Genomic DNA, 113321 nt, shown 5'->3' with positions numbered 1-113321 from the left:
CCTAGTCTGATTGTGCTGCCCTAAAATTTATGCTGCCCTGCATGCGCAGTACAATCCTGTGCTGTGAGATTTCCTATTCTTTTATGCTGCAGCCACGCCTCCTACACTCCCCAAATGTTGAGGGTATGAAGGGGACCCCCCAAACTCCGTGCCACATTGCAGCCCCCAAACCCTGCTGGTTCCCAAGATAAACAAATCTGGGGCGCATTAGAGGCGTGGCTGGGGAGATATTTGGGGTAATTTGTTTCAAGTTTCCACTGAGCATGCGTGTTACTCAGAAATACAGGCAGCTCTAGGGTAGCACGATCGGACGCTGCACTGGCAACTGATCCAGCTGGCTGCCGAATCTTTACAGGGGAAACACTATGGGAGCAAAGAAAGTGGGAGGAGCTCACCCTTTGGAATTATGGCGCTCAGAGGCCTGGGATACCTATGCCAAGAAACAGCACTGAGTTTATGGTTACTTTTGCTGTGTTCACCCTGACATGACACATGCACTGCCCACTGTTTACTATACCCAGAGACAGTGTCACGTAGGGGCCCAAAAAACATGTTTTGTACAGAGGTAATCTAAGTCATGTACAAGCAATAAGGAAGAGTGGTATCTAACATATAGCAACAGATTAGGTAACCAGTGTTTACAGGTAGTCCATTGAAGGCATTACAGTACAACTTTCAAAGACAAGCAAAGGCACAATACATATTAGGTTTGAAGAGCTGGAAGCGGGCAAACAAGCATAGCATAAAATCTTTATTATTGTTTCTATAGTAACGACCAGTGGAAGGGATAATATGCCAGGCTGCCATGATGTTATATTCATGTCAAGGTCTGTCTTTTCCACAATTTAGATAGTGGGTAGGCAACCCTGACGGATAGGATAGGATGTGCTACACCTTGTAAGCGTTTAAAGATCAGTGTGCATGTGCATTGAAGAAAGGAACAACGGGAGCGCGGACCTTTATTAGTTGACTTTATTCCATCAAGTTAAATACAGTCCACTAATTGTGACAACGTGAGAACTTGGGACATCCAGGCAAGTGGGTGGCTAAGGTAAAGGTGTCATGCGGCTAACGGCTGTTTTGTGCTACCGACTGAACAAGCGCATGGCAGGGGCAAACGTAGGATTTTTAAGGGGGGAATTCCTGAAAGGTCCAGAAGCACGTATGTCCCGAGTGCTTCCGAATACAGGTGGCTCCATACTGCCCATGCACAAAAGTGCGCTGGCGTATTACGGAGCTGCTTATCTTTGGAAGTACTCAAGGACACGAGTGTTTCTGAGGGCTTCTGGTAGCAGCAAATTTGAACAGGGTACAGCGCTGGAACAACTCCCCGAGAGAGGAACGGGAGATAGACTTAGTTTGGACAATTCAGTGGAATATGCCACATAGTGTCACATAGCGCAAGCGATACCCATATGATGCAGGGATATATGCATCTGCGGAAGATGACGGCGCTATATAAATACTAAATAATATTCATTTGCCTCACCAGGATTGCACTTTTATTTAGCTTTCCTGTATGACAAGAAGACACAGCCAGCACTAGGGAACGAGGGAAACAAAGGTGAATGAGGGAGGGCTGGTGCACACCAAGAGGGCTTCTGAGCGTTTTTCAAATCGACAGTGATTTGAAAAGCGCTTGGCTAATGTTACCCTATGAGGGTGTTCCCACAGCAGCATTGTGATTTTTGTCAAAATCACAAGTATACTGCATGTAGCATTTTTTTGAGCGATTCATTCAGAAATCGCTCTGAAAATCGCTTCACAAAATCGCACTCACTAATTGCTAGCCATTGCTATTGGGATTTTGGCGTGCACTAGCCCAGAGAGAGGAGGAGTGGAGAAATTAAGAATAGCCTGAGATGAAGCAGAGAGCTTATCTGTATTGCAGTCCCACATCACTTGCCTGTAATAGGACTCCTGTCCCTGCTGGTCTCTCACACAAGTCAGAAAGCAGCCCTCCTGGAGTCTAGGGACTGTCAAAAACGTTTCAGCTTGTTTAACACCTTATCCACACTAGCAGTCATTATAACAATGAGGAGAGACCAGACAGATTTTTGCCCACGGACCCTCCAGGCAAGCTCTGCATCATGCTGTGTATATTTACCAGCTTGCCTGCCCTTTAATTGCACTTTTATCAGCTAGCCTAGTATTTTACATTGCCTTACAACAACAAACCTGAATACACCAGACACCTGACCAGCCCTAAATCACTGAATGAAAGGGGGCCTGGGGGGAGATTTCCAGCCAGCACTAGGGGAAGGGGGTAAACAATGGTGAATGCAGAGAGAGGAGGAGTGTAGAGAATGAGATGGAGCAGAGAGCTTATCTGTATTGCAGTCCCACATCACACAGGCTACTTGCCTGTAATGTGTCTCCTGTCCCTGCCAGCCAAATGCAAAAAAGCTTTATTGGCAGGACCAAATACATTTAGCATTGCCAAAGCAAAAACAAAACATTAACAACATGGTGGGGAGGATTGTGGGAATAGGGGAAGGATATAGGTATACCGTCCATAGGGGTGTGGAGGATTTAAGGGATGGTCAGCTTCTCACACAAGCTGCAGGCAGCCCTCCTGGAGTTTAGGGACTGTCAAAAACTTTTCAACCTATGAAATACTTTATGTAGCTGTCTACATGCAGTCTTTACAATAGGGAAAGAGCTGAGTTTTTCCCACAGACCCTGCAGGAGGCAAGCCTCTGTATAGTTACCAGCTTGCCCGCTTCAACGATTTCAGGGAATTTTTTTTAAAGGTACAGGAGTCTCAGGGGGGGATTCCATACATCCGGAACCCCCGTCTGAATACGCCAGTGCATTGTAGCGGGAAATAACTGATGGCCGCACAAAGCCACTTAGGATAGGGGACCTGTCAGATTCCTTCCTGGATTCCAGGTCCGCCTGGGCGTTCTTCTTTGTCATCTTATTCAGCTCGCCTCCCTGGAAAACAGCACAAAAGTGACATCAGCAAAGATAGCTTAATAACATAAGCACACACTCATAGAGGCAGTCTGAGCCATCCTTGGATTCACCAATCACATGTGGACAGCTACTGATGCACACACTAGACTACACCAGTACTGCTTTCTCTAACAGACAAACCTACTGCCACTATGACATGCTGACAACAATAAGCCATTCGCCTGGCCTAGTGTGCTTCTGTCGGCTTTTCAGAAACAAATAAACATTACAGATGTTGAAATGTGGACACAAGTGTTAGTGTGTCCAGGCCCAAAGGCCTAGTGCACACCAGAGCGGTTCTGCTGCGGTTTGCGATCTGCTTGCGGGTGCGGATCCGCTTGGGTAATGTATTTCAATGGGCTGGTGCACACCAGAGCGGGAGGCGTTTTGCAGAAACTCATACTCCCGGGCTGCTGCAGATTTTCGATTGCGGATGCGTTTCTGCCTCGATGTTAAGTATAGGAAAAACGCAAACCACTCTGAAAAACGGCACTTCAGAGCGGTTTTCCAGGCGTTTTTGTTACAGTAGCTGTTCAGTAACAGCTTTACTGTAACAATACATGAAATCTACTACACCAAAAACGCTTCACAAAACCGCAAAATGCTAGCTGATACGCTGCAGAAAATAAGAAAAAGCGTTCATATGAAATGGAGAATCCAACTTTGTTGATCTGTCTAGCAAGAACTAGTCTTACTGCAAACTATCTGAACAGGCATTGGGGTTAAATACACATCACTATTATCTACAGAGCTGCAGTCCTAAGTCCTTTACACAGGAGCCATGTCATTTCCAGTTGGCGAGCAATCTGATCAAAATAAAAAAAATGATCTAATGATCAAAACTTATTTTTTCTGCCCACCAATTGAGAGCTACCAATAGTTTCAGATCCAGTGTGCATGCGCATTGAAGAAAGGAGAAACGAGAACACCAACCTTTATTGGTTGACTTTATTAAATCCAGTTAAATCCAGTCCACAATATGTGACAATATGAGGACTTGGGACGACCAGCAAGTGGGTGGCTAAGGCATCATGCAGCTAACAGCTGGTTCCCGCTACCGACTGAACAAACACACGGCAACACAAAACAGCTGTTAGCCACACAATGCCTTTGCCTTAGTCACCCACTTGCCTGGTCGCCCTAAGTCTTCATGTTGTCACAATCAATGGACTGTATTTAACTGGATGGAATAAACTCAAACAACACTGGTCAAAGATCCCGTTTCTCCGTTCTTCAAGAGAAATTACTACATTTAGCTGAATGTCAACTGGAGCTGCTGCCTGCTAATGATGTATGCAGAGCTTAAAGCGGACCCAAACCAAACATTTTTTTAATTCAAAATATTTAGTTGCACCACTCTGATGCATACAAAGGTAAATAAACACTCCTTCAAGCCTATGAGCATTTCAGTGCATACTTTTCACCCTTCTCTTTTCATAACTAGGGTTACACAGGTGGCAGCCATTAGCAATTCCTCCTTTGCTGGACACCATCTACTTCACCAGTTTGCCGGATTCTGTCCCGGCAATATGAAAGGAAGGGAGGGGTTCCTTCAATAAATGTAAAATATTTTAAATTTGTCATCATGCAGCTGAAAAAAAGGCTGCTATTTATTATAATTTAGAAAATAGATTTTATTTCTGAAATCTTGTATTTTTAATTTGGGTCCACTTTAAAGGGAAGGTTAAGGGAGGGTGGGTAAAAAATAAAAATCAATTTCCACTTACCTGGGGCTTCCTCCAGCCCGTGGCAGGCAGGAGGTGCCCTCGCCGCCGCTCCGCAGGCTCCCGGTGGTCTCCGGTGGCCGACCCGACCTGGCCAGGCCGGCTGCCAGGTCGGGCTCTTCTGCGCTCCAAGGCCCGGAACTTCTGCGTCCCACGCCGGCGCGCTGACGTCATCGGACGTCCTCCAGGCTCTACTGCGCAGGCGCAGTAGTTCTGCGCCTGCGCAGTAGAGCCCGGAGGACGTCCGATGACGTCAGCGCGCCGGCGTGGGACGCAGAAGTTCCGGGCCTTGGAGCGCAGAAGAGCCCGACCTGGCAGCCGGCCTGGCCAGGTCGGGTCGGCCACCGGAGACCACCGGGAGCCTGCGGAGCGGCGGCGAGGGCACCTCCTGCCTGCCACGGGCTGGAGGAAGCCCCAGGTAAGTGGAAATTGATTTTTATTTTTTACCCACCCTCCCTGAACCTTTCCTTTAAGGGCTGGTTCAGACGGACGCTTGCGGAGCGTTTACCGCAAGTGCTCGGAACATCGCGGTAAACGCTCCCATTCAAGTGAATGGGAGCGTTTACACCGAGCTTTTGCGCGCTTTTACCCGAACGCAGCGTTGGGTCCCGATTTTCGTGAGCGTTCGGGCTGCCCCTGGAAGTGACATGTTGCTTCCAGGGAGCGGCCAACCACGATGGATAATGTTCCCCTAGGGGAAGAAAGAAACACGACCGCTTTACGATGCGACCGAAGGCTACTGAAAGCCTGACCGCGCAGCCGCCGCAACGCCCCCAGACGCGACGCCACGCAGACGTCCGTCTGAACCAGCCCTAATTCCTGGAAAGAGGTCCAGGTTTGACCTGTGTGGTGTGTGCACAGTAAACCATACTTCATCCTCATTAGAGCTAGGGACTATAAAATGTGTTATGGTTGTCATGTCACTGTGTCACTCAGGGGCGTTCGCTAGCCCTATTTTGGGGGGGGCACGTGCCCCCAATCTGTCCTGGGGTGCCACGAATCTCTTGGTTCCCGCAGGGCCGCGCCTGGGCGGGTGCTCACCCCCTCTGTCAGCGGCTCCCTCCAGCCGCCGCCACCACATCACTCAAACCTCGACCAGGCGGCGAGCCGGCGACCAATCGTGCAGGCGCTAGGACCCAGCACCCGCACTGATATGCGGAAGTGACATCACTTCCGCATATAGAGCAGGTGCGTCCGGTGCCTGCTCGTACTGGTCGGGTCGCCGCTGATCCTGAGGTCTGAGTGACACACACTGTCTGCAAGGTAAGGGGGGAGCGGCGGCGGCGGCGGCGGCTAGAGGGGGGGCCTCCCTGTCACTCACTCACTACCTAAAGGGGCTCCCTGTCACTCACTCACTCCCTAAAGGGGCTCCCTGGCACTCACTCACTACCTAAAGGGGCTCCCTGGCACTCACTCACTCCCTAATGGGGCTCCCTGTCACTCACTCACTACCTAAAGGGCCTCCCTGTCACTCACTCACTACCTAAAGGGCCTCCCTGTCACTCACTCACTCCCTAATGGGGCTCCCTGTCACTCACTCACTTCCTAAAGGGGCTCCCTGTGACTCACTCACTAACTAAAGGGACTTCCTGTCACTCACTCACTACTTAAAGAGACTCCCTGTCACCACTCACTCACTCACTCCCTAATGGGGCTCCCTGTCACTCACTCACTGCCTGAAGGGGCTCCCTGGCACTCACTCACTGCCTGAAGGGGCTCCCTGGCACTCACTCACTGCCTGAAGGGGCTCCCTGGCACTCACTGCCTAAAGGGGGCTCCCTGGCACTCCCTACCTAAAGGGGCTCCCTGGCACTCACTCACTACCTAAAGGGGCTCCCTGTCACTCACTATCGGGGTCCCTGGCACTCACTACCTAACTGGAGGCGCCTGTCACTCACTAGCTAACCTGGGGGTCCCTGTCACTCACTACCTAACTTGGAGGGCTACCATATTAAGGGGGCATTCTGCCTATTTATGTGAAATGCTGTCTATTTATGTGCCTCATGACTGCTGAATTTGTCTTGTTGGGAACCTCATGATTTGTTGGAGGCCTCATGATTGCTGAATTTGTCTTGTTGGGGGCCTCATGATTTGTTGGAGGCCTCATGATTGCTGAATTTGTCTTGTTGGGGGCCTCATGATTTGTTGGGAGCCTCATGATTGCTGAATTTGTCTTGTTGGGGGTCACATGATTGCTAACTGCGAGACTATGGGAAAAGCTGAATCCTTATCATATGAGACAATAGCATTAAACCTACTTTTTTAGCTTTTTAAAACAGAAAATAAAACTGGGAGGTTCTAAAAATTTGAATACATTTTTCAGGAGTAGGATGGATGAAATTGTTTATCTTCACAGTTTATTTTCAACTTGGATTTTCCATAATGTTCATGTATGAGTTAAAACGTTTGTACAGTATTTAGTTTAAATTGCTGTTGCCACTTTGCGATAGATAAGTGACTTTTGGGTTGCAGTTTGGGCACTCGGCCTCCAAAAGTTTCGCCACCACTGTCATAATCTAATGTCCCACCATTGCTAGGTTCATGTAAATTTGTCTCCACCCGTTACCACACCTATATTCTGGTCCATGGCCCACCCATTTTTCGGTGCGGCACGATAAGCACGCCGCACAGCGTGATCCTCATATTTTTGGCACGCTAGCTGCAGTGTGCTGAATTCTGCTGCCTACAGTATGTACAGTATACGCTGTTCTCTAGTGCCTGCACTGTGTGCTGATTTACCTCTAGTGTGTACAGTGTAAGGTGTTACTCTATGCCTTTACTGATTGTAAACCAGCTATATTGTATGCTGATCCCTGCTACTTTCAGTATGTACAGTATTAGCTGTAAAGCCTGGTACACACATACAATTTTGATTAGCCAATTTTAGCTCTGTTCATAAAATTCATTGTCTGTTGGCCCACTTACTGCACGGGGGTGGTAAAATTGGGGGTCAGTGATTGACCAATCAAAATTGTATGTGCGTATACATCTTTGATCTATGCCTATACTGATTGTAATTTATCTAAATAAAGGACAGGGGGCTCCATCCAATATTTCGATGGGCAGGCCCGTTATCTGTAGCTTACACAGCTGCTAAGTTCATGTACATTTGGCCCCACCCATGACCACGCCCACTCACCTCATGGCCACACCCATTTTTGCCATGCCTCCCTACCTGTTGCCCACAGGTGCCCCCGATCTCCAAGGACCCTAGAAACGCCCCTGACAGGGCACACACATAGGTTACATACTACAGTATTGCAAAGATGTAAAACACAGATCCGTTTACTTGGGTATGTAGTAGTGATGCTCAAATACCCCTTTTTAAAATTCGAGTTTGGTCGAATTCGAATAGTAAATTATTCGAGGTCAGTCGAATATTCGAGTCGAATAATTTTTACTATTCGATTCGACCTCGGACTTCGAGCTCACTATTCGAGTCGGTATTCGAGCTAACTATTCGAGCTGACTATTCGAATTGGCCTTAAATAGCTTCCAACACTTGTTTTGAGGGTGAATGATGCAAGAAACCTCTTTTTTTCCAAGTAACAACAGCAAGTGATTATGTGGGGATGTTCCTTTAAAAAAAATGTGGAAAGAGAAGTTGTGTCCTTAATTTTGTTCAGTAGTGTTACTGTATATACTTGTTCTTCTTCTTCTTTATCTTTCTTCTTCTTCTTCTCGATCTTCTTCTTCTATATCTTCTTCTTCTTCTTCTATATTGTCTTCTTCTTCTTCTTCTTCTTCTTCTTCTTCTTCTTCTTCATCTTCTTCTTCTTCTTCTTCTCTTCTTCTTCTTCTTCTTCTTCTTCTTCTTCTTCTTCTTCATCTTCTTCTTCTTCTTCTTCCTTCTTCTTCTTCTTCTTCTTCTTCTTCATCTTCTTCTTCATCTTCTTCTTCTTCTTCTTCTTCTTCTTCTTCTTCTTCTTCTTCTTCTTCTTCTCTTCTTCTTCTTCTTCTTCTTCTTCTTCTTCTTCTTCTTCTTCTTCTTCTTCTTCTTCTTCTTCTTCTTCTTCTTCTTCTTCTTCTTCTTCTTCTTCTTCTTCTTCTTCATCTTCTTCTTCATCTTCATCTTCATCTCATCTTCATCTTCATCTTCATCTTCATCTTCTTCTTCATCTTCTTCTTCTTTTTCATCTTCTTCTTCATCTTCTTCTTCTTTTTCATCTTCTTCTTCATCTTCTTCTTCTTTTTCATCTTCTTCTTCATCTTCTTCTTCTTCTTCATCTTCATCTTCTTCTTCTTCTTCATCTTCATCTTCTCCTTCCTTTTCAATATCGTCTTCTTCTTCTTCACGTATTTCTCTTTTCAATTTTTTTTTAAAGAAATGCAGCTATTTTTGAGCGTAACAAATAGCTGGTGGGCGCACGCATGTTGGAAGCGCCATTGTATGTGCTCCCTGGCAGTGGAAACACAAAGACAGCAGGAGGTAAATTCAGCAGCAGGAGGAGGAGGATGAGTGTGTGGCAGCAGGCAGTCAATGAGGCAGGCAGCTCGCCGTGACATAATAGCCCTGGTACCTAGCGGTGATACCAGGGCTGTAAATAAACACAACAGGAGGTCCCAGACAGCGGTCGTGCAGCCCACATTGTGTCCAATACACAACTGGGACAACACAGTTTTCAACCCGGGCACCTCAGAAAAATTAAACCTTTTTTTTTTTTTAATGGTTTGTTTGGTTTTGGTTTTGCAACCAATATAGCTATTGTTTGACGTAATAGCTGGTGGCAGAGTGGCAGCAGAAGGTAAATCATCTGTGTACCCTGGCAGTGGGAAACACAGACAGACAGCAGCAGCAGGAGGAGGAATGGAGGAGTAGGCGAGCAGCTATTGTTTGACGTAATAGCTGGTGGCAGAGTGGCAGCAGAAGGTAAATCATCTGTGTACCCTGGCAGTGGGAAACACAGACAGACAGCAGCAGCAGCAGCAGGAGGAGGTATGGAGGAGCAGTGTGAGTGTGGCAGCAGGTAGGCAGCGTGACATAATAGCCCTGGTACCTAGCGGTGATACCAGGGCTGTAAATAAACACAACAGGAGGTCCCAGACAGCGGTCGTGCAGCCCACATTGTGTCCAATACACAACTGGGACAACACAGTTTTAAACCCGGGCACCTCAGAAAAATTAAACCTTTTTTTTTTTTTAATGGTTTGTTTGGTTTTGGTTTTGCAACCAATATAGCTATTGTTTGACGTAATAGCTGGTGGCAGAGTGGCAGCAGAAGGTAAATCATCTGTGTACCCTGGCAGTGGGAAACACAGACAGACAGCAGCAGCAGGAGGAGGAATGGAGGAGTAGGCGAGCAGCTATTGTTTGACGTAATAGCTGGTGGCAGAGTGGCAGCAGAAGGTAAATCATCTGTGTACCCTGGCAGTGGGAAACACAGACAGACAGCAGCAGGAGGAGGTATGGAGGAGCAGTGTGAGTGTGGCAGCAGGTAGGCAGCGTGACATAATAGCCCTGGTACCTAGCGGTGATACCAGGGCTGTAAATAAACACAACAGGAGGTCCCAGACAGCGGTCGTGCAGCCCACATTGTGTCCAATACACAACTGGGACAACACAGTTTTCAACCCGGGCACCTCAGAAAAATTAAACCTTTTTTTTTTTTTTTAATGGTTTGTTTGGTTTTGGTTTTGCAACCAATATAGCTATTGTTTGACGTAATAGCTGGTGGCAGAGTGGCAGCAGAAGTTAATTCTGTGTACCCTGGCAGTGGGAAACACAGACAGACAGCAGCAGCAGGAGGAGGAATGGAGGAGTAGGCGAGCAGCTATTGTTTGACGTAATAGCTGGTGGCAGAGTGGCAGCAGAAGGTAAATCATCTGTGTACCCTGGCAGTGGGAAACACAGACAGGAAGCAGCAGCAGGAGGAGGAATGGAGGAGTAGGCGAGCAGCTATTGTTTGACGTAATAGCTGGTGGCAGAGTGGCAGCAGAAGGTAAATCATCTGTGTACCCTGGCAGTGGGAAACACAGACAGACAGCAGCAGCAGCAGCAGGAGGAGGTATGGAGGAGCAGTGTGAGTGTGGCAGCAGGTAGGCAGCGTGACATAATAGCCCTGGTACCTAGCGGTGATACCAGGGCTGTAAATAAACACAACAGGAGGTCCCAGACAGCGGTCGTGCAGCCCACATTGTGTCCAATACACAACTGGGACAACACAGTTTTTAACCCGGGCACCTCAGAAAAATTAAACCTTTTTTTTTTTTTATGGTTTTTTGGTTTTTGGTTTTGCAACCAATATAGCTATTGTTTGACGTAATAGCTGGTGGCAGAGTGGCAGCAGAAGAAGGTAATTCTGTGTACCCTGGCAGTGGGAAACACAGACAGACAGCAGAAGGGCAGTACACAGCAGCCCACTGTAGGTGTAAAATGTGTGGCTGCAGGCGACGTAATAGTCAAAGTGAACCAGGCTGGCTTAGTGAGCAGGAGCCAGGAGGTGGTAAAGGGTGGTAAGGCACATTAACGATGGTTCCGGCAGCCAGTTCATGTCCCCCTCTCGCCGACAACAGGGGCCAGGATCTCGCCTTCCACCCACGCCTGGTTCATCTTGAGAAACGTCAGTCTGTCCACAGACTTGTGAGACAGACGTGAGCGTTTCTCGGTGACCACGCCACCAGCTGCACTGAAGCAGCGCTCGGACAGCACGCTGGAAGGGGGGCAGGACAGCACTTCCAGGGCGTACTGCGCCAGCTCGCTCCAGATCTCCATGCGCTTGACCCAATACTCCATGGGATCAACAGGGGCATCGCTGTCAAGCCCGCTGTACGACCCCATGTAGTCAGCCACCATGCGGGTCAGGCGCTGGCTGTGACCGGAGGAGGATGCTGCTGCATGCATCTCCTCTCTAGTCACTGCTGCCGGAGCCTCTACAGTCCTGTAGAGCTCGTGGCTGAGAGACAGCAGGTCTGTGGGGCGCTTGCTGCTGCTGGATGCAGGCACCTGCTGCTGCCTCTGTGCTGGCTGCTGGACAGTGGGGGTGGAAGGCTGGGGGAAGGCTTCCTCCAAGCGCTCAACAAGGGCCTGCTGCAAGCTCCTTATTTGTTGCGCTGGGTCTCCTCCTGCAGGCGGCAGGAACTGGCTCAACTTCCCCTTGAGGCGTGGGTCCAACATCATGCTGATCCAGATGTCCTCCCTCTGCTTCATCTGGATCACCCTGGGGTCCCTGCGCAGGCACGTCAGCATGTGCGCTGCCATTGGGAAGAGGCGGGCCACGTCTGCTGGCACATCGACGTCAGTGCTGTCCTCATCCTCCTCCTCTGCCGCCTCATCCTCTCTCCACCCCCGCACCAACTCAGCTGCGCTGTGCTGATCCCCCTCATCAGCAGCCAGGTCAGGGACCTCCACCAAGTCCTCCTCCTCCTCCCCCTCAGAGGTGGACTGCGCAGCTGGTTGCCGCTCCTGCTGGTCCAAGGCTGCCGCTCCCTGTTCCAGCAAAGCATCGAGGGCCCTGTTCAGCAGAGAAACCAGGGGCACCCACTCGCAGACCATAGCATGGTCCCTGCTCACCATGTTTGTGGCCTGCAGGAAGGGAGCCAGCACTAAGCACACCTGCTGCATGTGCCTCCAGTCATCATCGGGGACGATGGACGGGAAGTTGCTGGTCTTGTCCCTTCTCAGAGCTGCGGAAACAGTGGCCAGGGCAAGGTACTGTTTGACAGCGCGCCTCTGTTCAACCAGACGCTCCAACATCGCCAGGGTGGAGTTCCAGCGAGTCGGAACGTCAAGGATCAGCCGATGGCGTGGCAGATCCAGCTCCTTTTGCACGTCTTCCAGGCTCGCACAGGCTGCAGCCGAGCGCCGGAAGTGACGCACAACATTCCTTGCCGTTTCCAGCAGTTCGCCCATCCCCTGGTAGGTGCGCAGGAACTTCTGCACCACCAGGTTCAGCACGTGGGCAAGACAGGGGATGTGGGTCAGGTTTCCCCTGTCTATTGCGGCAACCAGATTGGCCCCATTGTCGGCCACCACCTCTCCGACTCTGAGGCCTCTGGGGGTCAGCCAAATCCTCTCCTGCTCCTGGAGTTTGGCCAACACATGGGTTGCCGTCAGCTTGGTCTTCCCAAGGCTGACCAAGTGCAGCAGCGCTTGGCAGTGGCGGGCCTTCACGCTGCTGCTGAGGCGGGGGGTTTGGCCAGGTGTGCCGGAGGATGGCAGAGGATCGGAGGAACCTGCTGCAGTTCCCCTGAGCCTGCGGGGTGGCACCACCCACTGTGTTGCTGCTGCTGCTGTGCCCGCTGCTGCTCTCCCATCCTCACCCCCTTCCACCAAGCTGACCCAGTGGACAGTGAAGGACAGGTAGCGGCCTGTCCCGAAGCGGCTGCTCCAGGAGTCCATGGTGACGTGGACCCTTTCACCAACCGCGTGCTCCAGCCCTCGCTCCACATTGGCCATCACAAAGCGGTGCAGTGCAGGAATGGCCTTGCGGGCAAAGAAGTGTCTGCTGGGGAGCTGCCAGTCTGGGGCTGCGCAAGCAAGCAGCGCACGAATGTCGCTCCCCTCCTGCACGAGCGTGTACGGCAGGAGTTGGGAGCACATGGCCCGTGCCAGCAAGCCGTTCAGCTGCCGCACGCGACGGCTGCTGGGAGGCAGAGCCCTAACCACCCCCTGGAAGGACTCGCTCAAAAGGCTCTGGCGTGGCCTTTTGCTGACACGGGAATCAGCAGACACAGCAGAGGAGGCCACTGAGGACTGGCTGCCAGAACAGGCCTCAGTGTCGGCGGCAGGAGTTGCAGAGGGGGGAGGAGCAGTGCGTTTCCGCACTCCTGCTGGTGCTGCTGGAGGAGCAGGAGGGCGGGTGGCTGCTGTTGCTGCTGCTGCTGCTGAAGGCTGTGCAGTGATGGGTGTGGTGCCACTGCCAGCAGCAGATGCCTTCAGCCTCTGGAATATCTCATGCTGGTGGAAATGTTTAGCCGCAAGGTGGTTGATGAGCGAGCTGGTGCTGAACTTTAAGGGGTCTGCACCTCTGCTCAACTTCCGCTGACAGTGGTTGCAAGTGGCGTACTTGCTGTACACAGTGGGCATGGTGAAAAACCGCCAGATTGGTGACAGAAACTTCCCCCTACGGCATGGAAGCGCTGCTGCCTGTCTCCCTGTGGTGGTTGGGGGGGGGGGGCTTGGGTGCGGCTGGGGGTGGTACTGGCTGATGCTGCTGCTGCTGCTGCTGAGCCTGAGACACCAGCAGGCTGTGGGACGCTGCCAATGCTTGCAATGATGCGCCTCCTTGCAAGGCCCACAAGCGCATCCTCCTCCTCCTCCTCAGAGCTGCTGAGGACGACATCCCCTGGAGGTGGTGGCACCCAGTCTCTGTCTGTCACCGGGTCATCATCATCCTCCCCCTCCTGAAACATGTCCTGCTGGGATGAGGACCCCCCAAACTCCTCTCCTGATGCATGGATGGGCTGCTTGACTGTCGCCACAGTCTTGCTGTCCAATCCCTCATCCCCCAAAGTGCCCATCAGCATCTCCTCCTCAAGATCGCCAACAACAGCAGACAATTTACTCATGATGCCTGGGGTCAAAAGACTGCTGAATGACAGGTCGGCGAGTGACGGTGAACTGGCCTCCTCCCCAGACCCTGCTGGGCGGCTGCTGCGAACAGGGGTGGTGGTGGTGGTGAGGGTGGAGGCCTCGGATGCAGAGCTGATGGCGGGCTGCTCATCCTCCGTCATGAGTTGCACCACAGTGTCTGCATCCTTTTCCTCAATGGGACGTTTCCGACCCGGCTGGAGGAAAATGGGAGCAGGTGCTACACGCAGCTGCTGCTGTGTCTCTGCAGCGTGAGTTGCAGATGCTCCTGCTGGGCGGCGCCCAAGGCGTCCACGGCCAGTGGCTATGGGAGGAATGTTAGCCACTGACGCTGCTGCTGCTGCTGCGGAACTGTGCATGGTGGCGCGCCCGCGGCCGCGGCTTGCCACAATGCTGCTCCCTCTCCTCCTGATTCCCTTGCTGCCCTTCCCCTTGCCCAAACCGCGCTGGCTGCCACTTCCAGACATCTTCAATGTTTTGGGCGTATAGACAAAAGTTTTGTAAAAGGGCGGGTGAAAAGTGGGGTACTTTAATGGAGTGGGTTGGTTGGTGAGGTGACTGAGTGAGTGTCCCCTAGTACAGTAAGTAAGTAGTAACAGTCAGGAAGTACAACTAGCAGTTACAATAATCAGTAGTAATCACAAGTAAATTTAGTGTGTGTACACTCAGACAGTGAGTGACCGCACGCAGGAGCTAGTAGCCTATGAACACAGTGACTGAGTGTCCTAGACTCCTAGTACAGTAAGAGTAAGTAGTAACAGTAAGTAGAACTAACTAATAATCAATCAGCGATCAGAAGGTAATGGAGTGTGGGTGGTGTGTGTACACTCAGACAGTGAGTGACCGCACGCAGGAGCTAGTAGCCTATGAACACAGTGACTGAGTGTCCTAGACTCCTAGTACAGTAAGAGTAAGTAGTAACAGTAAGTAGAACTAACTAATTACAATAATCAATCAGCGATCAGAAGGTAATGGAGTGTGGGTGGTGTGTGTACACTCAGACAGTGAGTGACCGCACGCAGGAGCTAGTAGCCTATGAACACAGTGACTGAGTGTCCTAGACTCCTAGTACAGTAAGAGTAAGTAGTAACAGTAAGTAGAACTAACTAATTACAATAATCAATTAGCGATCAGAAGGAAATGGAGTGTGGGTGGTGTGTGTACACTCAGACAGTGAGTGACCGCACGCAGGAGCTAGTAGCCTATGAACACAGTGACTGAGTGTCCTAGACTCCTAGTACAGTAAGAGTAAGTAGTAACAGTAAGTAGAACTAACTAATAATCAATCAGCGATCAGAAGGAAATGGAGTGTGGGTGGTGTGTGTACACTCAGACAGTGAGTGACCGCACGCAGGAGCTAGTAGCCTATGAACACAGTGACTGAGTGTCCTAGACTCCTAGTACAGTAAGAGTAAGTAGTAACAGTAAGTAGAACTAACTAATTACAATAATCAATCAGCGATCAGAAGGAAATGGAGTGTGGGTGGTGTGTGTACACTCAGACAGTGAGTGACCGCACGCAGGAGCTAGTAGCCTATGAACACAGTGACTGAGTGTCCTAGACTCCTAGTACAGTAAGAGTAAGTAGTAACAGTAAGTAGAACTAACTAATTACAATAATCAATCAGCGATCAGAAGGAAATGGAGTGTGGGTGGTGTGTGTACACTCAGACAGTGAGTGACCGCACGCAGGAGCTAGTAGCCTATGAACACAGTGACTGAGTGTCCTAGACTCCTAGTACAGTAAGAGTAAGTAGTAACAGTAAGTAGAACTAACTAATAATCAATCAGCGATCAGAAGGAAATGGAGTGTGGGTGGTGTGTGTACACTCAGACAGTGAGTGACCGCACGCAGGAGCTAGTAGCCTATGAACACAGTGACTGAGTGTCCTAGACTCCTAGTACAGTAAGAGTAAGTAGTAACAGTAAGTAGAACTAACTAATTACAATAATCAATCAGCGATCAGAAGGAAATGGAGTGTGGGTGGTGTGTGTACACTCAGACAGTGAGTGACCGCACGCAGGAGCTAGTAGCCTATGAACACAGTGACTGTCTGACTGAGTGTCCTAGACTCCTAGTACAGTAAGAGTAAGTAGTAACAGTAAGTACAACTAACTAACAATAATCTATCAGTAATCAGAAGGAAATAGAGTGTGTGTACACACAGACAGTGAGTGAGTGCACACACGCAGGAGCTAGCTAGTAGCCTATAAACAGTGACAGTCAGTGAGTGTCCTACTCCTAGTACAGTATAACTACAATACTATTAGTAAAGGACAGCAGAAATACTGGTATAGATGAGAGAAATAAACAGAGGACAGCTGCCCACAGAGGCAAGGCCCCCCTGAGGCCTAAACCTGTAAGCTTGCAGCAGCTGCCTGTCTCTAATGTAACACACAAGCTACTAACTAAAATACAATGTCTATCTAACTAACAACAATATAGGTGTATATGGCAGGTGTAGGTGAGCAAAAACGCTAGGTAAATGATCACAATAGAGCACTTGCTAAGCCAAAGCACAAAGGAGCAACTCTCTCTCTGTACAAGTCTCAGGCAAGCATGGAGAAACGGAACATGGCGGCCGCTATTTATAGGGTAGGGGCTGGCCAGGGTCCCCCTCTGTGATTGGCTGCCGTCAGAGGGCCTGGGAGCCCTCTGATTGGCTCTAAGGACATCAATCTGGGCTATGACGCTATTCGAGCTCGGTACCGAGCTCGAATAGCGCCGTTTGCTCGAATAGCTCGAATAGTGAATGGGCTATTCGAGTGTACTCGGATAGCCCATTCGAATAGCTACAGCTATTCGGAGCTCGAATACCGAGCTCGGATAGCTGAAAAAGAGCTCGAATATTCGAGCTACTCGAATATTCGAGCTCTGCTGAGCACCACTGGTATGTAGCCGATAAAAACGTGTGTGAGACCACAGCAATAAACGCTTGGTTGGGGGAGCCTCTAGGCATAGGCAGTACAGGCCATTGTCTGGAGTGCCATTGGTCCTGGGGGCGCCATGTTGCTGGGTTAAGCCACGCCCCCTGGGTGAAATCACGCCCCTGACCAAAGCCCCGCCTCCACATGTGTTCTATTACTTGCTTCTGCTGCATCTGCTTAGCGTAAGTTGTAGGCAGCTGCCACTGTGTCCTTCTGTGCCTTGTACATCCTTTTCCCCCCTTTTGTGCCTCCTTATGTCCCTTTTGTGCCTCCATCTGTCTCCTTGTGCCTCCTTCAGTCCCTTGTGCCATGTCTGACCCCCTGTTTGTCCTTCTGCCTCCCTTTGTGCCTCCTTCTTTCTCCACGTGCCTCCTTCAGTCCCCCTGTGCCACCTCTGCCTTCTTCTGTGCTCCTGTGCCACGCCCACTCACCTCATGGCCATGCACATTTTTGCCATACCTCCCCACCTGGTGCCCACAGGTGCCCCCGATCTCCAGGGACCCTAGAAACGCCCCTGGTGTCACTAAAGCTGGGAGTTTCAGGTCTGGGCAATATTGAAGTGGGGATCAAAGCACTGAAACTTGTGGGACATATGGGGTAATTTCAGAATTCTCTAATAAGTGATCACAGTTCTTTGCAGCCAGCACTAGTATGCAGAGTAATGCTAGGTACACACCATACAATTTTCTGGCAGATTTACCTGCCAAATCGATTATTTCCAACATGTCTGATATGAATTCCGATCGATTTTCGATTTTGCTATCGACTTTTTGATCGCTTTTCATAGAAGTGAAAAAAGAAATTCAGATTGTACGTGTTGGAAATAATCGATCTGGCAGGTAAGTCTGCCAGAAAATTGTATGGTGTGTGCCTAGTAGAGTTGGGCGAACTGTTAGCCGAACTGCAGCCGAACTGTTCGGCTGCCCAACCTGTCATGTCGCTGTGGCTCTTACTACTTCCGGGTCGCAATGACCCGGAGTAGTACGTCTGCGCTGGCCCGGCGGAGCGCATCCTAGATCGCGCTCCCGTTGCCGGGCACTCTGCGCATGTGTGTGACGTCACTCATGACGTCACACACATGCGCAGAGAGTGCCCGGCAACGGGAGCGCGATCTAGGACGCGCTCCGCCGGGCCAGCGCAGACGTACTACTCTGGGTCATTGCGACCCGGAAGTAGTAAGAGCCACAGCAACATGACAGGTTGGGCAGCCGAACAGTTCGGCTGCAGTTCGGCTAACAGTTCACCCAACTCTAGTGCCTAGCATAATGTGAGCAGGACACAATCTTTTCTTAGATCCCATCCTACAGAAATATGAAACATGGCAGATTTTGAAAACAATCAATTTTAAAGATAAATCTGTGTTTTCTTATCTGCGGGGCAAACAATAAGCCTCGATTTCCCACTATTCACTTCAGATAAAGTATGATAGAGCATCACAGCGTATTGTTCTGCGTGTGGCCGGAGTACGAAGTGCTGCAGAAGATCAGAAATGGATTTAGATGAAATTGGACCCGAGGCAAGATAGCAGTGTTTGCTCATCGCTGATGGTCACCTGGCTTTTTTTTTTTTTTAAAGCGGATCCAAGATGAAAAACTAACTATAACAAGTAACTTGTCTATATATCTTATCTAAAGTTTAGATAGTTTACACAGCAAATCTAGCTGCAAACAGCTTCAACAGTTTATGATTATTTATTCCTGCGATACAATGACAGCAGCCATGTTTTGTTTGTAATATTACACACAGGCAAGTTAATAGCATCTCCAGCCCTCAGCCTGTGATAAATTAAGTCCCCTCTCCTCCTCCTTCCTCTTCTCTGCCTCTGAAATCCCTGGCTAGTAACCTCCTCCTCCTCCTACCCAGACTAGCTCCCATAAGCCCTTGCTACTAAGGCTCAGAGTGCCAAGGCTCTCTTGAGAAGCTGTGGGTGAGGCTTGTTTAGTTTATAGGGAATTAGAGTATTAAAACAAAACAAAAAAAGTATTTGGCTTGTGGAATGCCCTATAAACTATATGAAATGAACACAATTATGCAATGAGTAAAAGTTTATCTCGGATCCACTTTAAGTACGATTTGGTGAGAGCTAGCATCCATTTATTTGTAAAACATTATTATCCACATCATAAAGCGAACACTAAGGGGGATGGTTAGGGTTAGGCACCACCAGGGGGGTCTTAGGTTTAGGCACCACCAGGGGGGGTCTTAGGTTTAGGCACCACCAGGGGAGTCTTAGGTTTAGGCACCATCAGGGGGGTCTTAGGTTTAGGCACCACCAGGTGAGTCTTAGGTTTAGGCACCACCACGGGGGGGTCTTATGTTTAGGCACCACCAGGGGGGTCTTAGGTTTAGGCACCACCAGGGGGGTCTTAGGTTTAGGCACCACCAGGGGGGTCTTAGGTTTAGGCACCACCAGGGGGGTCTTAGGTTTAGGCACCACCAGGGGGGTCTTAGGTTTAGGCATCACCAGGGGGGTCTTAGGTTTAGGCACCACCAGGGGAGTCTTAGGTTTAGGCACCACCAGGGGGGTCTAGGGGTTAGGGATAGGTACAGGGAGGGTTCTATGTGAGAGTAGGGTTAGGTATAGTTTTAGTAACATTTTAGTAACACTTACTAATGTTTTACAGCACTTATTACGAATGTAGTTATATTTATATCATCGTTATAAACAATATTTTCAGATTTTATTATAAGAAGAAAAGAAGGTTAATCACTATAATATACAATTATAACGATTAAACATATATTATCGTTTTTTTTTATAAACGTTATTTTAAGTTTCACTTTTGAAACAGAGAAGATTAACGTTTTCACTATTGCCGATTTCATACACATTATTTAATGATTTATAGATTTGTAAAACAGTATTTGTACATTAAATACAAAACAATATTATCGTTTACACCCAGCTCCCCTTTTTCCCGACGCCCTTTTTGTACGTACGCATCAGACAGTGCTGCTGCTGAGCGCACGTACACTTGCACGCTCCCGTGCGTGCGCGTGCACATGATAGTAGTGAAAAAAACCACCAAAGAAAAAATACACCTTTATTTCCAAATACTATATTGTCACCATAATTTGTAAAAAACAACAAAAACTCCACGTCTTGGGAAAAACCGACACTAAACCGGCCAGCCGGTGCCAGTATCCTGCAGATACACCACTTCTGCACGTACAGGACCCCAATAATAAAGAAGACCACGGCACTCAGGAGCTGTGCAGCAACAAGCTGTATTGGAGTCACAAGATACACGGCATGTTTCGGGCGGAGCCCTTCCTCAAGTGTGGAGGAAGGGCTCCGCAAAACATGTTGTGTATCTTGTGACTACTGAGTGCCGTGTCCTTGTTTATTTTTGGGCACCATACTTTGTACTAGGGACATAATTAAAATCTTGTAATGACCAGAATAGGCAGATAAAATGTGTGGGTTTTTTTGTACAGTAGCAGTGTTTATAATAAAACTATAGGGGATGAAATTGGAGAAATAGAGTATCTTTTCATTTTGTCCTTGTTTTTCCCTTTAAAATGCATAGAAAATAAGGTAATTACTGAAACCAAATATCAACCCCAAAAAGCCCAATTGGTGGTGAAAAAAACAAGATATAGATCATTTAATTGTGATTAATAGTGATTAAGCTATTGGCAAATGAAAGGGATGAGCACTGAAAGGTGAAAATCGGTCGTCCATTAGGGTAAAAACTCCTTTGGTGTGAAGTGGTTAATCCATCGCTGACAGCCACACTGGAAGGCTACATGACCTTCTGCCAAGCTGTCTGTATGTGGTAAAATACTGGATTATCTGGGCACAGAGATGGAAATGTTTGTTTCTGTGTGCTCTGTAGAGTGCTTGATAGTATATTGCCTCAGTATAAGCAGTTGCTCTGTAAGCCGCGCCCACGTTACCTGCTTCTTGTCCACTATGTTTAAGATCACCGCGGTCGCTACCCAAGCGATGGTATTTGCCAGCATGAAAATCATCATCTGTCGCCACCTCCACAGGGGGATCTTAGCTTCACTACAGGAAGAAGAAAATCACAATTAATGTCAGTTTCCACAACAAGCATATAAGTCCATCATCACTGTACAGCTAAATTCTACACAAACAAAGTGCTGAATGTTATCATGGGTTAAATGTGCTCAGAAGTCAGAACTACAGTAAAATTTACATTTTCTCCTCCCTGAATTCAGCTACTGAGTGGGTCAGTCAAGTGTGACAATGAGACACAAAGGGCTTGATTTACTAAGACAAACAGCATGCCTTATCAGAGTTAACACACCTTATCAGAGTTGGAACACCTTATCAGAGTAGCATAGTGATCCCTACGAACTTATGCCTGCTAATTGCCAATGACGAAAGCTCCACTTGTCCTGCCCTAAGCCCCTGCGGGTCCAATCACTTCAAAGGACATTATCCCCGCACTTTGATTGGCCCAATAGGCTGCCTGTCAAGTGGCAGGCAGCCTATTGGGCCAACTTTAACGTGGACTACCAAGTAGAGTAACCAAGCAGCTCGGGGTGACCCAAACCACTAGGAATGTATAGGGGGATAACAGAGATTGAAAAGCCCTCCTACTAATAAGCAATGCTGGTGAAATTTGCCTTCTTAAAACAGAAGGAAATTTGCAATAATTCAGCTATAAGTTAACATTTGTGGCTACCCACAATGCACCACTACTGAATATGCAAATTATCCCTTTATTTAAAGCTATAGGCTTGCTATAAACCAGCGGTTCTGGATGCTTGCTTGGCTTAACAAGGGTGAAAAGGGATAATTTGCATATTCAGTAGTCGTGCATTGTGGGTAACCACAAATGTTCACTTATAGCTGAATTATTGCAAATTTCCTTCTGTTTTAAAAAGGCAAATTTCACCAAGCACAGGAAGTAGGTGTGAAAAATCACGACCTTAAAGCACCCCTGACCTCGTTTTTAAATGACATATTTTTAATGCTTTTTATTTGTGGTACTGTGACATATGAGTCACAGCACCATCCTCCCTGTTTAGAGCACCCCTGTCCTCCGCTTTCCTAAGCTGTAATGCAGAGCTCGATGATGGGCAGGGAGCAAGTGTCACCACTTCCTTCGCTCTGCCCCTCCTCAGGAATGCCCCCTCCACTTGCCAATAATGTTCTTATTTGGGTATTCTGTAGTCCTGGCTAAAGATCTGGCCTTTCCTGGGTGTTAGGAGGTTGTCCCATAATTTCTCGTCTGATAATTTCTTAATCATAATTAGATCCAAAATAATTTACCTAAATTGCTGCAGAATTGCTCATTTTTAAGTTGCAAAATTGCTCTCAATGTTTTGAGAGTGATTTTGCAAACGCAAGTGGGCGCCCAGCTGAAGGAGGCACACAGGGGGACAGAAGGAGGAACAAATTGCGACAGAAGGAGGCACAAAAGAGGGCGCAAGGATGCACAATGGGGGACAGATTGAGGCACAAAGGGGGCAGATGGAGGCACAGGGAGACAGTAGGAGGCACAAAGGGGAACAGTAGGAGGCACAGGAAGAAAGAAGGGGGCACAGGGGGGCTGAAGAAGGCACACAGAAGACAGAAGGAGACACAAAGGGGGTAAAAGGAGGCACTATGGGGGACAGGAAAAACCACAAAGGGAGACAGTAGGAGGCACATAGGGGAACAGAAGGATGCACACAGGGAGACAGAAGGAGGCACAAAAGGGTGACAGAAGAAGTCAGAGGGGGATCTAAGGAGGCACAGGGAGACAAAAGGAGGCAGAGGGGGACAGACAGAGCTACAGGGAGACAGAAGAAAGCACAAAGGGGCACAGAAGGAGGCGCAGGGGACAGAGGTGGCACATGGGGACTGAAAAGGCACATGGAGACAGAATGAGGCACAAAAGGAGGCACGTGAGGACAGAAGGAGGCAGAGTGGGACTGAAGGAGGAATAGGGGGACAAAGAGGCACAAGGGGACATATGTGTAATGATCTGCTCTGCTGTCTGCACAGGCAGGCAGCTTTTTGACCATTTTTCAGGTCTGTATGCTGCAGGTCCCTGGAAAGGAGACTTGTTTTCACTGTGCAAGTATCAGACTTGCTGTTCTGGTGAGGGATTTGCATTCACTTATCTGGCTATTGATAGCTCTGCCTCTTTTGAAGGCTTGCAGTATAAATTCCATTTCCTCCCAGAATTCCCTGCTGGTCATAAAGGTTTGGTTCTGCCTAGACTTACCTTGAGTTACAGTTCCTCCTCTAATTGTTTGCTAAATATTGCCTTAGAGTAGTTATCCATTGGAGTGCACTAGCATTCCTTCTAGCGCAGTCAGATTGTTTATTATCTGCATTGCCTAGTTCTGTCTTATCTGTTGCGATTGCACTTCCTCCAACGGCGGCTGCCAGTGAATCGCTCTGTGTGTTTGGATTGCATTCGCCTTAGAGGTAGAGGCGGTGGATCTTTCTGTATTCTGTCTTGGAGTGTAAGCCAGAGCAGCGGTTGCTACTGGTTGCTCCATCTGTCTGTCTGTTTGGATCGCATTCGCCTTGGCGGTAGAGGCGGTGGATCTTTCTGTATTCTGTCTTGGAGTGTAAGCCAGAGCAGCGGTTGCTACTGGTTGCTCCATCTGTCTGTCTGTTGGGATCGCATTCGCCCTAGCGGTAGAGGTGGTGGATCTCTCGGTACTCTATCTTGGAGTGTAGCCAGAGCAGCGGTTGCTACTGGTTACTCCTTCTGTCTGTCTTGTCCGGTACGAATGCTTGCTGCTGTCTGGGTGAGGCAACCGATTAGCAAGCGTTTGCGTTCTTTGTTTGTTTTCCTTTTTTCGTGTTTCAATTGTTAGTCAGGGTTGGTATGCTTTGTCGCTGTTGCGCTTAACGTGCGGTGACCGTGCCTTGCACGCGCTTTGTCGCTATTGCCTTTAACGTGTGGTGACCACGTGTAGCTAGTCCTGTTTGTTCTTTCGTGTTGGATCGTGTTATTGGGTCTGTCTTTATTCATCCTATGATCTGTCTTTACTCAGTCTTGTGTCTCTATTGGCAATCGCTATTCTTGCGATTGCTTTCTCACTTTGGTTTTCGCTGTTGTATGTCTACCGTCGCCGGGTGGCGTCTAGATTGGTGGACATACATACATTCTGTCTCTGTGCTCACTCTCTCTCGAGAGAGGCTATATTGCCCTGTATTGCTTCATTTCGTACAATACCAATCTGGCATCTGTGGCTGTGTAGAGGGTTTATTCCTCTGCACTCCACAGCTCCATCTGCTGGTTGGAATTCCTTTCTACAGGTGCATTTGCACCATAGCTGGGTTCCTTTTCCAAGCGTTTGTGGAGGGTTTCCACAGTGTCAGCGCATATGTTGTGCGCTGACCTCGGAGATAATTCCACATTCGTTACAGAATGACCAGTCAAACTGAAATTCCCAGTGTAGAGGGAATTTCCGATTTGTATGATTTTGTCGAATATGGTTCTTGTACCTTTAAGAGGTTTAAAAAACTAGACTCTGAAACCAAAGAGGACTTTCTTTCTGCGTGTGTAAGATTTTTTTTTTAATCCTGCATTTCAGATAACTGATTCGTCCACATGGGCTCTTCAAATAGCTTATGTTTCATTGCAAGGAGATCTGTTTCAGTGGGCTTATGAGATTTTGAAAAGCAATTCCTGGAATTATAATCCTTATCAGTTTCTTACATTCATTTTTTTCTCACTGGTTTAAACTGCCTTCCTTACCACCTATTCTTGATGAGTGTGTACCTGCAAATCAATCAGCTGTTCTATCCATTCCATGCAAAACCATTCAGTCTGATAATGAATGCAGTAACAGCTCCTTTGCATCTAGACAGCAGCCACCTATAGCGGCTAAGACTAAAGGGAGAAAGTCTAGGAAGGCTTCCCAGCTGAAAGATCCGTTGCCCATAGCAACTGCAAATAAAAAAATTATTTCTGTAAAGTCTGAAATTTGGAACACACTTGAATGTGATAAGTCCAGAGAAACTTCTCAGTCTCAGGTTTTATTACCCCAAGCAATGACATATGTGGATCCTATGATAAGCAGAGTTATTCAGTATATTAAAGGAGTAAGAAAATCTATGCATGTCCCTGATCCCAACCCGTATGAGTGTGACCTTGATACAGGGTTGTTTGAGCCTCCATTTGCTCCATGGGAGACTGGGGCTTTGATTGAGGAGTTCGATATTGATTGGAAGGCGTTTTGCGATTTTTACATCGCAGAAAGCGAAGAGATTCTTAATGCTTGTATTAATTCTGTGTACACTTTGATTGAATCTGGTGAGTGTGACGAGTATTTTGCGGATCCGGTGATTTGTGTGTGGCGGACGATTTTGTATGAGTTGCACACACACCAACCAATTGACTCCAATAAAGAGACAACGTTGTCGGATGATTGTTCCTGCCTTTCTGGGGTAAAGCAAGTGAGTTTTGACTCTGTGCGATCTGAAATGAATGAGTGTGCTACTGTTGTTGACACCAGTGTAAATTCTGAAAGATTCTTTCCCATGGCAACTGCTTGTGTGGAGTTTGAATCTGTGCGATCTAATGCCTTTTTCTCAGGTGTTCCTGCAAATTATGATCAACATGAATGTGTCAGAGATATGTGGGATCCCTTGTCAATTAAAAACAGATCTTTTTCTCTCAGTAATTCCTTAAGATCCTCCATCTATGATCCTGTTATGGGGAAAATTCCTAAACTATGCAACCTCAAGAGTAATGTTAATGTGACTAATAAAGTTCCTCATGTTGTTGTCGCAACTTCTTCTGCAAATAAATCTATGCCTCACTCTGTTCACACCTGTGAAAACACATTGCCAGATGAAAATTGTTCCAATATTCCTGTCCTGGACATTTTACAAGTTGGTCCACAGATTTCGGAGGCTTGCGCTTTAGAAGCTTCAGTTTCACAACCGAAAGCGATCTTGGATTCACAAATTTTGCGTTCTGACTTCCCTGATTCGACATTGTTAGCCGAGTCTAAGGGTGAGACAGTGCTTTGGTTTTGCGAATCTGATACTGAGGGATCTTTGCTTTGTCCAGGGAATATTTCTGTGAGCCTGCCCTGTACCATGAATGAAACTGTGATGTCCACTCGCACTGACATTGGTGAGTCCCTTTCTTGCTCTGAAGAGGGTGCTGACTTTCCACCCTGTACTCTGGATGAATCAATGTTGCCTTGCATAAAATTTCCTGCAGTGAGCCCAGAGGCTCGTCTGGGTATTGCAACTATTCTCACCTGTTCTTCTGTCATTTCAGGATTGCAGTCTGGTTTGACTGCTATGCAGGATTCTGCGTGCAGTGAAACTAGAGTCAGGGAGTCAGTGTTTGTGTCAGTAGATAGTCCTGTGCATCCTGTTCATGAGAATGAAGTTCAGTCTCAGCGTATTGTAGAACCATCCCTGGGACATCTGCCCTGTCCGCAGAATGTATTTGATGTTTTGCCCTGTAACATGGATAGTTCAGAATCCTTGATTACTTTGTCAGAAAACTTAGGGAATGATGTTCCTGAGGTTTTGTTTGATGTTCTGGAGGTCTCTGAGTTCCTCCCAAAGGGTGTAGAACTTTTAGGAGATGCCTCCTGCCCCCCAGGCCCTTCTGAGGTATTGCCCACTTCAGTAGGCATTGCTGTTATGCTGACAACTTTTGCAGCTCTTGTGGAGCTTCAGTCATGCTTAGTCAATGAGGAGTTTTTGTTAGATACAATTACAGTCACATAAACTTTTAAGTCTGAGTCCAAGTCTTCTTTTGAAAGACCAGTACTTGTGACCACTACTCGTTATGATGTTCTGCCCGGTCCTGGTTTTGGTCTTGTCGTGACTGACTCTGAGGTTTGCAGTTCCTTGACATGTCCAGAAGTTTCTCTTGTACTAGTGTACCCAGATGCGATCTGTGAATCCAGAATGCCCAAGTGTGTCTCGTTTGCCAGCATGCTCAGATGCTTCCTCAGTGGAGATATGTTCTGATATTGCCTGCCTGCATGCCCAGAAGTGGTTCCTGAAAGCCCTGATCTTGATGGTTGTCCTGGTAACCCTGAATCCGGAATTGTCATAGGTTCCATAGGGGTTCTTGATAGTTCTCCATGTGAACCTGAGCATTCTGACCTCTTGGGATCTCTGCGGAGCTTCAAAGTGTTCTGGGAGATTCTGAGAGAAATTTGTCTTGGTACCCTGGATTGGATCAACAGTGGCTTCTGTGTTGATAGGGACACTTCTAATGGGTATTGTGGGAGGTTTGGTATTTTTGGACGGTCCCTGGAAGGTGGTGGGTATTGCTCGGAGAGTTTTGATGGGTTCTTCTCTTGCATTCGCAGTTCTGATGGGTGTTATGCTGAGACTTGTAGTACCGATGGGCATGTTTCAGTGGGTCCTGCTCCCAATGAGTTCGGTTTCGGGAGGATTGATTCTGGAATTTGGCTTTGTCGGGCTGTCCTGACCTTCATGAGTCTTCAGCCAGACTGTTTTGTTGGAAATATCAGTTTTGAAGGACATCTGCAAGCCATCCCTAGAAGGGGGGGGGGGGGGGGAGGTACTGTAATGATCTGCTCTGCTGTCTGCACCAGCAGGCAGCTTTTTGACCATTTTTCAGGTCTGTATGCTGCAGGTCCCTGGAAAGGAGACCTGTTTTCACTCTGCAAGTATCAGACTTGCTGTTCTGGTGAGGGATTTGCATTCACTTATCTGGCTATTGATAGCGCTGCCTCTTTTGAAGGCTTGCAGTATAAATGCCATTTCCTCCCAGAATTCCCTGCTGGTCATAAAGGTTTGGTTCTGCCTAGACTTACCTTGAGTTACAGCTCCTCTGCTAATTGTTTGCTAAATATTGCCTTAGAGTAGTTATCCATTGGAGTGCACTAGCATTCCTTCTAGCGCAGTCAGGTTGTTTATTATCTGTATTGCCTAGTTCTGTCTTATCTGTTGCGATTGCACTTCCTCCAACGGCGGCTGCCAGTGAATCGCTCTGTGTGTTTGGATCGCATTCGCCCTAGCGGTAGAGGCGGTGGATCTTTCTGTATTCTGTCTTGGAGTGTAAGCCCGAGCAGCGGTTGCTACTGGTTGCTCCATCTATCTGTCTGTTGGGATCGCATTCGCCCTAGCGGTAGAGGTGGTGGATCTCTCGGTACTCTATCTTGGAGTGTAGCCAGAGCAGCGGTTGCTACTGGTTACTCCTGTCTTTCTTGTCCGGTACGAATGCTTGCTGCTTTCTGGGTGAGGCAACCGATTAGCAAGCGTTCACATTCTTTGTTTGTTTTCCTTTTTTCGTGTTTCAATTGTTAGTCATGGTTGGTACACTTTGTCACTGTTGCGCTTAACGTGCGGTGACCGTGCCTTGCACGCGCTTTGTCACTATTGCGTTTAACGTGTGGTGACCGCGTGTAGCTAGTCCTGTTTGTTCTTTCGTGTTGGATTACAGTTTGTTATTGGGTCTGTCTTTATTCATCCTATGATCTGTCTTTACTCAGTCTTGTGTCTCTATTAGCAATCGCTATTCTTGCGATTGCTTTCTCACTTTGGTTTTCGCTGTTGTATGTCTACCGTCGCCGGGTGGCATCTAGCTTGGTGGACATACATACATTCTGTCTCTGTGCTCATTCTCTCAAGAGAGGCTATCTTGCCATGTATTGCTTCATTTCGTACAATACCAATCTGGCATCTGTGGCTGTGTAGAGGGTTTCTTCCTCTGCACTCCACAGCTCCATCTGCCGGGGTGAATTCCTTTCTACAGGTGCATTTGCACCATAGCTGGGTTCCTTTTCCAAGCGTTTGTGGAGGGTTTCCGCAGTGTCAGCGCATATGTTGTGCGCTGACCTCGGAGATAATTCCACATTCGTTACGATATGGAGGCACAGGAGCACAGAAGAAGGCAGAGGTGGCACAGGGGGACTGAAGGAGGCACGTGGAGAAAGAAGGAGGCACAAAGGGAGGCAGAAGGACAAACAGGGGGTCAGACATGGCACAAGAGACTGAAGGAGACACAAGGAGACAGAAGGAGGTGCAAAAGGGGGGAAAAGGATGTACAAGGCACAGAAGGACACAGTGGCAGCTGCCTACAACTTACGCTAAGCAGATGCAGCAGAAGCAAGTAATAGAACACATGTGGGGGTGGGGCTTTGGCCAGGGGCGTGGTTTCACCCAGGGGGCGTGGCTTAATCCAGCAACATGGCGCCCCCAGGACCAATGGCACTCCAGACAATGGCATGTACTGCCTATGCCTAGAGGCTCAAGCGTTTATTGCTGTGGTCTCACACAAGTTTTTATCGGCTACATACCCAAGTAAACGGATCTGTGTTTTACATCTTTGCAATACTGTAGTATGCAACCTATGTGTGTGCCCTGTTTTCTTTTATCTATTTTCCAGATCTCTATAGCATGTTGGTACCAGAAGGAAGAAGGGGTTCTGGACTTACCTTGATTTGGTTCCAAGGATTCTGCCAACAACGAGGTTAGAAAGGCCAATACCAAGCATCTGTACAGAGGTAGCAAGACCGATAGCTGTGCCCAGGGTGGCTTGTGGGACCAATAGGGGGATAGATGGCCACATGCTGACCTGAAAGTAGAAGACACATGTATGAATACACTGGGATGTATTACATTATTACATTATTACATTATGTGCGGTCTGGCCATGCATGCACCCACGTCGCGGGGATAGGTCTGCACCTGCGCAGAACTACTACACAGGTGCAGAACACTGCCGGCAATGGGGGTTGTGACGGGGGAGTGGCCGCGGTCAGACTGCGCCAACTGGCTCCCACTCAAGAACTTTTGCGGCCGAATTCCAGGCGGTGGAGGAGGGCGATAAAGGATCGATCAGCCTGGAGGGGGCTGATGCCCCAGTTATGTATAATTTTCCTCTTCCTTGCTAACTCAGGTTCCCTTTAACCTCTTCTGGACCGCGTGCCCCATAAGGATCAGAGCCTTTTTTGTGGTGGAGAAATCGGCTCCTGACCGGCGCACAGAACGATTGAGACACAGCGACAGCAGAGCACAGAGTGTGATATTTACGCCCTGTCAGAGTCGCACATCCGCAACGTGGATTTCATCTACGTCAGCACTGAAGTGGTTAAAAGGCAATGAAATATAACGCATATGTTGTCTTCTAACAAGTGCCAATAAAAAGTTAAATTTGAAAAAAAAAAGGCAATGGAAGCTGCCCTGTGCTTGTTTATTACAATCAACAAAGCAGGGTTGCAAATAAACCACAGCCTCAAAGTCTATTTAAACTGCCTCCATAATACAGCGGTTTCAAAAATATAAATTTTATTTTTGTTTTCCAAGCGATCTTTCAAAGCATATTTTTAGCAAAGAAAAATCAGTATTCAAAGATTATTTGCAAGGAGTGGCATAATGTATCTGAGTGTTTCGTAACACCCATTTCACAAGCCCCCCCCCCCCCCCCCCCCATACAGAGCCATATCCAATCCATGTCATGCATTTATGATGCAGAAACATCTGCAAGTTGGATTTCATGGCTCTGGAAAATAATACATTTGCTCTATAATAAATTACTGTATTTCATGGTCACTATTACCTAATCTGGATGCCGGATTTATACACAATCTCTGATACAGCTTTAACAATTTTAAAATATTATATGTACAATACTTACTATGAACCAACACCCTCCTATATCTGAACTGCTTCTTGGGGGATTGGCATTGCTAAGTGACACTTACCATGGAAACCTGGACTGTGAACTGACACAGTTCTAAGAACAGAGTTATACTATATCTACAATTAACATTTTAATAACTTTTTTTTTTTAAAAGATTGTGGTCAGTCTTTTATTTCAGGATTGGAACCTTACCGCAGCGAAGGAGTATGTGACCCCGAGCCACAAGGTAGAGACGAGTGGAGGGACAAAAGTAAACGCCAGCAGGGCAAAGACAGGAAGTGTGAGGACCGCACAGAGGACAGACAGGATCCCTCTCATGCCCACATAGTCCTGCAAGAGAAACATGTATGTGCATGTAAATAGCAACATGGACCTTGTAAGTATTCTTACAGTAATGGCATCTGCTTGTGGTAATATGAGATCTAATGATTGAGGCCAGTTTCAGACTACCGGCTAGCGTTAGTGTTGCGGGGACTGCTCCGCCCCCGTCAACAACAGGCCTTTGGGGATTACCACCAGTAGTGTCGCTAGAGATCATGGGGTCTCATAGCAAAACATTTACGGGGCCCTAAGATGTAGGCACTCTTAAGCAATGCCATCTGCCCCTACCCTATAGATAAGTGTAAATTGAGCAATTTCCATTCTCATGCAGTCACCACTGCACATGGTTCATGGGGCCCTCAGATGTAGACACTCTTAAGCAATGCCACCTGCCTCTACCCTATAGATATGAGTTAATTGGGCAATGTACATTCTCATGCAATCACCACTGCTCATGGTTCATAGGCACTGAGACAACGTCAGAGGGTGGAGAAACACAAGAAATGTAATAGTGAATACATCAAGTACCACTTGCCCTCCCCCCCCTCATCTAGAGCCCCATAGCAGCTGCTATGGCTATTGCTATGCCCCTGATTACCGCGTTAGTACGTGGTAATCCCCATCTGGCAGCCGGACAAGCAGGAAGTGACACTCACTTCCTGTAGCCAAAGCGATCTTGTGTGTGGAAGCGTATTGCTAAAAATACGCTTCTGTGCATGCGTGACGTGTAAAACTTTCGGCGGGTCTTCATACACAAACACACACACACACACACATCATCATAGACTTCCGTCAGCTGCAGGTTGCCACAGAATCTTGCGGTAATGTACTGTAGATCCGTCCTTGCGCCGGGGATGTGGCGAAATTGTCACTTCCATCACATCAGTATGAATGGCCCCATAGACTTCCATTAGGCTGCGGTGGGCTTAAAGTCATTGGGAACCGCTGGTAAAAAAAACAAAACCCAGATACTTACCTAAGGAGAGGGAAGGCTCTGGGTCCTATTGAGCCTTCCCTCTCCTCTCTTGGTGCAGCTCAGGATCCCCCTTTTGAATCCCCCGCCACAGGGGACTTCGGAAGCCTTTGGGAGCAGAGTCCTCCTGAAGACAGACGGCTTCATACTGCGCTCGCGAGTGCACAGTATGAAGCGGCCTGTCTTCGGGAGCACTCGGGCTCCTGAAGACTTCCGAAGACTCCCTTAGGCGGCGGAGAGAGCAGTATTTGCCTAATTTAGTCAAATACTTCTGTGGGAGATCCTACGCTGGAACGGGCACCAGGAGAGGAGAGGGAAGGCTCATTACGACCCAGAGCCTTCCCTCTCCTTAGCTAAGTATCTGTTTTTTATTTTAATCAGCGGTTGCCAATGACTTAAATATCAGTTGTGTGTAAATTGTTTGAAGGTATCCTAAGGGATGCTATACAATAATGTAGCACAGAATAATCTTATTTCAGTTCAACTGCATGGTTTTACTAAAGACAGGTCCTGTCTCACCAACATGCTCAGCTTTTATGAAGTGGTGAATGAAAATGTGTGCATGTGGATAGAGAACTGACCTAGAAGGCAAAGAGTGGTTATAAGCCTAGAAACTGCCCTGGCTTTGTTAAACTGTTCACAGTGAGATTGTGTCAAAATCTGGAATATCTTACCTCAGGAAGTAGTTATGGCAACCTCTATACTGTATCTACATTTAAAGAGCGCTTGGATGTTTTCCTTGCATTGAAGTGCATCCACGGCTATGATTACTAAGTAAAAGGGATGGTCAGTGAGATGCAAATAGTTTCAAGTTGATGCAGCATTATGACAATTTTGTATGCAAATTTATGCTGCTTGAAAATAAACCTATCAATTCCTGCTGAGGTAAAATTCGATTGGTCCATTGTCAGGCTGAATAATTTGCATAATCCTGCATTGACTCAAAATTATTTAAATCTTATTGACCATCCCTACTACGTATTTCCTGGGAGAGTTGATCCAGGTATTTATCTGGAGTCAAGAAGGAATGCTTCCCTTTTAAGGCTAATTGTCCCAGGCCTTATAACAAGGTTTTTCGGCTTTCCATGGATCAACTAGGATATGTGTGGGTTCAGGTCAGTGGGTTTGTTTTTTTCTAGTTGAACTTGAAGGACAGATGTTTTTTCAACCAAACTATGTTACAGTAACAAGCTACTAGAATCCCCCCTCCCTTTGAAGAGTTTGCACAGTGATGTAAGCCTGTTGTCTAGGTGATGTTAGCCGTGGGAGGGAAAGTAAGCTGTAGCAGTAAAGGAGTAAAATGAAAGGTGGCCATACATCAAGCGACTTGGCGGCCGATCGACATCTGATTTCATTATTACAATCAGAAGAAAATCGATGCTGCCAATAGCATGCTCGATCGATGATGCAACCAATTTTGGCCTGAAATTGGTCGCATGTATCGATCGGACATGTTGCAAGATGTAGGGTCGACATGCTCGGGACATCCGACGAACAGTACAGGACCCCCGGCGATGTCCCCTCTAATGTAAAATGTACCCCCATCCCTCCCCCGGTGCCCCGTGTGAATTCTTTACCGGAAGGTGTCCGCCGCTGGCTCCATGCTCCATCCAAATACACACGCCCCACATGGTCTCGTATACGTGGGTGCATGTATGACGTCACACGCGCCCGCATTATGCCAGCAACCACGAGAGGCATGTGTATGAGGACGAAGCATGGAGCCAGCAGTGGACACGGTCACGTAAAGTATGAATGCACGAGGCACATTTTACACTAGGGGTGGCAGCGCTGAGGTCTGCAAGGCAGAGGTTGCGGCGTCACAAGGCCGATTCCCTAGAGATTTCATGCTGAAACCGATGGAGAATTGGCCTGCGGTGTATGGGCAGGCAACAGATATCTCTTCAGTCAGAGAGAGATCCGTCTCTTAGTCGATCTGCCCATACCTCTGATGTATGAGCACCTTTACACTAAGCTGGGCTGAGAAAAAGAAAAAGGGCAGAAGTGATGTCACTTTTGGCTTCACAAAGAAACAGTAAAGATGGAAACCAGCAGAAATATTATTTTCTTTTTTTTTTATATCACAATTCTCCTAAATCTGACAGTGAACACTAAAACAAAAAATAACAGGATTTTTAAGCTTAATAAGTACTGTATATTCCTGTGTATAAGACTACTTTTTAACCCTTGAAAATCTTCTGAAAAGTTGGGGGTCGTCTTATACGCCGGGTGTCACTGATGCCGGGTGATACGCCCTATCCTGTTACCGCCTCTCATATCTCCCTGCTGAGGGAGCGTAATGTATTCTTCCATACCGCTCTGATAAACAGGTAGACAAGGAGAGCTGACCAGTCTACTCAAGGAGAGTTGACCAATGCAACAAGTCAATTGACTATATACTGTTATATACTGGGTAACACATAGAGTACAGCACCAGTATCTGTTCATACACAGCACCAGTACATGATTTTTTTTTATTTTTATTTTAATTTTATGTGCGTTGGAAGAGGGGTAGTCTTATACGGCAAGTATATCCCAAACTCTATATTTTAACTGGAAAAATTGGGGGGTCGTCTTATACGCCCAGTCGTCTTATACGCCGGAATATACGGGTAATTTCCTATTGGATGATTTATTTTTTTTCCAGTTAATATGGCGTTTCATCCCACTTTAAAGAATAGAGCACTTACAATAACAGATAATATCACCTTAGGTCTGCTAAAGTGGGTCTTGTGATATGTACACACCTGGCCTTGTGATATGTACACACCTGTGAAGACAGACAAGTAAACACTATATAGCATATAGCGGAAAGAATTGACAGATTATTGGGTGGGGCTGGGGAAGACCCGGCTGTCATGGTACACATTGGCACCAATGACAAAGTTAGTGGGAGATGGAAGGTCCTCAAAAATGATTTTCAGGTACTTGGAGATAAACTTAAAGCAAGGACCTCCAAGGTGGTGTTCTCTGAAATACTGCCAGTGCCACGTGCTACATCTGAGAGACAGAGGGAGCTTAGGGAGTTAAATAAGTGGCTGAGAAATTGGTGTAGGAAGGAAGGGTTTGGGTACCTGGAGAACTGGGCAGACTTTGCAGTCGGCTACAGGTTCTACAGCAGGGACGGGCTGCACCTTAATGGGGAGGGTGCAGCTGCATTGGGGGAGAAGATGGCTAAACGGTTGGAGGAGATTTTAAACTAGGATCTGGGGGGAGGCGGGAGGATAAAGTCTCAACATATAGACAAGATAAGGTAAAAAGACAGTGGGAGCCTAACATTATGGGGGGTGGAGAGGGGGGTGGGGACAGTGTAAAGATTAAGGAGGTTGGTAAAACTTCAAGTAGCCCATTTCAGGTAAACAAAATTGGTAAATGTGGTGGTAAAAATATAAAGTGCATGATAACCAATGCTCGGAGCCTTGCAAATAAAATAGATGAACTAGAGTTCATTCTGAATGACAAAGGCTATGACATTGTGGGAATAACCGAGACATGGATGGATGAAAGTCATGACTGGATAGCCAATTTAAAAGGATACAATGTGTTCAGGAGGGATAGAACAGGGAAAAAAGGTGGAGGGGTTTGTCTCTTTGTTAAGAATTCTTTTACAGCTGTCCTCAACGATGAGATGGAGGAAGATTGCGAAGATGTGGAGTCCGTTTGGGTAAATATTCATGGTGGAAATAAAAGTTGCCAATTGCTTATTGGGGTATGCTACAGACCACCTCATATTAATGAAGCTGCAGAACTGCAATTACTACAGCAAATTGAAAAAGCGGCAAGTAAAAATGAGGTCATAGTTATGGGCGACTTCAACTTTCCAGACATTGACTGGGGTATTGAGGCTACCCATTCTGGTAAAAGCAGCAGATTTCTGGCAGCACTACAGGACAATTACTTGACTCAAATGGTAACGGAACCAACTAGGGGGAATGCGTTACTGGATCTGATCATTTCGAATAGACCAGATAATGTATCAAATGTGCAGGTTCAAGAACATTTGGGAAATAGTGATCACAACATGATAACGTTTGATCTGGTGACTGATAGGCCACGGGGCAGCGGGACCACTAAAACTATGAATTTTAGAAAAGCAAAGTTCAATCAAATTAGGCAGGCACTAAGTTTGGTGAACTGGGATAATGTACTACAAGGGGAGGACACTGAAGGGAAATGGCAAGCTTTTAAACGTATTCTCAATCAATATTGTAGTATGTATATCCCATATGGAAACAAAATGTCTAGGAATAAAAAAAGGCCTCTATGGATGAATAGAAAGGTTAGAGATAAAATGAAGAGGAAAAAGAATGCCTATAAGGTCCTAAAACAGGAGGGGTCCGAGGCTGCACTCAGCAATTACAAGGAGTGCAATAAAAATTGTAAAAAAGAAATTAGGCTAGCAAAGATCGAAGCTGAAAATCAAATCGCTAGGGATATCAAATCTAACCCAAAAAAGTTTTACAAGTACATCAACTCTAAAAAAAGAAAGGTTGACTGTATAGGACTCCTAAAGGATGAAGGTGGAAACTCAATGGTGGATGACCAAGGTAAGGCAGAGTTATTAAATGCTTTCTTTGCTTCTGTCTTTACAAAGGAAACAGCACTGTTGCAAATTACAGAGGCGGAAGAGTCTCAATCTTCTAACTGTAATATTAAATACTTAACGCAGGAAGAAGTAAAGGCAAGACTAAATAAATTAAAAATAGACAAGGCACCTGGCCCGGATGGCATGCATCCTCGGGTCCTAAGGGAATTAAGTTCAGTTATAGATAAACCCCTTTATCTTATCTTTTGTGACTCTCTTGCAACTGGCAGAGTCCCAGTGGATTGGCGTACAGCCCACGTTTTCCCATTATTTAAGAAGGGCAAAAAATCAGATCCAGGAAATTATAGACCTGTAAGCTTAACATCAGTTGTATGCAAACTATTTGAGGGGTTACTAAGAGATACTATACATGACTTCATAGTAGAAAATAATCTTATTTCTCAGCATCAACATGGGTTTACTAAAGACAGGTCCTGTTTGACTAACATGCTCAGCTTTTATGAGGTAGTGAATGCTAATATGGATATTGGGAATGCTGTAGATGTGATATACTTAGACTTTGCTAAGGCCTTCGACACTGTTCCCCACAAAAGTCTGGTGCAAAAGATGAGGATGCAAGGACTGGGGAAGAGTCTGTGTGCTTGGATAGGGAACTGGCTAATGGACAGAAAACAAAGAGTTGTGGTCAATGGATCATACTCAAAATGGGAGACTGTTAGCAGTGGGGTCCCACAGGGGTCTGTACTGGGTCCAGTGCTCTTCAATTTATTTATTAATGACCTAGTGGATACAGTAGTGAGCAATGTTGCTATTTTTGCAGATGATACAAAATTGTGCAGAATCATCAACTCTAAGGAAGATAGTGTTATATTGCAACAGGATCTGGATAGGATGGCTATATGGGCACATACATGGCAGATGAAATTCAATGTTGACAAATGTAAAGTCATGCATTTTGGTCGTACCAATGGTCTAACACCATACAAAATAAATGGGATACAGTTGGGGACATCAAACTTGGAGAAGGACTTAGGAGTACTCATCGACAACAAGTTAAATAATCGTACTCAATGCCAAGCCGCTGCAGCTAAAGCTAACAAAATTTTGGGATGCATTAAAAGGGAAATAAAAACTCGAGATGCTAGCATAATATTGCCCCTGTTTAACTCTCTAGTAAGGCCACATCTGGAATATGGAATTCAGTTCTGGGCACCACATTACAAAAAAGATATTGCAGTTCTAGAGCAGGTGCAGAGACGAGCAACAAAATTGATACGTGGGATGGAAGGTCTCACTTACCAAGAAAGGTTAGATAAACTGGGTTTATTTAGTCTAGAGAAAAGACGCCTTAGAGGAGATCTAATTAACATGTATAAATACATCAGAGGGCAATATAATAGCTTGGCGGATGAGCTTTTTGTCCCTAGGCCTTCTCAAAGGACTAGAGGACATGATCTGCGCATGGAGGAAAAACGTTTTAGCCATTTATTTAGGAAAGGGTTCTTTACAGTAAGAGTGATTAAGATGTGGAATGCATTGCCACAGGAAGTCGTTATGGCAAACTCTATACCTGCATTTAAAGGGGGCTTAGATGCTTTCCTTGCGTTGAATGACATCCATGGCTACAATTACTAGGTAATGCCAATGATGTTGATCCAGGGATTTTATCTGATTGCCATCTGGAGTCGGGAAGGAATTTTTACCTTGTAAGGGTTTTTTCGCCTTCCTCTGGATCAACAGGGATATGTGAGGGAGCAGGCTGGAGTTGTACTTTGTACTGGTTGAACTCGATGGACGTATGTCTTTTTTCAACCAAAGTAACTATGTAACTATGTAACACAGACGGTACAGCACAACCGGATTTCCAAATAACATGAACCGGTCGTCCATATTTACATCTAACTCATCAGAGTGCCTCAGTAGTCAGCACATGCCTGAATCATCATCCCATGTAAGGGAAACAAAGGGAAACTTACTATTAATATCCCAGCAATGGCAGATAGCACTAGAGAGCTGTCATACACAGCCCCTGTTATATAGGAGGTCGTCCTCTGGTCATAACCCGAGTATTTGTCCTGGATGAATTTGCTGGTTAAGAAAAACAGTTTTTTTAAAGTGTTAAAAAGGATAAATTGAGTTATATAAAGTGCATCCGGAAAGTATTCTCATCACATCACTTTTTCCACATTTTGTTATGTTATAGCCTTATACCAAAATGGATTAAATTACTTTTTTTCCTCTCAGAATTCTACACACAACGCCCCAAAAGTTGAAAAAAAGTTTACTTGAGATTTTTGCAAATTTGTTAAAAATGAAGAAATTGAGAAAGCACGTGTACATAAGTATTCACAGCCTTTGCCATGAAGCTCAAAGCTGAGTTCGGGTGCATTCTGTTTCCCATGATTTTCCTTGAGATGTTTCTGCAGCTTAATTGGAGTCCAACTGTGGTAAATTCAGTTGGAGATTATTTGGAAAGGCACACATCTGTCTATATAATGTCCCACAGTTTACAGTTCATGTCAGAGCACAAACTAAGCATGAAGCCAAGGGAATTGTCTGTAGACCTCCGAGATAGGATTGTCTCAAGGCACAAATCTGGAGAAGGTTACAGAAAAATTTCTGCTGCTTTGAAGGCCTCAGTGAAGTGGCCTCCATCATCGGTAAGTGGAAGAAGTTCAAAACTACGACTTTTCCTAGAAATGGCCAGCCATCTAAACTGAGCGATGGGGGAGAAGAACCCTAGTCAGGGAGGTGACTCTGTCAGAGCTCCAGAGGTCCTCTGGGGAGAGAGGAGAATGTTCCAGAAGTATAACCATCTCTGCAACAATCCACCAGTTAGGCCTGTATGGTACAGTGGCCAGATGGAAAAGGCACATGGCAGCCATTTTGGAGTGAGTGCTGTAATTACAGCGCAGTAGATTTGGGTGCATCCGGCGCCACCATAGACCGTAATAGGAATTACGGCTATAGCGGCGCATGGTGAGTAACTTTGGTGCCGTCAGAGGTTACTTTTAAATCCCTGTAATTCGGCCTCCAGCAATAGCTGGAAGCCGAACTGCATAATTCCTACTATCTACGTGGACCTAGAGGGGGAATAGTAATTAACGCCACTTCGACTTGTGCAGCAGCAGGATAAGCCATACTGGCTGTATCCTGCGCCCAAGTCTCCCGGCGGCGATTTCATATGTATGCCTGCTGGAGTTTGCCAAAAGGCACTATCAGACCATGAGAAACAAAACTTTCTGGTCTGAGTCAAATATTGAACTGTTTGGTGTGAATATCAGGTGTCACGTTTGGAGGAAACCAGGCACCGCTCGTCACCAGGCCAAATATGTACATGTGATTTCTCAGTTTTTTATTTTTAATACATTTGCCAAAATCTCAAACTTTTTGCACATTGTCGTGGATGACCCAGAAGCCTGTATAGCTTGCAACCATGCATCATATGTGAGGTAATGTAGTCTATGTACAAAAGAAAGTGGTTTACCTGGCATCAGCCACGAATGGGAAGACTGCACTGTAGAAGAACGTGATGGTGAGAACCAGCAGCCAGTACCGCAGAGGTAAGAGGCGCATGTCCTGCACCAGCTGTAGCGATACATAAAACAATAACATTCTCATCAGTACAGTCTATTAGTACACAACCATGTGAGCCCTAATGTGGCAATATATGTGAGCCTTAACACAGCCTTAACCCCCCCCCCTCGAGTAAAATGTTTTCCCTTGCCTATGTGCAGTCTTTAAATCTCACCTCTCCGCCTGTGCAACTCCTGGCCTTCTCAGCTGTCACTTCTGTGTCCGCCATCACCCCAATTGCCTGTACCACGTGGCACCAGCCGCATGTGTGATGTCACATAGGCGCCAGCCTGGTGCCACGTGCTACAGGCACTCGCTGTAAGGTGGACATTGCTGTGATGGTAGAAGAGGCAAGGAATCGTGAAGGCGGACAGGTGAGATTTTAGGGGGCATGGGCATCTGGGGTTGGGGGGTGCTGAAATCTAATGCAGATCAGCCTGCGGTGTATGGGAAGGCAACAGATCCCTCTATGATCAGATTCAAATAGAGAGAAATCTGTTTGATGGTTGATCTGCCGATACATTGCTTGCTGTATGGGAGGTGCAAAGCATCCTGGGAAAACTGCACAAATGACTGAACAGAGAGTGTTGTTTCCTCACTTTCTTGTAAGCTTCCTGGAGGGTTCCATCGAGGCCCAGCTGTTTCATGCCCACAGTATCAAGTACACCGACAATGGCAGCAATACAGAAGCCCAGTACACACAGGATGGTTCCTACACACAAAGCACAAAGTATTAGAGGAATACATTATTATTTAGTATTTACCGTATATAGCGCCAACATCTTCCACAACGCTTTAGAGAGTATATATATTCACGTCACCAACTGTCCCTCAGAGGGGCTCACAATCTAATCCCTATCACAGTCATGTCTATGTATGTATTATAAATGATACATACACTACAATTTAGTCCAATTAACCACTTGCCGACCAGGGGTGATTTGCCTGATCTGTGCTGCGTGGGCTCTCCAGCCCGCAGCACAGATCAGTATTATGCCAGGGCGATCAGACTTCCCCCCCCCCCTTTTTCCCCACTAGGGGGATGTCCTGCCGGGGGGGGGGGTCTGATCGCCGCCGGCCATCTGCGTTTTGCGGGGGGGGCTCCTCAAAGCCCCCCTCCGCAGCCATTTCCGCCCTCTGCCTCCTTACCTCCCTCCCTCCCGCACTCTCTCCGTAATGCGCAGGACGGAGTTCCGTCCTGCGCATGGAAGGATAGGCTTCCGCCTATCAGATGCCGGCGATACCCGGCCAATCAGAGGCCGGGGATCGCCGATCTGCCCTACGGCGCTGCTGCGCAGCAGTGACGTATGATGTAAACAGCGGGGATTTCTTCCCCGCGTGTTTACATTTTGCCGGCGAGCCGCGATCGGCGGCTCTCCGGCTGTTCACGGAGACACCCTCCGTGAACTGACATGGAAAGGCCGCTCGATCGAGCGACCGTTTCCATGGTAACACGCAGACGACCAGTTTACGCCAATCGGCGTTAGCTGGTCGTCAAGTTAAGGCCAATTTAGGAGTTTCCAACTTATCTTTATGTTTTTGGGTGTAGGGGGAAACCAGAGTTCCTGGCTGAAACCCACACAGACACAGCGAGAACATACAAACTCTGTGCAGATAGTGCCCTGGCTAGGATTCGGACCTGGAACCCAGCGCTGCAAGGCAAGAGTGCTATCCACTATGCCACCGTGCTGCTCCAAAAATCTGCCATGTTGTCAAATGCAGAATCATGGTCACATATAAATCTTATAAAGAATAAACTTGTTACAGTTTAGTTAATTCTATAGCGATGGCATCTTATGCAGTGATGCACAGAACACACAGCCAGATCACTGACTGCCCCTAAGAGGAGAGGACCTCACAAGCTAATCCTTCCCATAGTCCTAGGCTAAAGTACATTATAGTTTAAGGCTAAGTATTAAGGGGGAAACTTGTTAGTATAGAATTTCATTATTCTGTTTAATGCTTACTGCTTCCGATTGCTTGCAAATATGAAGAGGAAAAAGCACTTGCACAAAATGCAGCAGGGGTGGATACTGCCACACTGGGCTTACCTGCAACGTGCTCCAATGATAGTCCACAATTTCAATCAGAAGAAAGGAAGGAGATGGGCACAGCTGCTAAAATACCCTTTATTGTGGCTGGGTTGACACAAAAGATTACAGCAGTGGGGGGGAAGGACAAGTCTGACAGCTGTTTCGTAGGGACTAGCCCTGCTCCATCAGAGACTCTGATGAAGCAGGGCTATTTCCTGCGAAACAGCTGTCAGACTTGTTTCCCCCCCACTGCTGTAAGCTTTTTTTTGTGTCAACCCAGCCACAATAAAGGGTATTTTAGCAGCTGTGCCCATCTCCTGCTTCCCATTGCTGTTTTCCATAGGTAGTTTGTTCCTTCTCACGGCAAGGTAGCCTCTCAGCTGGTAATATTCCCGCATAGGCTAATGCTAGGTGTTGCATGCTGTAGCATTACTGAATGGGAGTTTGGACAAGGGGAAATAGAAAGCTAAGACAAAGTCCTAGATGAGGGGTAGATACATACCTGGCAGATCGCGGAAGCTGCGCACACTTCTACAAATGGTGGCAGGGGTGGTAAGAATTGCAGGGCAATACTGAGCTAATCAGTACTAGTCCTACAACAGATACCGGTACTCACCTAATGAGAGGGAAGGCTCTGGGTCCTATAGAGCCTTCACAGTGCCCACGTTCCAGCACTAGATCCCTCGTTCGTAGTCTACAACCAATCGGTTGGGGACTGCTCTCTTCTGCCGCTCAGGGACTCTTTGGCAATCTTCAGGAGCCCGAGTGCTTCCGAAGATTGACGAAGAATCCCTCAGCAGCGGAAGTGACGGAAGAGAGTAGTCTCCAACCGAGACAGCTAACGGGGTATTCAGTGCTGGAACGTTGGCACTGCGGAAAACAAGAAGGCTCTATAGGACCCAGAGCCTTCTCTCTTCTTAGGTGAGTATCTGTTTTTATTTGTTTTGGGGTTTTTTTCGCTTCAGACTTGCTTTAAATACTCAAAGGAGATTACATACACGAGTGGGAAGAGGTGGACACGGTGAGGTGATGGCTCCATGCAGGGACAGAATTTCCAACTTTGCATCTCTCTACTTAGCGCACAGGTCATGTGACTGACTTCTCCGAAGGGAATTTCTATTGAATACTAACATTAAATGAAAAGGGTCTGTGTAACTGCATAATCCTCAATTCACCTTTACCAACAATGAAAAATCAGGCTACTCACCTCCCCAGAGGGTCCACTGGATGCCAAAGTGTTCTTCAAACCTCTGGGTGAAAAAGAAGTTGAAGACACTGCCCAGACGGGAGAAGGACAGAGTGAGCCCGTAGGCCAGAGCCAGCTCTTTGTCTTTGAACCAGATGGACGTGATCCGGTTTTGTACAACTGACAAGACACAGGAGAAAGGGGAGATCATAGGTGGTCCTCAATTTTAATCTCTTATCATGAACCAGTAGAAAAGAAAAGTCGGTGGTTTGTGGCACAGTTTGTAGAGACACCAAGCTTATTATCAAGAATTTTTTTTTCTGCTTTCTAGTGAGCATACACCAAAAGTAGCCATACATCAGGCGATGATGGGCAGATTCGACCAAGAGACAAACCTCTCTATGATCGAATCTGATTGGAGAGAGATTTGTCAGCTGCCCATACACCGCAGGCAGATTCCCGGTTGATTTCAGCATGAAATCTCTCGGGAATCGTCTGCGTCCGCCGCTGTTCCTACAGTGTATAAACACTCTTTCATTAGCCTTATGCACACCGCTGGCATGGTCCGTTATTCGTCCCGATATCGCTCGTCGTTACCACTGCACACCCAATATATCACGACAGCCCGACATCTTGCAGCATGACTGCACACACTTTGTGGCACCGATTTACATCAGATGGTCAATCGGCCGCAAAGTCACTAGATGTATGGCTACCTTAAAGTGAGTCTGAAGTGGATTAAAAAAAAAAAACAACAACAGATACTTACCTAAGGAGAGGGAAGGCTCTGGGTCCTATAGAGGCTTCCCGTTTTCCTCTCGGTGTCCTCATTCCCCCGCAGGCTCCCCCGTTAGTAGTCTAAGACCGATCGTTTGTAGACTGCTCTCTTCCAGGTTGTGATGGCTTCAGGAGTGTTCAGAAGCACGCGCCGCTCCGTACTGCGCATGCGCGAGCACACTCGTGCGTGCACAGTACAGAGCCACTGGTCTTCAGAATCCTGAGTACCGTACTTCTGAAGATTTAAACATTAAATTATATCAAAGCACTATAGCTGAAGGATTCACCACAGTGCACTCCAACCTAGGTTTGGCAAACCTTTTCATATACTGTATATATATCACAATGTTTAGCGCACATCCATAAAAGAAGTCCCCCTTTAAAGTTAATTATTATTCAAACTCTCATCACTTCTTTTCCTTATCACCAATATATCTAATCATATACGATGATGTCCTTCACCATAAGCACCCTTCTGTGATAAGACTATCTCTGACCACTGCTAGACTGGTCAGACATGCACATATCCAGGAAGCCTTGGAACCTCAGGATCCTGGTGCCATCATTGATGGAGGTATCATGCTGCACAGTGATTCCATACAGTGTAAGAGTACCTTAGCATTACATATCTTGCATCACAGTTACCTGTAGCGGTGTAATGTACAAGGGAAAGAAGCAATATGGCCTTGTCCAAAAAATCAGATGTCCACTTTCATTTTCTCACCTCTAAGAAGAAGGGGCAACACCAATATAAGAAATAATTTTTTATAATCAGACACAAAAATGATAACTTGTTTCTCAGAGTGGTCCACTTTCTCATCAAATAAAGCAGTTTCTGGGTAGCCAAGGTGCAGAGCTTGGAGCCGTTTCGCGAGTGCTCCAACTCTAGTACTCTATTACTAGGCGCTCCAAGCTCTGCAGCTTGGTTACCCAGACACCGCTTTATTTGATCTGAGGAAGCGGACTATGCTCCGTAAAAAGCATTATCGTTTTTGTATCTGATTATTAAAATTACTTTCTTATATTGCCGTTGGCTCTTAGAGGTTAAAAAATGAGTGGACATCTGATTTCTTGGACAAGGCCATATTGCTTCTTTCCCTTGTACATAACACCTCTACAGAATTGGCTCCCTGTTTCTCAGAGGTAACTGTGATGCAAGATATGGAACTCTAAGGTACTCTTACACTGTATGAAATCGCTGTGCAACGTGATACCTCCATCAATGGTGGCACCAGGATCCAGAGGCTCCAAGGCTTCCCGGATATGTGCATGTCTGACCAGTCTAGCAGTAGTCAAAGATATTTGGTGAGTCTTTTCACAGAGGGGTGCTTATGGTGGAGGACATCATCGAACATGATGGGATATATTGGCGATAAGGAAAAGAAGTGATGAAAGTTTGAATAATGAATTTTAAAAGGGACTTCTTTTATGGATGTGTGCTAAACATTGTGATACAGACTTCTAAAGATTGCCTCAGTCTCCCGCGGCAGGGGATTAAAATGGAGGAGCCTGCGGGGGTACGAGGACATCGGTAGGAGAACGGGAAGGTTCTATAGGAATCTGTTTTTTGTTTTTTTTTAAATCTGCTTCAGACTCACTTCAAAGGTACCCATTAATAGTACAATATAATCCTCAGATGTGATCATCCGATCGGAAGGTAATTATCAATTGTTCCCATAAATGGGTCGAATAAGACACTCTTTTGATATTATCGTAGATAAAATTCTGTATTCCAATCAAACACAACCATTTCACTTTGATTTTCTCCACATACCATGTGGTTTTCTGTACAATTTGATGTAAAAATATGATTTTTTTAATGAACCTCCCTATTAGGGGGTCTTAAATGAATTTGCAATTGGGAGTGCAAGGGGGGGGGGGGGGGTGGAGACTCATTACTTACATCATTACATTCCTACGGGGTCTTTCTCCATTAGTCCCCCTGTTCATTTGGGATGGGCCATGTTGTCCTCGGACTTGCCGCAGCAACCACAGTTTGTATGTTTCATGGCAGTGTTGTGCATGCGTATGCAGCAATGCATGCTGGGAGGTGTAGTCTGTGACTGTGAGTACAGTCTGTATGTTTGTGGTGGTGCTCGGTTGCCTTTAAGAAACAAAAACCGAATGACAACACTCATAACAACTTACTTCTCAGTGAACCGTTCCCAGCGCCTAATAACAGGCGACCAGTCAGCATCAGCGGGAGCAGGTAGTGGGTACCTTTAAAGTGTGAGCCCAATGCAAATATGGAGGAGCCCAGAACCGCCAGGAAGGAGAACAGGAACAGACCAACTGCCAATATAGATCATATGCACAAAAATTATAACAAACGTAGAACAGTCCCTCTGATGACTGCTTACAGCTAACTCTTGTTACAGTTCATCTATATCTAAACACATTCAATAGAATGACTACGCAATATATGCAATATGATTATGTGAGGTACAAACTATTTGCTTGATAGAGAATAACAATTCTCCATGCATGGTACGTGTATCCAATGCGATGCTTATGGTGACAGACAAATAACATTTATATTGCGCTGTTCCCCTGGCGAACTCAGAGCACTTGAGCTGCAGCCGCTAGGGCGGGTTCTGTAGGCACTAGAGGTGCTGGCTTACTAAACAGGAAGAACCGAGATTTAAACCCTCGTCTCCTGTGTCGGAGGCAGAGCCCTTAACCAGTACACGATCCAGTCAATTTCTGCAGTCAATTAATTATGAGTTTGTACGTTTTGAGATGTAAAATATAAATCATAAATTAAGAAATATGACAGATTTTTTTTTAGAACTTTCAAAAAGCATATCATACACAATTGCCGAATACTCCTAAGAAATACGTGTAAAGGGGCATTTGAGGTGAGGTGGTACCAATAACAGGCGGTACTAGGCAAACTCAGGATTTCATTAATGGGTGCCTGCTCTAATAATGAAGAGACTACTGCTCTAGAAGATGTTCCTTCACATTTCTTCTATTCTAAACATCTTCAGTCAAAATATTTCACCTGAAGTAGCTGTTTGTAAAAGCAATAAAAGATTTTCTAGAGCAACCCCAGTTTCTCAACCAGGGTTCCGCGGCCGTGAGAAACCTTCAGGCAGGGAACAAACTTGACTTTCAGTTTTCCGCGCGCGTTTTTCTGCATACTTTTTCTGCACACCAAGTGTGTTTCCATGCAGGAAAACGCGCGCGTTTTTTTCCCAGCAGCTGATGTAATTGATACAAAAAACTGACAAAATGTGCAGAATCAGGATGCAGAATGTCAGTTTTTTTTCTGCGTGCGAACAACACAGTTAGTGTGCACTAGCACATTGATTAACATGAGTTCTCAGTTTTTATGTGCAGAAAACGCGCACGAAAGCAGTCAAGTGTGTTCCCTGCCTCAGGGGTTCTGCAGAACTTTGCCACTTCTGCGTGACAAAAAAAAGTCCCGCTTCCTCCTTTTTTATTTGGTGAAAGTACAGTAGTCCCGCTGTTGTTGATGCGTCTGGTGGATAAATCCCAACTGCAGCGTATCACCAAGTCCTCCATGGCGCGTTTCATCTGACCAGCGGCAGCAGCAGGAAAACAGCACCGTTGACATGTGGGGACAGCAGGAGCTGGCAACGGCCATCTATATTACATCAGGGCATGACTTTTTAGAACATTTGTGGAACTGGCTGCAGCGCTAAGTGCTGTGCTGCTTTTGCTCAGGGGCTTCCATCTGAAAATGGCGCCTGTGAATAATGGCGCACAGTGTTGCCGCTAATCCGTTTGCCGCTTATCGTTATTTAACGTTAAAGCCTTATTGTTATTTAGCGTTAAAGCCTTATTGTTATTTAGCGTTAACACACAGAACCCTCTCTGTACCAATCCCTAACCCATTAACCCCCCTGGTGGTGCCTAACCCTAAGACCCCCCCTGGTGGTGCCTAACCCTAAGACCCCCCTGGTGGTGCCTAACCCTAAGACCCCCTGGTGGTGCCTAACCCTAACCACCCCCCTGGTGGTGCCTAACCCTAAGACCCCCCCTGGTGGTGCCTAACCCTAAGACCCCCCCCCCCCCCCTGGTGGTGCCTAACCCTAAGACCCCCCTGGTGGTGCCTAACCCTAAGACCCCCCCAGTGCCTAACCTTGACAGTGTTACATTAAATCCATTCACCATTTTGCAGTTAAATAACGTCTGCAGTTTGGCTTATGTAGGGCGCTATTGATAAATAACGTTAGTGTGTGCCACTATTGATAAATAACGTTAGTGTGTGCCACTATTGATAAATAACGTTAGTGTGTGCCGTTTTTCTTCTTTTTTCCCTGTGCGCCATTATTATGCAGTACTAACGATAAATAGCGATAAGCGTATCTTTTTAATGCGGCGCCATTTTTATGCATAGGCGCTGTGCGCCATTATTCACTGATCCCCGGCATAGCAACTGTGCATTGCCGGACGCTGCTCTTCCTGTGTAGCTGCACTTTCTCGGCTGCCCCGATGGCTCCCCAACTCCTGCATCCAAGGTGTCCACGGCACCCACCTTCTCTTCATAGATCCATCTCCATCCCTCTAATGCCCAGAGCCAGGAGTGCATTTGTACAGATGCAAGGTATTTTTTTCCTGTGTGCACTACTAATGCAGTCCCTGCAGAAAGATCACCTAAGCCAGCCTGGCCACATTCTGCTGACTTCTATGCACAATGGCAAAGTACTGTATATTTAGGCTGTCAGATAATCGGTTCTTAATTATTATGCCTCTAAACTTTGTCCCTGACACTGGTGTGGAAGTGCCCTCCTTCATCCCTGACACTTGTCTCTCATTTTGATTTGCTGGAAGAGATTAGTGTTGGGATCACTTCCTCATTTGTTATTGTGAGTGACTGCTGCTCTGCTATGGGGGGTGTGTGTTAATGATGATGGTCGGTGGGTGAAGGCTGGGTTGGCGACAATGGGCCTTGGGTGCTAGAAAGTACAAATCCTGCCTTGGATTTGAGAAATTTCATGTGTGTGGGGGTAATTGCTGCTTTTCATATGTGGGTGGTGATTGCGGCATTCATTATATGTGGGGATGATTGCTACATTTTTAATACTGTTAACCAAGGGGTGTGTAATCTTAATTATAATCGTAGGTAGAAGGGAAAAGTTCTAAAAGTGGCACAATTTTATTCTGCATTTTTTTTGTAGGGGTTCCCCGAGATCCATAAAATTTTGTAGGGGTTCCTCAACTCTAAAAATGTTGAGAAAGGCTGTTCTAGAGAATCTAGACAAAAAAAGTGTCCAGTTGAATTAACCTTATTACAATTTCTGTTGTAACTTGAGCTAAGGGATACACTATGAACTGAGAAGAGCGAAAAAGCCTGGTACACATGCTAGATCACCTTAAAAAGGCGGCAAAATTTGGATGGGGAATGGCAGTTTAGGTGCCAAAACCTGACCTTTAGGCGCCAAAACTGGATGGGGGATGGCAGTTTAGGCGCCAAAACCTGACCTTTAGGCACAAAAACCTGACCTTGCCCCAGGCGCAACTTGGTCTAGATCCGTCCCTGCTTGAAGACTGGACTTGGACACCTGTGATCTAGCATGTGTACAAGGCTTTTTTTTACAATATTATTTTTTTTACAATATTCATTTATTATTTAGTCAGTGTTTGCCCATTGAAAAATTCTTCCTCACCCCGATCTACATTCTGAAGTTGATAACAGGTGGCGACACCTTTCGTACTGGCAGGTCCATCACTGTGAGTAGAACTCTCAGTAAATGAACATTCCACAGTGTGCATGCAACGGAGTTCACAGACAGCAAACCGTCAGGACCATGGTCATGACATCACACTGTGGGAGGGGTTTCACCACAATATCAGCCATACAAACCCCCCTGATGATCTATTTGAGCAAAGGTGAAGATTTCTCATGATAAAGGAGGTATCAACTACTGATTGGGATGGAGTTCAATCCTGGGTTAAAGTTCCTCTTTAAACTCAAATCACAATTTCCTCTCCCGAAGAGCAAGAGGATGGAAATGACGATGGTAAACTGGAAACTCTTTTTACGTACCTATTGCATGGACTCTTTCGTCATGCTATAATATTTGATATCTCTACAGTAAGCAGACACTTTATGAGGAATTCCACTCTTGCTAAGAATTCACTTAAAACCAGTACTGCACAAATATTTGGCAGGTAGTCATTACTAGAACTTTCATCTCCTTTTCAATCTGCAACTGGCTATCACTCGTTTTCAGTGCAGACATTCCAGATTAGCTTCTCCTTCCTTCATGAGTAATTAGTGGACCAGAAACAATTGTTGCTGGTTTTCCACACCTGCACAAACTGAGTGATTGGCAGGATGGTTTGATGCTCCCAGTTCTGAAGTCGTATACCCAGATAATATGTGACATCAATTCTAACAGTATTTAAAGCTGAATCAGTAGAATTGCTGGACAAGCTTTCCTCCTGGCAGAAGAACTCAATTTACACGCCTAGCAAAGTTTTTTGTTTTTTTTTCTACTACTTAAAGTGGATCCGAGATGAACTTTTACTCATTGCATAATTGTGTTCCTTTCCTATAGTTTATAGGGCATTCCTCATTCCCCAAGCCAAATACTTTTTTGTTTTTGTTTTAATACCCTAATTCCCTATAAAGTAACTAAATAAGCCCCACCCACAGTTTTTAGAGAGCCTTGGCAGTAGCAAGGGCTCATGGGAGCTCAGTCTGGGCAGGAGGAGGGGGAGGTATTACTAGCCTGAGATTTCAGAGGCAGAGGGGAGGAGGAGGGGGGATTCGTTTTTTTTCAGTCTGAGTGCTGATGGTGCAAATAAGCCTGCCTCTGTGTAATGTTTACAAACAACATGGCTGCTGTCATTGTATCACAGGAAGAAATAATCATACTATATTAAAGCAGTATGCAGACAGATTTGCTGTTTAAACCATCTAAACTGTACATAAGATGTATAGACAAGTTACTTGTTATAGTTAGTTTTTCATCTCAGATCCGCTTTAAGGAGCACGGTCTTAAACTCCCCTAGTGACCAGCATTAAGGGCTCACTGCAGGGCAGCACAGCTCAGCACTCAAGTGATTCCCCCGCCCCCTTTTCTGCCCACCAACAGAGATTTCTGTTGGTGGGCTGTGATTGCTCCCAGGATGTTTATTTATTTTTTTTCTAAATATTTATTTAATTATTTTTAATAAATCTGCATTTAACAAAAGTTTTGTTACTCTCCCTCCCTCCCCTGCCAGCCAATCAGTGCGATCGGCTGTCATAGGCTTCAGCTGTCATAGGCTTCAGCCTATCGCAACGGATCGCTTCCTTGCCGCACAGGAGGACAGCCGTGTCACACGGCTGTCCCCAGTACAGTGCTGCCATAGATCGTAGCTCTGTACAGAGCAAATAGACTGCGGTTTTGCAGTCTAACAGTCTCCTAGCGGCAATTGCCACTGGGAGACTGATGACGGAGAGCTCCGTCATTGAAGCGGAGATGCACGTGCATCGACGACACGCGTGATCTGCAAAACCCCGCCCAAGGACTTCACGCCAATTGGCGTGGAGTGTCCTGGGGCTGCCGCCGCATTCACGGCATGGAGCTGTCGCCAGAGGGTTAAGGGAAGGGTAGCCTAATGTTTCTGCTTTGTTGAAAGGGAACCTGAAGTGAGAGGAATATGGAGGTTGCCATATTTATTTAAAAACAATACCAGCTGCCTGCCTGTCCTTCTGATCCTCTGCCTCTAAAGGCTAAACTATATAGGCGCCAACATTCCATACAGTCTACAGAGCAGGTTTACTCTGTTATTGACCTGAGGAAGCGGGCGATTACCCGCAAAACATGTTGCCAAGACTGATCTTTATCAATAAAAATCTTTTCCATTAAATTGGTGTGCATCTTCAGAAGAGGGAAGATACCTCTATCTATTTTTAATTTACCAATCACCTATTTTTAATTTAAAATCACCAGATCAGGGACACTTTGGCGCAGTTGGTGAGCTTAAACGCGTTAAAGCGTAACCAAGAGCCCCTGTCACTGGTTTCCTGTTGTGTGCTGCAGTACCCTCTGAATTTATATATTTCTTATGGAGATTGGAGGTCTCCAGTGCTGCGTGCATGCTTTGCATAGTATTGCATAAAATTTGGTTTGTGCTGCTCATCCCTTGGCTTATATTACGTTCCCCTGTGAGCGTGCATAACCACGCCCACCTCTAGCACAGTTAAGCCTATAAATGAGCGGTGCTCATAGTTCAGATAGTAGCTAGTAGAAGGTGAGGTGTTTTTAATTTCATTCTCCCATTTAGCTGACCCCTGGGCTTTTGGCATGGTTCCCACTAGAACGCTGATAAAAACTATCATTTTTGCCTGGTTAGAGTAGGACTCACCAGATCGGGGACACTTTGGCGCAGTTGGTGAGCTTAAACGCGTTAAAGCGTAACCAAGAGCCCCTGTCACTGTTTTCCTGTTGTGTGCTGCAGTACCCTCTGTATTTATTTAATTTATAGTTCTATAGAACACAACATACAGGATATTTCTTACTGGGCACCTCCCTAAAATCCATTCATTAGTCTCTCTGGAGTTGATAGTTTTTCCTATTTGTACTCACCTACAATTTGGAAACCCCTAAGGAGAGCAATTGACCAGAATCCGGAGGATTTGCAATACCGAGTTGGGACGGTTATTTTCCCAAAGGCGCATATGGTGGTTTCAAGTGCTGCAACCTGAGTATCCAGTACTCTCAATTTCTGTGTATTTTGATCACCTAACGATACTACACCATTTGGCTCCTGGTTTTCCCTTTACAGCATCAGTACCAGGAATCCAACTTGAGGAATCTGGATAACCTACATAACGCATATATGTATATTACAAGGAGGTACTCGTATAGCGTCACAGAGGATGATATGTAAAATAAAATCAAAATCTCATAGATCCAATGATCGAGAGAGAAATGTGCAGAGAGACAAAACATAATTTCTCATGTCCACAAGTCCCTCATATGCCAACTCATATGATAGGACATATTGTTGGCCACTGTCACAAATAAGCCTGGCACTGGGTTGTCATAAACATGCACGCCCAGCTAGTCAGAGCAAGCATGTTTATGTCACAGTCTCTGCCACTGTTTCATGTCTATAGCAGGCCTCGGTGTTAGGCCTAGTCCACACTAGGTCCGGAAACGTATCCGTGGCTGCGTTTTTCAAACCGGATGAAAAACGGAGTCCCGGATACTAATGTTGAAAATAGCAGCCAGCCTCACCCAAGTAAAAAACGGATCCGTCTGCGTTTGCGGGGACCCGTTTTCAAAACCTGAACGGAAGGTCCGGATCTGCTGCATTTTCACGGACCACGGATACACGGATGGGTAGCGCAAAGCAATGGGAAAACGCATCTCCATCTCCAAAGGCAAAATAGCACCAAAAACGGATGACAAAACGGAAAGCCTGAACTTCCTTCTCCTCCCCTCAACGTCATCTCTGACAGCTTCCTGTTTACGAGCTGGGAGAGACACGAGTGCAGCCATCATGCCCAGGAGCTTCATCAATGTGGAGGACTTCATTATGGCCGTCCAAGAGCGGCCAGAGCTGTACGATAAGAAGAATGACCTCTATAGTGACCTACAGCATGCCAGGAGGGTATGGGAGGAGATCACAAAACAATTTGTTCCTGAGTATGACAAGTTTCCATCCAGGAAGCAGGCCAAGGAACGTAAGTGTGCCCCCTCATATCTGTGTGGTTTGAAATACATGTTTTTAAGTAATCTAAATGCCACTCTCTGCCCCCCCCCCCTCCAGTGTCTCCTAAACTGCCACTCTTTAGCCCCCCACCGTCCCCTCCCCCCCCTCAATCTACCCCCCCTCAGTGTCTCAAAAATGCTCTGCCCCCCTGAAGTGTCTCCTAAACTGCCACTCTCTGCCCCCCACCGTCCCCTCCCCCCCCTCAATCTACCCCCCCCTCAGTGTCTCAAAAATGCTCTGCCCCCCTGAAGTGTCTCCTAAACTGCCACTCTCTGCCCCCCACCGTCCCCTCCCCCCCCCTCAATCTACCCCCCCCTCAGTGTCTCAAAAATGCTCTGCCCCCCTGAAGTGTCTCCTAAACTGCCACTCTCTGCCCCCCACCGTCCCCTCCCCCCCCCCTCAATCTACCCCCCCTCAGTGTCTCAAAAATGCTCTGCCCCCCTGAAGTGTCTCCTAAACTGCCACTCTCTGCCCCCCACCGTCCCCCCCCCCCCTCAATCTACCCCCCCCTCAGTGTCTCAAAAATGCTCTGCCCCCCTGAAGTGTCTCCTAAACTGCCACTCTCTGCCCCCCACCGTCCCCTCCCCCCCCCCTCAATCTACCCCCCCCTCAGTGTCTCAAAAATGCTCTGCCCCCCTGAAGTGTCTCCTAAACTGCCACTCTCTGCCCCCCCCCCTCAATCTAGCCCCCTCAGTGTCTCAAAAATGCTCTGCCCCCCTGAAGTGTCTCCTAAACTGGCTTCCCCAGTGCCACACATGTTGCATTTATAAGAACACTCATCTGTAAAAAGTTTGGAAAAAGTTTATTAAACAAAGAAAGAAACAATTAAAAATTTACATATAAAATGTGTAACTAAAAACAGCGTAATCAACCCCCCCCCCCCATCACCCACCCACTAAAAAAAACAAAAACAAGTACAGCAACAACAATGTCCACTCAAAGAGGCACAATAATGTCTTGGTATGGGAAGTACCCCTCCGGCGACAAGAAGTACTGTGCCAACCGATCCCGATTCCTCTGGGCCTGAACCCTACCCCTTGTCGCATACCGGCGAATTTGGGGCAAGTAGTCCATGTCGGCATGCTGGAGATTGTACCCTTGCTCCTGTCGAACAAAGTTGTGGAGGATGCAAGCTGCTTTAACTACAGCTGTGGCGTTGGCAGGGCTCAGCTGTAGTGGCGAGTGGAACATCCTCCACTTGTTCGACATGATGCCAAATGTACACTCCACCATCCTACGAGCCCTTGTCAACCGGTAATTGAACACGCGTTGCTGGCGGCCGAGGCCTCTTATCCCATACGGCCGCATGACATGGTGTGACAAGGCAAAGGCCTCGTCGCCAACAAACACGTAGGGGTAGCTGGGCGATGTTCTTCCAGGCCATGGCTTGTCCCCGGGGACGTCCAGCCGGTCCTCATTCAGTAGTCCATGTAACCTGGAGCGCCGGAATATCCCCGAGTCACTTGAACCGCCGTAGGAGCCAACGTCGACGTATACAAACTTGTAGTCTGCGTCGGCTACAGCAAGGAGTACCAAACTAAAGTACTTTTTATAATTAAAATACAGACTCCCACTCCTCGCTGGCTTCTGTAGCCGCACATGTTTGCCGTCGATGGCTCCTAGGCAGTTTGGGAAGTTGCACCTATCCCAGAACAGTTCAGCAACCTCTATCCACTTTTTAGAGTCGGGAACCGGCATGTACTTCTCGACGAGCTTGCTCCAGATCACCCGGCTTGTCCTGTTCACGATGTTGGCGACGGTGCTTTTGCCCACTCTGAATGTTAGATGTAAACTTGCATAGCTTTGTCCCGTCGCAAGGAACCTGAAATGAAATGACAACATATTGTTTGTTTGTTGTTTACACAGTTGAAAAAATGAAGACAAAATGGCGAAGTATACGGGACAGTTTTGTCAAGGAACTTAAGGTGGAGAAAGACGAACAGAGAAGTGGAAGTGGGGCATCGAAAAGGACTCCATATTGCCACACTCGCCTTCTTTCATTCTTACGACCACTCGTACAAGCGCGAGGGTGAGTGAGTGACGTTTGCAACTTGAAATTGCTGTTATGTGTATGCTCTCCCACAACAGTTTAATCTTTGTAGTTCAATTTTTTTTTTTGTAAACACCGATGCGCCTCTACTTTTCACACATGTAACCATTGCTGTTTATTTTCTACCCACAGTACTGAAGATAATTTTGATGCACTCATGGATGATTCTAATGAAGCACCTGCCGCGACAAATAGGGATTCGTCCCCTGAACATTCCTTTGAAGACTTGACAACCATCAACGTGGATGACATAGTAGAGGATGATTCTATGACATCTGAGTCACCAACCCCTTCCACATCTACTCCACGGCCAGACGCACAACCTGCCACCGACAAAGCAAATGCTGAAACCACTCGTTCAGAAGCCAGACGACCAGCTGCTCGCCCTACAAGTGCTCGTGGACAGAGCAGAACAGCTAATGTTCAGATGGCTGGAGCTGTTTCAAGTTTGGTGGGAATGATGCGCAATCAAGAAAGTATGGTTTCACGAAGACTACAGGATCCAAGTTCTGGTCTATCACAACAATATTTGCAACACATAGAAATGCTAAAAAATCAATTAGATGAATCCAACCAAGTACTCCAAAAGGAAAGGCAGATGTTTCAGGAGCAGATTCAATCTCTACACATGCAGCATCGCCACGAGATTGACCGGATAATGCAACACCAGAACAGCCAAGTGTACTACTCGGTGATGTCACTTTTGCCTTTCATGGAACAAGTGCCACGACATCGTTTAATACAGTGCCAGTGTAGTTTGCTTGAGTGTATCAAAAGTCATTTTGAATTCTCAACTGCAACAAGTAGGCCACCTAGCGCATGGCAACCTTCTCACACTCAGCCATACCAGGGTCCATCTCCCTCTCAGTCATACCAGAGTTATCAGCAAGGCCCTTCCTTCCCTCCCTCTCAAGCAGATGAACGTCCCGTTTATACTCAGCTAGGTGGCAGTATGCAACCCAGCCCCCTTAATACGTCTCCCCAGCAAATAGGTGGAAACTACTCTTTGTTTCATGAACAAGATCCTAAAAAGTAGGATTTGCTGCTCATGTCCAATGTCCCACACCCCCTGGTTCACTAGATTTGCTACCTGCCTTTGAAGGCCTTGTGATCAACACATGCCCAACGTAGCTTTCCATCAGCACGACAAAGGGATGAAGTTGATCCTAGGCCTTCAATGGCAGGTAGCTCAATCTACTGAGGCAGGCAGTGTGTGGGATCCACCTTGTGAGCAACATTGTTGACATTTTATAGAAATTTTAAGATGTGTTCTAGGTACTGCACTTAAATTACTTTGCACTATAGAGCTTTGATGCTCATGTCCAATGTCCCACACCCCCTGGTTCACTAGATTTGCTACCTGCCTTTGAAGGCCTTGTGATCAACACATGCCCAACGTAGCTTTCCATCAGCACGACAAAGGGATGAAGTTGATCCTAGGCCTTCAATGGCAGGTAGCTCAATCTACTGAGGCAGGCAGTGTGTGGGATCCACCTTGTGAGCAACATTGTTGACATTTTATAGAAATTTTAAGATGTGTTCTAGGTACTGCACTTAAATTACTTTGCACTATAGAGCTTTGATGCTCATGTCCAATGTCCCACACCCCCTGGTTCACTAGATTTGCTACCTGCCTTTGAAGGCCTTGTGATCAACACATGCCCAACGTAGCTTTCCATCAGCACGACAAAGGGATGAAGTTGATCCTAGGCCTTCAATGGCAGGTAGCTCAATCTACTGAGGCAGGCAGTGTGTGGGATCCACCTTGTGAGCAACATTGTTGACATTTTATAGAAATTTTAAGATGTGTTCTAGGTACTGCACTTAAATTACTTTGCACTATAGAGCTTTGATGCTCATGTCCAATGTCCCACACCCCCTGGTTCACTAGATTTGCTACCTGCCTTTGAAGGCCTTGTGATCAACACATGCCCAACGTAGCTTTCCATCAGCACGACAAAGGGATGAAGTTGATCCTAGGCCTTCAATGGCAGGTAGCTCAATCTACTGAGGCAGACAGTGTGTGGGATCCACCTTGTGAGCAACATTGTTGACATTTTATAGAAATTTTAAGATGTGTTCTAGGTACTGCACTTAAATTACTTTGCACTATAGAGCTTTGATGCTCATGGCCAATGTCCCACACCCCCTGGTTCACTAGATTTGCTACCTGCCTTTGAAGGCCTTGTGATCAACACATGCCCAACGTAGCTTTCCATCAGCACGACAAAGGGATGATGTTGATCCTAGGCCTACAATGGCAGGTAGCTCAATCTACTGAGGCAGGCAGTGTGTGGGATCCACCTTGTGAGCAACATTGTTTACATTTTATAGAAATTTTAAGATGTGTTCTAGGTACTGCACTTTAAATTACTTTGCACTACCGATGTTTGCTGCTCATGGCCAATGTCCCACCCCCCCCCCCCGGGGTCAATAGAGCTAATCTTTCTCCCTGAACAGCAGATAGCAAAGACAATTGTCTATTGTCCAAGCTGGGCTGACCCCGGTCATGTGCAAGACATGTGTTCTGGGGGGAAGGGGAAAACAAAGACACAAAATGTAAAGACTTGAATGCCTGAACAGCAAGTACATGTTCTGAACCTGTCTCTTCCAGGTTGGAAGGAGAACTTTATAACCTACCATGTTGGTAGTTTTTCAATAAAAACTCCAAAAAAAATAAAGTTTTTGTTTGTTTACAAAATTGTCTCCTCATCAATACAAAATGAAAAGTGGTATAGGTAAAGCAGACATTACTTACCGCAAGGTGATCAGAAGTTGTTCCTCTGGGGTGATGGACTTCCGCAACCTGGTGTCTTTCTTCTGAAGATGGGGCCTCAACATCTCCAGAAGTTTATCAAAGCTTCAAAAAGGAAAGGAAAACACCATTAGCAATGTGACAAATATGGGAACAGGACAAGGTAAAGTATAGGTAAAATTGTTAATCAAGTGTACTTACACACTCACAGACATCCGGCAGTAGTTGAAGAACTTTGGTGGGTGTCGTCTGAGGTCTCTGTAGAGCTGAGAGAACTGCCCTTTCCTCTCCCTCTCTTGTAACAGGGGATGCACCCACCACCGTCTCCGACTTGACTCCAGGAGGTTTCCGGCATAGTACAGCAGGACACCCAGCCAGGCTAGGTTAAGCCAGTACATAAAGACAATGGGGTCCATGGCCTTGGCTGGGCAGCAGTGCTGGAGTGGCTGGAGTGCTCTCCTGCTGGAATGTGCTGAAAACAGGTGTTTCACACAATAGACATCAAAGCCACTCCCAAAACACTCCCCTGTACATTAAAAATATCCTTACATGGTGCTCATCTACTTTCTTTACAGAAAAACCACTCCCACTTCCCTGCTATTGTTCCAAATCCACTCCCACAGCCACCGCAACTACATTCCCCATGCTCAAAAAAGGTTATTTAACCTTTTTTTTGAAAACATTAACCACACCCATGTCCTGCCCACTGAATTGACCACACCCATGTCCTGCCCATTGAATTACCATTCAAATTTATTGATTATTGTCCCAAAAACTCCTCCCTTTTGGCTTCAATTCCATTGAAAGGCATAGAAACGTTTTCTGTCCGTTTTTTGGGGTTAAAAACGGACCGGAAACGGATGCAAAACGGATGCACTTTTTGGTAAAACGGATCCGTTTGCGTTCCGCGGGAGTTCCCCTGAGCACGGACTGCTGCATCCGTCCTGCAACTGGGTCTAGTGTGGACCTAGCCTTAGAGTAACTGACACATCTTTATAACTCACATCTGTTTCCTAGTTTGTCGATGAGAAGTCCAGCAAAGACCAATACCAAGGCATTGCTGAAAAAGAGAAAATAGTATTGAGATACAGTCATAACCCTACAGGTCCTTTTACACTTAGTGTGCGTTAGTATGTATTTGTACGCGTTGGTATGCATTTTTTCCATAGTAGTGCATTGTGAAAAAGTTTTTTAAGTTAAAATGCATATTGTGGGAACTGAGCCATAGGAAAACATGGGCATTACTCTGAAAATAAGTTTTGTTTCAGTTATAACTGAGAGCAACTGATTAAGTGTAAAATGACCCTAAATAGGAAAATCTTTCCTCAGGTATGAAATGCCTCTATTAGTGCCTGAACACACTTGCTCACCTATCAGGTTACAGAATACCACATACCTGTGTCTTGTAGAACCACTTAGATGAGTACAGCTTTTCTTGCAAGTTACCGTCAACTGTCTCTGGAGTGGGAACAGAGAACAGTGGATAACAAAGGGCAGGAGAGCTGGGTGTTCCAGTAGGAAGTTAGTCCAATGGCAGGTGGACTCCTCCACAGGCGGTGAACCAGATGGTAAACTGGACAGACGCCTGGATGACTAGTCTTGACAACAGTGATAGCAGGATTGCCGGTAGCAGGTTCAGGTACACCAAGAGGAAGGTGATCAACAGGCAGGATTCGGCAACAAAGCAGGCAATTGAATGGAGCAGAAGTCAGCAACAAATCTGATTCTCAGACAGGCCAAGGTTGGTACCAGAGCAGATAGTCAGTGCAGAGGTCGCCAACGGATCGGGTTCTCACACAAGCAAGGACCAGCATCAGACAGGAACAGGACAAACTCTAGTCAACTCACAGGTGCATACACACTACTGTAGCTGCAGTACTACAGCAACTTGCTAGTGGCAATCTTGGCTTACCGTAAATAGGCCTTTAGGCATAAATTCATATTCGCAAGCGAACGCTGACCCACATTCATTAAGTTTGTGCCTTGTGGCCCACAAATTCAAGACATGCACGCCAAGCAAACCCACACCGCTGCACGCTTCCTTGCAAAAGTACGCCTCGGAGAGAGCACTCATCAGTAGCCGCTGCTGTCACTAAGCACATAAGTGACCGTGACAAATGGGCATCAGTCTGTAACATTGATTAGTTGATGAAAAATGCAGAGAAGCGCAGAAGTGTACTCAGGGACCTTAGGGTTCCTTTACACAGGTGTATCCCTGGCTGGTTTGAAGTACCAGGAAAATGCCACAGAAATGCATGGCAGCAATGAAGACAGTACATATGGGCAGCTATCTGCAGTATTCAGTCGCTGTCACATTTATGCAGGACTGTGGAGTCGGAGTTGGGGTCGGTGGTTTTTTAAACTGAGGGGTCGGGAGTCAGAGTCACATAGGAAACGCTAATTACGCTGGTCATTCACTTTCAGCAGCCTTGACATTTTTGGAATCACCGGTGATTGCTAGAAAGTATAAATCACTCATGAAAGCGCTCTAGTGGGATCCAGGCCTTTCGGCCCAATCTCCTCCTCCAACACAACGGGCTCACTCTGCTGTGTGAATTTTGTAGGAAGGCGTTGACTGGCTATATAAAAAACTTGAGCGATTAGCAACGTAGACAAACAGGCAATGTAGAGGCAGTGACAGTACTGCCGTACTGCCGCCTGTATAAATTAAACTACTTATAGACTTTTTATCTTTCCTGCATGAACATTTACAGATTTACAGTTTTGGACAGAAGTTTCGAAAACATTCAGGTCGGTTTTACACCTGATTTTTGCGTTGCAATGAGATCCTGCTACAACCCGCCGCAATGCAAAAAAATGACAAATATATTACCCCGAGGCAGTGTGCACCGACATGGTCATATGCATAGCGCCGTACCCCCCTCCCGCTCAGTGACATATTCTCTGCTAGACAGGAAGTACATCACCGTGATTCCTGTCGGTCCTCGCCTTGATGCACTGCGCTCTGTTGTTCACACTTACTGCATCGCCCATTGACTTCTATTACTCAAAGCACTGAGCTTTAAAGAGACACTGAAGTGAAAAAAAGAATAATGATATAATGAATTGTACGTGTAGTACTAGAACATTAGTAGCAAAGAAAATATTGTCATATTTTTTATTTTCAGTTATATAGTTTTTTTCATAACAATGCATAATTCTCTAATATTTGCAGTTTACATACTACTCATCATGCTAAATGATTTTACAGAGCAGGCTAGCAAAACATTTGACCTGTCCTCTGCAGGAAAAAGAAAATACAGTGACTGACAGTTGAGATATTAAGCTTCAGAAGACAGAGCTCTTTGCGATATTGAAAGTCGTGGAGCTCAATGGCTCTTTTGCATAGATAACTGCTGGAGTTTCTTAACTCTTACTGTACTGGAAACAATATTAGACTTATGTCTCTGCTCCTAATCAGCGGCAAAGCTAAGGAGCTATGGGCTCTGGTACAAGTTTTACATGGGGCCCCCCAAGCACTCTATACATAACAATTGATATGGCGCACAAAAACCTGCCAGTGACAGTGTCAGAGGTGCAAGAAGGGGATGGGAAACAGTTTGTTAATGATCACTACCATTAAAGCATCTATAGAAGTGATTATTAAAGAGACACTGAAGCGAAAAAAAATATATGATATAGTGAATTGGTTGTGTGCTATGAATAATTACTACAAGATTAGCAGCAAAGAAAATATTCTCATATTTTTATTTTCAGGTATATAGTGTTTTTTCTAACATTGCATCATTCTCTAATATGTGCAGATTACACAACACTCAGCATTCAAAATGATTCTTTCAGAGCAGTCTGTGAACTAATGACCTCTCTGTAACGATCGGTGTAACACAGAGAGGATCTGATTATCGGTGATCTGCAGTATCACCGAGAATACAGATATATACCCGATTATTGATGATCTGCAGTATCACCGATAATCAGATATACAGTATCTCTAACCTCTGGACACCTGAGTAAGATGAGTGTTTGATGCAACAGTAATACTTTGAGGAGAGCACCCGTATCGAGGGTGCAAGGCAGTAAGAGATACTGCCCAAGAATAAGCTCCTTCCAATGGCCTGAGGCTCCCCAAGGGGAGGAGTCAGGCTGAGAGTGGGAAGGACCAGAGTGTGAGTGACACCGATGGTGGAGTGTCACTGACAGATCTGTGAACTATCTCTAAACAGAGGAGATAGTTCTCGAGGTTGGACAAGCCAGGTCGGCAACAGACAGACAGATAAGATACAGTGGAAGAGACTGATCCAGAGTCTTAAGGCAAGCAAGGTTTGGCAACGGAGTATCAGATATAGCAAAGTACCAAATCAGAGATCAGAAGAGAGGTCAGGAAAGCAGAAGGTCATAACAAATAATCAACAATGTCTAGTCTTTTAGGTGTGAGCTCCTAGATCATCAACACCCTGGAACTAGTCTGAGGAATAACAGGATGATAAGGCTAATTCCTAGTCTTGGGTGTGAGCTCCGTAGTCATCAACACCCTGGAACTAGTCTGAAGTATAACACAGATGATACACAGTATTCCTAGTCTTGGGTGTGAGCTCCGTAGTCATCTACACCCTGGAACTAGTCTGAAGTATAACAGAATGATAACACAGATTCCTAATCTTTGGGTGTGAGGTCCTTGATCATCAACACCCTGGAACTAGTCTGAAGTATAACAGAATGATAACACAGATTCCTAATCTTTGGGTGTGAGGTCCTTGATCATCAACACCCTGGAACTAGTCTGAAGTATAACAGAATAATAACACAGTTTCTGACAATAAAGGTCTGAGTGCTACCACGTAGTGATCGCAACGGCAGACAACCAGAGAATGACCAGCACCCAGTATATATAGCAAAGCGCTCTCCAGCGCCTCCCCTAAGTGCTGGACCAATGGGAAGTGGTACTACCGTCAGCTGACCGGCTTGGTCAGCTGACTCCCTTCTGGCTGTCATATAAGTTCTGCCTCTCAGCGCGCGCGTCCGTCCTTCTGAACCTGTGTGGACTATCAGTCCCAGCCACACCAGACATGTGATGTAAAGCACCCGCCACGCTGGACGCGGAATCCGCTGCACCGCTATCAAGGCATGCAGCGGTTTCTCCGCGTCCGTCCATACTACTAGATGTAGGCCTACGCGTGCCAACCGCCGCGTTGGACGCGGAATCAGCCGCCTTGTTCTGAGTACACGCGGCGGCTTTTCTGCGTTTTCTCACAGTATCCCCCCCTCTGAGGAGTGGACTCCGGAACAGCTCCTACCCGGTTTCTCAGGATGTAGGGTGTGGAATTCCTTCTTTAATTCATCCGCATGCATGCGGCAATCAGGTACCCATGTTCTTTCCTCTATGCCATAACCCTTCCAGTGGACCAAATACTGTACCGAGTTCTGTACTATACGTGAGTCTAAAATCTTTTCCACTTCATACTCAGGTTGGTCATCCACCATCACACGGGGAGGAGGAGTGGAACCTACATGTACTGCTGGCTTAAGCAGGGATACATGGAACGATCTTACCCCACGCATGCTGGCAGGAAGATCAATGGCATAAGTAACATTGTTGATTTTCCTGGTTACTGGGAAAGGACCCACAAATCTGGGTCCTAACTTGGGCGAAAGCTGTTTTAAAGTCAAATGACGAGTGGACACCCAGACCAAGTCTCCTGGCCGGAACTTCCACTCTATGAAACGTTTCTTGTCAGCTTGACCTTTCTGACTCTGAAAGACCTTCTCTAGATTTTTTTTCACGATCCCCCAAATGTTCTTAAAAGACTCCTGCCAAGCCTCCAAAGCTGGAAACGGAGTGGAAGCTACTGGCAGTGGGGAGAACTTAGGCAACTTTCCAGTTACCACCTGAAATGGAGAGAATCTAGAGGAAGAGCTTTTCAAATTATTGTGTGCAAATTCTGCAAACGGCAAGAACTTGACCCAATCATTTTGCGCATCTGCGACATAACACCTTAGAAACTGTTCCAGTGACTGGTTAATTCTCTCGGTCTGACCATTGGTCTGTGGGTGGTAGCCCGACGAAAACGACAGTTCCATGCCCAATTGATGACAAAATGCCCTCCAAAATTTAGAAACAAATTGGACTCCCCGATCTGACACTACATTTTCCGGGATGCCATGTAGCCGGAAAATGTGCATGATGAAAAGATCGGCCAACTCCTGGGCCGATGGGAGTCCTTTCAGGGGCACGAAATGGGGCATTTTACTGAATCTGTCGACTACCACCCAAATGACCAACATGCCTTCAGACCTGGGGAGCTCACCCACAAAATCCATGGACAAGTGGGTCCATGGTTCACTCGGGGTGGGCAAAGGCTGCAATGTTCCCACAGGTGCCAGACGGGAGGGTTTGCTTTTTGCACACACTGCACATTCTCTCACATACTCCTTGCAATCAGTTGCCAATGAAGGCCACCAAGCACACCTAGCAACAAGGTCCTGTGTTCTGGCGGCCCCAGGATGTCCAGCATTCTTGTGGGAGTGGAACTTCTGCAATATCTGGAGACGAAACGGCAATGGTACAAACATGACCCCTTCAGGCTTTCCCTCAGGAACATCCTGCTGGAAGGGACTTAACCTCCTTGGCGGTTAATTTTTTCTGCAAAAATTGCAGAAATCCATTTTTTTTTATTTTGTTTTTTATGTTTCATGTAACGCTACCAGAGTGGTAGCTACATGAAACTCCACTAGAGGGCGCATGTGTCCCTCTAGTTCGATCATCGCCGGCAACAATAGCAAACAGGGGAACGCGTATATAACGCGCTCCCCTGTTTGGCTTCTCCTGTCGCCATGGCGACGATCGGAATGACGTCATGGACGTCAGCCGACGTCCTGACGTCAGACGTCTCCGATCCAGCCCATAGCGCTGCCCGGAACTCATTGGTCCGGGCAGCGCAGGGCTCTGGCGGGGGGCCCTCTTGCGCCGCTGCGTGCAGGCTTAAAGTCTCCATCCAGTTCTTCTAGGTCTCTGTGGCTGCCAATACCACTTTCTGTGGGATAATAGTCTCTGGGTCTGAGGGCTGTGCTGTCTCTGGCTCAAAGCATCTGGATAAAGCATCTGGTTTAACGTTTTTACTACCCGGAGTATACGTAATTACAAATCTGAATCTCGAGAAAAACAGTGACCATCGAGCCTGACGGGGACTCAATCTCTTAGCCCCCTCAATGTATTCCAAATTTTTGTGATCAGTGTAAACTGTAATCGTATGTTCTGCTCCTTCTAGCCAATGACGCCATTCTTCAAAGGCCAATTTAATGGCTAGGAGCTCCCTGTTGCCTATATCGTAGTATTTCTCTGCTGGTGAAAACCTACGGGAAAAATAGGCACATGGGTGTAATCTTCCCTGCAACCCAGAATGCTGAGACAGCACAGCCCCCACCCCGACCTCTGAGGCATCCACCTCTACGATAAAGGGATAGGATGTGTCAACGTGTCTCAAAATGGGTGCAGAACAAAATAGTTCCTTCAGAGTGGAGAAAGCAGCCAAAGCTTCAGGAGACCAGTGGTTGGTATCTGCCCCTTTTTTTGTGAGACTGGTGAGGGGTGCAATGACTGTGGAATACCCTTTTATGAACCTTCTATAGTAATTTGCGAACCCTAAGAACCTCTGGAGAGCCTTCAGTCCTACTGGCTGAGGCCACTCCAGGACAGCAGAGACTTTGGCAGTGTCCATAGAAAGGCCCGAGGTAGAAATTATGTACCCCAAAAAGGCGACAGATGTAACCTCAAAAATGCATAAAGCATGTTCTGTCTTAGTTTGTGCAGCACAAATCTGACATGAGCCCTGTGTTCTGAGAGGTTATCTGAGAAGATTAGTATATCATCCAGATATACCAGGACAAAATTTACCCAAAACCTCCCTGAACACCTTATTAATGAGTTCCTGAAAGACGGCCGGAGCGTTACACAACCCGAAGGGCATCACCAGGTACTCGTAATGCCCATCGGGTGTGTTAAAGGCCATCTTCCACTCATCGCCCTCTCTGATCCGCACCAGGTTGTATGCACCCCGCAAATCCAATTTTGAGAAAATCTTAGCATTGGTGATCTGAGTAAATAAATCATCTATCAAAGGCAAAGAATAGCGATTTTTTACTGTGATTTTATTCAGACCCCGATAATCAATGCATGGCCGTAGGCCTCCGTCTTTTTTCTTTACAAAAAAGAAACCTGCTCCAGCAGGTGACCGGGAAGGGCGAATGAACCCTTTAGCTAAATTTTCACGGATGTACTCCTGCATGGCCAATTTTTCCGGCCCGGACAAATTGTAGAGATGACCTCTAGGGAGCATACAACCAGACCGGAGATTGATGGGACAATCGAAAGGGCGATGTGGAGGAAGTTTATCAGCAGATTTCGGACAAAACACTTCTGAAAATTCTGAATACTGATCCGGCACTCCCTCCACGTGAATCTTGGTCTGGCCCAAGGTTACCTTTGCTAAACAATGATGAGATCAATGGGACGACCAGCTTGTTAGCTGACCAGTGGCCCAATTAATCTGAGGGGAATGAAGTTTTAACCAAGGCATGCCAAGAATGATCGTGGAGGTTGTCATGTGTAACACAAAAAAAATGCAAATTCTCCCTATGCAGCACCCCTATAGTGACTTCCACCTCTGGAGTCTGCGACAAAGGACTGTTACTCTGCAGAGGAGAATCATCCACTGCCGTAACTTGAATAGGTGGTTTTACCGGGGTGAGCGGAATACCCAATTTTTTTGCAAATTCGTAATCCATAAAATTAGCCGCTGAGCCTGAGTCAATGAAGGCTTCAGTGACTTCAGATTTATCCTCCCATGAAATACTACAAGGAAGAAGCAACCGTTTATCATCTAGGGGTAAAAATTGCACGCCTAGGGTATTACCCCCAACTACTCCTAGGCAGTAGCGTTTCCCGGTTTCTTAGGGCAATTCTGTACTTTATGACCCCCCTCTGCACAATAAAGACAAAGCTGCTCTGATATCCTGCGTTTCCGCTCCACTCGAGACAACTTTGACCGGCCAATCTGCATTGGCTCAGGTGGAGGCGAAACGTGAGTAGGCGGAGTCACAGGAGGTGCCGCGTGGGATACCATTCTCACATAGTTTCTACCCCGGGTCTGTCTCTGATAGCGCAGCCGACGATCTATCCTTATGGCCGATGAAATGGCCTCATCGATGGACTTAGGTTCAGGCTGACTTAACATAAGATCGGAGACTTCATCTGACAACCCTGATAAGAAACAATCCAGAAGGGTAAAGGTATCCCACCTGGCTGATACTGACCACCTCCTAAATTCAGCAGCATACTCCTCAACCGGACTCTTGCCTTGAAGTAACAGTTTGAGCTTCCGCTCAGAAGTCGAGGCAATGTCTGGATCATCGTAAATTATAGCCATGGCTTTAAAAAATTCCTCCACAGAGGTCAGGGCTAAGTCTCCGGCGGGCAGACTGTACGCCCAGGTCTGAGAATCACCTGACAACAAAGTTTTAATAAATGTGACCCTTTGGGCCATAGTTCCTGAGGATCTAGGTCTCAACTCAAAGTAAGATAACACTCTACTCCTAAAATTTCGGAAGTCAGATCTGTGACCAGAAAACTTTTCAGGTACAGGCATACGTATGTCTGTGCTAGGAGGAGATCGCACTTCATCCACAGCCGTCTGGAGGGTTTGTATAGACCCGGACAAAGCGTCAATTAACGCCCGGTGACTACCCAGCACTTGGTTGATGTTATCCACCGAAGTGGTAAGCGTGCCCAGACGGCCGGTGAGTGCGTCCATTTGCATTTGGTCTGCCGTTCTGTAACGATCGGTGTAACACAGAGAGGATCTGATTATCGGTGATCTGCAGTATCACCGAGAATACAGATATATACCCGATTATTGATGATCTGCCGTATCACTGATAATCAGATATATCTCTAACCTCTGGACACCTGAGTAAGATGAGTGTTTGATGCAACAGTAATACTTTGAGGAGAGCACCCGTATCGAGGGTGCAAGGCAGTAAGAGATACTGCCCAAGAATAAGCTCCTTCCAATGGCCTGAGGCTCACCAAGGGGAGGGGTCAGGCTGAGAGTGGGAAGGACCAGAGTGTGAGTGACACCGATGGTGGAGTGTCACTGACAGATCTGTGAACTATCTCTAAACAAAGGAGATAGTTCTCGAGGTCGGACAAGCCAGGTCGGCAACAGACAGACAGATAAGATACAGTGGAAGAGACTGATACAGAGTCTTAAGGCAAGCAAGGTTTGGCAACGGAGTATCAGATATAGCAAAGTACCAAATCAGAGATCAGAAGAGAGGTCAGGCAAGCAGAAGGTCATAACAAATAATCAACAATGTCTAGTCTTTTAGGTGTGAGCTCCTAGATCATCAACACCCTGGAACTAGTCTGAAGAATAACAGGATGGTAAGGCTAATTCCTAGTCTTGGGTGTGAGCTCCGTAGTCATCAACACTCTGGAACTAGTCTGAAGTATAACACAGATGATACACAGTATTCCTAGTCTTGGGTGTGAGCTCCATAGTCATCTACACCCTGGAACTAGTCTGAAGTATAACAGAATGATAACACAGATTCCTAATCTTTGGGTGTGAGGTCCTTGATCATCAACACCCTGGAACTAGTCTGAAGTATAACAGAATGATAACACAGATTCCTAATCTTTGGGTGTGAGGTCCTTGATCATCAACACCCTGGAACTAGTCTGAAGTATAACAGAATAATAACACAGTTTCTGACAATAAAGGTCTGAGTGCTACCACGTAGTGATCGCAACGGCAGACAACCAGAGAATGACCAGCACCCAGTATATATAGCAAAGCGCTCTCCAGCGCCTCCCCTAAGTGCTGGACCAATGGGAAGTGGTACTACCGTCAGCTGACCGGCTCGGTCAGCTGACTCCCTTCTGGCTGTCATATAAGTTCTGCCTCTCAGCGCGCGCATCCGTCCTTCTGAACCTGTGTGGACTATCAGTCCCAGCCACACCAGACATGTGATGTAAAGCACCCGCCACGCTGGACGCGGCATCCGGCACATCAAGGCATGCGGCGGTTTCTCCGCGTTCGGCCATACTACTAGATGTAGGCCTATGCGTGCCAACCGCCGCGTTGGACGCGGAATCAGCCGCCTTGTTCTGAGTACATACGGCGGCTTTTCTGCGTTTTCTCACATTCTCCTCTGGCAGAGAAAAAGTAAATAGTTCAGGAACAGTTGAGATAATAAAAGTCAGAAAACAGCCCTCTCCACGACTTTGAAAGTCGTAGAGCTTAATGGCTTTTTTGCATAGAGATAACAACTGGAGTGTCTTAACTCTTCCTGTACTGGAAACAATTAGACTGATGTATCTGATCTTAATGTTTTATTTCTTAGCTGTACTACACATACAAATCATAATATCATAATTTTTTTTTCTCTTCAGTGTCTCTTTAACAGCACAGGGCCATAGAGAGCTAATATTGTGCTGGAGGGCTGGCCCCTCTGACCCAAGGGCCTGATGCAGTTGCTACCTCTGCAACCCCTATTGCTATGCCACTGCTACTCATGTTTTATTTCTTAGCTGTACTACACATACAAATCATATCATTTTTTTTTTCTCTTCAAGAGCGGTAACATGCTGCAGGCTTTGCGTTGGGATTGCATTGGGATGAACACTTCCTATGCAATGCAACACGATAAGTGTAAAAGGCCCCATTGACTAGCATTTCCGTTGCATCACCCTGCAGTAAAACAGGGTAATGCAATGTACCCTTGCAATGCACGTGTACAAGGGGCATTAAGCCAAACAGTTTGTTCTGCTTCTTGTGTTATCTATCCAGTGTAATGCAGGAAAGAGAGCAAAGCATACTCACGTCCAGGCATATATAGCGTATAGCAGATTATACTGCTCTGGGGTCATCCCCAGCCCCTCCACACAGCCAGAGCTGCTGTTACTGTGCGTCCCATTCGGGTGACTGCCATTACACGTCACGTTCTGTAGACAATGCAGAAATGTAAGAAGAAAATGCATTTGCACAACTATACATGTCGAATTGGCAAAGAATTCTGGAGTAACAAGCTTTCAAAAAAAAAAATTTGTTTCTCTATCCTGCAAAACATCTGTCATTCCTGGAACACACCATGCACTTTCACACCATGCAGACAGGTCAAATAGGTTATTTCCGAAACTTCCAATCTAATTCCAGCTCGTTACTCTGATCGAGTTTGTATAGGAATGATCGGAAAATTGATCAGAAAAACGATTGCAAATCAGAGTGGAACCTCTTGGAAATGATCTATTCGGCAGGAAATCGCATGGCGTGTACCTGGAAAATAAATAAATAAAATAAAGAGTACAGTAAACATAAGATAAATCTCTCCAATCCATAGCAGGGGTGAAGGTCATGTGACTAGTCCCAGCAGCTGACATTGGCTCTGGGGAAAGATGTTGCTTTACAGGCTGGTGTCATATATCTCCAATGTACTTTATAGGTTAGGCTGGGAGGTCGCATGTGTAGAACTGTCACAGAAAAGCTTCTGTCACACAGAGGTGCTGTATGTGAAGACAAGACAGCCAAGTGTGGTCACCTAACTGTGATTCCTACTGTATGTAAGAGGTACGTTATTTTGACTTACTTTAATTTAAAGGGGCTCTATTAGGAAAAGCAGTAAAATGTTAAATACTTGTGTACACAAATGAGATGTACGGTTGCCCAACAGTAACACGAACTGTGACTATTTCTATGTAGCCATCACTTACAGTTATTATTCTATTATGGCTCTGACCTCCTGCCAACAGGGTTTGGACTAGTTCATCTCCTTATGGGGGATTCTCATGGTTTTCTTCCATTTCAAAAACACTTACTAATGGTGGTTGCTCAGTGCAGCTGATAGAATAGCATAAACATCTTTACCACGAAGCAGGTGGTTTCAGCGCTCCGAATATGGGCGCCGCTATGGCAGTAATGTTATAATGCACAGGGTGCATAAGGGTAATTCAGGGATCTGGCAATCCCTGGACCCCAAATTTCATCTCCCTCTGAGTTGCTACAACTCATAGGGGGAATAGTATTTAATGCCGCTGGGAATTTGAGCGGCAGCAGTGAGAGCCGTCAGGAGTCACCCAACTTACCGGCAGTGTACATATACTGTACATATGCCATTACCAGGGGGCCTAAAAGAATAAGGGGTCTATTCCCACTGAGCCCAAATCCGGGCAGAATCTGCAGGATTCCCCACTTGCTATCCGAACAAGGAAACACTCCATATCTTTCTAGAGGCTTGCCATTTAGTTCGCATGTCGGCACAAATATGGTCGGAAACAGATTTCTGCATCATGCGGCCAAATCACTAGCCGATCATGGCACGGCTTAGCGATTGGGGCTGCGGCTAAGCAGCAGAACAAAAGCTGCAGCCAAATCAGAAAACAGCCGCGGCTCCCAGTGGAAATAAGCCCTTAAGGAAACCTTGAGGTTCCCCCATGAGGAGATGGACTAGTCCAAAACCTGTTATGAAAAGTGAGTTTACAGCTGTCACATTAATTATACTGACTGTGAGTGACATCTTATAGGAAAGAGTAATTACAGTGCATTTTACCTTGAGATTAAAGAAAATCTGTAACGAAAAAACGTCTCCTGGGGGGTACTCACCTTGGGTGGGGGAAGCCTCCGAATCCTATTGAGGCTTCCCCCGTCCTCCTCGGTCCCCACGGTGGTGGCGAAAATCCTCCCGAAGCGGCGGCGATGTAAATATTTACCTCTGTGGCTTCAGCGCAGGCGCAGTATCCGCTCTTTCCAGGTATAGGCGGAAATGGGCGATCTCCGTCAGGCCGCTCTACTGCGCAGGCGCAAGTCTCCTGCGCCTGCGCAGTAGAGTGGACCCGACGGAGATTGGATATTTCCATCTATCTCCGTCAGAAGAGCCGCAACAGCGCCCCCGCTGGAGCCAGAAAAGGTTAGTATTGCACAGGCCGACAAATTGTCGCCTGTGCGTTTCTTGGGCTGCAGCGAGACCGCCGTGGGACACAGGAGGACGGGGGAGGCATCAATAGGCTTCCCCCTACTGAGGTGAGTACCCCCCAGGGGAACTTTTTTTCAGTACAGTTTTTCTGTAAGGTATATCTTATATTTATATGCACCTGAGCTTTTCAAATATTGCAGTTTTGATCACAGTGCACTTACCCCTTGGAACTGGTCCTGCAGCACGCTGGGAATATCAAAGCAAAAAAACGAGCCGAAGGTGAGCAAGCAGTTGAAGAACAGAACCACGAAGCGGTAATAGGCTGCAAGAGGAACGGGATACGATCAATAGTGCATCACGGCCACGGCAGATTCTAATAATTAACACAATACTTTAGGCTGAGCTGATGTACACAAGCAAAGCAACAGCCAGCCTTATAATAACTAAACCAGTTCAAAGGGAAATTCAATTTTGTCTTCTTATTCATAATTTCAATTGAGTTTTGACATAACTCGATTGAAATGATCAATTGGACCAGATTGAAAATTTTCATCGATTGGTGGTGGTGGAGAGACAGCGGTGGATTCACAGCCCATAGCATTGTACGCATTTTCTGAAATCTACTGAAAATCGGTGTGCAGTGAGTTGAAGGATTTAAAGCCTCTCTGATCTGATCAATCTGTTTGCCACATTGGGTGGAAATCTGTGAGTGTATGGCCACCTTAAAGGGACCCAGAGCTCAGGCTCAAAATGGAGTTTGGACTTACATGTGGCTTCCTCTAGCTCCCCGTAGCCTGCAAGGTTCCCCGGCGTCCTCCTGGCTCCTCTCCCGGTCCCGCTGGCAGCTCCGGTAATCGTTAAACTGCAAGCTGAAGTCGTCCATGCGCACAGATTAGCCGCCAGCAGGACCGGGAGAGGAGGAAAGTCCAAATTCCGTTTGGCCTAACCTTCTGAAGTATTTTTTAAATTAAACAGATACTGTTTATTTTTGAAGCAAATCCATAGCCTTTGTAAAAATTAGACTCGGAATTGGAGTCGAGGAGTTGGATGATTTTTGTACCAACTCCACAGCCCTGCTATAGAGCCTTCCCATTCCTTTCCCGGATCCCTTGTTCCAGCGCTGTCTCCCCCATTCAAAGCTCCAGCCACAGGACGCTTCGGGAGTGCTTCCGAAGTTGGGTGGCTTTGTACTGCGCATGCGCAAGAGAGCACGCTCGCACATGCGCACTGTGGACCCGCCCATCTTCTCTGGCTACTGAAGACTTCTGAAGCCTCCCACAGCGGAAGAGAGCAGTCCGCCCCATCGGTCAGATACTGCTAATGGGGGAGCCAGCGGTGGAACTCAGGGACCAGGAGAGAAACAGAGCCTGGATCCATCTGAAAATGGCGCCTGTGAATAATGGCGCACGGTATTGCCGCTAATCTGTTTGCTGCTTATCGCTATTTAACGTTAAAGCCTTATTGTTATTTAACGTTAAAGCCTTATTGTTATTTAGCGTTAAAGCCTTATCGTTATTTAGCGTTAACACACAGAACCCTCTCTGTACCTATCACTAACCCCTAACCACCCCTGGTGGTGCCTAACCCTAACCACCCCCCTGCCCTGGTGGTGCCTAACCCTAAGACCCCCCTGATGGTGCCTAACCCTAACCTTGGCAGTGTTACATTAAATCCATTCACCGTTTTGCAGTTAAATAACGTCTGCAGTTTGGCTTATGTAGGGCGCTATTGATAAATAACGTTACTGTGCACAGTAACGTCTGCTGTTTGGCAAATGAACGGCACTATTGATAAATAACGTTAGTGTGTGCCACTATTGATAAATAACATTAGTGTGTGCCGTTTTTCTTCTTTTTTCCCTGTGCGCCATTATTATGCAGTACTAACGATAAATAGCGATAAGTGTATTTTTTAAATGCGGCGCCATTTTTATGCATAGGCGCTGCGCGCCATTATTCACTGATCCGCCAGAGCCTTCCCCCTTCTTAGGTAAGTATCTATTTTTTTATTTTAAAAATGCTTCAGGAAGCGTGCGGCCACGCAGGCACAGTTGCATTTATCTACTTAGACAAATAATTGGACAGTAATCGGCGGCAGGGAACTGAGGGCGGGCTGGAGAGGACAGCTGCAGGGGACTGGTAGAAGCCCCAGGTAAGTGTCAGTTTTTTGTTTTAAAAAGATCCACAGAACCCCTTTAACCTATTGCCGACCGCATCACGCTGATGGGCTGGGGCTCCGCGCGCATCTCCACTTGGTAGGCGGAGCTCCGCTAGGAGACTGTTAGACAGCGAAACCACCATCTAATTAGCTTGTACAGCGTTGCGATCCACGGGGGAAATCACCTGTGTGCTGTGTTGTGCGGCCCTGCAGCAAGCCCTTAAAGCTGCAGTGGCCCTTATTGTGAAAAATAGCCTGGTCTTTAGAGGGGTTTAACACTGCGGTCCTCAAGAGGTTAAAGGGAACCTGTAGTGAGGGGAATACTGAGAAGGCTGCGATCTTCATTCGTTACCTGAGAGAAGAGGAACTACAGGACTTTTACTTACCTGGGGCTTCTTCCAGCCCACTGTAGTCTGTCAGATCCCCCAATGACCATCTGGTCCTCTCTGTTCTGCCACTGTTAGCCCTGGTAAAGTCCCTGGCTGGCTCCGTCACATGCCCCGCCCCAGCCTCCTCGATTGCGGTTCCGGGAGCATTCTGTCCCTGCGCCAGACTACAGGGGGCTGGAAGAAGCCCCAGGTGAGTAAAAATCCTGTGGTTCCTCGTCTCAAGTACTTTTATAAACAGTTCTAGCTGCCTGACTTCTGTGCCTCTAATACTGAGTAAGTCACTGACACAGAAAGAGTATGCAGATCACATGATTTGGCTCTAGTCAGACACCACTGGCTACATGCTTGCAGCAGGTCTGTGACTGAAAACCAACTAAGGGGTGCTTCAGATGGACGTTTGCCGTCTTCTGTCCTCCTTGCTTAATGCCAATATTGAACCACCACATTGAGATGAATGCCAGAGTTCATCACAATGCATTTACAATCAATTGCCAGTGATTGCGCTAACGTCATGGTCGATCAAAATTCCAGAGAAGCCGCGTGCAGCATCTAGCGGTGGTTGCATTGGACAGTTCTGTGTCCCCCTATAAGGCTCAAGGAGAAGACTGAATGGCAGGGACCGATGCCAAACACTTTTCTGTTAGGTTGCAGAATAGCATTTAGCTGTGTCCTACAGCTGCCAGACTGAACCAGCCCTAAATCTCAACATGTCATCCAGGCATCGCTTGTCAGGGAATGAAGATAGCAGCCTCAGTATTCCTCTCACTTCAGGTTCGTAGAATATTGGAGGGTAAAAAAAAAAGTCTGTCCAGCAGAGCTCGTACCGGGCTCAGGGAGCCTGGGGAGGGCTCACATGATGGGGTGGGCCTTGGTGGACAGAAGGCTAAGGGCCAATAGGAAGCGAGGAGGGGTGGGTTAAGCAGAAGGAAAGGGTTATATAAGGGGGGGGCGGAGTCTCTTCCCGGGCAGGCCGTTGGAATCAAGCTGAACATGGCAGCAAGCATGGATGTGGAGGAGTTGGTGCGCAGGGTGCGCGAAGAGGCGGCTACCCGGGGGCCAGACTGGGTCTTGGGCCAGATGGGAGCCCTGGATCCCCCGTCCGTGGCAGCAGGGGTGTCCACACGCGCTCGGAAGTCCCGCCCTCCGGAGCGCCTTAGTCCGGATGCATCCCCCAGAGCTCAGCGCCGCATTAGGAGCCCCTCTGCGGACCCTCCAGCCCCTTCCGCCAAGCAACACAAGGCTTCAGGCAAGAAGGCGGCTGGGAGGAATCCTCACACTGGGCGGAGCTCTTCCGGCGGTGCCAACCTTCCACCTTCCCCGGCAGCACCGCCGGCGTCAGCAGTGTCCTCCCCGGCGTCGGCTCCCCGCCCGGGGAGCAGGACTGCCCAGCGCGGGAAGAAGTCGGGAGCGGGGGCCTCCACCCGCAGCAAGACGGCCGCCACCCCTGGAGGGCGGGCTCCGGCATCCAGCAAGAAATCGCATGGCTCGGCTGGGCCTTCCGCGGCGGCGCGACATGGTGCGCAGGCCTCAACTTCTGGGCAGGCCCGAAAAGCGCTGGCAGGCGCCCCAACGGCTGCCCGTACCCACGGGCAGGCCCCCTCACTATCCCCCCCTACTGCAAGCTCGCGGGGCAACGGGAGAAACAGCCAGAGGCCCCAAAACAACAACAGTGGGAGCCCTCCTAGAGGAGTCGCCGGGGATTCCCCCAGGCAGAGCGGTTGCTCCTCCTCGGAGGCGGAAGAATCGGAGGATGGCGGACAAGACGGATCCGGCGCTTCGGCTGGCCAGGGCTCATGCTCGGTGCAGCCAGGTGAGATTGGGGGACTTACGGGAGCCCCGATTAGAGCTAATAGTGGGAGGGTGCCCAGGGGTGGTGGGGGTGATGTTATTCCCGCTGCTGCTGCTAATGTCGCTGCTGTGTCTAACCCTCCTGCTTCTGCTTTGACAATTGTAAATTCATTACTGCTGGGGCTTAGGGAGGCATTACAAGGGGCGCAGGGCGCCCCTGTGGGACCTTCACCGGTCCCGGCCTGGACGGGTGAGGGGGGAGTGGGTCCGGGTTTTACCCCATCACCGGTGGTTAACACGGCAGGTTCTTCTCTCCTGCCGGTAGTTGGGCCTCCCCCCCCAACGGTTATGCCGGTAAGTGGCTTGGTTAATTCAGTGGCCCCCCCGGTACCTCAGTCAACGGGGGAGGTCTCGGGGGCAGCCGCGGCAGGTTCCGCGGCGCCAGTTGACATTATTAGGTTGGCGGATGCCGCCAAGAATGAAGTGTATGTGTGTTTTGAGGGCCCTTTGGGGACCCACCTCAAACAAGAGGTGAGAGAGAAAATTTGGGGGGGAGAGTACATTGAAATTTATTCGCTATTGCCCCTGGAAAAGTTTAACCTGGACCAGGTTAAGCCGGACAGCAGCAAAAAAGGGGACGAGGAACGCAGACGTTACAGGCTGATTCCCCGTACCTTCCGCAACTGGTTCCAGGCTTTTAACATCATGGCTAGCGTGATAGGGGAAAAGCAGCCGGAGTGCTGCTCCGCGCTTTTTTGCTATTTGGATAGTATCGCCAATGCGTATTGGGCATATGGCGGTATGGCTTGGCTGCGCTATGACGAGCAATTTCGTCAGCGTAAGGCGGTTCGTTCGGCAATCCGGTGGGACCACAAGGACATGGTCCTGTGGATGAATATCATGATGCCTGCAAGCCGTGCTCCTCAGCCCTTTCAGGGAGGGGCCAGCAGTTCCGGGAACACAGGACAGCTGGCCGCCAAAAGGAAGGGAGTATGCTGGCAATATAACGAGGGGACATGCAGATTTGCAGGTGCCTGTAAGTTTAAGCACGAGTGCGGGTCATGCGGAGGTAGTCATCCCTCGGCAAGATGTTATAAGGCAGGTAAGACCCGGACCTCGGAGTCTTCAGGTAAGAGGGAGGACCCCAGTGATGGTGGAAAGGATGCTGCGTTTTCTAAATAGATATCCGGATTTGGAGGCAGCATCCTTGCTACGGAGGGGGTTTGAGAGCGGATTTGTGATTCCCTGCAGTGGGATTCCGGCAACTCTCCCCTTGAAATCGGTAGCGTTACACCCGGAAGTGATTTCCCTGAAGTTAGACAAGGAAGTTTCGCTGGGTCGCATGGCAGGTCCATTTGCGGACCCCCCTTTGCCGGAACTCGTTGTCTCACCCCTGGGTTTGGTTCCCAAAAAGGAGCCGGACTCATTCCGCTTAATCCATCACCTTTCTCACCCAAAAGGTGCATCGGTTAACGATGGCATAGACCCGGAATTGTCGTCAGTAGTATACACATCCTTTGATCAGGCGATTCAGTGGGTCAAGCGTTTGGGTCGGGGGGCACTGATGGCAAAGACTGATGTGGAATCAGCGTTTCGCTTGCTGCCAGTTCACCCCGACAGTTTCCGCCTTTTGGGTTGTTTTTGGCAGGACAGTTTCTATGTGGACTTATGTTTGCCCATGGGCTGTTCTATATCTTGCCATTATTTCGAAACATTTAGCTCATTCGTGGAATGGGTGGTGAAGGAGGAGTCGGGCTTAGGAGCGGTCATTCATTACTTGGATGATTTTCTGTTCATGGGGTCAGGGGACTCGCAGTCATGTGCGTACCTATTGGCCACTATGCAACAGGTCTGTCAATCATTCGGTATTCCGCTCGCGGCCGAAAAAACAGAGGGCCCGCGGACGGTCATCAAGTTCCTGGGCATTGTTATTGACTCGGTCGCCATGGAGTGTCGCCTGCCGGAAGACAAGGTGGCGGACCTGAGAGAGACTATAGGGCGTGTCGTGGCGAGAAAGAAGATCACGCTACGGGAGCTGCAATCCTTGCTGGGGAAGCTTAACTTTGCATGCAGGATCATGCCCATGGGGCGGGTTTTCTGCAGGCGGCTGGCCCAGGCCACAGCGGGGATTGCGGCACCACATCATCGAATCCGTCTGACAAAAGAGCACAGGGCTGATTTAGCCGTCTGGGTATCATTTCTGGCGGATTATAATGGGCGGTCAATGTGGATGGAAGAGAGACGGGACAGTCATGACCTGGAATTGTTCACGGACGCATCTGGGTCCTGTGGATATGGGGCTTACTTTGCAGGACAGTGGAGTGCAGCTCCCTGGCCAACGGAATGGTTTCAGGCCGGCTTCACCAAGAATCTGTTACTGCTGGAACTGTTTCCAATCGTGGTGGCGGTGGAGTTATGGGGCAGCAAACTCAGGAATAAAAAAATCAGGTTTAACTGTGATAACTTGGGAGTGGTCACCGCAATTAATAAAGTGTCGGCGTCCTCCCCGCCAGCTGTTCGGCTGTTACGTTACCTGGTGTTGTCCTGTCTCCGCTATAATTTGTTTGTCTTGGCTGTACATTTACCGGGAGCGATTAACGATGTGGCGGATGCCCTCTCTCGTTTCCAGTGGGATCGTTTTCGGAAGGAAGCCCCCGGAGCCGAACAGCGAGGTCTGGTCTGCCCGGAGGCATTATGGCTGATTCCGTTCGAATAATAGAGGGTTGGATGGCACGAGCGGTGTCGGCATCTACTTTGAAGGCTTATTCGGCGGTATGGGCCCAATGGCGCGAAGTGTTGCAGCAATTTACGGGAGTAGTGACCGACACTGATCGGTTGTGCGTCCTTTTTTACTTCATGGCAAATAACGGCGCTGAGGGGGTGTCACCAGCGGCCTTGTCAAAAAAGATCACGGCCCTTGCATTCTTGTTTAGGATGCAAGGGGTTTTAGATATAACAAAAGACTCCAGAGTTAGTCTGGCAATGAGGGGTTACAGGGCGGGTAAAAAAACGAGGGATGCACGCTGTCCTGTTTCCTTTGATATGCTATGTGCCATGTCCATGCATTTGTCTGATGTTTGTGTGTCACCATACGAGGCATGTTTGTTTTCTGTGGCTTTTTCGTTTGCCTTCTTCGGGGCTTTCAGGATTAGTGAGTTGGTTAGTCCCAGCAAATTTCGGCCAGGAGGTATTTTAAGGGGGGACGTTTCGGGGGGCGATGTTTCAATCGCGATTTATTTAAGAAAATCCAAAACCGATCAGGCGGGCAGGGGGAGGAGGGTCACCCTCTTTGAGGTCCCAGGTTCCCAGGTATGCCCGGTAGCTACGGCTAGGTCTTTCTTACACATCAGGTGCAGGGAAGGTCTCTCCTTCCTATGTCACGAGGATGGGTCCCCACTCACTCGCTTCCAGTTTGTGGCAGTGTTTAGAAAAATTTTGGGTAGGTTGGGTTACCCCCCAAAGAATTTTGCGTCCCACTCCTTCCGGATCGGGGCGGCCACGGAGGCAGCTAGGTGGGGACTTAGCAACGCTTGGATTCAGCGTATCGGGCGGTGGGAGTCGTCCAGATTTCTTTCCTATGTGCGGCCCCACCTGTTGTGAGAGTAGGGGGAGGGAATCCTAAGCGTTCAGGATGGTTATGTTCCCTGTTGTGGTTGTGTGTTTCAGATTCTACGCCCTGCTTGGCTTGGATCCTCGGCCACTCTTATGTCGTCTGGGGAGCACGGCGAGCCGCGTTTCGCCCGGCTGGACCGACCTCCTGACATTTTAGTAATTCATGCAGGAGGGAATGACCTGGCCGCACGCTCTACCAGGCAACTGGCCAGGGACATAAAATTCGATTTCTTAAGGTTGAGGACCAGCTTCCCGGGTACGATAATTGTGTGGTCAGAGGTGGTGGGTAGACTGGCATGGAGACAGGCTAGGTCAGTAGAAAGGATTAATCGGGCCCGGAAGAAGTTAAATCGAGAGGTTTCCCGTTTCGTAGCTCGGAATGGGGGCGTGGCAGTCAGACATTTTGATTTGGAGGGGGACACGGCTAGATTTTTAAGGATGGATGGGGTACATCTCAACGCTGTGGGGACTGATCTGTGGACTCTAGCTCTCAGCGATGGAATCCAGCGGGCCCTCCGTTTGTGGGGGGCCTCGCGGGCATGAGGTGTCCTGCCCACGGGTGTGGAGGGGAAGGGCATCCGGAGGAGGTCAGAGAATTAGTGGATGGAGGTATTCACCTCGGTGTGAATCAATCCGGGAAGGTCTGCGTCTTCAATGAGCACCTACTGTTTGGCAGGCAGCTGTCCCTGAGCCGGTGTTTGCGGCGGGGGCCGTTACGCAGCTGCCTGCTTGTATTCAAGTGGACCTCTGGATCCCCCCTTTCCCTTTAAATTTTGGAATATTGTTAAGATTGAATAAAGGTAAAAGGCTGCTCTGGCCTTTTTTACACCACTTTAATGGCGTGTCCAGTATTTATTTTAGATAAGAGGTTGATGGGGAAATAATGGGGAGGCTGGATGTTAATTCAAGGAAGGTTGGCTGGGAACAAATAGGTCTTGCCCTCATCATGACCTCTGCTCACTTCTGTCTGTGTACTTCTGGCTCAATGGTCACATGCCATCAAAGCAGCAACATCAGCTCTCAAGCTGCAGTTTATAGAAAGGAGAAGCCTTTGTTGCCTCTGGTCTGATGATGTCATGACCACCATATGCTGAGGCAGCAGAACCAGGGCAGTTTCTAGGCCAAAATGCACCCAGGGCGAGGGTGTAAAAATTGTGCCCCCCGCAGAGCCAGGTATATGTGCCCACAGTATAGGTTAGCCAGGTCTAGATGCACTCAGTATAGGTGCCCGGTTATTGCCCCCCCCCTCCCCCCGCAGAGCCAGGTATACGTGCCCGCAGTATAGGTTAGCCAGGTCTAGATGCACTCAGTATAGGTAGCCAGCTACAGGTCCCCCCAGTATAGGTAGCCAGGCATAGGTGCCCCAGTATAGGTGCCCTGTTATTGCTCCCCCCAGGATAGGTAGCCAGGCATATGTGCCCCAGTATAGTTGCCCCCAGTATAGGTTAGCCAGGTAGGTGCCTCCAGTATAGGTAGCTGGTATAGTTGCCCCCAGTATAGGTTTGATAGGCAGGTGCCCCCAGTACAGGTTAGCTAGGTGGATGCCTCTAATATAGGGAGTCAGAATAGTTGCCCCCAGCATAGCTTAGGTAGGTGCCCCCAGTATAGGTTAGTTAGGTAGATGCCTCCAATATAGGTAGCCAGTATAGTTGCCACCAATATAGGCTAGGTAGGTAGGTGCCCCCAGTATAGGTTAGATAGGTAGCTTCCCCCAGTATAGGTTATATTAGGTAGGTGCCCCCCAGTATAGGTCAGATAGGTAGCTGCCCCCCAGTATAGATTAGATTAGGTAGGTTCCCCCCAGTATAGGTTAGATTAGGTAGCTGCCCCCCAGTATAGGTTAGATAGGTAGCTGCCCCCCCAGTATAGATTAAGTAGGTGCCCCCCATAGGTTAGATAGGTAGCTGCCCCCCAGTATAGGTTAGATTAGGTAGCTGCCCCCCAGTATAGGTTAGACTAGGTAGCTGCCCCACAGTGTGGTTAGATTAGGTAGATAGGTGCCCCCCAGTATAGGTTAGATAGGTAGCTGCCCCCCAGCATAGCTAGGTACCCCCCCCCCCCCATAATAGAGGGGGGAGTCAGCCACGGGGAGGGCAGCCCGACCTCTTCCTCCCTTCCTCTCCGCGGGCCACCCTCCGTGCTCCCCCCTCTAAGTCTGACTGCAGAGTGAGCGCAGGGAAGCACTATGTACAGAGGGCAACTCACCTGCCTGCGTTCCAATCGCCGCTGGTCACCTCCTCTGCCCAGCCACTGATACACACACAGCGTGTGTATCAGCAGCTAGGCAGAGGAGGAGACCAGCGGCGAGTGAGCAGCGATTGGAACGCAGGCAGGTGAGTTGCCCTCTGTACATAGTGCTTCCCTGCGCTCACTCTGCAGTAGTGTTGTCCGGATCATGAACGATTCAGATCTTTGATTCAGATCTTTTTTGTGAGTCGAATCATCCGGATTATCACAATGAACGATTCGGTTCACGGCGGATGAAACAGGAGCTGCAGCTTCTGCTTGAGTGCCTGTGTTCAGTGTGGGAGTGAACCGCTCCCCCGCCTCTTGTACAGTGTTTGTCAGCACAGTGGGAGACAATACAGTATGTGCACAAGCACAATCTTCCTGCTGCATCTCTCCCTTCCCCATTAGCACCCTCAATGTGCCCTCATTCTTCTGCACCTCTCACTCTGTTGCACCCTACACTCTGCCCCACCACCCTTCACTGTGCCCCCAGCACTCCTCAATCTGCTGCACCCCTCACTGTGCACCACAGAAACCCTCACTCTGCTGCACACCTCACTGTGCACCACAACACCTCTCACTCTGCTGCACACTTCACTGTGCACCCCTCACTGTGCATCCCAACACCTCACACTCTGATGCACCTCTCACTGTGTACCCAGCACTCCTCACTCTGCACCCCAACACCTCTCACTCTGCTGCACCCCAACACCTCTCACTCTGCTGCACCCCTCTCTGCGCACCCAGCACTCCTCACTCTGATGCACCCCTCACTGTGCACCGCAACATCCCTCACTCTGCTGCACCCCTGACTGTGCACCCAGCACTCAATTCTTCTGCACCCCTCACTGTGCACCCCAACACCTCTCACTCTGCTGCACCCCTGACTGTGCACCCAGCACTCCTCACTCTGCTGCACCCCTGACTGTGCACCCAGCACTCCTCACTCTGCTGCACCCCTTACTGTGCACCCCAACACTTTTCACCCTGCTGCACCCCTCACTGTGCACCCCAACACCTCTCACTCTGCTGCACCCCTCACTGTGCACCCCAACACCTCTCACTCTGCTGCACCCCTCACTGTGCACCCCAAGTCCCAACACCTCTCACTCTGCTGCACCCCTGACTGTGCACCCAGCACTCCTCACTCTGCTGCACCCCTCACTGTGCACCCCAACACCTCTCACTCTGCTGCATCCCTGACTGTGCACCCCTCACTCTGCTGTACCCCTCACTGTGCACCCAGCACTCCTCTCTCTGCTGCACCCCTCACTGTGCACCCAGCACTCCGCACTCTGCTGCACCCCTCACTGTGCACCGCAACACCCCTCACTCTGCTGCACCCCTGACTGTGCACCCAGCACTCACTCTTCTGCACCCCTCACTGTGCACCGCAACACCCCTCACTCTGCTGCACACCTCACTGTGCACCCCAACACCTCTCACTCTGCTGCACCCCAACACCTCTCACTCTGCTGCACCCCTCACTGTGCACCCCAACACCTCTCACTCTGCTGCACCCCTGACTGTGCACCCAGCACTCCTCAATTCTACTGCACCCCTCACTGTGCACCGCAACACCCCTCACTCTGCTGCACCCCTCACTGTGCACCCCAACACCTCTCACTCTGCTGCACCCCAGACTGTGCACCCAGCACTCCTCACTCTTCTGCACCCCTTACTGTGCACCCCAACACTTCTCACCCTGCTGCACCCCTCACTGTGCACCCCAACACCTCTCACTGTGCACCGCCGCACGAGTCCACATATCATGTCTTAAAGGACTCACAAGGCCAAATAGTAAAAAAAAAAAGTTAAATACCTGCATGATATTTTAATGCTCGGAGGACGCCATCCGCGCCCTAAGTGCCGTTCCGCTGGGTCCCCGCAGCTCATTAGCCCCTCGGGTCAGCTCCTGCCTCTACTAAAATGGCCGCTTGAGCCAGCCGCGGCTGTGCAGTCCGCACAGACGCGAGTGCAGCTGCGCAGCTCTAGGGCCTCCCCCCGATCTACTCTACAGGCTGTGGGGTCAGGAGCTGGCCCGGGGGGGCTAATGAGCAGCGGGGACCCGGCGGAACGGCACGGATGGCGTCCTCCGTGCATTAAAATATCATGCAGGTATTTAACTTTTTTTTTTTTACCATTTGGCCTTTAAAACAGAACTAAAAGTAAAATATATCAGTGAAGTTGACACATAGCTTGCTATACTAGCAGCCAGGCTTGAACAGAATGTACAGTGCAGTCAAAGTCCTGTCCTGCTAGTCATTTCACCCCCAGTCTGCTTCCCTAGTAAAATGATTCAAAGATTCGGTTCAAAGATCCGGATCTTTTCAATGATCTGATTCGAATCATCCGAATCCTTGAAAAGATCTGGGCTTCCCATCTCTACTCTGCAGTCAGACTCGGAGGGGGGAGCACGGAGGGCGGCCTGCGGAGAGGAAGGGAGAGATCGGGCTGCCCTCCCCCTTGGCTGACCCCCGCCCCCCCCCCCCCTCCATTACAGCGCCCCCACTCCTTCAGCGCTCAGGGTGCCCGCATGGGTCGCACGGTAGAGATAGGAAGTTCGGATCTTTTCAATGATCCGGATGATTCGAATCGGATCATTGAAAAGATCCGGATCTTTGATCCGAATCTCGGATTATTTTACAAAGGAAGCATTCGGGGGTTGAAATGACTAGCAGGGCAGGAGAAGGAGAGGGGGGTGGACACACAGAGAAGGGGAGAAGATGGACAGAGGGCAGGGAGTGGACAGAGAAGGGAGGAGAAAAGCAGAGAGCAGAAATGTTTGCTTGCACACAATACCCACATGCTGCAATCATATGCTTTACCAGGGGCGTATCTAGAAATCACTGGGCCCCCCTGCGAATATTTGGATGGGGCCCCCCCCCATAGGTGCCAAACAATCGTAATGGGGCAGCGTTTCACTGTAAATTAATTGTAAAGTGGGCAGCATTTTACCAGACAATCGTAATGTGGGCCAGAAAATCGTAATGTGGGCAGAGTTCACCAGAAAATCGTAATGTGGGCCTTTAGAAAATCACAATGTGGGCAGAGTTCACCAGAAAATCGTAATGTGGGCAGAGTTCACCAGAAAATCGTAATGTGGGCACCAGTCACCAGAAAATCGTAACGTGAGCAGCAGTCACCAGAAAATTGTAACGTGGACAGCATTCACCAGACAATCGTAATGTGGGCAGCGTTCACCAGAATATTGTAATGTGGGATAGAAAATCGTAATGTGGACAGAGTTCACCAGAAAATCGTAACGTGGGCAGTGTTCACCAGAAAATCGTAATGTGGGCCAGAAAATCGTAATGTGGGCAGCGTTCACCAGAAAATAGTAACGTGGACAGCATTCACCAGACAATCGTAACGTGGGCAGTGTTCACCAGAAAATCATAATGTGGGCCAGAAAATCGTAATGTGGGCAGAGATCACCAGAAAATCGCAATGTGGGCAGCAGTCACCAGAAAATCGCCATGTGGGCATCAGTCACCAGAAAATCGCAATGTGGGCATCAGTCACCAGAAAATCCTAATGTGGGCAGCAGTCACCAGAATATCGTAATGTGGGCAGCAGTCACCAGAAAATCCTAATGTGGGCAGCAGTCAGTCACCAGAATATCGTAATGTGGGCAGCAGACACCAGAAAATCCTAATGTGGGCAGCAGACACCAGAAAATCCTAATGTGGGCAGCAGACACCAGAAAATCCTTATGTGGGCAGCAGTCACCAGAAAATCGCAATGTGGGCAGCAGTCACCAGAAAATCGCAATGTGGGCAGCAGTCACCAGAAAATCCTAATGTGGGCAGCAGACACCAGAAAATCCTAATGTGGGCAGCAGTCACCAGAAAATCCTTATGTGGGCAGCAGTCACCAGAAAATCGCAATGTGGGCAGCAGTCACCAGAAAATCCTAATTAGGGCTGATCGGAACAGCTGAATTCTGATTTCGTCGAAATTTCGTGTACCGCATGCGAAAACCGAGTTTCGTGTTCCGAATTTTCGTGTTCCGAGTGCATTTCTATTGAATTAAATAGTGTCAACTTCTGCGGTTAATTGTAAAGCCCCCGTACATGCTATCATTACCAAATTTGCCATGTTTATTAAGCAGATGAGTAGGAATATGGTAAAAAAAAAAATTGTGAAAAGAGCTTATAGTTTTTGAGCAAATCGATTTCAAAGTTTCATAAGAAAAATGTTTTTTAAACTGTGTAAAATGACACTGCTGCAGAACAGGTTACTGCATTCCGAGTTCTGTATACATATTGTATACATTTCATGAAAACAGACAGCGTGGGGTCCCCCCTCCCAAGCCTCCTTAACCCCTTGTCCCCCATGCAGGCTGGGAAAGCCAGAATGCGGAGTCCCGGCCACGTGGGGCTTCGCACCCTGAGCTATACCAGCCCGCATGGTCCATGGAATGGGGGGGGCTCTGGAGGAGAGGGGCGGCCAACCTCCCCCTCTCCTCCAGAGCCCTTGTCCAATCCATGGACAAGGGGCTCTTCCCCACCTCCGGTGCCCCAGGAGGAGGTGGGGGCCGCCGACATCCTGGGAGGTTCATGGTGCCATCCGGGGTTCCCCTTTAACAAGCGGACCCCGGAAGCCGCCCCCTCCCCAGGAGAAATGAGTATAGGGGTACACGGTACCCCTTACCCATTTCAGCAGAGTTAAAAAAAAGAAATAAAAACACGACAACGAAAAAAGTCCTTTATTGTTCTAAATTAACCAGAGATACTTACCTTGCGATAATCTCACGCCAGTAACCTCAGGAGTGGTCCCACGCCAGTATCCTCTTATGACATCCCACGTCCCTCCCACACTGATGAACTCCCACCACTGAATGGTCACAGTCAGCCTCTGCATCTGTATAGCAGAGGCTGAGAACACGAAAATTTTGCCTTTAAAACAAGAAATTTCGGCAAACAGTGATGCAATCAAAATGGCCACTGGGAAATCCCTGATCGCTGGAGGCCACACTAGAGTGGCGAAACCAGTGATTTTTCACATAGATGGTGGGTCCAGGTGACCAGAGCAGGAGGTGCCCTAATCCCCTGGACCCACCCATTCATGTGAAATAACGCGTATTCTGACACTCTGAGGTGGCCTCCGGGGAACGGGGATTCCCCAGCAGCCATTTTGTTTATGACACTGTTTGCCGAAAATTCTTGTTTTAGTAAACAATTTTCGTGTTTCTAGCTTATGCAATACAGATTGCAGAGTCTACAGCCATTCATCCCCAGGAGTTCTGCAGGATCGGCAGGTGCGCGGGACCTCCTAAGAGGATATAAAAGTAACGTTGATGCGCGTGCATCTGCACACATTTTTGTAGCTTGAACTAGTCACATTTCATGTGCTGGTCGCGCTGGCTGCGCCCGGGGGCTGTGCCCGTGGTTTCCCCCGCCCCCCCTCCATCGCGCCTGGCGCCCCCTGGATGAAGTCTTTCTGACCTCTCTCCTCGGTGTGTGCCGGGCGACCTTTTCTGCTGGGTTTGGTGTGGTTGCGCCCTCTCCGGTGATGCGTGCGGCCGGGCCCGCCCTCCTCTGCCCGAGTCGGGCTGGTGACGATCGCGTCCCCCGACCCTCCCTCCTGGGGGCGGGATTTGGGGTGGGTGGGTACGGCGCGCCGCTATTGGCTGGGCGCTGCCACATAGTGTACGTTGGAACGACAGGATGTTGAATGCTGTAGCCACGCCCACCTGAGGAAACCGGAAGTGTCCGGTGAAACATGTTGTGGGCTAGCGTGGTTTGCCTGGCGTGTGTGTAATCGCTGCCCCGGCGCCCTGCTCCACGTCCCTTTGCTCTGGACTGCCCAAGGACTCCAATGCTTGCCCTGGTAGAGCTCTCTGCCTCTGCTCCATTGATGCACAAGGCATAACTTGGATTACTCCGAACTCAACATCATCTCGATACAACTGCAGGACATTGGGAGCTGGACATCGGCGGATTGGTACTGTATGACAAAGTACTTTTACTACATGAGCACATGCAGCTGCTACTAACCAATGCATACAGTGTCGGCTTCCTTTGTTTGCATGCTATCAAGTACCTGTGCATTTATGACTATGCCATTCTGCTATGCTGTGTCATCGCTTGCTACTAATAACAACAGCATTTCTTGTCAATGATCCAATGGACTTGGAGTTTGCATTTTCAAGTTTGCTCTGAACCAGCAACAGTGTGTCTATGGCAACAACTGATGTTATATTGATTATTACATGCAGGTGAATAGATCTGGAGGACACATTTTTTCTTGCCTTGCCTTGTCCCCGTTTTTCATAACATCTTTTGGATTTTTTCAGCATTCAAGGACCTCATCTCTTTGGAGGGACTTTATGCCTGCTTTTTTTTTTTTTTTTTTTTTTTTTTTCACAATAATTTTTATTGAAAAATGTTGCAGCATACAGGTTATGTAAGTATCCAATGGCATAGTATATAATATATATATAACAAATAACAAATAAATAATATATAAGAAGTTCTCCACATAAGCATATACATTTCACTAGAAAAATATAGCTCAGTTGTACAACCAGCTTGTTATAAGTTAAATATAACTGTGAAATAAATTTGCATCTTATAATCATGTTATAGAGTAAAGAAGAAATTAAGAAAAAAAAAATCAATAATACTGCAAGATTATAAATCCGCATAAATTCGCATAAATTCGCATAAAGATGCAAAATCCGCATCAAGATGCGTAAATATAATGCTACCATGCGAAATTTTGTGTTAGGATTCAGAAAACCTCAAAGTTGCGCGAAAAACGCCAATAGGTGCGAAAAACGCGCTATAAACGCGTTCAACACACCCAGGCATGTAACCTATCTATAAATGTGGAAAAGAACCCGTATTTACATAAAAATAGTAAAAATGATGACAAATCTTACTGAAGTATAAAAAACTACGAAAATTATAAAATTATAACAAATTATTAAAATGTTGTGTATGGGATATTTAAACCATCTTCAACTTGATAAAAATTATACTTACTAAAAATAAATCTGTGTCAAATAATATTGACACAATTGCGTCTTCTGGAGTAATTTCTTGGAAATAAATATTTGAAGTTTAAAGTGTACCTTTCTATGATATTATTGAGAGATTATGGGAATGGATTAATAAGAAATAAGGATCCTCTCAACCTGGAAAATGGGGGAGTTAACCCCCTACTGAGATTCCAGGGAGTGGAGCCTGCAAATTTTAGCCCACAGTCTCTAGATTGAACGCTTAACTGAGAATAACTGAAATAGGATGCAGTAATTAGCTCCAGGTAGGGAGTAAGCACAATTTTAGAGTAGATGTCTGAAAAATTAGCAGAATGTAGATTAATGATATTATACTAACTAAACTAAACAACTAACTAAACTAATAACTAAACTACTATGCTTCTCATACTATCCAATTGGTGTTCAATAGTGTAGATTCAACTTTACCTTCAGTGAAGTCCAATAGGTCATGTGCACAGAAAGGGGCCTTTCTCCAGGGGGGGATCACCAGCAAACCTGAATTTGTATCTGTTGTCTCCAATGCAAGGGGTAGAAGAGGTAATAAGGTAATGAAAATAATAAAGGTGATGAAAGGTGATAATGGGGAATAAAGATAATATAAGGACCATGAGGAAAAGGAGAGAAGACACCTCAGAATTCCAGAACTCTCGATGTCGTGTACACAGTAGGCCAGAGATCAACCTTTCTCATAAAAGACTGTAAGTTCCCGCATCTGATGGACCAAGCCTTTTCCGCCAACAAGTTGGATTCTACTTTTCTAAGAATCTCTTCTAATTTCGGTATATGGGAAGTTTTCCAATGTAATGCCAGTTGATTCTTGGCTACAATAAAAATATGGTCAGCAATCAGTCTCTCTTGAGGGGGAAGGTCTCTAGTTCCCAAATGAAGAAGTGCCATGCCAGGTGGTATCGTCTGGAGTGACATTGGTAGCTGTCTCAGAAAACCTCCAACATCATCCCAAAGTTTTTTAAGTTTGGGACATTCCCATAATATATGTTCTATAGTACCCGTCAGGTTGCATCCCCTCCAACAAAGTGGGGAAGATTTTGAATCAAAATGTGATATTTTTTCTGGGGTCATATACCACTGCCAAATGCACTTAAATAAACCTTCATGGTGGCCATTATGCCTGCTTTTTTACTGGTACCAGTGGTCGCAATAGTGACCAGTCACAGGGGCAGGTGTATGAGTCTGGAGTGAATCTGACACAAGGAGTGGGTTATGCATGAGGGTTGCAGGGTTTCTGATCCACCACGGTTTGGCATTTTTTAATATTTTGTATTTTGGATGATAAAATTAAAGTTATGATATTTTAAAATTAATAATAGGTGTTTTTGGTGATTTCATTGGGATATACGCCCTCCTGACCTTTCCTCTTAACATTTTTGTATTTTTGATAATTGGAGGACGATATCCCAAGCTATATATATAATTTCTTGTGGACTGTTCCATCTCGTCAGCAAGGGGAGAATACCCCACTGTTTGGGGCATATGTGGACGGAAGTCCTGTGACGAGACGGTGATACAGCTAACTGGGCTATTATAGGTACTTCTTCGTGAGTGGAATGCTGCATTGGGATGCTCTGGTTTCGCAGGTGAAGAGGGATTGCTCCCAGACTCGCACTAGCAGGGATGCCCACCAGCTAATCAATGGGGGGTTTCGAAAGTTGACTAAACTATATGAAAAGAAATCGCGATTACACTGGAATCTCAGGTATAACAAGATATACCTGAGTGACCAGTTGGCACCACTGTGGTTACGTTTCCAGGTATTTCCTCATAGGCATAATATTGCAGAGGAATTCAAAAAGAGGTGGGAGGCAAACTTTGAAACATGGGCTAAAGTTTGTCTGACGCTCATGAGTGAGCTGGACGGGGGGGATTTGGCCACCGTTGAGGGAGAAATTGAGAAGGTTACAGAGTCTCTGAAGGAATGTAGGGAAGACCCCCTGTACAAAAAACGCAATAGTGAGTTGGAAGATCACATTAAAAAATTTAACAAAGGTATCATTGTACAAAGAGACCAAAAATTGTTGCGGGATCGCACTGCCTATAAAATAGGAGCAGCATATAGGTGGGGTAGTAGGAAAAGTATACCACGAGGAGGGAAACCAAAAGGTGGTAAAGTACCGCCCCCTCCTCCTCCTCCAAAACCAATAGATGCTGATGAATCGGACTCTTCAGTGAGTGAGGCCAGTTCTGTTACTTCTCTCGATTCAACTTCAACCAAGGGAAGTGGCAAAGAATACGACACTAGATCTAGGAAAGAAAAAAATCAATCCAAGGAACAAAGTAAGACAGCTAAGAAGGCCCAGGGATGTGGGGGACTGGGGGGAGGGGGGCGCGGGGGTGCCAGGCCAACTCCGGCTATGGTGGGAGCGGTGGGGGGCTCTGGAGCGGCCCTGGCCTCCGGGCCCTCATCATCCTCAGCCTCCTCCTCTTTTTTGGATTGAGGACTCCCACCTTGGTCAGTGACCAGTGTGAGAGTTCTAAGAGCGGTACTGCGCTCTCGATGGAGGAAAAATCGTCACAGAGACAAGTAATCAATCTCACTGGTGAAGAACTCCCAGCCCAAATAACACAAGTTTTGAGTAAGGGATTAGGTTACTGCCCTACTGTGAACATTGATGTGTTCAAAACTATAGTGGATCTACATCTCTTTGGGAGACGTATTCTGTTTAAAGCCTTCTCGTCTAATTCCTCGTGCGGTGGCCCACCCCCACGGACCAGCAGTCGTGGGTGGTCGGACACTGACCTGTTGACATTACAGGATCTCTTTGATCTGGGGGATCAATCCTCAGAAAGTCCAACAGATGGTTTGATCTCTGATGTGGTTGATTTCTCCTTCCCCCCTCCTATGGGATTTTTTCCACGGTTGGAAGACGTGGGTCTTTCTAACCGATCAAGAAAATTCCCTCCTTTTTCTTTATATCCTAACCTGAGGACGTTTATCACAGTGGTGGAAAGGGACTTGTTGACTTTGGAGGGGGATACTGCGCGGCAACATAATTTGAGTATTGAAGAAACAAAGGCCCTAGATGAATTGGGCAAACAACACAAGTGGACAATAAAACCTACCGATAAGGGAGGGAATGTGGTCGTGATGACCACATCCTCCTATCGAGATATGTGTATGGACATCTTAGATGATAGAAGATGCTATGCCAGGGTCTCTGCATCGAGGGCCGCACGCTGTAAAGGTGAACTATTTACAATCATTGATGGCGCCGTTGAGCACGATGTGATTGATACCGATATCGGTGAGTATATGAAGGTTGTGGACCCAATTACCCCTACTTTTTATGCCCTTCCAAAAGTGCATAAACGTTTAGATAGACCACCGGGACGTCCTATCGTCTCAGGAAGGGGGTCACTTACAGAAAAAATAAGCATTTATATTGATCGGCATTTACAGCCACAAGTTAAGTCTCTCCCCTCATATACAAGGGACACTTCTCACCTGCTAAGTATGCTGGAAGGCATACAGGTCCCGGCAGGTACTCTGCTCGCGGCCCTCGATGTGGAGGCCCTGTATTCAAGCATCCCACACGATCTCGGCATTGAAACCGTCGGGACATTCCTGAGTGAGTTAGGAATGCAGAATGTGCCGCACAATATCCTCCTCCTCTCCTTGCTGGAGTTTCTGTTGCGCAATAATATTTTTGTATTTGAAGGTTCCCACTACCTCCAGGTGCAGGGTGCAGCGATGGGGACTACGTGTGCCCCCTCCTACGCCAACCTGTACCTGGGGGGGTGGGAGCGAAAAGTTTTTTCCAGCGAGTGAAAGGAAGTGGTTCCTTCACAGATTCACTGGACCTTCAGGAATGACCTAGGAATAATACTGAGATAATACTTTGTGATATCTTTACCAGTACTGGCATTGAATCTGGTCAGTCACAATAAGACACACACACAGGTTGTGACTGATAGACAGATTGCCTGTATTGCCTTTGAATCATTATATTTATACAGTAATTTGTACATCCTGCGCAAACTCAATAGACATAGAAATTCCAGTCCTCGATTTACATGATACAAGATTTACATAATACATGAGGACTTTCCCAGCATAACCCATGACATCTCTGCAGGTGCTAAGAGACAGTTAGGGTGGCACAAGAAAAGTTTCCTGTAAGTTGAAGAGATGGACAAAGATAGAACAGAATTGAAGAAGTGAGAATGCAGTGTAGCATGACAGATAGAAGCTTCAAACTCTGGCTAAACTTAAAAGCTCACTATATTATACATGGATTCTTAAGATGGCTGCAGGGGAGACAAAATGGCTGCTGACAGTGTATATACTTATGCTTAAATTTCCTTACAATTCCCTCCTTTTTAGACATTTTCCAAAGGAAAAATGGCTACACAGACTATGCTAGTGCTGTCCCCCCAAGGATTAGTATCCTGGGGGATGCCAATCTAATTTTATGAAAAAAGATAATCATATCAATGTCACTTATTTAGCCTTATACAGTATTACCATATCAGTGGGCAAAATTCTGGTCACAGTCCTCCAATGAAATAATGGACATAACATGAAAAGTTGTATGCATTTCTCTTTCTTGAACAAAAATCTTATGCATACTGCATGTGAGGGTACACTCATGTGTATAACTTAGCCTGCAGCAGGAATATTTCTCTCAGATCAACACAAGAAAGAAATTGTCTTATATCAGCACTTGTTCCAAGAGAAACTTCCATCTGCTCCTGTCTAGAAAAAGGGCTTTTCTAAATACTAGGCTTTTAGGTAGGCCAAGGTCAAAGAACCCATATGATAGCAACTAACGCATGCATAAAGTGGCTATATTTGTGAGAGGGTGGTCTTGACTTTACAATTTAGTTTACAACCCGTTTGTGAGGCATGGCAGGCCACCCATCTTCCATCAGCCACTGTACTCCAAACTATCTTTGTATCCTTTACTCTAGGTCACACACTACTGTTAACCCAGATGGACACCAACCCAACTACAATCATACTCAGGCCTTAATGCCCAGAGCACAGAGGCTGAGATCAGAAATACAGGAGTACTGCCAGAACTCACCAAGCAGGTCAAAACGTAGCTACAGGCCTCAGTCCAGGACACATTTGTGAAAGGGAATACAGATCACAGCAGAAATCTAGGGAATAAAGCTACATGAGATCCTCAACATCTCTGGCCTTCCAATTATCCCATACTAAATATACCAATCCGGTTGCCCAAGGCAACTGTGTTGCTGTGAAATTGTAGTCCATTGCACCAATCATACTGACCAAAATCCTGTGATGCTTGTTCAGACAAACAGATATAACTCTGATTTAACAAGGAAAGGGAATGTTAGCTAATTGACGTTTTACCACAGTAATGGTAAATATCTATACAGACACACTTAGGGATGAGCGTAATGACCTAATTACGAATTTCCGAAATTTCGCGAAATTACTACAATTACGATTTTAGCAGTAATCGAAATTTCGTAATTTTCGCAAATTACGCAAATTTTCGTAATTACGATTACGAAATTTAGTATTTTAAAGTTTGCAAAGGTTTCTATCCCTCTAGATGCCTTCATAATCGAAATTTCACTCCCGTAATGACGAATTTCGTGTCTCCAACCGAAATTTTACTGTTTCAGATTTGTAAGGGTTTCTATCCCTCTAGATGCCTAAAATGAATAGCACAGCCAGCCAGCCAGCCAGCCAGCCAGCCAGCCAGCCAGCCCGCCTCCTCCTCCTCCTCCTCCTCCTCCTCCTCCTCCTCCTCCTCCTCCTCCTCCTCCTCCTCCTCCTCCTCTCTCTCTCTCTCTCTCTCTCTCTCTCTCTCTCTCTCTCTCTCTCCAGAGATCTGTAGTATTTCAAAACCATACTCACATTCATGACATGTCCAGGGATCAAACCCAGGCCAACCACATGGAAGACAGCTATGCTCACCACCATACCACCAAACACACACTAAATAGACTGCTAACCTAAATCTTACTTGTAGACAGTCATATGAGACACATGCTGGGTGCAGGGCTTTGTGATTGGACCATGCGATAGAGTGAGGTGCAAAAATGAAATCATGCCTAGCAGAGGATGGTTTCACAGTGCTAAATGCTAGGCTGGCTGTGGTGCAATTGGTTAGTGTGTCTGGCTGGTAACAGCAAGGTTACAGGTTCAATTCCATCCAGGCATGTCTTTTCCTTTTGCGTTCAACAGTTGTCCAAACAGAGCCAACAGAGCCCCAGATAGCCATGTAGAGTTAGGTCACAGCTAGCCTGGCTGTGGTGCAATTGGTTAGTGCGTCTGGCTAGTAACAGCAAGGTTACAGGTTCGATTCCATCCAGGCATGTCTTTTCCTTTTGCGTTCAACAGTTGTCCAAACAGAGTCAACAGAGCCCCAGATAGCCATGTAGAGTTAGGTCACTGCTAGCCTGGCTGTGGTGCAATTGGTTAGTGCGTCTGGCTGGTAACAGCAAGGTTACAGGTTCGATTCCATCCAGGCATGTCTTTTCCTTTTGCGTTCAACAGTTGTCCAAACAGAGCCAACAGAGCCCCAGATAGCCATGTAGAGTTAGGTCACAGCTAGCCTGGCTGTGGTGCAATTGGTTAGTGCGTCTGGCTGGTAACAGCAAGGTTACAGGTTCAATTCCATCCAGGCATGTCTTTTCCTTTTGCGTTCAACAGTTGTCCAAACAGAGCCAACAGAGCCCCAGATAGCCATGTAGAGTTAGGTCACAGCTAGCCTGGCTGTGGTGCAATTGGTTAGTGTGTCTGGCTGGTAACAGCAAGGTTTGATTCCATCCAGGCATGTCTTTTCCTTTTGCGTGCGCGCGCTGCGCCATTGAACCCCATGGGGTATTTTGCGTGCGTAAAACTTTACGCATGCAAAACTTTGTGCTCGGTGTTTGGACAACTGTTGAACTCAAAAGGAAAAGACATGCCTGGATGGAATCGAACCTGTAACCTTGCTGTTACCAGCCAGACGCACTAACCAATTGCACCACAGCCAGCCTAGCATTTAGCATTGTGAAACCATCCTCTGCTAGGCATGATTTCATTTTTGCACCTCACTCTATCGTATGGTCCATGGTCCAATCACAAAGCCCTGCACCCAGCATGTGTCTCATATGACTGTCTACAAGTAAGATTTAGGTTAGCAGTCTATTTAGTGTGTGTTTGGTGGTATGGTGGTGAGCATAGCTGTCTTCCATGTGGTTGGCCTGGGTTTGATCCCTGGACATGTCATGAATGTGAGTATGGTTTTGAAATACTACAGATCTCTGGAGAGAGAGAGAGAGAGAGAGAGAGAGAGAGAGAGAGAGAGAGAGAGAGAGAGAGAGAGAGAGAGAGAGAGAGAGAGAGAGAGAGAGAGAGAGAGAGAGAGGGAGGAGGAGGAGGAGGAGGAGGAGGAGGAGGAGGAGGAGGAGGAGGAGGAGGAGGAGGAGGAGGAGGAGGAGGAGGAGGAGGAGGAGGAGGAGGAGGAGGAGGAGGAGGAGGAGGAGGAGGGCTGGCTGGCTGGCTGGCTGGCTGGCTGGCTGGCTGGCTGGCTGGCTGTGCTATTCATTTTAGGCATCTAGAGTGATAGAAACCCTTACAAACCTGAAACAGTAAAATTTCTGTTGGAGACACGAAATTTGTCATTACGGGAGTGAAATTTCGATTACGAAATTGTAAATTACGATTTGAAAATTAATTACGAAATTACGAATTTGGGTCGTAATGTTAAATTTCGCATTCGTAATAAAAGCAGTTCGAAATTTCGAAAATTTCGGCTCATCTCTAGACACACTACAAATCAAAGCAGAAAAAGATGTAACTAATAGCAACCGCTGCCATAGATACTCTTTCAAGATCAGGACTAACAGGACAACTGTAATGATGGCTACCTTCAGATTTGACCATACTAGAAGGGCTCTGCTAATCAAACATATGGGCACTCATCAATTATATTCACAATTAGGATAGGACAAAATATAATACTCTAGAAAAACTTAGCAAGACAACTATGGCCAACTTGAACCTACTAAAGACCAAGGTACCAAAAATAGGAGACTTTTACCCTGAAAATTGCCCACTGAGATCAGGTCTGCTGAATTATATGTGTAACAACACGTATGCATATGTATGTAGATATATATATATTTTTCTGACTGATAAATATACAATTTTATAGTTATCTGGGTTGAAGAAGGATGTGTGTACATAAAGTTTAACCAAAAACAAAACACCACACCGGCCCATTTCACTGCTGATTCAGAGGAAGGCGAAAAACCCTTATAAGGCATAGTGTATTTAGCCCCGGAAAGGGAAAATTCCTTCCTGACTCCAAAATGGCAATCAGAAAAAATCCCTGGATTATTCAGCATTTGGCCTTATTTAGTAATTGAGATAAAAATATCAACTCATTACAGATCAACCCATTATTTAGCTTACAAAAACCCTAATCTTAATTCTTTCCTAGAGGATAATATAGCAGAGATGAAGGCTGTTACTTATTCAGAAAGCAGTAACCCATAATGTGACTTCCAACTAACTCTCCATCTAGAATATCCTTAATATCGTAGCCCACCCCTCTAGTACTGAACCAATAGAAGTCATTTTTAGATAACCCAAGGTTTTCCCCATAGCTACTATTAGTAGCTTTCCTACGAGCCCAATACACATAAGAATGTCCCACAATCCATACAATCTTCCTGGGTCTGATATCCAGATCTTGTTCCATTCTTCAACAGATGACACACGCAACTATGGAACTGATGAAAAGTCTCTTTTTGGGATTCAGGCCTTAGTCGAACTATTTCACCCAAAACAGTGGATCCAGTAGAAAATCCTTCTGTAAAGATAGACTCAGGATAGTTTCTGGTCTGGTCAGAGACTCCCTTCGGGATGGATTACTCTGGATGGATTACTTCCGGATTACTTCCGGATGGACTCTGGTCAGGCAGTCATCCTCCTCAGGATAGATGTTTGGCAAGTTGTTTCTGAAAGATAAAGAGAAATGTGCGAGCATCCTGTTTTTCCCAAAAATCCAATAAGTCATTTATTTTTCCTAGTATTTGTAATACCAATATGATTCATACTCTCCACCATGAACTTCAACACATACTTAGCGGATCTTTCTATGACCCTAACGGATCTCTCGCAATACCCCGTTCGCATGACGTCGTGTCGCTGTACCCGTGCGAGTATGTGACTCCATACATGGCAGAGAGGATAAATTCCCAATGAATTTTTACACCATAATGAATTCCCACTTTTCCATTCTTCCATTACAAGTCACACTCTCATTCCATCATACCTTCCACAATCATACGATGTATTTAAAGAACTTAGGTGGCCCTAGTGCAATATGAACTTAGGTGGCAATATCTCACTACCCCTTCTTACTACACCACTACATGAAATGACATGACACAGATCACTAGGCCTGGGCAGGGCGGGCTCTTTTCCCCTCTTTGACCATACATTAAAGTTATTTTAATGTCTGGTCAGAGTTAGTGAAAGGCTACTATGAGCAGGGTCACAGTACAGGGGAACAGTGGCCAATATTGTCTCCCTGTAATAGGGTTGGGTCCCCTTTTAGATTTAAAGCTACAGACATACAAAGAACATCTATAGTGTCCTTTTCCCTATAGTGCACTCAAGGTACTATACCTATGGTTGTCACCGAGACACACTTCTATAGGCACACATACAAAGAACAGCACTACAGAGACTAGGCTAAGGCCTCCTTACTAAACAGACACTGAACTACAGATCAAGCAGAACTGAAATTAAAATTCTGCCAGAGGTAAAGCTTCTAATCATTACACTATAAAATTAAACAGTGTATTTTTTCCTAGAGTCTTCAGAACAGTGAAAAATTCAGTCAAAAATCCAAAAATCCATCCAAATAATTGTCATATCAACATCAAATGATTCTGCAGTTTGTCAAAAAGGTTCAAGCATTAAACTAAGCTATTTTCCTAAGGCTAAGAAAAATGTACTTATTTTCCTATGCTGAGTGTAAGGATTTAATTTAATTTAATTGACTTGTAAGAGTTTTGGGCTTAAAAAAAAAACATATTTTCTTATTAATTACAGGAAATGATTACAAATAATGACCTGGACCCATATATGAAGCTTTAAATGACGTTTCTGCTAAAGCATTATGCAGTGACAGCATACTACTCACAGAAACTCGAATACAGGAAATTCAGTGTTTATATGCAAATCATGCAGACGGATCTCAAAATTGCGTTCATAGTTGTACAAATCTAAGATCAGATACAATATCTCCTTAACAGTGATACTTAGAAACATTTGAATCAGAATGTAGGCAGTTGCATTTCATTTTAACAATGTGGTTTTGGAGGAGCATTTTTTTTTCTTCTCTCTGTGTGGCGAAGAGAGATAGATATATGATGAGGACTTATTAGTATTTTTTATATATTCTGGTGGACCAGACCAGCAAAATGTGGAGGACTTTACAGAGACTTTACAGAGGCAGCATTTCAACAAAAAGTAGGTGTGTTTTTATATAAGATATCTATCTGTTAGGAGTTTTAATTAAACATTCCCTATCAACGTATGCGCAAAATTTTATCCTCAAAATGTCTAGGAATGATCCGCATTGAACCACCGAATACAATATATGAATCCTATATGACTCTGAAATACAATGTTATTTCAGTAATCCATAGAAATTCTGTTCAAATGAACACCACTAACTATTACTTTAAAAATAAATGTGATACAATTTCTAACTTTAAGTACACGTTTTATGGGTCTAAGTGACAATTGTCATCATATCCATAATGTTATTAAGTTGTACTAAAACCTCAATTCATTTTACACAAAAAATTATACTAACATGGTGGTATAGCAATCAGTGTTTTCATCTTGTAATGTTACTCAAATCTCTGACTGGTCAACATCTGCACGGAGTCTGCATGTCTTCCTCATGTCTGCATGGGTTTCCCCCAGGCATTCAGTTTCCTCATCAAAAAAAACCAAAGACAAATCTATTCTGTAATATGGGAAACTTCACTCACATACATATAGACCTGGGTGACAGTTGGTATCAATTAATTAATCTAATTTAATCTAAGGACACTAAGTTTAAGGAGAAAAATCATTCTTCTTAAAACTTCTTATACTAGCCTTGTGGATTTATTTAGAGCCTGCCACGTGGGTAGTGATCACAGAAGCAGGTATATTTAAAGAAAGATAGGGACAAAAGAAATTTATGTAGAAATTATTCACTGTTCCAAATACTCCAATAATATAACTCATAAGATACGTATATACATATGTATGTATACATGCATACAGATATAAGGTATATTGTACGTGAGTTCCTCTTTTTTTTTCTCTGCTGGCAGGAGATGAAAACCCACAAGCAGGCGTTTTGTGCAGCCACCCGGAAACACCAAGTAAAGAGAGAAAAAAAATGAATCTTTTGTCACAGAACCGGACCTATCTCAATACAATTTTAACTCTTTTATTTCTAACTATCAAAAAATACATCCGTATATATGCAGAAATACCTGATATTTCTCCACATCTACGGACATATATGTTTCTTAATTAATCTAATGTTTTAATGTTAGACCCCATTAGATTAAAAAGTAATAAACTTTTTACTTCCTCACCACACAGATGTTGGCGGGCGCAGATTAGATCACTTAAAAATGACGTGTCCTCATCTTTAACCCTTTCAAACTTACAGGGGAATTCTAACACTATTTAATACGACAATTTAAGTATTTCTGATTATCTCAAGATTACCTCTAAAAATCATTACCTATAGGAGTGTGTATCTGTCTAATTAACTATTTGCTAACAACTAATTTAAAGATGAGAAAGAAGAAAATCTATTTTATTGAGGCAGATATACCCATGGTTTCAACACACACTTTCACGGGTGAACTAAGGAGCTGCGGGCCCTGGTGTAAGTTTTACATTAGGCCCCCCCCCCAAGAACTCTATACAGGGCAATTGATACAGCGCGCCAAAACTTACCAAAGACATTTAGAGTGTCAGGGGTGCAAGGAGGGGATTGGGACACACTGGGAACAGTGTGTTAAGGACTGTTATTGTTCAAACCATCTATAGAAGTAATTATTACCACTACAGGACCAATAGAGGGCTAATACTGTGATAGAAGGTGGACCCTTTGGAGCCCTTGTGGACCAAAGGCATGGGTACGGTCAGTACCTCTGTACCCCTCCCCCCTATTGTTACGTCCCTGCAGTTATCACCTCTCTATCATACATCTCACAAACATGCACTCACTACAATTTCCCAATTTACACACATATGTGTCAGGTTGTACACAATACATATGAATACATTATGATACATGTCCTTTTATAACTAGATCCTAATTTACAGGAAATAATTACATTACTGTATTTTGGGAAATGTTCTGTTACAAAAAAGTTTATAGTAAATAACCCATGGGTAATTCAGATAATTTCTGACGGTCAATGTACAAGTCTCAGTATAAACAGATATTTATTGAATATGGCATCTGAAACCAGTTTTGTACGTACATAGAATTTATACTGTAGATTTTGATAAATGACCGTTCTCATCCGAATTTCATGAATGTCTTCCATATTAATTTTACTGACCCATCTTTCAGAAATACAGTAAGAATCTTATACCATCGCTTGCGCAACCAGACGGACATAAAACACACATTATTAGTAATAATAATGCGGGGCAAATAAATTCTAACCAATTCTTTGCTTACATTACTGTATTAGTAGAGAAATATATTATTGAAGTCTAGGGATTCTTATATATATTATTCAAGTCTAGGGATTCTCTTTAAACCCAATCTATTATTTAGTAAAGACACAATACAGTGGAGCCAAATCACTCTATATAATGATTTGGACTTGAAGTTCCACACAAATGAAAAACAAAAACCAACAAATTATCTTATACTTCTATGCAACAGATAAGATAAGCAGACGACCAGACAAACATATATTAGAAATCACAAAGTATTTGAACCCACATAATCAATATGTACTATGGTGGCTATCTAAACCCTTATTCTTACCATTCTTACCAAAAGAAATTATTTCTAATTCCTTACCAAAAGGAACTCTTTCTTTCCTGAAGAAATTACTACTGAGTTGATCAGACCCAGATAGACAAATTAGATTTTCCCAAAAAATCTAACACCCAATTCATTCAGACTTTTACCTAAAAAGTCAGAAAATTTTAAAATTTAGACTTACCAAAAGTCAAATTTAGACTTACCAAAAGTCAAACCTATTCCCTATTCCTATTACCTGTCATCCCTCTCCCCCTTTTTTTTTTCCTAAATTAAGGTCTATATATTGAAAACTATACTATCAAAATTTTAGACCCCAAGTCTGAATACTATTCAAACCCCGAGTTGCCTGCTTCGACACCCACAACAATTCATGTAAGTAATAAACAGCCTTCCAGATAAAGACATAATTAGTACTCACATGAACTGGAGGCACTTGAAGAATCCCAGGACGAGCTCCCAGCTGAAAGGAAGTGGTTCCTTCACAGATTCACTGGACCTTCAGGAATGACCTAGGAATAATACTGAGATAATACTTTGTGATATCTTTACCAGTACTGGCATTGAATCTGGTCAGTCACAATAAGACACACACACAGGTTGTGACTGATAGACAGATTGCCTGTATTGCCTTTGAATCATTATATTTATACAGTAATTTGTACATCCTGCGCAAACTCAATAGACATAGAAATTCCAGTCCTCGATTTACATGATACAAGATTTACATAATACATGAGGACTTTCCCAGCATAACCCATGACATCTCTGCAGGTGCTAAGAGACAGTTAGGGTGGCACAAGAAAAGTTTCCTGTAAGTTGAAGAGATGGACAAAGATAGAACAGAATTGAAGAAGTGAGAATGCAGTGTAGCATGACAGATAGAAGCTTCAAACTCTGGCTAAACTTAAAAGCTCACTATATTATACATGGATTCTTAAGATGGCTGCAGGGGAGACAAAATGGCTGCTGACAGTGTATATACTTATGCTTAAATTTCCTTACACTTCTCACCTGCTAAGTATGCTGGAAGGCATACAGGTCCCGGCAGGTACTCTGCTCGCGGCCCTCGATGTGGAGGCCCTGTATTCAAGCATCCCACACGATCTCGGCATTGAAACCGTCGGGACATTCCTGAGTGAGTTAGGAATGCAGAATGTGCCGCACAATATCCTCCTCCTCTCCTTGCTGGAGTTTCTGTTGCGCAATAATATTTTTGTATTTGAAGGTTCCCACTACCTCCAGGTGCAGGGTGCAGCGATGGGGACTACGTGTGCCCCCTCCTACGCCAACCTGTACCTGGGGGGGTGGGAGCGAAAAGTTTTTTCCAGCGAGGACCTCTCTATGGCACAGGTACATAGATGACATCTTCGTTTTGTGGTCGGGCAGTCCGGCCGAACTTGGTGAGTTTGTCAAGTTACTAAATAGTAACGATCTCAATCTACGTTTCACTCTACAATGGGATTTACAAACATTGCCATTCTTAGACATAAGAATTAATTTGGATGAACAGGGGTGCATTTATACAACCCTTTATCGTAAGGAAACGTCGACGAACTCTCTCCTGCGAGCGGACAGCTTTCACCCCGGACATACTGTATTCCGGTTGGTCAGTACTTGCGAGTCAAACGCAATTGTTCAAGGGATGCAGATTTTCGGGAGGAGGCCAATGACCTTCGGAGGAGGTTCCGGGCACGGGGCTACCCAGATAAGCCACTAAAACAGGCGTTTCATAGAGCTCAAGTGAGCGATCGAAACAAACTCTTAAATGCGGGTAACACCAAAAGGATTGTATCCTCATTTCCGCGATTTTGCACACAATTTTGTGCACAGAGCAACCGTGTTGAGGACATCCTCAGACGTCATTGGCATATCCTCACGAACGATCCCAGACTAAATGGGGTGATCTCCAGCTCACCACAGATAGCCTACCGTCGGGCACCTTCTATTCGGGACCGATTGGTAAGGAGTCATTTTCAGGGACAAGATGGCCCCCCTAAACACTGTAAGGTAAATGGCACGTATAGCTGTGGAGGCTGTACAATGTGCCGTTATATCAGTGTTGGTAAAACAATCTTGCTGCCGGATGGCAGGACCTGGGAACTTAACCACTTCGTCAATTGTGCCACCATTTTGGTGGTATACCTTTTGATATGCCCGTGTGTAGCTTTCTACGTGGGGAAAACGAAGAATGAGCTGAGGACACGGATGTCCCAACACATTACCAGTATATTGAATAAGAGTGTTTCTGGTGTCCCCACTCCGGTAGCAAGACACTTTAGGGCCAAACAGGGATGTAGTCTTGAAAGACTGCGTTTTGTTGGCCTAGACCGTATTCACAAAACTATTAGAGGGGGCAATTTTGACCATCTTCTATTACAAAAAGAACAAAGATGGATTTTCGATTTGCGTGCGACAGAACCGCCGGGTCTCAATGAGTCCATTAGTTATAGTTCTTTTCTACCCCTGTGATGAGTTGGGCTTCCTGTGGGTGCTTGAGGGTTCTGGGTTTTGGGCTCCCTCTTTTGCTTGTGGATTTATACCGGAGTGGTGCTGATGCGGCATTCCACCACCGAGAGTTCTGCTTTACTAATAAATTAACTCTGTTTAACCTACAGGGCGACCAGATTTGGTTTAGCCGGGCTGTTTATGGCCGCATTGTGATGGGGGGATGCGAATTCTCTAATCACCATCACTGCCTTTTTCTTTTTCTCCTTGAGGTGGAGAGCATGAGATGATGCAGAGATTTTATGTATAGCCCATATAAAAGTAACGTTGATGCGCGTGCATCTGCACACATTTTTGTAGCTTGAACTAGTCACATTTCATGTGCTGGTCGCGCTGGCTGCGCCCGGGGGCTGTGCCCGTGGTTTCCCCCCGCCCCCCCCTCCATCGCGCCTGGCGCCCCCTGGATGAAGTCTATCTGACCTCTCTCCTCGGTGTGTGCCGTGGTGGGGGGGGGGTGGTGGGGGGGCCTCGGGCGCCGCCCCCGGGGGCTCCTGGGCGACCTTTTCTGCTGGGTTTGGTGTGGTTGCGCCCTCTCCGGTGATGCGTGCGGACGGGCCCGCCCTCCTCTGCCTGAGTCGGGCTGGTGACGATCGCGTCCCCCGACCCTCCCTCCTGGGGGCGGGATTTGGGGTGGGTGGGTACGGCGCGCCGCTATTGGCTGGGCGCTGCCACATAGTGTACGTTGGAACGACAGGATGTTGAATGCTGTAGCCACGCCCACCTGAGGAAACCGGAAGTGTCCGGTGAAACATGTCGTGGGCTAGCGTGGTTTGCCTGGCGTGTGTGTGATCGCTGCCCCGGCGCCCTGCTCCACGTCCCTTTGCTCTGGACTGCCCAAGGACTCCAATGCTTGCCCTGGTAGAGCTCTCTGCCTCTGCTCCATTGATGCACAAGGCATAACTTGGATTACTTCGAACTCAACATCATCTCGATACAACTGCAGGACATTGGGAGCTGGACATCGGCGGATTGGTACTGTATGACAAAGTACTTTTGCTACATGAGCACATGCAGCTGCTACTAACCAATGCATACAGTGTCGGCTTCCTTTGTTTGCATGCTATCAAGTACCTGTGCATTTATGACTATGCCATTCTGCTATGCTGTGTCATCGCTTGCTACTAATAACAACAGCATTTCTTGTCAATGATCCAATGGACTTGGAGTTTGCATTTTCAAGTTTGCTCTGAACCAGCAACAGTGTGTCTATGGCAACAACTGATGTTATATTGATTATTACATGCAGGTGAATAGATCTGGAGGACACATTTTTTCTTGCCTTGCCTTGTCCCCGTTTTTCATAACATCTTTTGGATTTTTTCAGCATTCAAGGACCTCATCTCTTTGGAGGGACTTTATGCCTGCTTTTTTACTGGTACCAGTGGTCGCAATAGTGACCAGTCACAGGGGCAGGTGTATGAGTCTGGAGTGAATCTGACACAAGGAGTAGGTTATGCATGAGGGTTGCAGGGTTTCTGATCAACCACGGTTTGGCATTTTTTAATATTTTGTATTTTGGATGATAAAATTAAAGTTATGATATTTTAAAATTAATAATAGGTGTTTTTGGTGATTTCATTGGGATATACGCCCTCCTGACCTTTCCTCTTAACATTTTTGTATTTATGCAATACAGATTGCAGAGGCTGTCTACAGCCATTCATCCCCAGGAGTTCTGCAGGATCGGCAGGTGCGCGGGACCTCCTAAGAGGATAGAGGGGGGCACAGCGCAGGAAGGTGGGAAAGTGGGCACAGAGCGGCGGGGAGAGGGGGAAGCCTCCCCTCCCTCACCTAGGGCCCCCCCCTTGTGCACTTCCCCCCCCCCCCTCCAGAATTCCAGCCAGCGGAACGGCTTACCGAGAGCGATAGCTCTGTGTGCCGCTGGTCTGGTATTCTGCACTGACACTGTCCAATCACGCTCTCGCAGTACTCCCTGTGAGAGCGTAATTGGACAATGCAATGCAGGAGACCAGACCAGCAGCGGCACACAGAGCTCTTCTCTCGGTAAGTTATTTCCGCTCGCTGCCAAGTTTCCAAGTTTAGGTAGGCAGGTATATAGGTGTCCCCAGTAGAGATATACCCAGGTCTATAGGTGCCCCCAGTTTTGGTAGGCAGGTCACCAGTTAGTGGGGGCCCCCATGCTGGAAGGGGGGGGCAGTGGGCACAGAGTGGCGGGGAGGAGTGGAAGCCTTCCCCCCTCCCTCACCTAGGGTCCCCCTTCTGTGCTCCCTCTCCAAAATTGCAGCCAGCAGCGGCAGCGAGCGGGAATCACTTACCGAGAGAAGAGCTCTGTGTGCCGCTGCTGGTCTGGTCTCCTGCATTGCATTGTCGAATTACGCTCTCACAGGAAGTACTGCGAGAGCGTCATTGGACAGTGTCAGTGCAGAATACCAGACCAGCGGCACACAGAGCTATCGCTCTCGGTAAGCCGTTCCGCTGGCTGGCTGGAATTCTGGAGGTGGAGGGAGGTGCGCAAGGGGGGGCCCTAGGTGAGGGAGGGGAGGCTTCCCCCCCTCCCCGCCGCTCTGTGCCCACTTTCCCACCTTCCTGCACTGTGCCCCCCTCTATCCTCTTAGGAGGTCCCGCGCACCTGCCGATCCTGCAGAACTCCTGGGGATGAATGGCTGTAGACTCTGCAATCTGTATTGCATAAGCTAGAAACACAAAAATTGTTTGCTAAAACAAGAATTTTCGGCAAACAGTGTCATAAACAAAATGGCTGCTGGGGAATCCCCGTTCCCCGGAGGCCACCTCAGAGTGTCAGAATACGCGTTATTTCACATGAATGGGTGGGTCCAGGGGATTAGGGAACCTCCTGCTCTGGTCACCTGGACCCACCATCTATGTGAAAAATCACTGGTTTCGCCACTCTAGTGTGGCCTCCAGCGATCAGGGATTTCCCAGTGGCCATTTTGATTGCATCACTGTTTGCCGAAATTTCTTGTTTTAAAGGCAAAATTTTCGTGTTCTCAGCCTCTGCTATACAGATGCAGAAGCTGACTGTGACCATTCAGTGGTGGGAGTTCGTCAGTGTGGGAGGGAGGTGGGATGTCATAAGAGGATACTGGCGTGGGACCACTCCTGAGGTTACTGGCGTGAGATTATCCCAAGGTAAGTATCCCTGGTTAATCCAGAGCAATAAAGGACTTTTTTCGTTGTCGTGTTTTTATTTCTTTTTTTAACTCTCTGCTGAAATGGATAAGGGGTACCGTGTACCCCTATACTCATTTCTCCTGGGGAGGGGGCCGCTTCCGGAGTCTGCTTGTTAAAGGGGACCCCCGGATGGCACCATGAACCCCCCAGGATGTCGGCGGCCCCCACCTCCTCCTGGGGCACCGGAGGTGGGGAAGAGCCCCTTGTCCATGGATTTGACAAGGGCTCTGGGGGAGAGGGGGAGGTTGGCCGCCCCTCTCCTCCAGAGCCCCCCCATACCATGGACCATGCGGGCTGGTATAGCTCAGGGTGCGAAGCCCCACGTGGCAGGGACTCCGCATTCTGGCTATCCCAGCCTGCATGGGGGACAAGGGGTTAAGGAGGCTTGGGAGGGGGGACCCCACGCTGTCTGTTTTCATGAAATGTATACAATATGTATACAGAACTCGGAATGCAGTAACCTGTACTGCAGCAGTGTCATTTTACACAGTTTAACAAACATTTTTCCTATGAAACTTTAAAATCGTTTATTTCAAAAACTATAAGGTCTTTTCACAATTTTTTTTTTACCATGCTCCTACTCATCTTAATATACTTAATATACATGCCAAATTTGGTGATGATAGCATGTAAGGGGGCTTCACAATTCACCACGGAATTTGCCACAATTGACTTCAATGTAAACACGAATTCGGTACTCGGAATTGCAGAATTTTCGAGTTTCGAGTGCTTACTCGGAACTGCCAAATTCCGATGGCAAACTCGAAATTCGGAATCCGAGAGCTCAGCCCTAATCGGGCAGCATACACCAGAAAATCGTAATGTGGGCAGCATACACCAGAAAATCGCAATGTGGGCAGCAAACACCTGAAAATCGCAATGTGGGCAGCAGTGACCAGAAAATCGTAATGTGGGCAGCAGACACCTGAAAATCGTAATGTGGGCAGCAGACACCTGAAAATCGTAATGTGGGCAGCAGACACCAGAATATCGCAATGTGGGCAGCAGTGACCAGAAAATCGCAATGTGGGCAGCAGTGACCAGAAAATCGTAATGTGGGCAGCAGACACCTGAAAATCGCAATGTGGGCAGCAGACACCAGAAAATCGTAATGTGGGCAGGAGACACCAGAAAATCGCAATGTGGGCAGCAGACACCAGAAAATCGCAATGTGGGCAGCAGACACCAGAAAATCGCAATGTGGGCAGCAGACACCTGAAAATCGTAATGTGGGCAGCAGACACCTGAAAATCGTAATGTGGGCAGCAGACACCTGAAAATGGTAATGTGGGCAGCAGACACCTGAAAATCGTAATGTGGGCAGCAGACACCTGAAAATCGTAATATGGGCAGCAGACACCTGAAAATCACAATGTAGGCAGCAGACACCTGAAAATCACAATGTAGGCAGCAGACACTAGAAAAAAAAATGCACCTGTGAAAAAAAACCAATTCACTTACCTGACAGAAGTCTTCTCCTCTCCCGGCATCTGGCTCGCAGCTCCCCGAGTCCTCCTGCAGCACATCTCCCGCGCTGACAGGCAGAGTGCAGGGCTACGGCAAGATGGCTGCCGAAGCCCTGTACTAGAGACACAAATAGTCTCCAGTGCAGGGCTTCTTCGGCGGCCATCTTGCCGTAGCCCTGCTATGCCTGCCGGAGACTATGATGGGAAGCAGGGGAGGACTGGCCAGGGGGGAAGGGGGGAGATTTCCCCCCAGGCTGCCTCTCATTGAATGATTTAGGGCTGGCACTGTGCCTGGTGAATTCAGGTTTTTGTATAAGGCAATGTGAAACACTAGGCTGAATGAGGGAAATAAATGCCCAATTACAGAGCAATTGCAGGGCAGGCAAGCTAGTAAATATACACTGCATGATACAGAGCAGAGGCTTGCCTGCAGGGTCCGTGGGAAAACATCTGTCTGGTCTCTCACCATTGTTAACTGCATGTGCACAGCTACATGTGTGGTCACAGCGCTTTGGGTCACAGCGCTTTGAGTCCCCAGGGAGAAAAGCGCTATATAAATATTATTGTTATTGTTACATAAGATATTGTTTAGGTTGAAAAGTTTTTGACAGTCCCTAGACTCCAGAAGGGCTGCTTGCAGGACTTGTGTAAGAGATAGAAACCCCGACTGTTGTAACTCAAAATGTATTATGTGCCCCCCGGTGCCAGTGCATTTATACTTTACCTGTCACGCTGTCCCTCGAGTGTCCTTGCTGTGTTTCCTATGTGACTACCAGCATATGGCATGTGGGACACGTGTGTGATGTCATTTGGGCTGGGGCTGCTGTGATAACGGGCCTCTACTTTGTGTTTTCCCCCCAGGCCAAAAGGTCCCAGTCCTCCCCTGATGGGAAGTTCGGATCTTTTCAATGATCCGGATGATTCGAATCGGATCATTGAAGAGATCCGGATCTTTGATCCGAATCTCGGATCATTTTACTACTGAAGCATTGGGGGGGGGGGGGGGGGGGGGAATGAATAGCAGGACAGGTCTTTCCCTGCTCTGGACAGGAGAAGGAGAGGGGGGTGGACACGCAGAGAAGGGGAGAAGATGGACAGAGGGCAGGGAGTGGACAGAGAAGGGAGGAGGGACGAGCAGAGAGCAGAAATGTTTGCACACAATACCCACATGCTGCAATCACATGCTTTACATGTATGTCACCTATATGCTCATCTGTGTACTTTGAAAGCAAACATCGCACAGTGAAAGAAAGCATTCCCAGAAGATAAGTGCAGCTGTTTAGTGCCGAATGCAGGAGGATCATATTGCCTTTCAATCACAGTTCCTGCAAAGTTACTGAGCTGAGCTGTGCTGAGCTGAGCCAAAAGTTTCCAATGTGATCACTGTGCAGCACTATGTAACAGGCAGCCTATAATCAGCAGCACATTATAGCCAGTATGTGTGCTCTACACATATCTGGCAGTGGCACCGATGTCCCCTCTCTCTCAGCTACCTGTGGCTGCAAGGCTGGCTCCCCTCCAACTCAGCCATCCATCTCTGTTCTGCTTCCAGGACCCCGCTGCCCGCTGAGTGGGGGCGTGTCGCTCCTTGCCCCGCCCCTTTTCTGATCCGAATCACTCATTTTGATGATTCGGATGATTCGACTCACAAAATAGATTCGGATCAAAGATCCGAATCGTTCATGATCCGGACAACACTACTATGCAGGCTGCTGGAGTGGGGCAGCGGGGAATGAACTGGCGCAGCGTCTATTAGACGCTGCGGCCAGTTGAGCTGCACCTTGCTGGGGGGTCCAGAGCAGCGCTCCCCCCCCCGCACAGTGAGCGGGCCCTAGAGCAGCCCCGGGCCCCCCTGCGGCTGAGGGGGTCGCATCCCCGGTAGGTACGCCGATGTGCTTTACATATATTTCACCTACATGTTCATCTGTATACCTTGAATGGAAACGTCACACAGTGAAAAAAAGCATTCCCCAAAGATAAGTGCAGCTGTGCCGAGCGCAGGAGGATCATATTACGCTGCAATCACAGTGCCTGCAAAGTTACTGAGCTGTGCTGAGCCAAAAGTTTCCAATGTGTTTACTGTGCACAGCTACAGAACAGACAGCCTATAATGAGCAGCACATTTCAGCCAGTGTGTGCTCTACACATATCTGGCAGTGGCACCCATGTCCCCTCTACCTGTCTCCCTGCAAGGCTGGCTCCCCTGAGTCCCCTCCAACAGAGCGATCCATTTCTGCTCTGCTTCCAGGACCCCGCTGCCCGCTGAGAGGGGGCGTGTCGCTTCTGGACCCGCCCCTTTTGCGATCCGAATCACTCATTTTGATGATTCGGATGATTCGACTCACAAAATAGATTCGGATCAAAGATCCGAATCGTTCATGATCCGGACAACACTATCGCACAGCCCTAGAAACGGGCATGAACTCACAGGAAGCATTATCACTCTCACCAAGCTCTAGTTTTCCAACGTCCACTGAATGTATGCACTTCACATGCTATTGCTACCAGCTGTCTGTGTGGACATGTATGGGTAACTACAGATTTGAAGATATCTTGCTAGTATGTGTATTCTGTACTAAGGTAGATTACATTACAATTAACAAAATGCATTTAAATAAGCATTTGCAGCCATTCAGAAAAATCTTACAACAGACCTCGGCAGATTGTCACAGAGCACGTGACTCTAGGGGCTATTTAATCCTGGTCACATGACTCCATATAGTCACCGGCCTTGTATGCAAGTAGTTTTGAAGTACCTTTCACCCTCTTGGACTCAGAAAATCTCATCTACTGACCTCTCTCTGCTGGGACAGCCATCGCTTGTGCTGTGCAGACATTACAGCAAGATTATATTAAGGGAGGTGCAGATTGCAGCTTTTCCAATAGGCACATAGCCCCCCAGGGTGAAATTTACAATCTGCATTCTAAGCTCCGCCCCCGATCACTCAGACCAACTCTACAGTCTCCTTGCTACACTTATTATCCACTAGAGGGCAGGCTTGAGAAAGCTACAGCTGAATCACTGTATTGCATAGCTGCCAGCAGCACTGCTGGTGCTGCAGTAGAGTGATGTACCTACACACGCAGGATGTAAAAGCATACATCCCAACTTTGTGAGATGAGAAAGAGGGACACTTAAGCCACGCCCCTGCCACACCAACTAATCACGTCCCCGTCACACCCCTAGTCACACATACTGAAAGGAATGGTCACCTTTCAGACCCAACTGACCATTATAGAGCTTTCGTAAGAAAAATACGTTTTTTTTTTTATTATAAACCACGCTGGTCCTTTCTATCCTGGTTCATTTTCCTTCATATTAACATTTTAAAGTTAGTAATATATCAATTTAAATGATGGGAATAAAGTTTAGAGTCAAACACATTTTTTAGTGGAGAAATATATATATTTACATAAAAAGAGGGACAAAGTCCTGAAAGAGGGACAAATGAGGAGGAAAGAGGGAC

The 113321-nt window shown here is 46.9% G+C and overlaps 2 protein-coding genes across 2 annotated transcripts; one reads left to right on the top strand and one right to left on the bottom strand.

Moving 5' to 3' along the window:
- Window positions 1-2517: 2517 nt before the first annotated feature.
- Window positions 2518-109925, bottom strand: LOC137525597 (lysosomal dipeptide transporter MFSD1-like). The gene is made up of 13 exons (XM_068246745.1): window positions 109850-109925; window positions 72753-72853; window positions 70446-70567; window positions 59610-59665; window positions 46268-46411; window positions 43364-43522; window positions 40723-40835; window positions 40035-40135; window positions 38524-38635; window positions 30900-31037; window positions 29500-29639; window positions 21040-21151; window positions 2518-2937 (listed from the first exon to the last, which is right to left on the bottom strand). Exons 3-13 carry the CDS (start codon window positions 70490-70492, stop codon window positions 2734-2736), a joined length of 1326 nt encoding a protein of 441 aa, XP_068102846.1. The 5' UTR covers window positions 70493-70567; window positions 72753-72853; window positions 109850-109925; the 3' UTR covers window positions 2518-2733.
- On the top strand, window positions 55675-57733 carry LOC137525293 (uncharacterized). Its single transcript, XM_068246349.1, has 2 exons — window positions 55675-55829; window positions 55983-57733. Exons 1-2 carry the CDS (start codon window positions 55675-55677, stop codon window positions 56884-56886), a joined length of 1059 nt encoding a protein of 352 aa, XP_068102450.1. The 3' UTR covers window positions 56887-57733.
- Window positions 109926-113321: the final 3396 nt, after the last annotated feature.

This window comes from Hyperolius riggenbachi, chromosome 7 (assembly GCF_040937935.1).
Source record: "Hyperolius riggenbachi isolate aHypRig1 chromosome 7, aHypRig1.pri, whole genome shotgun sequence".
Lineage (NCBI taxonomy): Eukaryota > Metazoa > Chordata > Amphibia > Anura > Hyperoliidae > Hyperolius > Hyperolius riggenbachi.
This window is presented reverse-complemented; position numbering and strand designations above follow the sequence as displayed.

What these genes read in the sequence shown, in the direction of transcription:
- LOC137525293 (XM_068246349.1), top strand. Translation starts at nt 55,675, where the DNA reads ATGAAGACAAAATGGCGAAGTATACGGGACAGTTTTGTCAAGGAACTT. An exon ending in CCACTCGTACAAGCGCGAGG is followed by an intron (nt 55,830 to 55,982) that starts GTGAGTGAGTGA and finishes TTCTACCCACAG; the next exon opens with TACTGAAGATAATTTTGATG.
- LOC137525597 (XM_068246745.1), bottom strand. Translation starts at nt 70,492, where the DNA reads ATGACCCCAGAGCAGTATAATCTGCTATACGCTATATATGCCTGGAC. An exon ending in TACGCTATATATGCCTGGAC is followed by an intron (nt 59,666 to 70,445) that starts GTGAGTATGCTT and finishes TCTCTTTTTCAG; the next exon opens with CAATGCCTTGGTATTGGTCT. An exon ending in CCATTCGTGGCTGATGCCAG is followed by an intron (nt 38,636 to 40,034) that starts GTAAACCACTTT and finishes TTTCTTAACCAG; the next exon opens with CAAATTCATCCAGGACAAAT.